Raw genomic sequence first — 144,179 nt, 5'->3', positions numbered from 1 at the left:
GTTACGGTTGAAACTTTCCAAACATAACCTTGAAGGCCTTTTACGTTAAAATTCAAGTATGCGTTAGGCACGGCAGGTTGCGATACTGTGCAGTTTTACGATTAATAAAATACTCGTACAGTCACAAAATCATTGTGAAGTGTTGCCATCTATCGGCGTTGTAGACTAGTTAGTAAAATTTGCATTCACGAGAAAGCATCCACTTTTTGTATAATTATTTTTTAGCTTCTTAGATTGTTGAAAGACGAATAATAAGATTATATTAAAGAAAATATTCACTGACAAATCCCACATAGAATAAAAATGCGAAAAGATTTCCTACAAAAGCGACATCTATAAAGTACACAATGAAATTAATAATTGAAGTATTACAATTATACAGCAATGGCAAAAAGAACATAGTTAACAATTAGTTTTTCAAATTATAAGTACTTACGGTTGTTGTAAAGCGTATTATAATTTTAACACCACATTTTTAATCCAATGCCTCCGAGAAATCTTCAAATGACATCGACCACACTAAGGTTGTCGCAGCCATTGCTGAACGACGCATTTCGCTCATTCCAGAGCTATTCACTGTAGTGTTGGTAATACGATATCTCATTTGTAACAATTGTTATGGTGTGCAAGCTTTTTACAAGCTGGTAAAGCATTATTATAATTAATTATACTTGTCATAAAACACTATCAGATGCGTATTATATCATAAACAATATATTCTTAATCTCATCTTTTAAAGATTTAAAAATCAGAAGAGTTTACAATAACAGTTCGGTTGAAAAGCTAAACTTTAAAGGGAAATAGGCAACACAATAAGCGGTAAACGCAACACAAAATGTCTGAACCTTTTTGTCCCACCTCCTCCCTATATAAACGTTCTACTCTCGTTACGCTGTTTGAAATACATAATGACTACTGCTTTAATCTACTATGTAATATGTAAAGATCCTAACTAACTCTCAACTCTTAGATGCTTGCAATTAAAGATACATCATTTTATCATTTTCCTGGATTTAAATCCAAGTGTTTTTCTCAACTTATTCACTGAATTAGTACGTAATATAAGAATGGATATGAACGCACTGTTAGTAAACACCTTTAAAAGGAATTATACTTCAAAAAATTAGTGGTGCAACTTTTGTGCACCTAATCGAGGTGGTCAGATGATACTCCTCTCCAAGGGTTCGAATGTAACCACCCCAAATTTTCTATTACTAACTAAAGCGAAAAGACAGCATTACTCTCCACAAGAGGGGATTTGTTTAGCTCTTTGAAACCCAACAACTGGATTGGCTGTCATGTTTATAATACTCCCTAACCAAATCCTAGACTCCTGAAATCTGCATTTGGATAGGTTAATCACTAAACCACCCTAACAGGATAATTGGGATAAAATGACCAGTTTTCTTCTACAGTGGTACGTTACTGCGATCTTAAGAATAAGAAATAGTAGGACATCAACGAAAAAGTATTAGATTGTGAAAGTTTTACCAAAAATACACAACATCAAAAAATAACAAATTTGAATCTGATGGACATAATTCAAATTTCCCATTTGTATGTCGCATCTCATTTAACAAGACAACTTTTGTCTGGAAAAAAAATCCTGTTTAACAATATGCACAGCACTTTTAGCACTTTTTTTTTATACATTTTAGTCCATGTCATTCAGCGATAGTAAACTACTTACGATTAATCAAGTCAGAAAATTTTAGTTATTCTACATGAAAAGTTCAACATTAAGCTGTACATGGTCACTACTAAACTCTAAGAAATATTTAATGTGTACTTTAGATTAGCTTTACCATTTAAATATCCAGTTTCAATGATCTACATGAAGATGTAATAATTTCTGATGAACTTTCGAAGATTAGTAATTATCATCATGAGTTCCTAAACTTCATGATAATCTCCCAAATCATCCACTTTTTAACTGTAAGTCAATCTTGTAAAATTCCTTCTACGATGAAATATTACATCACAGAACAAGTCAGTCTCTTCAGATCAATACATTAGTTTAAAATATAACAGACTTAAAAAGTTAGCATGTGGTCAGAAGATAAATATTATTCTTACTATTTACAAGCTAAGATAGATAAATCATTAACCACACACTCAACTGAATCAGTCCACTGGGTGAATGAAACAATGTACCAGAGGCCTTTGAGTTATTGAAAAGTTGCAATGTTCTAATTCATAAGCTGAGAAAAATAAAGCATATAACATAAACTTCTGTGTTTATTTCTTAACTGAATCAGGCCTCTCAGTGAACAAAATGTGGCAGTGTACCAGAATTCTTTCAATTGAAATGCAGTAGCACACCAAAGATTTTTGAATTAATAAAATAATATAGCAGAAGTCGTTGGTTTAAAAAGTGTAGCAGAGGACTCAATAATAGTAAAGGGTTAATTGCAGGCCACAGTTAATAGAAAAGTCTCCAACAGTTATATCTCTATTTTTTTTTGTCAATCAAATCTTGGACTTGTCAACTTGCATCTGGTTAGACAAAGTAATATGTAATACCTGTCAAACGCAAATGTTTTTGATTGTTTACAAAATAAAATGACATTGTTCTGTAGAATACAGAAACTAATTTCTCACTAATGTAATGAATTAAATACACAACCTGTTTATTAAAGGGGACATTCTTTTTTATTCAGCATTGTTCAAATTAAAAAAAACAAAAAAACAGATATGCTTTGTTGGATTCCTTTCAAATGATGAATGTATTTATACATGGTTCTCAAACTTATTTTCAAATTACAGAACACACCATACAATCAGGCAATAACATAATTGATTCTTTCACCCAATCTGGTTAAGTCAAGAATTATTACACTCAAAGATTGGAAACATTTACTGCATGAGAGTCCATTAATAACATCACTACAATGAGATTACTACAATTAAAAAAAACAACGTAAAGTATAATAATACAATATTAAATCTGCAATACTTGCTGACTTCAAAATTATAAACATATCAAAAATTACTAAATTAAAATGTTGAGCTACTTACAAAAGAAATAGATTAGTGTACAAAAAATATGTCCTTACAATAAGAACTAATACTTCATCTCTAAATTCTGCACAACAATATGATGAAACAAGTACAAAACTGAAAACAACACCACGAGAAACTTAAGTAAACAGTGAAGACAGGATCATTTTCCATTCACAAGTCTTTTGAATATTCTCAAAATAAAACAAACCAATATTACATTCAGAGGTTTAGTTAAACCAAACCATGCTCAGTAGCCAAAGTGATCAACAATAGTATACTTAGCCCCATCACAATACAAAGAGTATTTAGTAAGCACTTCAGAAAACATGGAAATAACAGATGAAAACAACAGTTAAAAATTGTTGAAATAACCTTGAAAATGGCAAACAGTATATATATTTTTCTTTCCAGACAGACTTTTAAATTATTACTTCTTGAATGTCTTCACGGCTTTCTTTTGTTATACCTCTAAATTATCATTTCCTTTAATAACCCTCCACTTGACACACCTGGGTAATAAACAAGTTGTTAGCTGCTACCTCAATTCAGTTCTGATATTATCCACAGATATGTTTCAAAGAATGCACCTATAAATGTTTCACTGGAATATGTGGACAAATATCATTAGCAAAACCAGTCAAGTTGGGGGCAGTTTTCTGCAACTGGCTAACACAATCATTCAAAACATTTAAGCTCCCTAAACAGGTGGTACAAGACCAGTATTAGCAAACAAATAAAAAGAAAGAATTTAAATTTCAATCAGCCTTCGAACAATAGTTAAGAACACATAACAATCATAAAAGTTCAAAAACCACAGCCACATAGTGCCAACATTTGATTTGGAAACAAAGTAAAGATTCAAAAACAGAAGAAGGTAGAGTAGGTCATCACCCTTTCCACTTCGTTTGTGTGTGATGTATATGTCTGAAGCAGAACTTGCTTTGTTGTTATTAAGCACACACAGATTTGGTAGGTGTCACATACAAACTTTCCACGAACATGGCTGCTGATAGGGTTGTAAAAACATTACTTGTGTTTCAGACCTGGACTGAGAAAAAAAAAACATTTAAGTTCAAGTTTTTCTAATGCAGTAGTGTTATTTCTAATAACAGAACCAGTACTACAACACAAACATAAAAAAATACTGATATTTCTTATTGTTGGGTAATAATTCCTTTCAGATATTTTATGCTGCATAAGAACAGTAAAAAATCTAAGGAACCTTCAATTAGATTATTAGACTTATCTGTGGAAGGTAAGCTTCTTGTTTAGACAAAAAAATTTATAAAACTTTGGACAAGGTATGTACCTCTTTTGTCTGTATTTTATCTTTTACCATCACTCCTGTTTAATGCTGTATTTTTTCTCATTAAACATTTAATTATATACATGACTTCTCTTGACATTACTAAAGTTATACACCTTACTATAACACTATGAATACTTCATTAGATTGAACACTGACTTAACACAAGTGACATATTAGTTCACTTTTATTAACTGTGGGGATGCATTAACATTGAAAAGTGCACAAAATATCTACTACTCATAAATTAAGAGTACACTGTTCAATAAAACATGTTTCATGTTGAAAGTTTATATCCATAATTCTTACAAGAGTCCAAAAAACTCCAAGAAGAAAGACCCTAGAAATCTTAAATTGCATCCATATTAAGTGGACCCTGAGAGTGTGCACCTTGGTATCATTACTTGTTCACGTGTGCAAGCATCATTTTTAATGAAACAAACTGGCAAAAACAATCACATACAAAAAGAAGTCATATTTTATATAATAACTTCTATTATATAGAAAAGCTAGTACATTTTGGTAACAATACATTCTGACAATGGTTTTTATGGCATCTTGCTTACCAACAAAAGTATACAATTTAGTTTTATACTGAAATTGATTCAAAATATAAAAACTATTGACCTAATAACGTGAGCAAAACCAGGTTTTATCTCTAGTACAGTAATAATGGATATTATATATGTAGAAATGGCTCGTTTAGGTTGAGAAAATTTTTTTTATGTAAAGGAGCAAACAATGTTTCAACCTTCTTTGTTGTTCGCTCCTTTGGGTAAAAAATTTTCTCAACACAAACAAGCCATTTCTACACATACATTTTTCTCTACAAGTGGGTTTTCTTAACATCACTGAATAATGGGTATTATTAAAATTAGTTACTTCATAATTATGTTTATGGTAAAAAAAAGTAATCAATAATTCACTGAACTAGGTTTCAGTTCAATGAATTATTGGACTTTTTTTTACACCATTCAGCTCTACAATATAGGCCAACACTACAAAATTTAAGTCAAAAAATATATTTTAGCATAGGGTTTTTGTTTTGATACTATTTACAAAAAATTTCATGTTGTGTCCATTTTGAATCTTTAACTACATTGTCCGTCATAGGTTTGTTTTATTTTTGAACAAACTTTCAAGAAGAAATTTTCTCTTACCATTTACAGAATAGTACACTTTCTTTTTCTTATTTTATCTCTATGCTTTTTCTTATCTTTTCCTTTTCGCTCTCTCTGAAATGGATTTGAATCTGATGTTTCAAATAAAACAATTTCCCGCAGAAGTAAAAATACATCATATTTAAATACTTTCATTAAAAAACAAACTGATTAAAATTACTTCTCTTAACCAACTATTATTTTTTCAAGCATTTTCACTGTTTTAAAAAGAAACATATTGTCTACTATACATCTGGATTAACTGTTTTTACATGAAGTACACCAATTACCATTTTAATAAAAATTCTTAAGTTTACAATTTTAGAGTTGCCACAGTTCACATAGATTAAAACTATTTCTATTTAAATGTGTGATAAACTAGTATATACTTGTTTCAAGAAAGAAATTAATATATTCATTAATGCATATTTTTACATGTATATAGACATCCCTAAGGAAATGTTCTAAATAGAACTGATATTTTTTATAAGTTGAAAGTACAAGTTTAAGATATCAGATTTGAGGAAAACAAAGACAATTGTATGTTTCAAAAATAAATACATTATGATGGTCAAAATAAATATTTGTGAAATATACACATCCTTGTCTTCCTCAATTCTGTAATTATAGAGTTTCAACAAGTACTAATGATTTCAAGCATTAATTATTCAAGTGACCCTTCATATCTCTCGAAATAAAACTGCATTTGAACAATTAATAATTTATACCAAGATTTCTAATTTCTTTGTAGGCATACATTTTACAGGTAAAATTACAACACGAAGTAGTAGAATCCATTCCACTAACATAGTCTATCTAATGTTTCCAGTGGAGAAGAAAGGAAGTCATATAGGTAGCTTTATTTTAAACGTGATGATATACAGTCAACTAGTTAATTTTAAGCCTGTATATTCTCCATAGAAAACAAGTAGGGATTTGAAAAGTGAGTACAGTCTGCAGGTTTATCAGGAATGACCAGGTTAAATGAAGAGATTAACCCTGAATTCCCTACCCAAAGCAACATCAAATACAAATTTCCAGCTCTATAGAAAACATAAATGTTCAGAGATGAAATGAAAAACATTAAGCATTCTATAACAGCATGTCCAACATCTTCAACTAAGAAAACAAATCAATACATTAAGTCCTACCTAGATATATTTTACACCAAATACACATAACTGATTTTTCACACTGTTTCAATTCACAATGAAAAAAAACTAAAACAAATAATCACTAAGAAAAATCTATAAACAAGTTTAGAAACACGTGCCTTAAAAAGAACATTTTAAAGTTTGCATTTTATAAAAATTAAATTATATAACCATTAACATTTTTCCCAATCATACTAATTGCAAGTTAAAACTGTATGAAAAATTATACATGGTGTATATTCTTTTCATGATATAATTGTACAATAATGTTACAATTTTTACCCTCAAAAGAACTTTGGAGATTATAAATATGAAAAGCTCAAAAACAAACATTTGAGAATCAGGTCAAAGACTAGTATAATTCATAATCCTAATCAACTAGAAAATATTCCCAACAAACAAAAGTACTCGTCCCCAATGATGGGAAACACTTAAGTTTGTTAATCTATCAACTAGAATTATGTCATGTATTTTAAAAAAGATTTACTGTGTTCCATTCTTGGTTTCACTTAGAACTACAGCTCTGGGCTACTTATAACACTCACTGCAAAAAGTAACTGCTGAGCATTTCAGTCATGTTAAGAGCTGCTCAAGAACGATGCGTAGTAAATATACATTTATTTTATAAGTTACATCACATTTTGAAATACAAATAATATTGTGATGAATTATAACAGTTTAATGTAGAATATCCTGGCATCAACATTAGTCATGCATGTTCTCTCATCATTTCAAAAGTTAATTTTGAGCTTTGCATGAATGCACAGTTCAAGTGGGAGACAGAAACATGGACAGACACCAAGATTTACACTATATATACACAAAATGTAAAGATGGCAATGGTGAAGTACAAAACGTTATAATAATTATGTAAGAAAAAACCTTAAAAAAACTAGAAAAAAGTCCAGACTGTTTCAGGTTATTCAAAAATGTAATATAGGAAATAAAAGTTCACCACAAATATAAATGTTCAAATAAGAATGAACTAGATAAAATATAATGAAGACAGATGTTGAGATCTGATTACAGGAGTACCACAACATACAGTAAAGAAAATAAATATTCAAATAAGAATGAACTAGATAAAATAAAATTAAGACAGATGCTGAGGTCTGATTACAGGAGTACCACAACATACATACAGTAAAGAAAATAAATGTTCAAATAAGAATGAACTAGAGAAAATAAAATTAAGACAGATGCTGAGGTCTGATTACAGGAGTACCACAACATACAGTAAAGAAAATAAATGTTCAAATAAGAATGAACTAGAGAAAATAAAATTAAGACAGATGCTGAGGTCTGATTACAGGAGTACCACAACATACAGTAAAGAAAATAAATGTTCAAATGCTGAGGTCTGATTACAGGAGTACCACAACATACAGTAAAGAAAATAAATGTTCAAATAAGAATGAACTAGATAAAATAAAATAAAGACAGATGCTGAGGTCTGATTACAGGTGTACCACAATATACAGTAAAGAAAATAAATATTCAAATAAGAATGAACTAGATAAAATATAATAAAGACAGATGCTGAGGTCTGATTACAGGAGTACCACAATATACAGTAAAGAAAATAAATATTCAAATAAGAATGAACTAGATAAAATATAATAAAGACAGATGCTGAGGTCTGATAACAGGAGTACCACAATATACAGTAAAAAAAATAAATGTTTCTTCTTTGAAAGCAATCGTTTTTATATGACACTACTGAGCTATACTTACATTACTCTGCTGCCACTAATTTGGAAAGAAAAAAAAGCAACAACAAAAAGTAAGCCTTAAAAACTAAACAATTAACCTTATCAAATATAAATTATTGTTTTAACAGTAATATTTAATAAGTTATTTAAGCCTTAAGAATTTCTTGTTTAAATTATAAGTTTTATTTGTTGCACAAAATTCAAGTTACAGAATTGTGGTTTGGTTTGTTTTGAATTTCACGCAAAGCTACACGAGGGCTATGTGCGCCACCCATCCCTAATTTAGCAGTGTAAGACTGGAGGGAAGGCAGCTAATCATCACCACCCACTGCCAACACTTGGGCTACTCTTTTACCAATAAATATTGGAATTGACTGTCACATTATAACACCCTCACTGTTGAAAGGGTAAGCATGTTTGGTGTGATTGGAATTCGAACCCGTGATCCTCGGATTATAAGTCAAGTGCCTTAAACACCGGACTATGCCGGGCCTACAGAATTGTGACACAAATACTGAAAGAAAAACAAAAACTCCTGTAACCTCCTGAAATAGCTAGAGAGTTTGTGGTTTATTCCACTACTTACATCTTTACGTATTTCTCGTACCAAGGTGTAGAAGGCATCATCCACTCCCATTCTTGTTTTAGCCGAGGTTTCTATAAATGGAATTCCATAATTTTTTGCTACTTCTGCTGCCTGTTTCATGTCAACAGCCCTGGTTGGGAGGTCACATTTATTTCCTACCACTGAAAAAAACAAAAAATATTATTTAGTTCTGAAAAAGCACCTGTACTGTGTGACTTAAAATATCAATAAAATGATGAAAAAAGCAGCTAGGTACAGTACATTCAAAGATTTCAGTTAATGTTAATCTTCATTGCCAATATTTTTGTCGAACTGTTTCTTTCCTTACTTTAAATAACAGTTCAAGAAAAACAGATGATAATAATAATAATAAGTCAATGAATGAAAATAAAGTTTGGAATCTCCAAGTATGCATGTAAAAATATAACTCAAGATTTAATGTTACACTATAATAAAAGTAATTTTTAACACCTATTGTTAAAAACAGCTTGTTTTATAGTTAATAAAAAATATTAACACTGTCCCCTCCCTCAAAACAAGCAAATTTGCTTAATCTGTTAAAATATATTCTATTTACCTCATAATGTAAAATTTACAAAACAGCCTAAAAAAAAATTATGCAGAATGTTAAGTTTATGTTGAAACAATACAAATAGTTATTACCCATGGTATCTGATAATACAAAGTTTGGTCACTGAATTAAATTTACAAGTTTTTATTCTTTTGCTATTAATTTTCAAAAGAATTATTTCACAATATTTAAGTCTTTAAAATCTGAATATTTACTCCAATTCAAGTCAATAATATTCCAATTGGGGAAGCCCAGTCAATTGGTCATTCAATACAATTATAACCTTTTAAAACATATGAGAATTGAGAATCATTGATTTCTTGTGTTGTGCAACATTTGTTTTACTGAATACAAAACTATCTGACAACAACATCTTTGGCACTGAATTGTTATTTACCATTTAAATTGTCTTTATAAACCCATAACTTTATTTGCAGTTAAAGATTCTGAAAACAACTAGAATTGAGAAGGAAGTTTTAATTTTTAACAAACTTTGCACTCCCTCATTATTCACAGTTTTGAATTTTTTTATTTTTTTATAATTTAGCCTCGTACATTGATTACACCAAATGGCTTGTCAGTACCATGAATTTTTAAAAATCTGTGGTACCAAATGCCATTTGTTTTCAGTACCACAGATTTTTAAAAATTCAACAATAATCAAGAAACAAAATTGATCTCACCAACAAAATCAAATAGAAAAATCTTTTGAAAAGTAAAAAAAAATTGTCCACAATTTGAGATGTGGGTAAATCATTTCGTGTGACAAAAGTTACCCAAGAGCTGTGATAAGTGACATTTCCTCTTCTCTGTTACGTCAAAATTAGATACAGGTTAGATAGTCTTTATTTAGTTTTCATACAAAATTCAACAAATACACAAAGTTTATGGTGCTAAGTTCCATGTTTATAAACCTTCCCAACTTAACAAGTGTTTGTTCTTTATTAATTTATTAGCAAGATTTAAATGAATAACACACAGATCTATAAAGCCTCAGTTGAAGTTAGGATTTAATAATACGAAATAAGTGAAGACAAAACTTCAAATTAAGTACAAAACACAGGATTACTTGTTAATTATGGCTTGCAAACAGGGTATCACTGCCATTTTCCACTCACGTGTAATATTTTAAATAAATATCAGCACAATGTTTCACTTGTCAATAAAACACAGGTTTCAAGATTTACTCACAAATATTTAGTAATGTAAATTAAAAAAACAACACTTGCAAACATAATGCAGCAAAGATTCAGTCAAGTCCTGAATATCCATTTTGTTTTGCATATAACAATTCATAAATGTACAAGTTTATAATTATAAATTTCAGAACTTTTTGTAATGCATGTACAGCAATTATTTTTTTAGTTTAAGATCTTGTAAGTCAGGACTAGACTTGTTTTAATTATTTTTTCATGATCTTGCATTCTGCAAAATCCATGATCCTATTTGCTAAAATATGTAATTCTCTTCAGCCAATTTTGACTATTAAGAGTGACCACAAGGAAGAATAGTAAAACAAGATGAACTTTGTTATAACAAGATATCTTGCCTTATCAAATGGTCAAAAGTTTACTTACACACCATAGGTACATCATCTGCATCTTTGACACGCTTTATCTGCAATAAGAAAAAAAAACACTTAGTTTTTTATAGTCTTAGCAGTGCTTATTCACATCATTTTGGCTGTATTGTAAACATGCTGCAATATCAAATACATGTGTATTTTATAACTTTACCAATTCACAGCTTATTGTAAGAGTTGCTAATTTAGCAATTTGTAATAGGTTTCTCATCTCTGGTTGTGTGATGGTGACTTGGTTATGTTTAGTGATGAAGCTATATATTAACAGAAAGAAACAGGATATGCAAAAACCATTATTCTACTTTAAAAAACATCAACTGAACTTTTAACATTTGATGAAAAATCCCCTTACAATGAAAGGTTTTAATTTTGTTTGTTTGTTTTACATTTTGCATAAAGCTATCCGAGGACTATCTGCACTAGATGTCCCGAATTTAGTAGTGCAAAACTAGAGGGAAGGCAGCTGGTCATCACCTCCCACAACCAATTCTTAAGACTACTCTTTTACCAACAAATAGTGGGATTCAACATCACATTATAATGTCCCCATGGCTGAAAGAGAGAGCATGTTTGGTGTGACAGGGATTTGAACCAGCAGTCCTCAGATTACGAGTCGAGTTTCTTCACCACTTAGCCATGCTGGGCCCACAATAGAAGGAATTCAATTTTTAAACAGCTGCATTATTATACCACATCTCAGCAACAAAGATACATTGAGTTCCTAACTTGGACTAAGCTACAGACTTGGTATTTTGACACCACAAACACCTAATTTTAAACAGGGCTGCATTCAACATAACATGTGACTCACAAAAATCTATATTTACATGTGTTCTTTTAATATATTTTTAAATTAAGAAATTAAATCTTATAGAATATTAAGGTTTGAACTATAATTTAAAATTTGGTGCCAAACTCATTGACATAAATTCATAAAATAGTAGTTCTATAAAATTTTAAAAGCAAGTCAACAAATGCAATGACATGGCCTTTGACCCATCACAAAAGGGTTAACCATAATATAAAATGCAAAGTGTGTAAGTTTGTGTTTTCTTATGGCAAAGCCATATTGTGCTATATGCTGAGTTCACTGAGGGGAAATCAAATTCCTGATTGTGCCTTTGTAAATCTAAAGACTTACTGCTGAACTAGCAGGGACAAAATGCAAAGTAACTAAGATGGTTTGTCTTTTGGTGGTTTTCATTTGCCAAATAACACTATCATCCTATAGTTCACAGGATTCCCTTTAAAGGTCAGGTTTAAGCTTGGTACATTCTTAATAGATACCAGACTTTTATAAACTATTTTTTGACATTCCATGAACAGCTATCACTGTTATTCCCATACTGATGAGATAAATTGTGGTAAAAATATCATTGATCTTAAAGATGATTAATTAACAAAAGAAAACCTTTGAAACCAAATTCTAAACTGTCAGTTGCTTCACAATGCTGACAATTATTGCTTAATACATATAATTAGTATATACAGATGTTATTTTAATAATACAAAACAGGTAATGTTCCTTGTAAGCAGTACAATATACAGTACTACTAAGTAACAAAATCTAGGGTACACATGCACACACACACATACAAACAAACAAAAAACAGTTTGAATACTTAGATATTTAAGTTAGAGACACCTGAAAAAACAAAAAAAATGTAATAGCATTAATTTTCTTTATAGATTATAAATAATAAATGTAATTCTACACTCACTTGTTCACGATACATGCTGATGTCTTCAAATGATTTTGAATTGTTGACTGCAAAAACTAAGAGAAATCCTTCTCCAGTTCGCATATACTGATCCCTCATTGCACTGAAATATAAATTTATCATTCACAAAAACTAAACACTAATTGAGGTTTTTTCAAATTCCAAGATGGTCATAGAAATGTGTGACAACTGTCACATAAGCTGTTTTTCTCCTCTCCAAAATAATTAACAGTTGATATAAATTACAACATATAACAAAAGATATTATAAAGTAGTTTTCATACACACAACACTTGGCTACATACAACCCACTTTATAACATATACAAGAACCCTGATTACAAGGTAAAACCTAACTATGGACTATTAAACAAAGAATAAGGGTTTTAGAGAACCCATTCATTCCTTCACCAGATACCCAAATTAAATAACAACAAAACACAAGTGAATGGGAAATTTATTTACATCATTACACTGACAACACTGTAGCATGAGACTTAGGAAAATGCTACCTGTATTCTTCTTGACCAGCTGTGTCCAAAATATCCAAAAGGCAAGTTTCCCCATCTATTACCACTTGTTTTCTATAGGAATCCTCTAAGGTTGGAGGGGAGGGGAAAAAAATTATATACATACACACACACAAAGATTATAAGTTGTATTTTTAATATTATAATTCTGTTCTTTGTTAGAGGGAGCTTATAATTATGATAATCAAGCATTATCTAGAATATTCCTCAATGTAAAAAACTGACAAAATTTGTGAGTTATCTAGAAACAAGAATGTATTATAAATGTATGTAATAAGTAATGAATGAGACATTAATGGGAACTCAGTGAGACATACTGTGAGTGTTTCAGACTACTGTTAGCAGTAAGTTATGTTTACTTGGTTCTTTGATCAGTTAAAATAAATAAATTTATATGCGAGTTAGGCATACTATTAACCACAAGTTTTTTTGATAAAATGTTGTAATGGAACAATTTGTAGCAACATATCAGCCTGTAGAAGATAATATAGAAGAAAGTAGTTAATTATTTGTTACATGGGTTGGACTCGGGAATTATTTTTAACAAATAATTTAAAATATCCTGCCCAACAACAGAATACCACAATAGTTCAACTTTAAACTGAAAGAATTAATTAACTAGACTGAAAGAAGGGTCAAAGTTCAGAGAAGCTGACCTGCTACACAGGCTGTCATGAACCCTTTCTACACCTAAATATTTTGCTTGTAAAATCATTTTTACCTTACAATGTTGAAAGTAATAAAAAATAGCACATTCATACAACTAAATTAGGGCAATCTTATAAAATAAACCTACAACCTGATGAATGTAAAGATGAATTATGAATCTCATGAAGTCTTCCTTGGAAGGAAGGATACAGATTTGATTCAAGTAACACAAAACAATAACAGTCTGATAATCTTGTAGCTAACCAGTTTGATGTCTGGAAGGGAAGAACAGGAAAGGTCCACTTAACATTAGGAATCAACATTACAAGCTATGAAACCTTACTGGAAGACTGGGTTATGGGTGAATTTATGGGCCAATCCAGGATCAGTTATGTGTATCCTTATTTTATAGGTTTTAACACTGATTTATCTTTATCTGTTCAACTTCAATTGTTGTTGTTATTATAAGCTCCAATCCCACATACAGTAGTTATATAAAATCACATTTCACAACATAAATGTTTTACTCTATAATTATGGTAGGACTAAAAAAAAACTAAATTAATGTTTCAACCCAGTTGTTATATTGAGTAGGTACATAATACTAATTTATTTACAGCATATCTGTATAAAGCACTAATAACATTCACTCTTCTTGCAACTTTACCATAAAACTGAAGTGAATTTTGCAGGGTAAATTTAGTCCTTTTCAATGGAAATCCCACTTATAGTAATTAAAAAATGACATTAAATTTCAGTCTAAACTTACCTATTGTTGGATCATATTCATCCACAAAACTAAAATGAAAAACATCAAAAGTTTTAGTGATACTAAAAAAGACTTTTACCTTAACATTTCAGTGATAATGCTTCAGGTTCATTCAACAATTTTATTTCCACTGCTTAAAATGAAAGGTTTAATCCATAAAAACATAAACACCACATATCTGATTTTACTACTTACTCATACCAATCAAATATAAACTTGTAACATAAAGAATGCCAGGAAATTATGTTAACAGAATTATTGAACGGTGTTTTAGACTTTGAATTCTAATAGAATGCCTTTAAACAATAGATGTATATTGCTTAGAATGGCATGCAATGCAATAAGACTGAAAGAATTTTCAAAACTTTCAGAAACAAATGTTGGTAAGTTATGTAACATAATATCCAAACACACTTCCTATATGCAGGTAGGCATAATTTAAGGGGATGTGTTGTATAGTTATTTTTAAAAAATATTAACATAAAATAAGGCTTCAACATAACACAAAAATATCAGTTTTAATTTACTGACAAAATCATTTAAAATAAAAGACTTTAAAGCTGAATGATGGCTGGTTTAAAAATAATTAATTGTTACTAGTTGTTACTAGTACTGAACAAGACAGAAATTACATGACAACACAATCCTTCAAGCCACCAATCTCATACACATAATATTAGGGAAACATTTTAGCATTTTCGTGGGTTTTTTTGTTATGTTTTTTAACATAACATTCTAATCTCATGAGAGTTAAATACACAGAAAACTAAAATAACTGAGAAATACATATAACCACTATTATGAAAAAAACAACTACAATACTCACTGGTTTTGTATGAGTTGGATTGTCAAGGCACTTTTACCGACACCTCCAGCTGTGAAACAGAGAACACAGTTCAATAAGAAGAAAGTGCTAGGTTAAATACTAGACTGCATGGTAGAATCAGTAGTTCCTAAATTTTGAAAACAAACAGTTTTGATCTACAATAATAAATATGCATGTTTTAGAGGAGAGTAAAAGTTAAATGGTCAAAAATGTTCTGTCACATAACTTTTTCAAATCTCAGTAACAATTCACAAGTACATTAATTCAACTGAGATCGACAGCATTGACAGATGTAATTTCAATCTAGTCTCTACACTGAAAAAAACATGTTCACATCCTGTTGACTCAGTAAGAGCAATAGTGTCTTCTGCTTGGCTGTGGCAACAGACCACAGATTTTAACAAGACTAATCACTAATTAATCCCTAGTCATCACCAGTGTTGAACAATACAGAAGTTACATGACACAACCCTTCAAGTTACTAATTAATCCCTAATCATTACTGCTGTTGAACAATACAGAAGTTACATGACACAACCCTTCAAGTTACTAATTAATCCCTAATCATTACTACTGTTGAACAATACAGAAGTTACATGACACAACCCTTCAAGTTACTAATTAATCCCTAGTCATTACCAGTGTTGAACAATACAGAAGTTAGATGACACAACCCTTCAAGTTACTAATTAATCCATAGTCATTACCAGTGTTGAACAATACAGAAGTTACATGACACAACCCTTCAAGTTACTAATTAATCCATAGTCATTACCAGTGTTGAACAATACAGAAGTTACATGACACAACCCTTCAAGTTACTAATTAATCCATAGTCATTACCAGTGTTGAACAATACAGAAGTTACATGACACAACCCTTCAAGTTACTAATTAATCCATAGTCATTACCAGTGTTGAACAATACAGAAGTTACATGACACAACCCTTCAAGTTACTAATTAATCCCTTATCATTACTGCTGTTGAACAATACAAAAATACGAGTACATATCTACACATTCATATTCAAGAACTGATCCCCTTGTGTCTCATACATGGTTCTTACACTATTATATAATATTAAAAAGAAACTTTACATATCAATGTTTTTCATTTATTTGGCTATTAACTGCTATGAAAAAATTTTAAGGTTTTTCCAAATCAACACAGCTAGAATCTACAGTACTCTGATTAAAGTCTCAGCCAATAACTAATTATTTCTAAATTGATACGACATACAATTGAATTACATTTTGCTATGGTAGTGTTGATGCTTTGGCTTTTTTCAGACACTGAAACAATGTGTCTCAACTTTAGATCTGTTTAATCAAAGTTTCTGTTGTTTAGAACACCTTCAGCTCTTGTCCTGAAGGCTTGTTACAGAACAAATTTTTTAATTTATTACAATTTAAAATTCTTGTGCTGTTAAAGTACAAGCAAAAATGCAAGGAGTATAGCTGTATAACTAACAACGTTTACTAATTTCAAAATTAGAATCCCATTTACTAACTATAATTTTGTCTTTTTATTATAAATAATGATAGCTATTTAATTGTAGTTAAAAGTTTAAAATGTTTGTTATTTTGATATGAACCACATTACTAGAATTAAAGATATAAAGCTTTAAAATCACTGGCTTATACCCTGATTGAGCTACAAACTTACAAGAAATATTAATATTTTTAAGTTGACTTATTTAGGTTACTTTTGGATAATAGGTCAACACTGATTAATACAAGATACCATAAAATATAAAGTGGAATCTTCTTTCATACAACAAATACTGAAAATGTGATTACATTATTAGAGATAAATGGTATCATACCATCATTATAAAAACGAAAGATTACTTCAGTAAATGCAAAGTTAAACATTGTTTTACTTATTTGTATTTGTAATTAGACATTCCGCATTTATTAAGGCAAAGTACCGTATTATTTGTAACTGGGTAAGTTATTAACAAAAATGCAATATATTTTGTAGTTTTATTCTTATTCATTCTCTAATGGTTTTCAAATTTTGTAAAATAATGTTACACCTATCGAAAATTTTATTTTACAAAATAAACTAATGTTAATCTAATTTTTAATGTTGTTTGATTTCAAATATAAGCTACTTAAGAATGTCAAAAATACAAGTTTTTTTTTTTACTTTGTCTAAGTTCTTGTTTATCTAAAATAAAATTAGTTTTGGTTATTCATTTCCCTTGGTTGTTTTCAAAGTATTGAACAAATTATGTTATGGATACAACAACAAAAGCTGTAAACATTCTTATGAATACAGTTATCTATGTGTAAAATAATAGTGAATCTTTAGATAAATTTTGAAGCCAACTTACTAGATTAATTCTAATTATATTTCAACAATTTTAACATAGATATATTTTATATACACTTGTTAACTTTTAAGTTTTTTAGAATTTTGCTTTATTTTTGCCAAGAGCCTAACACCCCTTGAGAAGATATCATTCCTTCCTTGATTTTCAAACAATTCCAAATTCTTCTACAGACCTTAGTTGAAATCTTGTTATTCTGCCACAAAGAGGTTTGATCATTCACTAATAATGCAGAACTTTGAAAGCAGCTACAAGTTTAAATAAAATTAGAAAGAACCAGAATTATACACTCTTATGAAAGTATAAATTATATATTTGTTTATTTTTATAGTTTCTGTAGATTTTATATTCATTTATGAACTGTGAAAATATTTGTGTGTTAACTTTATCTGTTATTTTCTTCAGAGAAAAACATCAGATAATCTAAGGTAAGGTAAGCTTATACAGTTCAGATAGGTTGAGTGGGTAATACACCTTTATTAAAAGTTTACAATTATTTGGAAAATAATTTGTTTATCACTTGAAAAAATAAGAGTCATTCCATGTCAAATCATCCAGATTTTGGAAAATTTTCCAGATGACCCCCTCAAAATGCCTTTAAAAAATTAACATGTGCTCATCCTACCCATATAATGAAAAATTGCCAAAGATTAGATCAATATCTCTAATAGTTTCTGATTTACAGCCATGTAAAATTTAATTAATGTTTTTTTTTTCATTTTGGCAAATTCATTTTCGGGCAACTTTGGCTGCTTAAAGCTGCAAGAGTAATGGTTGTAGAAGGCTGACATTTGCTACACTGACTGAATTAATCTCATAGAATTCAAAAATGGTCTCAAACCAAGTTTATCTCTCTTATGATTTTCATAGTGAGGCTGTAAAGTCACCTGAAAACCCAAAATCATAAAAAACATTGGTTTATGTAATAAGCCATAGCTTTAAGACTTCATATGATACAAAGCTGAATTATCTTTTCTAATTTCCTATAACACATCAGTTGATAAATCAGCAATTGTTGTAATTAAAGGTCTATTAGATCTCCTGTAAAAAAATTTAGTTGCATGCAACTTTTTATGATTTAGCTAAAAATAGCCCTACTTCAGGCCACAGTTTGACCATGTCACCAGTTATTCAGCCTTTTCAGATTTTTACCATATATTCTTACATCTCTGAATATGATCTACAAAAAAAATCAGGATGGTATTCAACCTACTTTCTGAGTTATAATTTTTTAAAGTATCCTCTGACTGTAATTTTACTGAATTGCAATGTTTGTACATAAGGTTTCCTTTCATTATTGTTTCTCCAACTACAATAACAATCACCATCAAATCAAGTTAATTCACTGTCTATTGAGTATGATAAATGACCACAAAATATTCTGATGATTCAAGCTTTACTAAATATATTATTTCAACATTTATCCTGCTTTTACAATATATATATATAAACAAATTGGCTAACTGGCTACTCAGTTATTCCTAAAAGCAATCATTGTATGTTTACAATGAAAACAGCATTACCCTTATTAAAATAATATGAATGAAAACAGGAATATTGAAACCATGTTAGAATCATACAGTAGTCAAAGTTTTTGAGAGTGGGTTGGTAGGAGGTGGGTGTTAATTAATGGCTCATCAATTAGTTGATTAGTAAGTATTACTAAGCACTCAGCTCCATACACAAGTGACACATTCTTTCCTTTTTCTTAGTTCAATGCCTTTCAATGGACATATGAATCAGCTTCCTTCAATAGTATAAGTACATACACATGCAGCCACTATAGATTCACTCAGTTCTGACACTTCCAATATAGAGTGCTCATTGCAATTCTTTGGAAAGTTCAGAAAGCACCAATAATAAAGGCTAAAATTAATGCAGAATGTTTAATTATTTAATGAGATAATTCTATTAAATTGATGTATAACTTCTTTTACCTTTACTTATTTTCCACCACAAACCCATCTACTTTGTTCTAAAATTTTGTGACATTCAATCAAAAACTGCAGAGAAGAGAAATATGAAATTGAAATTTAAAATTTTCAAATTCTACATTTAGCTTTTAACTTCTTTTATTCAAAAAACTATTTTACAATAACCAGATTCAAGACTGCCTTCCAGAATTACTCATGCAAGGTGTACCTTCAAACTATGATTATTCTTTGTCAACTCTAACATCAAGTTTTAACAAAGAAATATATAATCTTAGTGTTAAATCCATTAAATATTTAAATCTCAATATTTAAGGTTTAATGATGAAATAGATCATTTGAATGCATTACTAAAGTTGTATTAATGTACCTGTCAGAAAGACTCTCAAAAAATCAACTGTGAAATTTAAAGTTGAAGAATCTCCTTTAGATACTGAGCTAAATAACTGTCAAAAAAATGTGACAAGGTTAAAACTCTTCAGTTAGTCTTTGACTGACTACAGGTAATTTTGTTCTTAATTTACACAGATAAAACTACAAAAACAGAATTTCTAGATGCAAAATGCAAATGGTTTATTATATATATGTATGTACAAAGAACTATATAATATACATTGTGTGTGTGTGTGTGTGTACACATACATGTGTGTTCACTAACTAGTGTATACTATATGTGAAGACCTGTATATAAGGATAGTTAATAAAGGTAACAAACTGAACTAAAATCATAATCAGATCATCAGACATGAGTTAAGAACTGAATTCTAAAATTGAGTATTTTCACATATATTTGTTTTAGAAATAACTTGATTTATAAAAGTTCACTCAGTCACATGCTAAAACATGCATTTTCTTCTTTAGAAAAATGTGAATATGAAGTGTTTCTACACAAATGACTCAAAACATCACAAAATTCAATAAAAGCACACATATATCCTCAACATTTTTAAAATGTCACACACTTCTACCTGTATGGAAAACCCTATATCATAAATATTCAATAGCAGTTTATCCTATATTTTGAATTTGTTACTGTTGTACAAACTAAATGCATTAAAGTGCAGAAGAAAAAAAAACCTTCTGCAAACAAGTAAATTTTCATTTTAATGTGCACACAAAATGAGAAACACACAACATTTGGATCCTATCCACCAACTAAATCTGTAAACTACAGATATTTCAAGATATTTTATGTAATATAATTGGTTATAGTTATGGTTTCTAATACAGCTTTAATGCCAAGCAATTAATATGCAAATTTTATCATCAAGGAATGAATTTTGTGCATACAAATTAAGTGGGTATAAGTATGTAATTACCATGATTGTTGAAACACTTGATGTTTCTTTCATTTTTGTCACTTGTGTTAATAATCATTTTCATGATTGTGTGTTTAAACAGTTATACAAGAAAATGAAGCCCATTCAAAATACTTAAAATTGAAATCCTGCCAAAATTAAGTTAAAAAAAGAAAAAATATGCCATAAAAGAAATGTCCACCTTTTGAGGAACACAGTGCAAATATTGACAATTGTACAACAGTTAATAACAATAATCTAAGTATTGCTAGTCTCCTCAAATGTTAGATAAAAGAGAGAAGACAGAAAACCTTTATAATATTAACTGCCCATATGAAAAAAATTTTGCAAACCAAATTTAAAATTTATTAAAATAAGATTTTATTCTACTCTTGAAATCAATTACAAAATATTAAAAAATATATCCACAAAGCATGCAAGGTATCTATTTGCAACAATGAAGAATGACTATACCCATCACTACCAGTTATGCTTCAAGCAAATGGCATCTTTACTTAGCCCTTTCACTACATCAGAAGTGTCTAATCCCTGTGTACAACTTTTTTCTGCAATTTTTTGTTACGTAGTTTAAAAGCCACTTAAACCAGTCATTTGTGCTTTTACAAAAAAAAAATCTCTTTTGTAATGTCATCAATTCACCTCTTAGTATAAATCAAAGGTTACTTCATACTTTTAGTCCTACAACTCTTAGTTATACAATTTAGTTTTGATGTATATACATGCAATACACACTTTATACACATCTATTGGTTAAAACTTGTATGTGGAAAATTTTGGGTCATTTCCAACATTCACCAAGTTTTAAGAGATGATATGGAGACAATTTTGTACAAGTTGATCCAGGTTTTTTTTTCTCAAATCTTGCATGACTAAACACCAGTACATCTGCAGAAGTGAAGAAAGAAGATCAAAGAAGCCTAAGGATAAATTCAGAAACATCTGTCCAGCAAAATATTTGTGGCAATGTTACATTTGTATGTATACAAATTTGTCTGTTTTACTTTGCTGTCTTTGTTCAATTTATTCTTTATCAATATTTATTATATCACTCTTTTGCAAACAGTTCAACCTTTTCTATTGGGCATCAGTGCAACTATATAGTTGCAATATATCACAATGTGATATTTAATTAATCTGGTACTTGAGTTGCTCTTCAGAGTACAAATACTCAAGTCAGTTTTTAAAAGAATTATGGCACATGTAACTGCTCATAAAACAACTTTGCTTTAACTGGTAGAAAACTGGCTCAATCTGATCAACTTGCTTTAGGACCAACTACAAATATTCCTTAAATTATAATTTTGTCAAAATGAAAACTGCATTACCAAAGCTAGGTAAGGTGCTTGGATGTAAAACCAATCACTAATGATATTTAAACTTTCAATGTTTAGCAAGATGAATGCTAGTTTTCAAAAGTCATATAATGTTTCTGTCTGGGAGGAGAATGTTGCTGCTTTACAAAAGAATTTGGATCATTTAGTGAATTGGGCAAATAAATGGTGGACAGGTTTTTAATTATAATAAATTTAAATTAACTCGTGGATTATCACAATTTAAATTTTAAGTATAATTCAGATGGAAATAACCTTAAACCTTGACTATGTTACAAAAGAAAGGGATCTTGATGTAATGGCTGATCAACCTCATAACTCTTTAAATCCAAGCAGACGTTACATGTATCCAGTTGAAAATCCCAATTTATCCATTTGGATAGGGACACCAAATATTCAAGAGAGAGAGAGATTTTAAGTCATTTCTAAACAATGGTTAAGAATACTGAAAGTTAATAAGGTATGATATGATGACAGTTATTAGGAAATCATGAAAATTGTTGTATAATGTGTAAAAAATAAGAGGTTTAAAGATTCAAGCCATCCATGTAGTATGCTATTGCTAGTGGTAAGGTAAACAGAATTTTATGTTGTACCTACAAATATACCAAATGTTAAAAGATTACAATTTCATTGTACATGTCATTGGTTAGGCCACATTTGGAGTATTGTGTTTGGTTTTCAGCTCCTTACCTCAGGAAAGACACTGAATTGTTGGAAAGGGTTCAGAGATGGGCTACTGCAGGATGGCCCATAAGTCCCTACCCATCCATATATCTTATGAATCCAATGAATCTGTGTGCTGTCCCTTATTCTCGCTGCATAATATTATGCGACACCATGTTCTGTGAGACATTTTCCTCAACAATTCAGGGGTTATTGTTCCAAATGCTACGGTAACAGCTGCCTTCAACTCATCATTAGTATTACTGAATATAACATAATAACATATGGATGGGTAGGGACTTACAGGCCACTCTGTAGAATGATGCCTGGGATGGAGGAGTTGTCATGTGAGAAGAGGCTGAAGTTTCTACAGTTGTTTTTTCTTGAAGAAATAAGAGTTAGGCAGGTTGTGACTGAGGTGTTTAAAATTGTAAAAGGAATTGATTGTGTTGATGGACTATCTTTTTCCATATTTAACAATAAGAGTAGTAGGAGGAATAAAGAACACAAGTAAAAATGTTGACAAGACAGGAGCTGTCTTCAGCTGAGACAGTTTTATTTTTCTAACAAAGCAGCTGGTTTTCTGAACAGGTTGTCTTCAGATGTTGTGGAGACTGTAAATTCAAGTAACGTTAAAAGAAAGCTGGATAATTATATGAATGATAAAGGCTGACAGTTTTTTATTTAATTCAATAGTTTTAACTTAATTTAGAAGACAGGACAGCTTAGATGATCAAAAGGTCCCTTGTCCTTATACATTGTTAAATTCCACATAACTGGAAGATTACTCACTAAAAATAATCCTCAACAAAGTTATGTTTTCAGTAAAGTAACTAACTTGTAGAATAGTATACCCGATATCACAGAAAAACTGCTTTGAGAAGTTATTTCTGATTTTATATCATGGTTTTGTTTTCATCAGTACTGGTCCTACTTAAAGGCCAAATGTCTTTTGTCACCTTGTTTCTCCTTATGTAGGATTATAAAAGTTTTTATTTAAGAGTAAATGTATTTGTTGTAACATTGTGTTTAGTAATGACTTCTGATCAAAGAAAGCTTTCCACATAAATTAGAACTCAAAATCAAACAAGTGATGTTAAGGTCTTGTGTTCGAGTAGAATATTGCTGCATTATAAAAGAATTTTAATGATTTGGCAACTTAGATAAATAAATGGCACATGGCTTTTAACTAACAAACATGAGTCATCATAATTTAAAGTAAATTTGTATTAAATATAACTTTAATTGTGTTATGGAAGAAAAAAAGGATCTTGTTTAAGAAATCTAAAGTAGTTATAATTTTATTATGTAGGTCCTTAGCTTGTCCTCATTTAGAACATTGTGTTCACTCCACTTGGCCATCCCATCGGCAAAACTTTGAAATAAAAACAAAACACTCAAAGACAGTACTTATTATATACATATTTATCAAAGTTTTCTTTAAATACCCTTAAATTAACTGTATCTACCACATCTGAAGGCAACCCATTCTAAAAGCCAGCTGACCTGTTAGAAAAACAAAGCTATTGTAGACGGAACTGATTCGTACCCTATTAAAACTTGTGTTGTGTCACTTAATCATACAGTTCTCACTGTTACATTCAAAGATGATGCATTAAAACTACTAATTCCCTTGAGCACTTCAATCAGATTCCCTCTAACTCTTATTTTTTTCAGAACACTTATCAATGATTCAATGTCCTTCCTAAGGTAAGAGAGTCTTAATACAATATTCCAATTGTAACTCCAAATTTACCAACTTGTTTTTATGCTGTATCTTAGAACAACTGGTATGGGTATACGAGGGCTGTTCAAAAAATACGTGGACTGTTTGAATTGCACGGCTCCAGTTGGTTCCAGGGGAATCCGCTTGGTGTCGCTAGGTTTGCACAGATCAGCTGATTACGACGCCATTTCCCGATTGCAGGTATCTTCATTTGTGTATTAGCTACGCGGTTTTAAGTGAAGTGCAATTTTTTCGTTTGGCGGATTTCAGAATGAATGACCTGAAGGAGCAACGACTTGCTGTGAAATTGTGTGTTAAACTTGGAAAATCTGCAACTGAAACTTTTGCTATGCTTAACACAGCTTACGATGATGTTGCTATGAAGCGTACGGCATGTTTCAAGTGGCATGAACGTTTTAAGGATGGTCGACGGTCCATTGAAGATGATGAGCGTCCTGGACGTCTTTCCACGTCAACTGACGACCCATACGTCAACAAAATCAACACCCTGGTGCGGGCAAATCGACGTCTGACTGTCAGGGAGCTTGCTGAAGAGTGTGGGATATCAGTTGGATCTTGTTACGAGATTTTGACCGAAAAATTGAAGATGCACCGCGTTGCTGCGAAATTCAGCTCTCAGAACTCGCAAGTTTTTGGCCAAACACTCGATCACTGTTCTTCCCCACCCCACCCCTACTCACCTGACCTTGCTCCTTGCAATTTTTTCTTGTTCCCCAAACTCAAAAGACCCTTGAAAGGAAGAAGATTTGAGAAGATTCCCGAGATTAAGGCAAATGCGATGAAGGAGCTGGAGGACATTACAAAAGAAGCGTACCAGGACTGTTTCAACAAGTGGAAACACCGTTGGGGAGGAGAGTACTTTGAAGGGATCCCAGACCTGTAACTTCTAAATAAAGTACATTTTGTTTTATGACGTCAGTCCGCGTATTTTTTTAACAGACCTCGTAAAACACTTATTGATAAAGAGAGAACAATGTTTCCTTATCAATGAAAGTGTTTATACCCATTTTTATTTCAAGTGTGTTTCATATCAAGTATTGTTTTTATACTATTCCCTACTAGTAAGGTTTACACACTGCATTATATTGAATAATTAAGTTTTCACTCATGACAACATTCAGTGTAAAGAATCAACCAAAAAAGTATTTGGAGAAATTACTAATTTAGCATAAAATGCATGTGAACCCAGCAGTACATATAAATAGTGAATTTAACTGGAGCATGGATGGTCTTTTGGTTAAGTGTGTGCATGTAACTCATAATATTAATGATGAGGTACCCAATAAATTGATTATCCCATAAGCAATTGGTGCAAACACAGTTTGGAAGTGTTTGAGAAGCTCATGAACCCCATAGATAATTCTAGGCTTGAAGAAATTACTGTATGATATTAGTGAGTGCACACTGCAACCAATTATGCAATATCTACAACTATTACAAAAGTCATAATCAGGGCTAAATCTGACATCCCTGGCACAGAATTTAAAAACTAAAAAAGTTTTAATGGTCAAAATTTGTTGTACACAATAAATACACAGTCATTAGTTTGAGAACTAGCCATTTTTTACCTCTTATAGAATCTTTAGGTGTTTTTTTTAATACAGACATTCTCTAAAGTTTTATTAGATAATATTAACACAATTATAGGAAACAACCAACAATATAAAAGAAAACATACCACAATATTTAAGTTAGCATAAATGACACATTTGACCTAAATAAAACAATTTGCATTCAGTAAATTGCATCCTGTTACAAGCATCTTGAATAGGTGAAGTATTCTTATCTTTTGCAGGTTTGTTAGCACACAGGACATCCACAAATCAGAACTGTCAGCACTATCTACAGAAACATGGTTAGCAAGTTACTAATCCATGACTGAAAAACAGTGGATCACATGTTCCATTGTAAACAAAGATAAATCTCATTACAACAACAGTAAAATACAAATGTATATACAGAGTTATGCATTGAAAAATATTTATAATTTTTTTTGGAAGTAATATTGTGTACTTCAGAGACTAAGTGATTTTGAATGGATAAATTAAAACCCAGAGGACACTGACCATGAATATCAAAATGAATTATTCTTTTCACTAATTTAACATCATTACAAATTTAAAATAGAAAATCTGTCATTATCAGTTAGAATTTAGCATAACCCTGATGATGTAAAACCTTGGAAAGGGAAAAAAAATCTGTTTACCCTTCTTTAATCTCTTCTTGCTCTTGGTGTGCCTGGGTTATCATAATGAGTGCCTACACCCAAATAGAATTACCATGATTTCAAAATACATTTTGAAGCCAGCTAGTGAGCCTGTGTAATATAATTCCTTCATCAGCAATTTTATTTCTGCTTTGCATTAAGACTGCTCACCACAAATATAACCTCTCTCTCCTAATTATAGTTAAATATTACAAGTTTTGAAGATTCAGTTTAATACCATTTTAAATATGTATACCATGATGTTTTTTTTCAATTTAAATGGGAATAAAAACAAGCAGAAAAACTATAGAATCCTGAAGATTATTACTGTTGTTGTTTTTATGTTCAACAGTTAAGTAAGAGGAAATATCACACAATAATAGAAAATATCTGTAAATATGCAATTATGGGAAGAAAATCAGTGTGTGAAAACAAAACACCAAAGAATCTTATTCTTAGCTCAGAACCTAGTGTTTTCACACCATTGCTTTTCCCATCATTTTCAGTTTATTATGATACTGCTACAGCATTATATTTCAAATAATGCTTGTAAATACTATTTTTAAAAGTGTGTGATCACTATCACTGCAATAACCTACATAAACTTCCACACTTTATTTTTAGCTAATGCTTAAATAAACTCAAGGACCAATTATGTATTATTTCAAATCCTACACAAGTACTTTTAAAGTTCACTAAATTGTGGCAAATAATACAACAAGTAAATATAATGATTCTTTAATAATGTTACTTTTACTTTCAAATGTCCCCTAAATCACAGTACTTTCGTAGAACTACCAGTAAGTACCAATGGTAAATGAAATCAACTTAGGCTACACCAGAGATACAATTCTTCCTAACAGAAACAAAAGAAAAAATACAGTGCAATAGTCTTGCACAATTTTATCATAATTTATATTTTATTCTAAACCTTATAACTTAAAATTCAGATGAATAAAAATCAAGACAATTGCTTTGTAACCAGGCGTAAAAATCAAACTTAATAAACAATTACTTAAGACTTACCTCCAACGACAACTAATTTATATTCAGTCATATTTCCGGGTTATTGTCGTAAGAACGATGATGGTACTTTATAGACGTATAGTACTTCAACTACTTCTAGTTAATGAACTGTAATTTATCAACTTAACTCGTTATTACTAACGTTACAGGTATTTGTATCGCCAACAGTCAATTTGTTTGCGAACAGGTTATAATCACTTTGCCTAACGTGCAAGTTATACTAAGTCTAACTTAAACCTAAAACAGATACTTCACAAAGCAATGTTGCCTTCACTGCAATTTCCAAGGCTAGCTAGAGAATAATCACAATTGTATTGCAAGTTTAACGTCGACAGTTTAATAAAACCAAGTAAAAACTGAATCACGCACACTTCTCTCTTCAGCTTCTGTAGTTAGTATAACTATACGAGCATACGTAAAATATAGGTGAGAAAGCTTTTTAAAAACATATAAATAAATTTTAAATTAGAGTCTTCGTTTCTCGATTTCAATTTCATAAAATACATATCAACAGTGCCAAAAAACTGCTCCAAACTCCTTTCACAATTCTTTACCGTAGACCACTAGACACACTAAACCAGAAAGTAAATACCACCAGTAAGCACCACAGCCAGCTGATTGGTTGGAGTCAATTATTCTGAAAATTAAAATAAATGTACGCATAAAACGCATAAATATAAAAATAAATGTATTTATATTTTAAGTAGTATTTTACTTTAATAATTGTAATTCTATAGAAATGTTTTTTTTTCTAAAGAAGAGGCGATCTTTGTTTTAAATATTTTATAACTTAAGGCCGACTGCCTTCTTGTTCATTATCAATATTATGCTTCGAAAAAAAGCTAGCTGCTTTGTGCCATAAAACACCAAATCAATCCAACAACAACACACAAAACAAAACACGAATATTTCAGAAAAATGATTTAGTTTTTAAAGAAATGAAACTTTCGTCAACTAGAGTTTTCAGGGATGTTGGTATTCCTCTTCGCCCCACTCGCAAAATGTATTGTTAGTTTCGCAAATTTTTAATTCTAGTTAAAAAGATTGATCAAATGTCCAAATGCGAATTTGAAATCTTGAGATTGGTGAACGAAAAGTAAACAGTTGAGATATCTGGAAGATTCCAATTCAAAGAGAACGTCAAGGCCTATGGCGTCGTTAAGAAGAAGCAAGACGAAAAACATTTGACAAAGCACATACCAACAAACTTTTATACACTGGGGTCGCTTATTATATTTTAATATCTGATAAAATGCAATTTACAAGACACTTGAAAAAGAAAAGATTGCACACACAATAATAATAATCGTAAAATTATTACTGCAATATTCAAAAAATTATCCGATTTGTTCATCTTTATCGTTTTTGTTGGTTTTTTTTGCCATTATGGCAATAAGGTTTTCTATAAAAGTTGGTCAAATAGTGAAGAATTACTTCAACTTTCTAAAGCCAGTGACACTACTCACCTAGATTTCGTGCATTAGCACCTGGCAAATAATTATCATGATTGAAACTTGTTTTGTGTATGTTCTTTTAATTATCTCATTTTATTAGTAGTGTAAGATGATTACACATGAAATGTAAAATCACAGTTCCTTTAACATAAGCACTTCAATGAGGTAAATTTTCATTGAATATATACTCTTCAAAAAAAGAAACGCAAAAGGCAAAATATGAGACAAATTGTTAACAAGTTTATTCCGGGTAGTTCTGTATGACATGTGTGAAACTTTGCACATTCACTGCTGAACATCCAAAGTCTGCAAAGGAGAAGTCCACGCTCACTAAGTGAAGTTTAACGTCACTCAACGTCAATAACGATTATGCCCCCGTGAGCATCAACAACTGCTTGGCATCTCCTGCCCATGGAAGCGATGAGATGACGAATTACATCCTGTGGAATGGCTGTCCACTCAGCCTGCAAAGCTACTGTAAGCTGAGGTAGAGTCTGCAGTTGAGGTTGTCGCCGTCGCAGACGTCGGCCCAACTCGTTTTAAAGATGTTCGATGGGGTTTAAATCTGGTGATCTGAAGGGCCAGGGAAGAACGTTGATATTGTGTTGTCTCAAAAAGACAGTGATGAATCGGGCTGTGTGAGGACGGGCGTTGTCATGTTGAAAAACGTCGTTGACGTTCACCATGATGGATTGCACATGGGGCCTAAGAATCTCGTCGACGTATCGTTGAGCCGTAAGATTCCCTCGAATGTGCAAAAGGTCTGTTCTGGCATTGTAGACGATGGCAGCTCACATCATGACGCTGCCACCACCAAATCTGTCAACATCCTGCACACAGTTTGCTGGTGACGATTCCATAGCCTTGTGATGGTGCTTGGGTGGACATTCACAGATCTGGCAACATCTGATCGAGATTTGCCTATTTCGAAGCGACCAATGGCGTTGTGCTTCAGTCAGTCTTGGCGTAGCTGTATTGTGTGTCGGTGGCTTAACACTGAGCTATGGAAACCGAGAACATGTCACTTTTATAGGGATTTTGCACATGTTGCACTTGCAGAACATACAGATCTCTAAAACAAATTTATTTGACACGCATGCGTTTTGGCGAAAAATCCGATGTTTTCCTCTGTTTTCAAAGTGCACAAATTTTATTGTCATTTTGATCTGACAATCAGTGCCTTAAAACGTGTAACATTACATATTCTGAGCTTGTAACGTTATTACATATATTTCTCTTTAAAATAAAAAAATATCCATTTTGCGTTTCTTGTTTTGAAGAGTATATAACAATATTTTATCGCGATATATAAGTACACTCTTATCATATTGTTTTTTGTTTCTGTTTTCATGCTTTCAAGACGTTGTTTCCTAATAAATCGTATTTTACAAGGATCTAAAAGACATCAAAATATGTCGCTGACGTAATATAATCTGACATCAAAAATTTGATTTAAAACGCTGATATTAGTTACAGTTTATCGGTTATAAACATGATCTTTCCTTGGTTATGTTTACATAATTACAACGCAGGAATCCGAGTCTCGATCCTCGCCTTTGACATGGTACAGATAGTTCACTGTGTAGTTTTGCAAATAAAAATAACATCAGTAATATTCTTATAAATGTCTCAATGTAAAAAATAAAAAAAAGATACCTGAAATGCTTAAAGGTAAGCGCAGATAGCCCCTGTGTAGCTTTGCGCGAAATTAAAAAAAAAAAACAAACTTAAAGGTAAATAATAGCACCGAATTTAATGAATGCATAACACATTTATGGAATTATAAAAAGGTTTGTTTGTTTTCTGAATTTCGCACAAAGCTACTCGAGAGCTATCTGTGCTAGCCGTCTAATTTAGCAGTGTAAGACTATGGGGAAAGGCGGCTAGTCATCACCACCCACCACCAACTCTTGAGCTACTCTTTTACCAACAAATAGTGGGATTGACCGTCACATTATAACGCCCCCATGGCCATGCTGGACCGTTATAAAAAGGACGACTTTTTTTACGTATGACAGATTGATTCATTATAGACTTTGGGGGCCTGGCATGGCCTAGCGCGTTAAGGCGTTTGCTTCATAATCTGAGGGTCACGGGTTCGCGCCCGAGTCGCGCCAAACATGCTCGCCCGCCCAGCCGTGGGGGCGTTATAATGTGACGGTCAATCCCACTTTTCGTTGGTTAAAGAGTAGCCCAAAAGTTGGCGGTGAGTGGTGATGACTAGCTGCCTTCCCTATAGTCTTACACTGCTAAATTAGGGACGGCTAGCACAGATATCCCTCGAGTAGCTTTGTGCGAAATTCCAAAGAAAAAAAAACAAAATAGACTTTGGGTCTTAACTCAATTTCACACAAAGCTACTCTAGAGCTATCTGAGTCACAAGGTCCCTAATTTTGAACTGACAGACTAAATGGTTCGGTATGTTTTGAATTTCGCGAAAACTACACTGTGCCACCAATGGGAATCGAACACATGATTTTTATGTTATAAGTCTGAATAATTACCACTGTTCTACTGAGGGACTATTGCAGCAGGGAAATAAAACGTAAACAAATTGATATATTATCAACAATTCGTTTATTTTTTACCGAAATGAATCAGGTAATAATTATTAAAAACCACTATAATTAAACCAAATTACTAATTTAATAAACGATATTAGAAATTGGCCAAATGTTATGTAATGCAACATTTATAACTATCTGATGTCATGAAAGGCAGTCGATGGTCAAGAGATGAAAAACTTTAAAAGCTTGCAGAGTTAAAACTACCTTCAAAGTAGTAACGTAGGTCAAATTTTGCATTAAACATATAAAAATAATGACATTATTTGGAAAGAAGATGTCCATGTCTCACAAAATATATCAAAAAACAAATTTAATTTATGCTCGTTGTAAACAAGATGGGACTATTGTGAAAGGATGGTGCCCATGCATGACAGAAAAGGACACTCGTGCAGTCACGTAGGAGCAATTCCATAGAAACACGAACACGCAGTTAAAAATATTGATGAGTCTGCAACATGGAACCGAAGAACCAAAATAAATATAGAGCCAAAGCCATCCCTCTCTTTTATTCAGTTCCAAAACCCAAAACGTGGTAGGTGGATATATCTAGAAGATGATGAAAATATACCTGGCACATATGATACACCACTTTACTTTCCATATGCAGAATATATAAAGACATGATTACTAAGTCATCATATAGCCACTTTTTAACATTAAAGGTGCAAATGTAAACCATACACAAGTGAAACTGTAAACAAAAGTTTCAACTGTAAACCATACACAAGTGAAACTGTACAAGAGGTTCATGGATACCGTGATTCCTCGATGTACTGTGTAAAATGTTACAATTTTTAAAATAAATTTGTGGGCCTTGATCAAGCTAAAGTGGACAAACTACAACAATTTATATTTGATCAGAGTGCAAGTGATTTGTGAAGGAATGTATGGAGTTTTAGAATAATTGCAAATTTTGCACTCAAAGTTCCAAAAAACGAGACTAAAGCTTGTACAAACTTTATTTGTGAACATTTGTACCTTAAATTTGTAGGAAACAAGCGTATGAAGTATGGACTTGAACAATTGGTTGTAAAAGAACAGTACCCCATGGTACAGCGGAAAATCTTCGGATTTACAATGCTAAAATCAGGGGTTCGATTCCCCTCGGTGGACTCAGCAGATAACTCAATGTGGCTTTTGTATAAGAGAAACAAACACATGCAAAATGATACTTTCAAAATTCATACAATTAAATGTTTAGGAAAAGGGAATTTATGTATTCACACAATAAAACTGGCTGCCATGTAGTGCGAATGTAATAATAAATTGGGATACTTTGCTAGAAATTAAAAGCCCATTTCCAATTAACTGGTCAAATCAGAATGTGTTTATCCCAAATGGTAAATATGATATCACAAAAACTAAAAACAGCTAATTAAAATTGAAATGAGTTAAAGATTGTTATTTGCAAATATAACTGACTGTTTTGCTCAGGCTTAAAAAAATAAACTTTAGACGTGGAAAAGTACAAACGATAATACACCAAATGATATATAATATAACGAGGAATGTGTAGAGGATCAAGTTAATAGATTAAGAACATTTTATGTGAAACAAATGACGCGCGTGATTATTGATGAAATATATGATAATGATCGTCTAGTTCCAAGCAATGTTTAAAACTTTCATGATTTAATGATTCATTAAATTTTATTCAATCTAATAGTGGGTAATGATGGATATTAAGGTACCAGTAAATAAGTATTTTAGAAGTTTGTTTACCTCTACTTAAGTGTATATTTTTTATTTTCCCCTACACCTACAATACTTCTTAAATGGGAACAATCTCGTACTGGTTTCAAACATAACTAAATTCTTTCCATACATATTAACTCCTAAATGATAATTGAGGAAAGTCCTTGCAAAATGCAAACCCATCTTCATTATTCATGTTAGATTGTTCATTCACGTCAATAATCTTTTATTTTCTTTACGTCACCTTATTGTCTCTGTAGTTGTTGTCAAATAACTTTAGTAAAAAATAATAATAATAGCAATTTCCTTATGTTCTGTCCACCACAGGGAATCAAACCTTCTAAATCAATGCTTATCAACCTTTTCCGACATCATTAACCCGTATAAGGTTTTGACAACCTCTCGGCCCAGCATGGCCAGGTGGTTAAGGCACTCGACTCGTAATGCGAGGGTCGCGGGTTCGAATATCCGTCACACAAAATATGCTCGCCCTTTCAGCCGTGGGGGCGTTATAATGGCACGGTCAATCCCACTATTCGTTGGTAAAAGAGTAACTCAAGAGTTGGCGATGGGTTGTAATGACTAGCTGCTTTCTCTCTAGTCTTACACTGCTAAATTAGGGACGGGTAGCACAAATAGCCCTCGTGTAGTTTTGCGCGAAATTAAAAACAAACCAAACAACACAAACAAAACATAAGTGTATTCATCAAACTACAACTATAATAATCGGTTATGATTTTATTTTTTTTGCTCTTGAATTTATTGTGTAATCGATAATATTTATTCATTCTGCCATTCACCAAATCATTTTCATTCACCCTGATTCTGATCTCCAGTGGATTTCGGTGCCTTTGTAGAACACAAATAGCCCATTGCGTAGCTTTGTGCTTAATTGCAAATAAACAAACAAACTCATTAACTCGTAGGTGCCAAGTGGCACAGCGGTATGTCTGCAAACTTACAAAACAAGAAACGGGGTTTAGATACCCGTGGAGGGCAGAGCACAGATACCCCATCGTGTATCTTTGTGTTTAGCTTCATATAAATACTCAGTTACAAGCACTGTTCTCAATGAATATGCCTACTGATTAATTTTAGTATTTGTGCATTGTGTTTGTTTGTTTTTTATATAGCAAAGCTACATCGGGCTATCTGCTGAGCCCACAGAGTGGAATCGAACCCCGATTGTAGCATTGTAAACCCGTAGACTTACCGCTGTACTAACGGGGAGCAGTATTTGTGTAATTTGCCGTGTCATGTTTGTCATTTGTAGCTAATAATAGATTATAAATAATGTGATTTTTGCTAGAAACCGGATTTCGATACCCATGGTGAACACAGCACAGATAGCCTCTTGTGTAACTTTGCGCTTATCTAGAACCATAGCAAAAAAAAAAAATGTTTTGTTGAGTCTAATATTTTGATTTATCCGTGATGACAAGAAAACCGACTTGTAGAAAAAAATATGCAGAAAATTTTCTCAACCCATACCAGCGGTTTTTACATATAGATTTTAATTTATATTTTCGATGTGATGGCATCTAGTTGTAGTTATTGTCTTTATATTAAAGCTCAAATTGTAGAATATCGCGTTGACTAAATTACTATAATTCTCATTATGTTAATTTTTGTATTTATTAAAATAATCAATGTAGAGAAAAGCAGTAGGTAAACATAAACTTTGATATCGAAACTAACTTTATACGTTTGTGTTGTTGTTTTTGCGCAAATAAAATTGCGATGTTTCAGTCCACAGCAGTGAGTTCGTTTGTTTTGAATTTCGCGCAAAGCTACTTGAGGACTATTTGCGCTAGCCGTCCCTAATTTAGCAGTGCAAGACCAGAGGGAAGGCAGCTTGTCATCACCACCTACCGCCAACTCTTGGGTTACTCTTTTACCAATGAATAGTGGGATTGACCGTCACATTATAACGCCCACACGGCTGAAAGGGCGAGCATGTTTGGTGCGACCCTCGGGTTACGAGTCGAACGCCTTAACGCGCTTGGCCATGCCGGACCCACAGCAGTGAGACATTTGCAAATAACATACGATTAATAACAATTTCGAATTTAAACTTTCAGTGTTATTCTTGAGAGTGCGTATGTTGATTACAATTATTTATTTTCTAATAAGTGAGGTAGCGGTAAATTATAGAATTACATCGTTATTCTTGAGGGTTCGATTTTTCCTGGTGGACAGATAGTCTATTATGATGCTCTGTGCGAAAAAGCAAAAACCACATAACATCTAAAAATTTAAAAAAAATCGTAGTGTAAAGAGTAATTATAATATTTATAGGGCTAACCATCTGGTGTTTTTTAAATTTGGATTTCTTGGAAAATGTATTTTTAATAGTTATTTATGTTGAAAATGTTATTATTTTATAAGACATGAAACAGTAGTTATTCTTGTTATATTTTATAAGCGTAATATTTGTGGATCTAAAGAGTTATCAAATTATTAATAATTATAATGTTAACATAGCATGATTAATAAGTAAAAATGTAAGAAGTTCAAAATTATTTGTTATCTGGGAATAGAGTTATTGTTTTTTTTTTTTACGAACACACAAATATAACTATGTATATTTAACCGTTCCATATATGACTTTCAATGTACAAGAGTGATGTTCTATCATCACTCTTCAAGAGTATAAAATTACACTTTTGTTGGATTGTACGAATAAAATCATGTAAAGTAACAAATAAAAAACTGTGATATTATATTCTAACATAATATATATACATATATATGTATTCGTACCTTCTTTAATTAAATTCTTTCTTATTTATACCATATGTTAAACAGTACTATTAACAAAGAGTATGATACTTTCATGTAATTTTAGCTTACAAAATTCAGTTATATATATTTAAAATACTATAGGCTCCAGAACGCTTTTTTCGAACGCTATACGTAATTTGTAGTGGATCACTGTAACTTTCCTTTAGATATGCATGTTGTATCGTATGTTCTGATTAATTTTGAAATCATTTTAAAGCTAAACCTTTGATCTGATTACTTTGTTTTCCAGATTTTAATAGTATATTTTGTGCAAGCGTGTCAAAATATTGTGCAGCACTAAAAAAATATGAAAACAATTTATTTGCTAATGAAATTTAACAAAGCATGCACAGCACTTAAATATATTTCATTTATTTACATTTTCAGTTTTTAAATTACCAATCCTAGTTGTGTTTTTACTCTATTTTCATCCGCTTATGCCTCTGAAGTTGGAGTTATTGGATCGACTATTATGCGCCGTCTAAAATGTGGAATGGATTTCACTGAGGACTGAACTGAATATTTTTATAAGATACACGTGAATAAACTCATTAAATTCATATGGACATGACAGAACGTATCACTCACCTTATAAATGTCTCGGGCGTGGTTTGTGCATGTGTAGGGGGGGTATCGTTCTGGGCTGTGAATCTGTGGGTCGATGTTTCGCGTTTTGTTCCAGAACAAATAAAGTCTTTTAAAACTGAAGCCCCTACTATGTACGTTAGCTTTACTGACCATCTCTTACTTGAAATAATTGCTTCCTGGGCCCCAGAGTAAGATTCAAAGCGAATAAAACCACTGCTCTTTATGCCAGAGAAAGATTTATATTTTTTTCGTCTGTAGGAAATATAGAAATGCTTTTCATTGATATACTCTCTCTGTACGATGTTGGAAAATACTGAAAACGTTTATTCACGAAACACAGTTTAAAAGTACTTACATAAGTGCTTCTCTGAGTCTCAAAAGTTTGTTTGCTTGTTTTTTTAATTTCGCGTAGAGCTACACGAGAACTATCTGCGCTAGCCATCCCTAATTTTGTAGTCAACACCACCCACCGCCTCTTGGGCTACTCTTTTACCAATGTATAATGGCATTGACCGTCACATTATAACACCTCCACGGCTGAAAATGTGACCATGTTTAGTACGACGGGGATTCGAACCCGCGACCCTCAGATTACGAGTCGAACGCCTTAACCCACCTGGTCATGCCGGGTCTGAGTCTGAAAAAAGCCAAATGTTTGATTCAGTTTTTTATGAATGTTCAACTACAGCAGATACAAATAAAAAAGTAAGCTAAAAACAGACAACTGAAAGGTGTAAAGTAGGCTTAAAGCAGACAACTGCAAGGTAAAAACTAGGATAAAAGCAGATAACTGAAATGTGAAAAGCAGGTTAAAAGTAGATAACTGAAAGATAAAAAGTAGGCTTAAAGCAGAAAAATGAAGGGGTAAAAGTGAGCTAATTGCAGGCCCACTGCTGGCAAAAATCTTAAGACCAATGAACATAAAGAAAAAATATGCATTTTGCGATTTTAGACTCAACCACTTATTTGAATAGAGCTTCGAAAGATGAAAATAAGAAAAAGGAAAATAAAAATAAAACACTTTTATAGCATTTAATAGGAAAAATGTGAACATTATGAAATTAGCCTAAATACTAGCTGGTCAAAAGTTCAAGATCCTACTGAAACGAAGCGTTAATCGGTAAACACGTAACGAAATTTAGTCATTTGTGTTCAAGCATTAGCGTTGTCAACATTTCCCACTGACATCTCCTGTGTTACATTGAGTGAAAACATGGCAAAGGCTAAAAAGTTGACAGAGTTTTAACGTGGCAGATTTGTCGAGGTGCAAAAGCAAGGTCTCTCTGAACGTGCCATCGCTGGTGAGATTGGGCGTAGTAAAACTGCTGGTGCAATTTTTTTAAAAGACCCTGAGGGATACGGAACGAGAATTTCAAATGGTCGGTCCAGAAAACTTCGCCTGCAATGAGCAGGAGGATTCGACGGGTTGTCCAGCAAGACACCAGTCGATCGTCCAACCAGATTAAGGCTCTTACAGACGCAGAATGCAGCTCAAGAACAATAAGATGGCATCTACGAGAGAAAGACCATAAACGTGTTCAAAGGTCACGCCTCCTTTCACACCACGAAACAGCTCGGTTTCGAACTTTGTTGAGAAGCACCAAACATGGGACGTAGAAAAGTGGACGAAGGTTTTGTTCTCTGATGAGAAAAACTTAACCTGGATGGTCTAAATGGCACGATAAGGATATCCCACTGGAGATATTTTCTACACGACACAGTGGAGGAGGTTCCATCATAATCTGGGGTGCTTTCTCCTTCCATGGAACAATGGAGCTTCAGGTTATACAGGGGCATCAAACAGCAGCCGGCTACATTGGTATATTGGAGAGAGCACAACTGCATCAAAACCAAAAATTACACATCTTTGGCAAGTGTCGGCGTACTATTATAACCTACAACATCCAACACCTCAACTAGACAGAAAACGGTTTCAACCAATGCACTACACTGGGACAAAGTGAGAACTATTCATTTGGCCAAGACAGATTAAGCATGTTTCTTAGAGTCCTGACAACTATTCTGTTGGTCGTTTCTTGGAGTTCTGACAACTACTCAACTGACCAAAACAGATTAAGTACATTTCTTGGAGCTCCACTGGGTCACAATAAACCCCTCTTCATTTTCAGCACACCGTACAGACATGTTACGTAATCCGACATGAATACATCAGTTGTTATTATAACTTAAAGGAATGAGGGATTTTAGAACTAAGAAATTGTAGCCACAATCTAAAGCATCTTTGGATAGTTTTTTTGTTTTTTTTGTAATGATCGGTTGTTCCACAACTTATTTAATTTTCATGTTTTGCTTTACATTTTCACTAAAGTTGTGCACTTTGCAAGTTTAACTTCCCAATGAAGTAGTTTATAATCCTCGAAAACAGTCGTTTGTTTTTAAATTTCACGCAAAGCTACACGAGGGCTATCTGCAGTGTAAGAGGGCAGGCGGTTGGTCATTACTACATACTGCCAACTCTTGGGCTACTCTTTTACCAACGAATAATGAGTGGGATTGATAACGCACCAACGGCTGAAAGGGAGAGCATGTTTGGCGTGGCAGAGATTCAATCCCGCGACCCTCAGATTACAAGTCGAGTGGCTTAACCATCGGCCACACCGGGCTCCTAGATACCAATATATCTATACTAATTAATAACCTAACATCTTATTGCAACGCCCCCCTACAATTATGTACCATTTACACTTTCGTCCCTAAGACACGTGCTCGGCAACGGTCAGTTGCAAAGTCTCTTTGTTAACATGAAGATGACCTAAGAAGGTCGAAACCTACTTTATTGTAATTAAAGTTTTATTACCCATACCGGACGCCTTAAGAATACATTTTTACTTCAAGTGGATTTCTCGTCATCACGAACTCTTAACGTTCCTTTCTCAAAGTAAAATAAATTTAGAGATCTTAATCCATCCCCTTAAGATAACCCTTAAATTCAGACTCGGAATATTTTGTTTTGGAATTTCGCACAAAGCTACACGAGAGCTATCTGTGCTAGCCGTCCCTAATTTAGCAGTGTAAGACTAGAGGGAAGGCAGCTAGTCATCACCACCCACCGCCAACTCTTGGGCTACTCTTTTACCAACGAATAGTGGGATTGACCGTCACATTATACACCCCCACGGCTGGGAGGGCGAGCATGTTTAGCGCGACGCGGGCGCGAACCCGCGACCCTCGGATTACGAGTCGCACGCCTTACGCGCTTGGCCATGCCAGGCCCCAGACTCGGAATAACCAATGTGCACAAAATGCACTTGCATAGAGCTTCCAGCTAAAAGCCTCTGACCACCAACGATAAGAAAATTTCTAATAAATAAAATGTAACTCAACATAATGTGAAGTAGGTGAATACGAGTATCAGAACTGGTCCAAATTAGCAGAACCCATAAAAGTCATATTACTAACTCGTACTTGTATTGAAACAAATTACCCATTCTGATAAATTAATTGTCATAAAGCATTCAAGAGCCTCTAATCGAGGTTGTCGCGATTAAGCCTTAACGTACATGTAAATAACGCGGAATAAAACGTAAGCCGAATTTACTGGATGGTTTTATTTTTTAAATGTCATGATTGGCCTATTTATGTGCTTATTTTTCGTTTTAAGTAAATATAATGAGCGGCTGGGCAAATACCTACTCAAGAAACTGCTTAAACTTAGCAATTTTTCCAATCAAGCAGTAACCGACGCTGACTCAACAACAGGGCAGGGGTGTAATTTTCAGGCTGTTTAAAATAGCCTAGTAGAGTGCGAATTAGTAGAAGCTGAAGATGCTGACACTGTAATGTGAGAGGAGACATCTTATTCAAGGCTGCGCTGTTGAAGATGGCATAGTACAGTCTGAACCATATCAAGCTGAAGGTACTGACTCCACAATAAGTGGAATACCATTTCTATGCTGTGCTTTAGAAACTGTTGAAGATAACCTAGTACAGGCTGAACCATACCAAGCTGAAGACACTTACCCTGTAATAGGGCGAATGCCAATTCAGTCTATGCTGGATTAACGGGGTCCTCCCTCTTGTCAGAACTACAGTATGGTTTTCAAACCATTTGAATGGTAATACAAATTCATGAATGGTCAGTATTACAGTAGTTATATGTCCACGTATGTGTTCAGTTGATAGTAAAGCAGTCATAATGGTAAGGTTATCGTAGTTCCCTTCAAATCGTACTCTCAATTCTGCGATGAATTCTATGACTGGGCCCATTGAAGTTTTGCATTAAAACGCATGAGAATACCTTTCACCACCGATATGGTATAACCAGTAACATTGGTTGATGTCAAGTAACTAGTGTATTAATAAAAAGTTTTCACTTCAGATTCTCAAAATAGAAACAGGACTGGCGAGATGTACAAAACGAGCTGCGTATGTAGTTAGATTTATTGTCAAAAGAGGGCTCTTGTTTCGCGGTGACGATGGAAAAATTGGATACGTTCGTCGAAAGTACGCTAAAGCTTATTTCCAAATTTGATAACTTCCTCGTAAGTCATACTGAGAAGTCTGGTAATGGAGGGCGTGGAAAATCATATCATATTTTTATTTAAAAACAGTTAGGTTAAAAAAGATAGAAGAAAATCCATAATGCTTTGCGTAATGACAACACTCACGACGTTGATCAAGGTGGCATTCAATTTTCGTTTTGTTAATGAAACATGAAAGTTTTATAAAATTTGTGTCCATTTCCAGCCTCAATTATCAATGTTTATTTAGAGAATATGTTTTTTACTCTAGTCAGATTCCACTACAACGCTGTCAATCTGTCAGAAAAATACGCTGGTCTTCAGATACCTATTAATCATATTAATCATTTTGAAGACTATGTTGATGTGTTGTACATTCTATGAATATCGTCGTCAGTGAGAGTTTTTTGAAATCAAACATAAGGTCAGTTACAGGCCCGGCATTTCCAGATGGTCAGGGCGCTCGATTCGTAACATGAAAGTCGCGGGTTCGAATCTCCTTCAAACCAAACGTGCTCACCCTTTCAGCTTTATTATAATGATAGAGTCAATTCCACTATTAATTAGTAAAATAGTAGCCCAAGAGTTGGCTGTGGGTGATGACGAGTAGCTGCCTTCCCTCTTGTCATACACTGCTAAATTAGGGATGACTAGTGCAGAAAGCTCTCGTGTAGCTTTGGGCGAAATAAAAAAAACAAACAAAACTCAGTTCCTGAGAGACAAGATAGACCTTCTTGAAGCTACATTTATGATGAGTTATGGAATCGTATCGATTTTAATCAACAAACTCTAAAATTAAAAGTATAGCGGTCCATCTTTGTTTTACTTCTGGATTCTTTAGGCGCTTTTATTTATTTATTAAACTTTAACAATCAGTTTGATGAAACGGTAGCATCTCTGAGGTCAAAAGATCACTATTTTATCTTGGGTTTGCTACAGTGAAATTCGTCGCACCCAAAAATATAAAACACCAAGAATCCGAATGCAAAGTTATGTATTTCCGAAATATTTAGAGTCGAAACATTTAATTTTAACGTTATCGTTAAATAAATTTATAAAATGGCTAAAAGGAAAGGTAAAAAGAGATAACAACGAACAACTTACGTAAACTTTTTGTTTTGTTTGTTTTGTTTTTGGAATTTCGCACAAAGCTACTCGAGGGCTATCTGTGCTAGCCATCCCTAATTTAGCAGCGTAAGACTAGAGAGAAGGCAGCTAGTCATCACCACCCACCGCCAACTCTTGGGCAACTCTTTTACCAACGAATAGTGGGATTGAGCGTTACCTTATAACGCCCCCACGGCTGGGAGGGCGAGTATGTTTGGCGCGACTCGGGCGCGAACCCGCGACCCTCAGATTACGAAGCGCACGCCTTAACGCGCTAGGCCATGCTACGTAAACTTATTAAAAGGATACGTAACCAGTTTTGTTTATTTTGCATTATGTGAGAAAGTGCACGATTGTGGTCGTTTATACAGGTATTGATCTTTCTCCTGTGTGTGTTATTTATAGAAAAGCCACATCATGCTATCTACTGAGTCCACCGAAGGTCTCGAACCTCTGATTTTAGCATTTCTCCTGCTTTCCTGGCATTTATATTCATTTAAAAAACATAACTAATAAGTTGTTTTTTGGAATTTATTTTATAGAATACTGCCTCGTTTGTGTCAAAAGTGAAACTAAATTTGACCTAAATATTAAAATTGCGAATTTTACATGAGCAGAACCACAGTTTTTTGTTGTTGTTTTGTAGAAGCCACAGTGCGTCGAGTAAAAAAATGTTTATTAAATTATCCGAAACATCACACTGACTACGTTTGTGTGAGTTAGTAACTAAGCTTTCGAATTTAGTTCCGGAAATTTCTTGAAGCAAAGGAAACGGGAGCTTTCGTGTTGGATTTCTCAAATCAGTATGTCTTGGGGAATTTTAAATGGTTGTTGTAGAAATAAAATTAATTTATTTTCAAGAAAATTGTTTTCTGATAGGTGGAACAGACTAAATTCCAAGGTATATAGAACTCAGATCAGTATGGCTGACTTTGCGATAAACAGTCACATACATACTAGTTGAAAAGTCTTCATCTGATTTATATATAACGACGTTAAGAAGTAGTTGAGTTTTTTGTATTTTTTTTCTGTGATAGATTTTACAGAAGGATATCGTATGTTAAGTCTGTTTGGAAAAGAATGGACTTGTTGTGATTTGGAAAACCTGTAAATACGTCATCAACGTATCGTAACCAATATATATAGTTGTCGTTTACTATATGCACAAAGCTACGCAAAGGACTATCTGTACTCTGCCCATCGAGGGTATCCAAACCCGGTTTCTAGCATTGTAAGTCCGCGAGTATATTGCTATGCCATTGAGTGGGAGGGCTCTAAGAAAGGTACTTGCGTGATAGAAAGAATGACGTCATAAGTGAAGATATGAGTATTTGGACCAAACTGATGAAGATTATGGAATCATGACACTGAAGTTTTATGCATGATGAATCAAAAGTTAGCCATGTGCATAAAACCCAGGTAAGAAACTTATTGCGTTGATCTTCTTCTGAACATAAGATCATTAGAAATCAGGATATATATATCCATTTTGTTTTTCTACATATTCTTTTTTCGCACACGATTATAACTGAATAACTTTATTGTCACTTTGAGATAATTATAGAAGTTATTTTAAGGCTCGTATTTCAAGGTGATTAAAGTGAGCTTGAGTATGTTTACGTTTCAATAAACGAGAAAAAGAAAGTCTTCAATAAGACTAGATAAACAGTTTATTTTCGCTCCGCCAGGAAACATAAGTTTTGTTTATTTTGAATTTCAAGCAAAGCTACACAAGGGCTATCTGCTCTAGCCGTTTTAATTTAGCAGTTTAAGACTAGGGGGAAGGCGACTAGTCATCACCACCCACCACCAACTCTTGGGCTACTCTTTTCCAACGAATAGTGAGTGGGATTAGCCGTATTATAACGCCTTCACGGCTGAAAGGGAGAACATGTTTGGTGCTACGGTGATTCGAACCCGCGACCGTCAGATTACGAGTCGAGTACCTTAACCACCTGGTCATGTCGGGCCGATGTGAAGGATTATAGATGCCCAGCTATAAAATCAACTGCTTTCTATGCTTGTTTCCAGTTACTTTGATCTTTACTTAATATTATGGGTAAAAGTATTAATTATATTGCGAGAGTAGTTAAACATCGGCATAATTAGAAATATAAACACAAGCAAAAACAAAAGATTCACTTTTACCTCTCAGAGTAAAAAAAATACTCTTTTGAACAACAGATCCATTTTCTTTCCTCAAATGAATCTTCTAAAAAAGAACATATTGGTTTTATTCTTTTCCTCAAATAAACTCTTCAATTATGACATAACTGGAAACCCTTTTACGAACATATACTACAAACATTCACCAAAATATGAATTCATCAAAATATAATTTCAATCAACTTAAACAAATAACCGCAACGAATGGGTCCGGCATGATCAGGTAGTTAAGGCACTCGACGGTCAATCCCGCTATTCATTGGTAAAAGAGTAGCCCAAGAGTTGGCGGTGGGTGGTGAGGACTAGCTGCCTTCCTTCTAGTCTTACACAGCTAAATCAGGGATAGAAAACGCAGATAGCTTTCATGTAGCTTTGCGTGAAATCCGAGACTAAGAATTCCTCACATAACCAAATTTCCCATAACTGTCCTCTTCATATGAAAATGACCTAGGAAGGTCGAAACGTTGTTCTATGCTTATCAATAAAAGTGTTAATACCCATACCAGCCGTTCTGAGATACATTTTTATTTCAAGTGGGTTTCTCGTCATCAAGAATATCTTACTCGTTTGTTATTACTACCTAAACGAAAATACCTTCAGTGCACAATTTTTTCTTTTTTTTTCTTTTCATACTTCAAGTGTTTTCAATGAAACATCATGAGCCCCCCAGTGGCTCAGCAGTATGTCTGCGGACTTAAAACACTAAAATCCGGGTTTCGATACCCGTGATGCGCAGAGCACAGATAGCCCATTGTGTAGCTTTGTGCTTAATTCAAAAACAACAACAATAGACATCGTAACTCTTTCTTTGTCAATACATCCAGCAAACTACAGCAAGTAAGAAAGTGACACTCGAAAGAAACCAACATTAACTTCAGGATGGCAACCCTATTATTCAGAACAGATCTACAATTTAAAGAACCAATCGGGTTCTTTAAAATATATGGTGGTATTTTTTCTTCTCTAAAACAGTGTTAATAAGTTTATTTATAGTATCACTATGGAAACTCTTTCTTGTCATCACCTGCATGCACTCGGAACAGCTGTAACAAGCAACATTATTTACACTAATTGCTTAAACTAATATCACGTGATACTAAACGATTTTAGGATAATTTAATAAAATTTAAGGAATTTATGCTTATAGATTGGCATTGAATAATGAAAAATAACCGTTTACGTGTTTGATTCTTTTGAAAACTTGAGCTAGAAACTGTTAATCTAGTTTGCTTGGCCTAGCCAATACTAATGTATCTGCACGTGCTTTCTTTCACCTTATAGTTATGCTGCACTAAATCAGCCGTTTTTAATCAGAACAACAAAAAATTAATAAGGTCCGATTTTACTCTCAGATGAGCTGTAGTAAATATTTTATACTGATAGCTCACGTGACTTTTCGCATAGGCGTGCATTGAAAGTTTGGCCAAAATTGAGCGGTTTTTCTTGCATATCTTTGTACTTGTGGCCTATATTCAGACCAACTTTAACTCCTCAAATCCTCAATACCACAACAAAATACCCAAGAGCATTTCATCAACGAATTTATCAATTTTATAATTATTTCTTTGTTTATATCATTCATATAAATAAGGTAAAACAAGATACCATGGTCAGGTGTTTGACACTTAATCTGAGGGTCGCGGGTTCGAATTCCTGTTACACGAAACATGCTCGCTCTTTCAGCTGTGGGGGCGTTATAATGTAAGGGTTAATCCCACTATTTGGTGGTAAAAAGAGTAGTCCAAGAGTTGGCGGTGAATGGTAATGACGACCTGCCTTCCTTCTTGCCTTACACTACTAAATTAGGGATGGCTAGCGCAGATAGCTCTCATGTAGCTTTGCGTGAAATTCAAAAACAAACAAAGAATAGACTCATAAGCCACTTTGCTAGTAACAAGTGTTTAGTTCGACTAGACTCTAGTTTTTTTATTTTTTACGTATTATAATGTATCCCCGACTAGTCTGTGATTTATGTTACGTACGTTACGTATTGCTATCTCAAATAACCGAAAATTTTATTTTTAATTTAGCAGTTATTGGAATTTCAATATGTATAAAATTTATTATGTTTGCCAACAAGATTAATATACACAATTTTCTTTCTTAACACAAATATAGTTTAATATACAAACGACAATACAATTGATATTAACGGTTGCTACAAACAGTTAATATAAACACTGGTTTATATACAACAGTTTTACAAGCTTACAGACAATGCTGAGTCTTATGTCTGGTTTAGAACTGAATATTTTATCGACGATCCAGGTCTACGACCAGCAGGTTAATCCTGTTGACAGTGTTACACATCGCTTACGCGAGATAGCTCTGTTGGCTTAACATCGTTTATAAGCGGACTTTTTCCGGCGAAGATATTTAATGTCCTCGTAGAAATAATAGCGTTCAAAGTAATTTACTGAAGTTGAACGGTTTGTAATGTTCAATACCTATGAACGTTCCTGGTCAAATTCTGTAGTTTTCCGATTAATAAGCGTTAATCACAATTATAGCTCCTGAGGTTTATAGTTTACTAACTGTAGCTCACCAACAATAATTAATATCTCTCGACACGTCAGGCTTATAAACCAATCACATTAGATTCTCGAATTTTCAACAGTGTTCGAAAACTAGCTAGCGTTTTCACAAAACAAATATTGTTGATTCTTACTCTCAAGAATCTTGTACAAATGTAAAGAACAGGCAAGACCTTGCGCAATACAATAATATGTGTACATACATCAAACTGAAACAAACGAGGTACTAAAATAAACGTATAACGGTAAATCCGTTACAACTTTCTACCACTCAGTCACCTTGCAATCCACCTAACTATTCTTTCCCAATAATATTTCTTCTAACAATAGTTCGTGCATTTAAAAACGTGTGCATAATTTCTAGGTCAATTTTTTGATCCAACATTTGTTAATTTATTTTTCCATAACAGCTACCATGTTATAATGCTTATTATTATTAATGTTTTTCTTTCTTTTTTCTTTTTTGTTTTTTTATGAGTTTCTTACGCTAATAGAATGATAATATGTTTAAATATTCGACTGGAAATATAAGTTATTCGATTTTATTTTTAAAAATCACAAGCCATTTATTTTACCTTTCTTTAGGATATCTTAACGGAACAATCACCAAGTATCAATGTAAACTACAAACAATAGAATAATTAATGTTTACGTAAAAAGTAACACAACACTTCATGCAGGGGGCCCGGCATGGCCAAGTGTGTTAAGGCGTTCGACTCGTAATCCGAGGGTCGCGGGTTCGAATCCCGGTCGCACCAAACATGCTCGCCCTTTCAGCCGTGGGGGCGTTATAATGTTGCGGTCAATCCCACTATTCGTTGGTAAAAGAGTAGCCCAAGAGTTGGCGGTGGGTGGTGATGACTAGCTACCTTCCCTCTAGTCTTACACTGCTAAATTAGGGACGGCTAGCGCAGATAGCCCTCGAGTAGCTTTGCCCGGAATTCTAAAAAAAAAAAAAAACAAACAATCGTCATGCAGGGAATTGGGTAATTCCTTTCCGCTCTGTCTGATAATATTTCCGTGTATCTAACAATAAGAGTCTTACATGTCAAACACTTCACCTGGAATGCAGGTGAAAACATTAATGACAAAGGTTCACATGCTGCTTCCTACACTTTAGCCATCAACTTTATATTGCTAAACCTGGAAGAACCAACCTGAATCGCTGAGTACCATGTTGATAGAAATTCTTGTATATACCTTGCTTTTGTTAACCTCACCTCGAGTGTCATCTGCATTCGGAATGGGGAACACAATCTGCAGTGACCACCTCGCGTGTGAGGTGAACGAGAAGACTTGAGGATAAATGGGTACAAAGCAATATATAAACCCATACAAGGATCTCAAGATTTTTGGCGCCACTCGTGCTCTCAAGCTTCTCACTACCATCGAAAAAAGTAAAAGCAACAACTTCTGCAAAAATAAACACCCCATGCTGGTAAAATAGTGACACTGGGTACATGTGAATAAAGCATGACTCAGCCCGGGGGGAGGAGACAAGGAATAGGTCCTGTGCTATCCACAGGTGATCAACTTTCGAACACATGACATGAAATCACTTGAACTACACAGGAGAATCAATCTCACAAACACTTCATTCTGATGTGTTCTACAAGCTTATGGTTGGCAAAGAAGCATGACAATGTGAATTATTTACAATAATGATGGTATCTCACTCCATTCAGATGAAGAACTAGATAAGGTCTTCATCCAAAGATACATTAACCAACATAAAAATGGTAACATACATAAAAATATCAAATTACGTCTGTCTCTATCTGAGCTACAATAATATGCAAATATGGAAGCCATCTTTAGCTTTGGTTATTTCAAAAGTGGTTGGCAGAAAACAAAAGAGATGTGTGGTTACATGTGCCAGGCCATGCAGGAGTAAACTAAACGAGGAAACTGAAAAGCTCACAAGAGAAGCCCCTTTATCAAACCCAGTACAACTCTACTATCTGGATAAAGACCTTTTCTGCAATAGTAGGGTGAAAGCGGCAACCATAGAAGCTCTTCATCGGCATTTAGAGGAAAAGAGACTGCCAGAAATCAAAAGCGCCGTATGGTGTAGTTAGGAAAAGCAAGAGACAGGGAATCTATAGAACAGTGTACAGCTAGTAGGGCTAGTGGTAACATTACGAAAGAAACCCCATTCTTCTCCCCCTGCGAGGCAGCCGGTATCCTCGTGAGGGTCAGCACCTGTCGGTACATCCCTTGGGATTGTCACCTAGTAATGAACTCAGCTCAACGTAACAAGATAATGGTTTTGCTAAAACAATAGTTGCTTTTAACGAAAACGTTTGATTCGTATTATTGCTTTATTAACTGTTTTCTTTCAAAACATCAATGATAGTACTATTTTTTTTCCACCGGAAATATTTTTTATTCAGAAGTTTGCCATTATTTTTTACGGTTTTAATCAGTAGTCGTGAAATTGCCATTTTTCTTTTCTTTTCTTGCCTTCAACAATAGGTGATTATTTCTTTCTCTCTCAAGTAAAAGCGGAATATCCCTTCGTTTACTGAAACCTTGGCTTTGTTTCTCACTGCCTCTCTGTTCTGATAAACTTATATCTACGTACACACTTGCAACTATTTCATTGCATAGCATTAACTTACGAATAATTTTGTTTGTAGTCTAGCACGAGTCTACACAATATGCTCGCTTTGTTGTGCCAATCACGGGTGTTGAAACCCGATTTTTTGAACTATAAGAAATCAAACTTGCCGTTGAGGCAAAACAGCGGGAGCACAATAAACATGTTCTTGTGACGTGGCAACAATAACATGTTGAAAAAGAAAATTACTTGACTGCTTAATTTTTGGTTACGACGAAGGTGAGTTAAAGTTTATATTCCCGTAAAACTTTTAAAAAATATTGTTTTATATTTATTATAAAGAAGCACTTGAAAAAATAGGCAGTTAGATACAAATTACTTCTTCTGTAACAGGATACATAAAAAAACTCGAGATTTTAGTGTAAAACTACACACTGGGCAGTCTGTACTTTGTCTAATGCGGGGAATCGAACGTTCGTTTTAGCATTGAAAGTCTGTTAAATTATCGCTGACCTACCGAGAGACTAAAGAGCAAAAAAGTATCATTGAACTAAGTCATGACCATACCAATCAAATTTGTCCTTACCATCGAACGTAGGGTTACATGGACAGAACTTAATTTTCACAGCTTTTAATAAGGTTTTAGAAAAACATTTTAAGTTTTTTTATTGTCTAGAAAATGACTTTTTCATTATTTAATACTGCATGAATTCATTTGTTTCAGTTCTCTGACACTTTTGGTAGAATAGCGAACGGAGAAATCAACGTCTCTGCTTAAACATTCAATAAACATGTTTGTAAATACATTCGTATGACGATTAGGATATATTTCACTTTCTAACATTTATTGATATATTCCCACATTTTGAAACTAATCTGTTTGTAGTATAATTTCGAAACTATGTTTTCCAAGTATCATAAGTGTCTCAAGTTATATACTGAAAAAGAAATGGTGAAAAAACACAATTCATCTGTAATATATAAACATAAGATAAATACATAACATATCAATGTTTTAAGGCGAGAAAAACATTTCTATAGCGACCTTCGTAACAACTGTCGAGTTAACCAATAGTCTTTAACGTCTGGGAGAAATTTCTAACCAATCAAACACTCCGTTTTAGGTAGACGATGCCGCAGCGCGCAAATTTAACTCGTAAGTCCGCCATACTTGTGTGTATCGAGAGATGCTAGATCAGGTTTAGGCCTAATAAATGTTGCAGTAAATTTGCGAGAATCACGGCCTTATTATTGTTTAGTGCATTATTTTTTTGTTATTAAGGACATGTCTAGTCATGCGTAAAGCTGCATATACTCGGTAAGTAAAACTGTTTATTTAAACTCTTAATATAAAAATTATATTTTGAGATGATTGTTACATCAACTTACACTATGGAGTGCTGATATCACTTATTATTAAGTAATGCCACTAGCCTGCAGTGCTCCAGGCTAACAAATACAACTACTGTACTAGGGTCGGGCAAAGCTACAGACGTTTAGCCTAAGGAGACGAGAAGCAGCTGGTTTCATAGGACTTGAATAAAGTGAGTTTACATTTACTGCCTAACAATGCGAAGCTTTAGTTTAAGTTGTATTGTTTACTATCGTAGTTGGAGCGAATGTTAATTTTCATTCTAATTATCTGATGAGAAATAAGTTTACCTCAGTACCGGTAATATATTAATTCAACACGTTTTGCAAAAGAAGGCGCTCAGTGATTAATCCAAAGAACGTATGAAAGTTTAGTATTAATAAAACTTAATAATAGCAATAACTACTTTATACATCCGATAGACCTAAAGAGTAACGTTACATGTTAATTAATAAGCTATGTTATTTTGTAAGAAACTCAGTTAAACTGTAGTTAATTTAACTTAAATTTTAGGTTTATTTCTTTAATTTTAAACACCATATGAGTGGTATAATGGGGCATCGAAAGTCCTTTAATGAGTGCTATTTCTATTATACTAGCCTCACAATTCAAGAGTTATATAGTGAGGAACTTGCTGAGTGATTAGTTATCCTTATATCATTGTCGTATATGGACCAATAAAATTATTTAAAATATGTGCAGAAGAACAGCTTACGTCTTAGGTTTATCTTGGAACTACAACTTGTTAAAAACTACCAAGTGTTTTAGTTTTACTTTCGGACTTCAGTTTTAGTTCTATTAGTATTAAAGCCTCACTTTTACAAAACATAGATTTTTTTCCCACGTTTACACTGTAAATTACGATTACAAAATCGATTTAGACTTAAGAGCCGAGTCAAAATTTTCAAGCCCAGTCGTATGGAAACGGGAAATGTGTCGAATATAAAACGTTTTAATTTATGTCGGAAAATGAAATAACAGTATTTCCATATTCATGAATAAAGAAGCAAAACGTGGTATAGTACTCGAGTGCACTAAGTCTGAATAAATTATTTCAAAAATGTTGTGTAGACCTATTGCTAGTATGATTTAGTTTTTATTGAAGATATATAATAAACTTACCTTTGTTTTTTTAGATTCTTAATTCATTCATTATTCTTGCATATTAATTGTTGATTTAAAGGGTAGTGTGTGTGTGTGATAGTGTATTAAATTATTGTTGTGAGTAAAACGTTTCTAACGTACATTTGAACTTTTTTGTAACTAAAGTAAGGTGTTTACTCCTGTTCATTGACCAGGTGTGACGAGGTGATTAGCGTGCCTAGACTGATTCCGAGAATTCCTTGTTCGTGGACTGTTGGCGCAAAATCGCGTTCCGTAATTTGATGCCGTAGCTGCGCTATGTGATTAATCAAGTCTCACTGTTTGGTCAGGCAAGAGTTGGCGGTGGGTGCTGTAGATTTATCGTTTCTCCCCGAGTCTGTCATTTAAAAATGAGGGACGCTATGCGCAAATAGCCCTTTGTGTGTGTAGCTTTCTTTGCGCTTAGATTATGAAATGATCTTTAGAGAGAACAGCAATTATTTTGTGCTCTTGGAAGGGATAGAAGTATGTATTTAGAGAAACTAATACGTGAAGCTCCTGTAATTATTCTAAAAATCACGTCATTAGCGTCGAGTTTTATCAAAGTCGATAACATGGCACGAATACTGTTTGATTTCAATATTGTTAAAAAATAAATTATTTTTCTGATCAAGCCATCTCTGTGGTTTTGAAGCTGAAAATATATCGTGAATTCGATAATGTAGAGAAAATACGTTATAATTATTTGCGTTAATGTCAAATAAATTTAATGCGTCTCATTGATTTTGTAATAAATTATGCCTTTTCTATGTTACAGCATGGGAGATGTTTACATATCGTTGTCTATATGCATTAATGCCAGCCGAAATTTTTTATTCGAAACGAAATGTTTACGAGGTATTCTCAAAAATTATTTTCCTCAAATAAAATAATCATGTAATCTGAAATGACATGAAGTTTAAATTGCTAAATATAATAGCAGAACCCTAAGTTAAAAGTTTTTAGACAAACATTACTTTTCTTCTTTTTGCAGTAATTCTAATCCCCTGATTTTTAAAGATCTTTCTAAAAGTTCACCACGGGTCCTTTTCCAACCTGAGTAAAATTACACAGCACGTGTCTAAAATTGTGTACAACATATACACGTCCTTGTTCGTTGTAGCAAGAGCAGATGGTTCAATGGCAGATGTTGACTCATCGATTTTGAGTCTGAAGTACAGTTTGCAAATATATTAGGTGTTCGTAGGCTATTCAAACTAAACACTGATGTGTTAGAAACTGGGCGAGTTAAGTTTGGTTGAATTAACACCTACGTTAAAACTATCGCATTGTCATACATTTCACTCACCAAAATGTTTCATGTTGCACTGTTAAAGAATAAAATGATTCTTCAGTATTAGCAATGTTTGTGTGGATATAAATGTTGAATGCCTAATAATGTAAATAATGCTTTCAGTATGATTTTAAAACATGATTTATCTATACAATTATAATAGTATTGTCTGTTGTATGTCCATATAACTGATTATTTGCTTCATGCAGTGTGGGGTAAATACAACTTTTCCATTTTGCATCACTGGTTCGCACCCTGTTAATGGATCTTCACCAAACTTGTTAGGAAGGTTAGATGGGTCCATGTGGAAATACATGAAAAATTACAGTTCATATTTTATGGTCTGCAGTTTTTATAGGCAGTTTTTACCATTTTATATATATAAGAAAGGAACTTTATCATGACCTACGATAATCTTTCATTAATCACGAACCTACATAACTTCTGTTCAGATGATGGGTACTTCAGTTAGTTCCATATACATTTTGATGGGCAAGTAAGGTTTTTTTTTTTTTCTATTTCAGAATCAAAGATATCATTTTGATTAAGGGCAGTTTTTGTTGTACTAGCAACAATTCAGTGATAGTGTCAGGGATTTATTGTTTTTAAATATTTGGGAAATCTTAATTTAGGTGCTTGTTTGCATTAGAGCTTTGATTGTGAAATGTTATAAAAAATTGTAAAAAACAGATGGAAAATGTATTTAGGTCTTAAGAACATATAAAATCGTAGCAACATTTTACACATTAAGATTATGCCTTGTTCTGAACAAATTAGAATGTTAATTTATACATAAAATCATATACACATATATGAAAGGTTAAATAAATTAATATTGATTACATATTAAACCATCAGTCAACTAACTCCATAAATTTATGCCTAACAAGTTACATCTTTCATCCAGAAACATGCAGAGGTTTTTGTTATTGATCACCTTAAAACGTGTCTCTATAAATTCTTCTAACAATACATTTTTAAAAGTTTTTCATAACTCAGGTACATCATTTTTCCAAGAAATTGCATATCTGTCTTTTGTTATCAGCAGCATAACATGATCTATTGTCAAAAGTTGTTTAAAATCTAATTAGGAAAGTTGGCATTTAGTAATTTAAACTCATTAAAGTGTTAGAGCTAACTGGATTTTTTTGCAGGATTTCCATTGTCGTAGTGAGTGTATCATAATTTGTTGACTTCTAGAAATCCTTTATTAATGAAGTTAAATTCTCACAGAGATGATTGAAATTTAAAAATTGATAATAAAGCTGGCAGTAAATAGATGTTCTCTAATCTAAAATTGTGAATAAACTGTTCCATTTCTGATTGTGTTGCAACTATTGTTTTCTTATTTAAGCCTGTGATTTGGATAGTTTTTTAAATGCTAATATTTCTAAATTTATCAATGGTTAAGTTAGAAAGTGAGTTAACAGCATTATTTAAGACTGTTACAGTAACCATTCAGTGTGATTGACTTTGTTGTTGTTTTTTTAAACAAAAAAGTAGTATTTGGCATTTGATTTCACATATCATATTACAGTATACACTTGTAGTTTTGTGTATGTTCAAAGTGTTTTTTTCCTCTTGTGTTTCTAGTCTATGCAAGCACAGCAGTAGCTCCAGTGAAGATGACTCTGAAGATTCCCCTAGTGATACTTCAGACTCACGGACTAACATGAAACACTGCTCATCTGCACAGAAACAAATTAACAAAGGCCGCTGGTCTAAAGATGAGGTGATTTCATTTCTGTTAAAGTGATAAACAAGAAATATAGGCCATAAATTGAAGTACAGTTTGGCTTTATTTATGTATTTTATTTGTGTGGTGTCACTCATGATGACTTAGTATGTATTACCAACTATGTCAGAATTTCCTAGTCATTAAATTACTTAAAGTGAAACCTGTGTTCATATTTCCCACAGGCTTAAAACATATCATTTGCCATTGTTTTTCCTACTGTGAATTGTTGGCATTAATTTCAGGCAGTAATTTTGTGGATTGGATTTTTATTTTGGTTTTTGATGGCTGATGTGTTTTCTAATTCATAGAACAAAATTAAGCATGCATGTAATGTTTAAGCTTAGTTGAATGAACAAGTATAATCTTTTTCAGGTGTTTGTAGATAAAACAGTTTTGAAGCCTTTTATTTTTATACAGGATGAGAAGCTAAAGATGTTAGTGGAAAAGCATGGTTCTGATGACTGGGCATGTATAGCAAGTTTTTTTCCTGATCGAAACGAACTGCAGTGCCAGCAAAGATGGCAGAAAGTTGTGAGCCCTGACCTAGTCAAAGGACCATGGACCAAAGAGGTTTGATAATTAAGTGTATTTCTTTGGTTGTTAATTAAAATATTGGATTATATTCACCACATCATGTTGATTGAGATAAATAAAACTTGTAAGGATTATTTTTTGTTTTCTATGCAAATGTTTATTTGTGGTATTTTTCATTAAACAATAGTTACATGTTTCAACCAACATTAAACCTATGACAGTGGTTGTGTTCTGTAAACTAGGTATAATTTATCCTTTTTTAAGTTTGCTTTCATAAAAAAGTATTGGTTAGAATGTTTGAACCTTGTGGGATTGACATATTATTGGATTTATATCCAAGTGTATCATTCATTAGCAGTGAGTGTCTGTAACTGATGAAATAATCCATTATAATATTTCAAAATAAGAAAGTAAGAACTTAATTAACTATACTTATTACTGGGTTGCTTTTTTAGTTTTTATCTGAGTAGGCAGCTTGCTCTAATTGAAAGCTAACATAAGTTTATAATTGCATGAATACTTTAGTATATAAAAGATAAAACTTAAACACATTTATTACTAAGGTTGTACATGGTTGCATTTTATGTGTAAAGTTGGTAGACTTTACATTCTTAATGGGAGTTTAAGTATTTTATATAGAGCTGGATGACTGAATTGACCTTTGAGCATTGATTAGCTTTGTTTGATACAATCAGTTAATTGAAATTACAGTTAAATCAATTAATCTTGAAAAAAATAATCAATTAATCAAGATTATTGTTCTTGTGTTTGATTTGTAGCAAATTTATTAAGATTGTCTCTTACCATCCCTAATTTTGAACTGCTGGACAGAGAGAAGGCAACTGGTCGGCAGCACCTATACCAAATCTTTGGCTACTGTTTTATTCCCATGAATACTAGGATTGACTTTCACTTTCCATAATGCAAACTGTTTCAACTCAGTTAAAGTAGCAAATTAATTCATGTACAAGATGACAGCTATTACTATTTCCATTGGCACAACTGTAAGCATGTATTCTGCTTCTGTACTGTTGACAGTTCTAAGGATGTAGCTATGGTGATGCATATTGTTTCTGTTTACCTTGTTTAGTCTAAACAACAATGTGGTTTTAACATAGTATACTGCTTACTTATTAAGCCTTATGTCAGTGTCATTTAGTATAAGATTGCTCTAATACAAAAATATTACTACAAGTTAATATTCATTGTCCTTTATATTCTGCTAAAGTATGTTGATTGTTGAGTAACTTGCCCATTAACTGAGTTTGTAAAAACTGGCCATAGAATAAGTCTAACAGTAATTTATTAATCTATTTATATGAAGGGGTTCTTGGTTAGTTATGCCCAGCTCAAGCTAGATAGGAAGCAAAGAAAATCTAATACAAAAGTTTGACTGTCATCATGTTGTATTTTTTTACATTACTGTCATTTTAATGTATCATAATACTTTCCGCCTTTTCACAAGAGGTTATCTGGTACCATCACAGTGTCTATGCAGTACAGTAAAAGTTCTATTGTCTTTGTTTCTCTAAGATAATAGTAATCTATTTTCACTGAGTTGTGAATTATTTGTCAGTACTTGATATACACAATATGTATTCATATAAATATCTTTGTTTGTTTGTTTTGTTTTTGAATTCACACATAGCTACTCGAGGGCTATCTTTGCTACCCGTCCCTAATTTAGCAGTGTAAGACTAGAGGGAAGGCACCTAGTCATCACCACCCACTACCAACTCTTGGGCTACTCTTTTACCAACAAATAGTGGGATTGACTGTCACATTATAATGCTCCCACAGCTGAAAGGGCAAGCATGTTTGGTGCAAGAGGATTAAAATCCACGACCCTCAGATTATGAGTCAAATGCCTTAACCCACCTGGCCATACTGGGCCCTGTAAATATCTTTACATTTTCATGCATTGCCTATCAACACTGTGCACAACAACTACAAATATTATTTGCTGGTGGGTATATCATTCATATATTTTTGTTCATTGGCTTAAAAGGAACAAAAATTTGTATCGGTAATAAAATATGCACGTAGTATAAAAAATCATTCACACTGTAAAGTGATTGAAGAGTTATATAGTGATTTGTAAGTTTTGATGTAGACAAAACCCCTTACCTCAAATCATCCAAATTAATTGCCTTCCACCACTATATTGTGGAGACCTACTGTATCTAAAGAATATTGAAGATAAGTGACTTGATAAAACTACAGTCCACTGCAGAAGGAGTACCAGTTTGAATGATGAATTAGACTAGTACATGGTACATGGATCACTTTTTTTCTCTTCATCATTGCACTTGCAAGTTTAAGTGAGAAAAAGTTCCAAATGAAATGTATTGCAGTTACCGGTTTATGGTGACTCTTAATTAGCCGGAGGATTATACCAGTGCAACAAAGCATTTATTGTACGCTCTTCTTGCTTGTGGTGGTCCTTAATGGGATACTAATAGAACAGCAAGTACCTAGTAACTAGATTAAAACAGTGAGCAAGTGTTGAGTATTGGATGATGAAAAAGGTTAATCAAAAACATCTGTTTTCAACATTACAGTTTTATTTTAAGGAGTAAAATGTTTATTGTAATTCTTTGGAGCACTGATCTATAACAATCTGTGATAAGAATCTTTGCTAGTTTTATGATATGAAGTGTTAGGACAATTGTTTTTAACGAATAATTAGTTTATGTGGATTTTTAACAAAAAATCTCTGAGTTACCCAGCACACATATGGAATTTCACCTCCATGAGTCACACATCTGATAGTTCCTCAGCTCTCTTACAAAATTTTTCCAAATAAACACTGATATGAAGAGTCCAATAATGTTTAACAATCTAGAAACTGTAAAGAAACAGAAGGGGTGCAATGATTTATATTTTTGGTAGATAGAGACATTTCTTACTAAATTTTACTTGAGGTTACAGTGCTTCTGTAATACAATATCTATCTATAGAGATTCTTACAAAGCCAGTAATCATTGGGAACTATAACAACAACCAGTAGATTTCCTGTGAATATTACACTTGTCTTGGAGGACAGATGCTGGAAGCTTCAGGTTCAGAACTGACAGGTGTAAGGTAGCGAAATGGTTGATGTGTTACCAATGCAACAAATGCAGAAGTAACCATGAAGGTATATTAGTTATAGAGAAAATAAGCAGTAAAAAAAGGCCAGAGGAGCATTTACACTGGTGGTGATTAAAACAGTTCAGTTAAGTTTACAGAATCATCAGAATGTGTGGACATCTATGACCATTACAACCACCATATCTATACAATAAGTCATGTTAGAAGACTCTTAGATCAAGCCCTTCAGATACATACATTGTATTTTAACTTTTCCAGATTTCCTGATCTTACATGAACCCTACTTTGTTACTAGTAATTATACAGTTATTATGGTTGAATCACAGATCTATTGCAAAGTACACTATGGATGTTACTACTTCACATGTTACTTGTGTGGCATTATGTTCTAATTCTGATAATAAGTTTTCAGAAAATCTGCCCTGTGTCATCAGTATAATGACAGTGTACTGAGGCAGCCTGTAAAGTTGCTTCTTTGTACAGTTTTAAAACAAATCAAGCAATGATAGTGCATTTGTAAGACAATAGAGTGAACCAGGCCTAATCCAGTATAGATGCATTAATACTTTGGGTTCATCCCAATTTGTTTATCCATTATTAATAAAATAAAAACTGGCTTTCTCACTGATAGCAAGCAAGTTAACCAAACTGTTTTAAAATTTGATAAAATCACTAGTAATTTTAATGCAATAACCCAAAATGCCAAAAAAATCAAAATCTGTGATTATGATACAATGAATCACCAATTGGTTATCTTCTATATTCACTAAGTTTTTGGTCCCAGTTTGTTAGATTACTCAGCTATTACTTTAAAACTTTTTGTTAATTAACTTATGAGTTATCAATTTAAACTCTGTGAACTATATTTTGAACAGTCAGATTATTTATTACCTCATATTTTTGCCAACAATCTTTGAAATACTTTAAATGTGGGGCTGGGTGTAGACAAGTCATTACCATGCAAGACTGTGCCTCTGAAGGGCTGTGGTTTGCATCCCTTTTGTCTGTTAAATTGTCTGACACTTGGGTGCATTATAAGGGTAAAAATTAAATCCACCCACTGTTTGATTAAAGTAGCTCAGGAATAGGAAGTGGGTGTTATTGATTAATGGTCTTCCCTTTAGCCTGTACGTTCAAAATTAGAAACTAGTATGCACCTCTTTTCCCCTATCTACTACGTGAAAAATATTGAAAAAATAAACGTTTGCTTGTTTTTGACACACATTTTTATTCTTAAATATGCAAATAATTTAGCCCTTCAAGCGCATAATTTGGAATAAGGCTGTTTGAGCCCTCCAATAGTAGACTGCCCGATACGAACAACAGTGGCTTATAGTGTCGTAATGTTGTAACAGTCGATGCTGTTTTTGGTACCTTTGTTAGGTCTTCCAATGCAGTAATAAATATCGTTTCAAAAACACTGGTCTAGAGACTAGGGCTCTCGACGCTGCACTTTGCGGGCCGCGGAATCGAAATCGCTCACCGAATGTGCTCGTCCTTTCAGCCGTGGGGGCGTCATAATGTTAAAACTTTTCGTTGGCAAAGAATAGCACAAGCCGAGCAAACTAAAACATTTTTATAACAGAACTTGTTAATGGACTTAAAATGTTTTATTTTTGGAAAGGAACACAGTGTATCGATAAATTAAAATACCAAATAAGGAAGTGCATGCTTTATATGATAATACCGCTGTTTTTATTTTAATACCACGCTCTTTGAACAAGTAGTACTTTCTCACGTGAATAAAGCTTCTCATCAATAACTATGACGTCATATAACAGAGCGCGGGAGAGCGCATGCAGAGTGTCGGAATGACTGTGGCCTCAGTAGACTGTTTTTTATTTATTACTATTTAAATATGGAAAGCAGATATTTCCATATGACGTAAAACCGTTTCCGTAATATAGCGTCACTAGAAAACTAGACATCTACGATGTCACACCAAACTCCCCCTTACACACCACTGAAGAAGTAACAACAAGGGCCGGCATGGCCAAGCGTGTTAAGGCGTGCGACTCGTAATCTGAGGGTCGCGGGTTCGCATCCCGGTCGCGCCAAACATGTTCGCCCTTTCAGCCGTGGGGGCGTTATAATGTGACGGTCAATCCCACTATTCGTTGGTAAAAGAGTGGCCCAAGAGTTGGCGGTGGGTGGTGATGACTAGCTGCCTTCCCTCTAGTCTTACACTGCTAAATTAGGGACGGCTAGCACAGATAGCCCTCGAGTAGCTTTGTGCGAAATTCCAGAAACAAACAGACAAACAAGTAACAACAAAGTATTTTAATGTTTATAAATTTTCCATTGGAAATGTTTTTGTTTTATAATCGCGACGTTTATAAGATGCGTTTTTCTCTAATATTAGGTAAGGTACTCTAGTTCACAAAAAAAATTGTATGAAGTATTTTTACATATTGAACGATAGTAGAAACTTATAGTATTTAAAAGATAAGGAAAAAATGATAATTAGACAGTCATGAACATACCAACTTTCATTTGTCCGCCACCCTCTCCCCCACGATTGTATGGGCATCAGTGACGTCAGAAGAAACCATTATGGATGTATCAGTGTTACACAACAAAAGTGTCTATATATTTTTTTGATTTGACATAGTGGCCCGGCACAGCCATGCGGTTAAGGCGCTTCAATCGTGGGGGCGTTGTAATGTATGGTTAATCCCACTATTTGTTGGTAAAAGAGTAGCCCAAGGGTTGGCGGCGGGTAGTGATGGCTAGCGCAGATACCCCTTGTAACTTTGCACGAAATTCGAAACCGAATCAACTATTTGACATAAACTAAACTAAGGTAATCGTATAGGGTCCCTCACTTGCGCAGCCGTAAGTCTAAAGGCTTAAAAACGCTAAAAAAACCGGTTTTCGATATCCGTGTTATCCACGGCCATTGTGTAGCTTTTTGCTTAACAACAAACAAACAAATCAATCGTAAAGAAAATACTATATATCAAATCCTTGTTTTATGGTTTCGTTTCTCTACTAACAACTGTACACCGCCAGATCTACTATAAATAAAATGTATTATCAGTTACATTAATTTTAAATTAGTTGAAGTTGACGGATTCGAACAGATCGGGTCAGTTTGACAAGCATTTCGGTACATACACTGCAAAACGAGTGGTGAGTGAAATTACAGGTTATCGGCAGTATTGCCTTTTAGTCAACTTGCATCAACCGAAATTCACGTACTCCTTAGAAAACTGGGTAAGACCAGCCATTTCATGAAAATAGTTGTTAATTTCGGTCAGACATCTGGATGTTTCATGGAGTACTCCCATGCCGGATATTAAAAACAGTTTCCGAGAAAAAGCGCAGACTAGCCGAGGAACGTAATGCCCACTTTAATCAAAGATCAACGTACAACTACTAAAAACTGGAACTCGAACTTTATGACCACGACGTAGGTTGAGAAGTCTCGCATTAAAATCTAAACTGGGGTTTTCAGGAGAAAGGTTAACCTTGCTTGTGGTAAGAGACTGTGGTAGTCATTTGCAACGCAACCTTGTATAGTAGGTTTCCTCTTAGAGGACGCGCCATGTCCAAATAGTTAGGGCGCTAGACTTGTAATCCAAGAGTCGCGGGTTCGAATCTTCATCACACCAAATATGCTCGCCTTCTCAGCAGTGAGTGCGTTATAAGGGGACGTTCAATTCCACTGTTCATTAGTAAAAGAGTAGCCAAAGAGTTGACAGTAAGTAGTGATGACTAGCTGCCTTCCCTCTGTCCAAATTACGGACAACTAGCGGAGATAGCCCTCTTGTAGCTTTGTGTGATATTAATAAAACAACAGTTGTCTTACTGATGACATAAACGATGCTTCCTTCATCCAAACATCCATTGGATTTTATTAACAATTCAGTAAAGACCATTTCAGTTCCTTCGTATTCTTTGGTATTGGTGAGACTTTCTCCCATTTTGCGTTTGTGTTAGAGTACTAGTCAGGTAGAATTTTTGGCGTCCAATAAGTGAAAATGAGTTTTCTGGAAACACCCTCGTTCCCCCACCCTCAAAAAAAAAAAAAAAAAAAAAAAAGGGGGCAAGGCTATTTTGATTTCTACAGTATATCCAGCGTTGGGTCCTATGATTTCCAACTACTCTCCACACCACGAGCAGAACGGTATTTTAAATTTCTGAGCTGTCATTTGCAAATAAACAATAGTCAACGCAAATGCACAACAAAAATTGAGCTTGGAGATGCAACAGGCATTGTGTTAATCTTACTCTGGTCACTTGTACATTGATGGTTTTTGCACGATAAATCTGCATCAGTTTTAGCAAGTTTAATGTATTTTTCAGACTGGTTGTATAAGTAATTAATTTACAAATCTGGGTTTTGAAACAACAACAAAAGACAAACAACAAGTGTGTGAGTTTGAAGAAATTCTATTCGAGAAAAGAGAAATAGACGTATTAGTTTGGTCATCAGAGAGAAATGCATATTACAGGAAGCTCTTGCATGTTATATCGTGATTGGTGTTTCTCACAGCATTGGCCTAATTTTAGGAATTATAATTTTTATCACGGCAATATTTTACAAAGCCTTTGTGTATTACGTGTGTTTTCTGTGTGTGTCTCCTGGGTGTGGCATTAAAGATTCTTTTGTCGTGCTATTGTATTGTTGTTTTTCGGAAGTAAAAAGTTCATGGATCAATAAACGTCAACAGGAACTTCATGTGATTGCTGTGTTGTGAGAGGTTGCCATCCGGGGCGGTACGTCTCTCAGACCCCCTCCCCCAATCCCTTGTTATTTGTAGAGCATGCCTGGGGCTATATATATACACACACACGCATACACGTTCATACATAAAAATCCGAGTTGTTTGATGTGCATGTGCGTCTGTCTGTGGATAGCAATGGTTGTTCAAGAGCTTAATGGTGTCTTTATTCTCGGACTTTAGTTCTTCAGTTTCGTCACTCCTTCATGTTTTCATGCTTTTAAGATTTTTTTTATAGCGGTGTTCTTATAAATACATTTATCGAGTACCTGAAACAGGAAACATTTCAAACACAATGGAGTTATAATAAAAGTTTATAAACTACATGCGCACTGAAGTGTTTTTTCTTCTTCTGTTGAAAGCGCTCATGTTCCAGTATTTGTTCAAGAAAAAAACAAACAAAAATGAAAGGTTTAGCTTCGTAATAAAACAAAACCAGTATTTATAGAGTAGGCAAATAAAAATATATACATCGGACAACGCTGTATGTAGTTTTAACGTAGTTCGCGTTTTAAGCTTTAGAAAATGGTAGCGCAGTTATTAAAATATTGTTAAGAAAATTTTACATCAAAACTCTAGAAATAACCCCAGCCCAAAGTTTCCCTAGTGGTACTTCAGAGAACTTCACGCAGAGATTGATTACTGCATCGGGCATCTCTCTCTCTTATAGGTGTTTGGGTATTTATGTTTATATACCCAGGAGGGTAGGGTTCCTCGACCTCTTCCTCCTTCCTTTATATTTGTTTCAGCATCTGTCAAGTGTATTTATATACAATATACGAGGGCTAGAGTAACCTGTACTTACTCAGACCCCTTTCAGGGCAATGTCCATACACTATCTACACATACAATTGGTGCAAATATATCATTTCTCTTTATAGTTCCATAATGATTTGCACTTTCATTAGTTAGGTATTAACTATAAAGCATGTACATAAAAAAAAAAAACAACCCTTTCAGTGGTTTGTAATTAACCCCTAAACTAATATGGAGTCTAGTTTACAGGTGGCCTTTTTTAATTTATTTGTTTAGAAAATATATATTCACCGGGGAAAGGTGTTTAGTACTATCCTCATCATGTATACAGTATCTGTCAAGTTCGGTTACTAGTTCATTTTTTCTCCAATTTTTGTCAAAATAGTTTATTGTGCTATGTAGGAGTTTATCTGCTATTGTTTCCATGTGTGCGTATTTATGCATAAATTCAGATGATGTTGTTCTGGGTACTTTATAAGCTGTTGTTAGTAATGTATTTTGTATTGTTGATAGTTTTGTTTGAAGTAGATTTTTGTTTACGTTTATCCATGCAGGGACTGCATAGTCAATGACGGGTGTAATGTATGTTTTATATATTTTTATGATGTTATCTGCCGTTTCTCCACTGGTTTTACCAGTTAGACTCCTAGCATAGTTTGTTCTTCACCAAATTTTTGTTCTAATATTATTTATGTGGCTCACTCACGTTAGTTTTCAGTAAAATGTTAGTCCTAAATAATTTCGCAGGTGTAGCAGTCTGAAGGAGTGCTCCATTCATATAGATCTGAGGTTGTGCTTTGTTTATGTTTAGTTAACTTTGTGAATACTAATAGTTGTGTTTATTTTGATTCTATATTTCTGACAATATTCAGTTATTCCATTTAATTGTGGTTGTATGTTTATGGCTGTTATTGCTGGTGTTCGTGCACTTTTCCAGATTGCTACATCGTCTGCGAACTGTGAGGAGTATCCATTATTTGAATCTTTTAGAGGCGTATTATTCACGTACATGATGAATAGGATAGGGCTAACCACCCCTCCTTGAGGGACACAGGCTTCTGGAGTGAAAGACTTTGAGAATGTCCCTTCAACATTAACTTTACATATTTTGTTTTCCAGAAAGTTTGACAGTCAGCGAATAGTTCCCCGCGGTAGTCCCATTTCTTGCATTCGAAACCGGAGACCGTTATGCCGTAGTGTCGAATGCCTTCTCAATATCGAGAAAGCAAGCGACAGTGCACTCTCGTTTATTAAAACTATCAACAATTTCTTCGGTTAATCTCACTAAATGGCCCTTAGTTTGTCTGAATTTTTTGAAACCATTTTGTTCTTCTGGTAATTTTGATGTTGTCTCCAGGAATATGGAGAGTCTATTACTGTTTATTCTCACAAGAATTTTGCCTACACCTACACAGCTGGTCAGGCTGATTGGTCGGTAGCTATTTGGGTTATTAGCTGGCTTTCCTTCTTTATGGAATATTAATACATTTGCATGCTTCCAAGAAACCTGGATATAACTAGTGTTTAATGATAAATTAAAAATTGCTGCGAGATGTTGAAATAATTTCGGAGTGCTTTTTTTATAAAGATGGCTTGTATGCCAGGAGATTTATTTTTTGTATTAGTTATTGCTTCTATGATACAAACATGCTCGTCCTTTCAGCTATGAGGGCGTTATAATGTACGGTCAATCCCACTATTCGTCGGTAAAAGAGTAGCCCAAGAGTTGGCGGTGGCGGTGATGACTAGCTGCCTTCTCTCTAGTCTTACACTGCTAAATCAGGGACGGCTAGTGCAGATAACCCTCGTGTAGCTTTTCGCAAAATTCATAAACAAACAAACTTCTTTAAAACGCCTCACTTAATGTAAGTGTTTTATCTTGAAAGTATGTGTAAACAGTATGTGAAAAATACATTCCTGAAATGATTGTCGAGATTTGAAAATGAAATACAGCTGTATAAGTAATGGTTTACCAGTTATTAATATGGTATTTGTTTTCATCCTACATAAGCAGATAATGATTCAAAGTATGTAGAATATATGTACACCCTGTGAGACGAAAGAGGATGCTGAAGGAAACCCTTCACTGTTCTAGTGACCACCCCCACAGTTTGGTCTATATTTAGCCACAACTGGTGTTAGGAAATCTGTGTATGTAAAAGGAGTTTCTTCCTGGCACATCCCGAGTCATTCCTATCGATTAAACAGTATTGGACAGGTCGAAGGTCGAAATACAAAGTCCTGAGCGGTGTTAAAGAACAAACTTCTTACAGATTATAATAAGATCCTCACACGCACGTACTCGTTGTCCACCAGCCCCGATAATAATAAAATAAAATTTTAGCATAATAATTAACCCTACAGTGTTAGTATTGTAACACTGTGAAACAATGATAAATAATTAATTTAAACTAAACTTTGACAATTGCAAAAAAAAACAACAACAAACAAACAAAAACACGTGTGGTAATTGTATTGTCAAAGAGGGTATCATCCAATTACCTTGGGTTCCCCAGTGGTAAAGCGGCATGTCTGCGGGCCCACAACGTTAGAAACTGGGTTTCGATACTCGTTGTGAGTAGGGGATATTATACGTACCTTAAATCTTGAATTTTAGTTTAGTAAGACGCTATTTTTACTGGGAGGGGGGCTAAGTAAGTGTTAGCACGTCAGGCACATGGCAGCTGTTGATCAAATGTAACTATTTGAAAGTCATACGAAAAATTTTAGTGTTTATTGAAACGGGAAATGAGAGTTTGTGAGAAAAAATATTCAGGAATACTTTTAAAATAATTCACAGTATCAACGTTGTTAGGGGTTTGGATAAGATTTTGGCAATGAGACAGCATATAGTTTTAGTTTATATATTATTTGCTTTTGCTCCTGTGTTTTTAGATTGTAGAATAAAGTATCACAGAGAAAAACGTGTATACGTATGAAGATAAATTTTAGGAGTAACCACAAACACAAAACAAAAAAAAAAGTCGCCTTAAGTGGTTTTGAAGTGAAATACTATAAAATGTACACCAGTTTTTTTTCTTTTCTATTATCTGAGTCGTGTCCCTTAATGTTACACCACAAGATTTAGTGTCACTTTTCCCCATTTGATCGTTTCAAATAATTGCAAGAAAATTCATGAACAAATAGTTTTCCACTGGATTACTCTACCAACACGTTTCTTTGACATACAATAACCTTTTTCAGTACACTTATAACAATGTACTCAAAGCGGTAGTTTACTCTCAAGTGTAGATGGACTTATTATGTATAGTGAATTATGAAGGACACTTAATACTATCATTGTCAAGTATGATATAGCAACTCTCAGAAAATGTAGTTAAAGGAGTGAAATCAGTTTCATATGGTAACCTTGACTTTCGATCACAGCGTTACAAGTTGTGTTGAAACACTGCTGCGCAAAGTTTATGAATCTTGCATCATCAAAGGCATCTTTTTAAACTGTATTTACAAAGACAGTTGAGGCTTTTACCACCCCACAAAACAGGTGTAATAACGTTGACGTTGGAAGATAAAGTTCTTTACGGTGTTGGTAGTTTGTTCTTGTTGTTGTTTTAAACCAGACATTTTGAATAACTTTCACTTAATGAGATCGTTAGAAGTACCATAAGTGAAGTTTTATAAAACATCTCCACCCCAGCATACTTCTTAAGGCGTCTTATCAAGATTCGGTTCTCTTCGTGTGTTTTGACTGGCTAGGGGGGCGTAAGAAACAGTCATTGTTAAGGTCGCGAAAGAGGAAAAAAAATTCTGGAGAACGAAATGTTAAAACAGGTTGTAAATGAGTGATAGTTCGTGGGTCAGGAAGGAAGGAGCAAGTTTCTAACAGGTTTTGAAGGACACTTTGTCCTTTCACTTAACATACGTTTATTATTCATGTATAGGAAAGTGTGTGTGAAAGCCCTGCGGTGGTGCCTATTATAAGGAATCGGTTTGTTCACAACACATAAGCATTTTGGTTTTTAAAGAGGTAAACAGAAAAGAAGCTGTAATTGAGCTGGCTAATAGTGTTTGTGCAGTGTCAAACAATATAAGGCCATAGGATACAAAGCACTAGTTACAAACGATTTGTTTTGCGTGTACAATGTTTATTTTAAACTATTTTTATGAACGATTGTCTAACTAGTACAGTGGTTCTAGACATTTGGTACCAGGACCCTTGGTTGTGAAATATTTTAAGAAAAACCCACACCTTAAAATTGAAGGGCAGTCTCTTGAGTATTCTTTGTTTACATGATTTCTTTCTTTAGATTTACCTGTACAAACTGCTATTCACTTTTTTAAAACAAATTATATGTGATGAGCTTGCTTCTGGCCAAAAGGTTAGGCTGTCTGTCAGTAGATAGCACAAATAGGTTGGGAGTCACTGGTGTAGTAGAATGTGGTTATGTACAAGTTACGTTCTTGGCTGTAATTTAAGTTCCAATAGTCAAGAAAAATAATGAACAAAGAAGTAACCTAACATTTTAATTTCCTATAATAGACATATTTTCAACAGATTGCTCTGTTACACTTCATCATTCTGGGTAATGTTATTTTTCTAGAAGATTTCCTTTCTTTGAAATTACATGTCCGACAGTTCTTATCAAAATTCATGCTTTTGTTAAAAATTCCTGACATGGAATTGTTGAAATATTGCATGTATTTAGTTTACACATGGTTCAATATGTTACGTTAGACTCTAATATAATGCATGTCAAAAAAGTAATAAATAGTAGAAACAACAGACCCAGAGAGACAATTATCCTAGATTAATTTATTAGTCAGAAGACCATTGTATGATCCTGATGAAGAAAGTACCAGTTTGAACTAATACATTCTGTAGGATCATCTTTTGGTTGCTGTAAATAATCTTCAGTGATGGACCTGGTCTGTTATGTGATTGATGTTTATGTATAAATCCTAGGTACTTTTATGATAACTCCTATGAAACTAAGGAAGTCAGTTATTTTAAATAAGATAGCGTACAAGAATTTCAAAGATGAAGATCTTTGATTTTGTATGTGTTGAACTTTATTGCTGTTTAAGGGCTTATTGTGGCCTAGTGGTTAGTGTGCCATACTGTACAATCTGAAACTCCATGATTCCCTATTCCATTGCTGGGGGTGGGGATTACACTCTGGATGTTGGTGTGTTTTATTATTATAAGAACAGATTTCAAATCCTACACTTTGATCAGAGTAATCCAAAAATTGGTGGTCATTACTGTTGATGAGCTATGTTCACTTTAGTCTATCAGTTCAAAGTTAGGGATAACTAGTTCAGATAGACCTTATGTAGCTTTACACAAATATTGAGAACCAATATAACTTTACTAATATGCATCAGTTTTAACATTAGTGTTGTCAAGATTTAGTGTCAATGAATTTCATAGGTGCTCTTAAAAGTCACTGGTTTCTTTTTCTTAAATACTATGAGGAGTTGACTATGAAGTTTCTTGTCTCACAGGGTTTTATAGGTTTTATTTTGTTATTGTTAATATACCAGCTATTTATGGTTTTCATAAGTTTTACAAGAACTGCTAATAAAATGTTCCTTCATTGAGTTTGATACAATTTACTAATGAGATCCTAGCTTCAAGGGATTTTATAGATTTTATCATCAGTACTGTTGAAATCCTAACTCTACTGATTTTTCATAGATGCCCTCTTCAATATTATGAATAACCAACATTTTGTACCACTGATTCCTAGTAGTATTGTAATGATGTATTTCTTAGTCATAGTTTATAGTCATTGTTATTAAGATCTTTAGCTTCACTGGTTTCTGTAGATTCTCCTGCTGTCACTGTTACAGAACTGCTGTGTTTTATCTTTCCATAACCAGAAGAAAAAATAATCTCCAGCAAGGCTTAAATTTTCATACAGATGTTCTGCATGTGTGATGTGCAGACATATCGTATGTTCATACATTCTTTAGTAACTAGAAGTTTTTCCAGATGATTGATTGTTTAACTTCCTCACTGTTGTTGTAACACATGGTTGTTAACATTGACTTGTTCTAGTCAGTCAACCAGTTTGTTTGTATGGGTCAGTTGATATGTTGAAAGTAAACTTTCTTTTAATTTTGTCATTATAGAAAGAAGTAAAACAGAGTTTTTTGTTTGTTTGCTTCTTTTCTTCCTGAGAATATCTAAGATTGTTTTTGGTCTTTCTTTCACATTGAAAGATGATGTTGACTTTATATACTTAATGGGCAAGTGATAAGGAATTCACTTCAGTTTTAAAGTCGATAAAAGAAAGACCACTTGTTACCATTTTTATATATATTTTTAACATTTCATACATAACAGAAAACTATTTACTATTTTAGTATTATCTCATTTTGTATTCTACTGATAACAAATCCTTAAATTTTGTTACTTAACAGACTTTGATATTGATGTGATGCTAGAATTTGTTTTTTATTAGATGGCACATGTTGGTTTTATATTGACTTTGGTTGTTTCATAGTATTTTTAAAAAGCAAGTTGATAACTTGCAAAATGACAGGTATTTTACACACTGTAGGATAAGAATATTCACTCTAAATGAATGCCTTTTTCTGTAAGTTTTTTTTTTAAATGCTTTAGCTATTGGTCTTGTAAGCAAAATATGAATTAAATAATGCCATTTCAATTTACTTTATCCATAATATTTATTATGTTGTGCCTCTGCTTTTAAATTTCTTTTGTATCATGTATTTAATGTTTTGGCATAATTTTTTTCCTGAACCTTTACATTATTTACGTTCACAGTTATGTAAAGAAAATATTTTATTTTACAATAGATGTGAATGTTGTTGTTTTTTAAATTTTTTGAATTGTAGATATTACATCAAAATAATAATTATGTATATGCTAATACTTTCTAAAAAAATTAAATAAGATAGAGAAATAACAAGAATCTTAAAAATAATAAGTACATGCTTTCTAATTCACACTTAAAATTCTTTTTGAATTAATGCTCTGAGTTAGTGGTAAAACACTTTGCTGGTGTTAAAATATATATATTTTGTTATGAAGGTAGAAAGTTAATAGGAATTTAATCTTGTCCATTTTCAAGTTTCATTCCTGGTGCTAAGTAACAAAAAATAAAAGATCTTAATGTCAAGTGAAAGTTTTAGTTTGGTTTTAAAGGGTAATTTTTAAATATAAATTTCAACTGGTTACAGGAAGATGAAAAAGTATTTGAGCTGGTAAAAAAATACGGACCCAAAAAATGGACTCTCATTGCCAAGCAACTGAGGGGACGAATAGGAAAACAGTGTCGAGAGAGGTATAGTAGTAAAACAAAATAAATATACACACATTCTTCTAGACTAATTTGGTGACATTTCAAGTCCCTTTAAATGTTTAATAAAAGTGCTCAAAATTACCTGTGCATTCATGAAAAATTGCATCTTATTATAAGTGAACTGCCTTGTTTCACTTGTTCAATCCCAGTTTAAGTCTGTTGTTTAATAAACTTTACCTTATGCAGAGTTCTTGAGTTTTTGTTTTGGCCTTTACGAGTATATTAAACTGCCCTGTCTTATACATTCATTAAATTCAAATTATTAAAATGTCTTTTGTTTTGTTTAACCTCATGTGTATTAAAATGTTTTCTGCTCATAGATTCATTAAACTCTGGTATATTAGATTGTCCTCTGCTTACAGGTTCATTCTATCCACGTATATTAAATTATCGTATGCTTATAGGTTCATAGTACTTGAGTATGCTAAAGCATCCTCCACTTACAGATTCATCATATTTGTTCAGTGCATATTTCTTTACCCTTAAAAATGATTCGGATTTTAAATTTGAATGCAAACTGTTAATCGTACAGTGGTAGATCTAATTCATCCAAACGAACATTTAGGACATTTAAATTCATAGACCACATTAAAGTTTTGAAGATAGATATTTGATCCTTATACTTGAAGATACACTAATCTGTGTATAGGCATGAAAAAATGCCTCTCAGTTCTACTTGAGGGTAAGCTCAATGGCATAACTGGTTTCTAATCAAAATAACCTGTTTACTGTATGTGACAAAATATTATGACATTGATCAATAGATTGAAACTTGAATTGAATGAACAAAGTAGTGCAGTTTATTCATTAATAAATTTATAAGGGCTAACTATGCTATAACATCTTATATATGTATTTTTTTTTAAACTTAGAATATTATGTTTTTACAGAATACAAATTCTCAATGACTAGAATATAAGAAATAATAAGTATCCTCATATTACTACAAGTAGAATAGAATATAAAATAAAATATTACAATATTTGAATTTCATACTGAACCTTTTTTGTTTGGACTTCCTCTATTTTGTTTTACCTATGCAAGAGCATTTCTATATTTGAAAGTAGAGAGTCTATTTTCTTTGTTTTAAATTTTTTAGTGTATTCTTTTTGAGAGTTTGTTTTCAGAAATCATAGTATGCCATGTAATTTTTGCTTTATTTAGGTCTTTCAATTTATTTTTCATAATGTTAAGAAAACGTGCAGTTTGTATGTTGATTTTTGTTCAATTGAATTTTGTTTCATAAAAAGAATTAAAAGTACACATTACTTAAAACCTATAAAATGTTTGTTTTTTACTGTTATTTTTGTCAACTGTGTTTAATATAAATTGCTTCTCTTTTTCTTTTTTTTGCACTTTAAACATTTTTGTGCAAGTTAAATGTATTCATGTTTATTGTTGCACAATATAACATTTGTTTATTTAAAACATTATAGTTATTGCTTCTGAAATTAAATTATTTACTCCAGTGTTAGTTTTTGTTATGTTGTATAAGTATGCATAGCACTTAATTCTTAAAAATGCTTGTGTATATAGTGTTGATCTTAGATATGAAGACATTTTTACTTCTAGTTTTACAAAATAGACAGGAAGTTATTTTAACTCTTATAAATGCTTTAAAATGCTTGTGTATGTAATATTTGATCTTAGATATGAGAACATTTTTACCTCTAGTTTTATAAGAAAAGCAGGAAGTTATTTTAACTAATTTTTCAGGGAATTAAAAATATAATAATTTATAATATTTTTTGTTGAATATGACTGATTATTTTTACCTTAAAATGATATGCCAATCAACAACTCATAACATAAATTAGTGATGGAATGGCATATGAAAGAACTACATTTTGACATTGTTAACTGAACATTTTCAACACTAAATATTCAAACACTCGGGTTGTAAAAAAAGTGTTTAAGTCAGGGATTGAAAATTTCCAAGATGGAGATTTCCTTTGTACTTATTAATACCTAAATATAAAGGTGACACATGAAACCTCTGAAGGAGAAATGCATCAAAATGTAAACTAGCCATGGTAAACAAAATGCAATGTCAAGTGATAATTCATGATATAAAGGTCAGTAGTAAAAGCCATCCACATGTCATAGACAACAGTATGCAACATCATGAAGATGGACACCCCTTTAGAAAAATGACACAAGTTGCTTTTAACATATCCATTCAGTTGTCACATATGTCACACAGCTTAAGTAGGTTATTCAATATGAAGACATGTTGCTCAAATCACTGACTATAGTACTAGGGAATTTGTCTGTGATTTGACTGTTCATGTGAGTGATATTAAACTATCATTGTCATACACTATATGGTTTGTGGCAAACAAACAGGGACAAGAGTAGGGTTTGGGAATGTTATAACAAGGAAATTATACTGCAGGTTTCTTTTTAAGTTACACAGTTGTCAAATAGAGTATGACTAAATATAGTAAAATAGACTGTAATAACCTGGAGAGGCTCCTGAATAATTTTAACAAGAAAGTAGTTAACCTATTTATAACATATGAGTGGGTGTATTTATTAAATGGTTTTTTAATTAATATTTCTTATGGTTTGCAGATATTGTAAATCTTTCACAAGCTATGTTTAATGAGGAAAAAAATTTTGTCATAAACATTTTGCATAGAGTTATACATTATTAAATTTTGTTCCAAGCAGTATTATGTGTTTTGTATATAAATAATAACTGTTGGTTTTTCTCTTCTTTTCTCTCTTTCTTTCTTCTTTCTTTTTTTTTTAAATTTTTGTTGTTGTTGCTGGCAGAATAGAATTTTAACCAACCTTATAATTTATTATCTACTAAACCAGGGTGAATGCTGTGATAATGTCATTTAAAAGTGTAGTTAGACTAAGAATCACATTATTTAAGAGATGTGTGAAATTTGAAGTTAAAAAGAGAAAACTCTAAGAAACTTGTCTGGTGCTCTATCATTGGTTAAATTAACTTGAAAAGTTCCAACTCAGTCATAAAAACATCAAAAAGTAAGCTCTATTATTACCCAAAGAAATGAAAAAAACAAATTTAAATTTTACTTTAGAATAACATTGTATACATCTTTGATAAAAGTGTGATTAGAAATGAATTGAAATATAATCCTAAAGCCTATCATAATAAATTATTCATATTGATATCAAATGTGTGGGTAACTGTGCCTTCATCAGTGTCATGGGGACCATTAACAATGATGATTATTAGCATATGCATGTTTTGATCATAAAGAGAGCATTGCTCTGTTGACATGTAGGGCATGAAGTACAAAAGCATGTTTAATAATACAAATGATAAATGGAATAAATTAACAGTTAGTACTCAACTTAATGAGCAAGAAGTGTTGGTGAATAAAAATTAAAATTGAAACACTGTAAGATAAAGTATCTTTTTTTTTTGTCAGAACTTTTTCATTAATGAAACAGATGCCAAAAACAAAGAGGCTGCAATAAATTAATCATAAAATAATAAGTATTAGAACAATTTTGTCAGAAGATGGAAATCCAAAAGTTAATAAACCATCCTGCAATCAAGAAGCCTAATACGTCAATGTGAGAATTAGCATTCAATGACTGGAAGCTGATTTTTATTAGATGAAATTTGACTTTATTGATTGGTTACTTTATTTCTTGACTTAATCAAAAGGTGCATCTATTTATCAAGTTTTTGAGATTTCTAATTGATATTATATAAATTGTAATACCTAGCTGGTTTATCTCACAAATACATAACCAAGTTTTATTTAGTGTTTTCATGTTTTCTCTCCAGGTGGCACAATCACCTAAACCCAGCTATAAAAAAGACTAAATGGACTGATGAAGAAGAAAGCATTATATATAGTGCACACAGACAATTTGGAAACCAGTGGGCAAAAATTGCCAAATTATTACCTGGAAGGTTAGTTTATATTTTGATTGCAGTAAAAATTTTATCACCAAATATTAGTGTTGTTTATTTTTGGAATCTTGGAAAATTTATATCTTTTTATTTATTTTATCTAAAAGACTTGTGTCACAAATTTTAAGGCATAAAATACAATATTTTTATTTTGGAGGAGTTGATGTTACCATTTTGATGAGTGATGTTTCTATTTTATTTTCATTCTAACAAATGTATAGAAATTTCATGTGTGAAAATAGGCTTTATCCTTGATTGTAAACTTTCAGTTATTTAATATTCTAAAATTTATAAAATAAATATTAATAAAACTCTTTTCTTTCTTTGTTACTCTTGTCAGTTATGTTAACAGCTTTTTATAAAAACAACAACAAATGCATAGAAATGGAGTTGCTTTCAAGACACTTGTCTGGATTTCATTGTTTCAATCTTGGAATTGTTCAAACACCATAAACATACTATTTTACTTTACTTGTATCAATCAGTAAATAATCTTGTTTTTTTTTTTTGAAAACACATGTAAAATAACTCCATTAAGCATAAGAAGGTGTATCATGTCTCACACCTGAATATATTATACAAATATTTGTTCAGCTTGCATGTTTATCTTATTGTGTAGCACATTCATAATTCTCCTTAAACACAAGAAAGTGAAAACAAAATCAAAAGACTGTGGTGTTATTTATATAATCAAAACAGTTTTATGGATTATAAAGATGATTTTTTTTAACACCAAACAAACTTTCCCTTATTACTTTGCACATTTAATTGTAACTTTTTACCCATAGTGATAGGATCAGTATCTTCATTTTTTGCCAGGGTCTTCTTGACACAGTAATCTGTATTGTTGAATTGGTTTTGGATATTACAACATGGCAACATGAGCTGCTTAGTTACATATTTATCTCTTTTGCAAAGTATTGCACTATATTCTAAATAAATTAGAAATAAATATTTTGTAACTATGAAACAAAAATATCTTTACTTAAGAATATTCAAGTGATTTAAAAAAAAAAAAATTCATACAGTATCTTGTACTTAGTTCCTTATAAACAAGTTATAGATAGGCATAAACTTACATTCTTTGTTATCTAAGATGCAGGTATGTACCACACTTATCTTGCTATACTTTTCTTTTATTGCTTTCCTCCTTGAAGTAAATAAATGAAGGAAAATGTTAGATAATTTTCCCCTTCTTTTATTATTAAAACCATAATAACTTTATTATATACTAATTGCATACCCTACTTTTTGGAAGTTATTAATTGACTCATCTAACTGATTAAATGTGTCTTTAAAATAAAAAAAAATACGTTTATTAAAAAAAAATGTAAATGTAAATATCAGGTTGATATTTTCATCCTCTTCTCTGACAAATATTATTTAACAAAATAACTTATGTACATCATCAGTCTCCAGCTGCCAAACAAAAACTTCACAGTAATTGAGCTAGCCAACTCTGTGTGATGAATGATAAAATAAACATAATGAACCACCTTCATAATATGATTATGAAAGATAATTCTGAATTTTAATGTATTGGGCTTTTTAAGAACAATTACCTAATAGCTTGTAAATCATAGTTTTTGTTTGTTTGTATTATTAAAATAAGTGTGCTTACAATCACAATTAGACCAGTGCATTTATTCTTTACATAATTTTTAAAATAAGTTTTGAACGTTGAGATATTAATTTACTTGGTGGCATGTTTATTATACACTCATCTCATTGTAGGTATTTCAAATTTCATCCATTTTTGTTGTTTTTGTTTTAACATAAAAACTCACTTAATACTGCAAGTGATCAGTTGTTATATTGAGTAAAGTTCTATGTAAAACAAAGTGTTAAAAGTTTTGCTGTCAATTTTAGTTTAATAATATGAAAACATGAATTTTTCCAAATGGAGCTAACTTGACTGTGTGTTGAAGTGTATTCATTGTTTACTTTGTGTGTTTGTGCATGTATGTGAGAAGAGTGTACTTTAAATATATCTGAGTGTAAGGCATAGGTTGTGTATATGACTTTATCTCTTACTGTAACAACTTTATTTTTTTTAACCAAAATGTATCTAAAATAGCACAGACAGTTTGTTGTGATTCCATTGTTGGAATATTTCATATTTTCTTCATTTAAAACAAAAAGTGATTTTGTGTAAATAACTTAATTTGAAGTAAAGAAAATTGTTCTCTTAACTTTTCCCATTATTTCAAAACTTGTAGGAATCTAGTGTTCTTAAATTTTTCCTGTGGTAATAACAAAGAAATTCAGATTAAGCCATAATCTGTACAAATATATGTGGACATTTATTTACAGGACAGATAATGCTATAAAAAATCATTGGAATTCAACTCTTAAGAAGAAATATGAGAAATCTGAAGCTAATAAACGTGATTCTCAGTGCAGAAGGAATATCACTAATGAAGATACAAACATTCAAGATGTTCAGAAGGTAATATATTTATTCTCTCCCCAACTGAATAATGAAAAGGCAAAAATCAGGCCTTCTTAAAAATTAAAATGTTGGACACTGTTTCTATATTTTATGACTTTTATATATTAATATTAACATATTTAAAATATCATAGAATGGAACAATGCATTTATTTGTGTTTGTTAGGTTTTCATACTAGTTAATTTAAATACTGTAACTTAGTCGCATAAATTACAGAGAAGTACATTTCTGTATTGGAGAGATCTTGTTACTGTTTGATAAGTTCAGGTGTGGTAAAATTTAATGTACTCTAGCAGCCCATAAGATAATTAACTGCTCAATTGTTTGTACACCATAAACATCTTTAAAAATTCTTTTAAAGGATGGAGTGATGCTTAATTACTTTTTAAGCCTAAAATTTGTGTTTAACTTTTCCCATAAATTCCTAACTATTTAGACAGAAATTGACTGAAAATTGTATAATATTTTGCCCACTTCTTTTTCAAAAACACCTCAAATTGTTTTAGATTATTTATGCTATTTATGTTTTGCTGTCCAGTTTCCTTTTATCCATTAATTCATCATTGTTAATTTGTATTATAAATTAAAATAATTTATGAAATTGGTTCAGAGGAGTGAATATCCTGCTGTTTATTGAGTTATTAAGAAATTATTTTTCATTAATGCAGTTGGACAGTAAACAGTATATATTATTATCTTATTCACGGACATTTTATCACTGTGCAAGACTTATACTTTCTTCTTTGTTTTGAAACAGGCTTCTAAATCATCAGAATTTCAGAGTGATATACACTGTTTTCAACAATCGAACAGTTCTAACTTGCAAGGAAGTATGTTTGTTATTGTGTATGATTTCAAACTTTTTTTTATCTTCAGTAAATTGTGTTTCTTAAGTATCTTGTAAAATACTGACATAATCTGAGTCATATGAACAATAAATTTAAACAGTATGAAATTTTATTTTACAATTGCCAATAAGGGTGTTGTATTGAAGATGTTCAATTTTAAACTTGGTACCGTGTTTCTCCGAAAATAAGACAGGGCTTATATTAATTTTCACTCCAAAATATGACACTAGGGCTTATTTTCGGGGGATGTCTTATTTTGATATATTAAAAAAATGAAGTTACAAAGTAAAACTATTAAACTAACCATTTAAAATAAACTATTATTAAACTATTAAACTAACTGATTAATACTTAAACAAACTAATGAACTAACTATTAAACTAATTAATAAATTAATTTTTTTTTATTTCGTTCCTCTTCCTGCCACTCATAACTAGGGCTTATTTTAAGGGTAGTGCTTATATTAAAACTATCCCCAAAAATCACACTAGGTCTTATTTTATGGGTAGGTCTTATTATCGGAGAAACACGGTATTTTCATTTTGTCAGCTGCCTACTTGAACATTACATTTTAGCCATTGTGTTGTTTAAGACCTAGTATTGATCCATTTTAGTTACAAAGAAACTGTTTACAAAACTGAAACTGACAGGATCCATTTTCTGATTACCTGTTTTATTTTGCATTGTGAGATGATAATTGTGTGGGAAAAAAGTCTGGTCTGTTTGAACACTGTCTAACATCAAGTTTGTTTCTTATCAGGTTGTAATCTTCAAGTATTTTTTTAGTCACCAAATGTTTTTCATGAAATCGTAGTTTGATTTTTACTTCAAGCTCATCTTCTCATATTTTGAAAGTTAAGTGCATTTTCTGTTAAAGTGCAGTTAACTTCTTCTCCTCTTTTAAAACTTGCATTTACAATACAGAGATGAAAATTGAATAGAACATTAATAATTTTCAATTACTTTGTTCTAAAACTATTTTTAACAAACTTCTATAACAACTTCACTGTAGTAAGAACAGTGCTCCACATAATTTATTTTTCTGTAAGGAGTAATCACTCCCAGAATTCTGTCAGCAGGAGTAATATTGAATTTTTTTTTTACAAAGTGTGTGACAGTAACATTTTGTGATTTAAAAAAAACATAAAAAGTAACTTGACTAGTTATGAATTATTTCAAAAGATGAAATTTAGCACAGGATTAACGTAACCAATCAAATATTCAGATTTGGTTATTATAAACACAAATTATGACTTTTTTATTTTTTAAACACAAAATTGGGTTATTCACGTGTGCACCAATAGAAACTTATTTTTACCACTCTACTGAACAGATCGTGCACAGAAAGCTAAAATAATTTAAATATTAATTATTGTACTAACTTTAAAATCAGTAGGAGACATTTTGATATTTTCACAGCAGCAGTAGAACAATTTCTTACTATTTTTTAAGGCTGTAAATGGCTTAATTTTGGTTGGTAATTACCCTAGTACATCACTTGTCTAGATCATTGAGAAAAATTTTTGAAGAAACATTATCAAATTAGACAATTTTGCTGAGATTTTAATTAATTTGATCACTTGTCTTCAATTTTTAACTATGGTTTGACAGTTGTTTGTGTTTAATTCAGTGTAAAGGTGATTCACAGAAACAAAACAGAAAGCATGATACTTGTATATATAGTAAATTATGTTATTGATTGCTCATCATTTTGATCGTCCAGTTCAATAGTAGTAGAATGTTTATGTGATATTTCAAAGATTGATTCATTATGGTATTTCTAATGTTGAAATTGTATCCTCAAAGGTTTGTAAACTATGTATAACTTTATAACTTAATGCTATGATTGTGAATGTTTATTGTTCTTAGGTGTTACCAGTTCTGATGCAAATTTGCATGTCATTAATAGAGTTAAGACAGATTTGTTTTATGAATTATATTTATAATTTATTATGGTTGTGTTGATTTGTTTTTATTTCAATGTGTTATCTTAGAGTCAAGCACCAGTTACCAACCTATTTATCACCACGGAAACAACTTGGACAGAAGGGACTATTGTTCATACCCCCAACAGTCAGTTGAAAGGTGGCACTTAGAAGAATTTCAAAGCATTCAGAATTCTAATGAAAAAAGCTCTATGGAGAATCTAAAGCCAGAAGAAATTAATTCTCCAGATTATATGAGAATTTTATTTTCACCCTTGAAGTAAGTCTTGTGTATTGGCCAGTTTTGTTATTTTATTGTTGTAGTTGACATTTCTGTAATATTTTCTAATACTGGTTGAAATGATGTGTAAATCAAATATTCAGTATTTTTAGAAATGTTGATGTTGTAAATTTTTGTATTTGATATGTGTCTGTCTGTTATTCATAAGTTCATTTTAATGCCTTAGTTCACTAACAATGATCATTTGGGGCAATAGAGAGTTTGATATGGAAGGACTTGAAGATGCTGCAGGGAAGCCACCTGATGCTGGAACCTTTGATGGACTTAGTACTCTTGACCTCCTTAATGGAACCAGTGTTATACCAAGTATCACACCAACTAAATTTACAAGTCTTCAGAAAAAAGAACCTAATGGTAAGAATATAATTTTTTTTGTGTGTGTAAGTGACTGAAAATTACTACATACTGCAATTATTGTTTTATAATGATTATTTGTTTTGGTAACTTAGTTTTACAACATATCAAATACCTCATACTTAGTGCATTACTTTGTATACACAAAAATGTGTTGCTCACATTTGATATTAACGTTTCTGGTATTTTTAAACATTCAGAAGTTTATCTTTGGTTGTGAATGTGTTATTAAATAAGTTGTTTTTTTATTTATGACTGTTGTTATAAACGTTCTATACATTCAACTATTGCATTTCTAAAAAGAACAGTATAATATTTCATTTGTTTTCATGTACAGATTTTAATGTGTGATTATGATATAGGAGGGAAAAATGACTGCTCTTCATCCTGTCTTCCTGAGTCTGATTTTATATACTTAGAATACTGTGACATGAAATATATTTTTGCTGACAATAATTAATAGTTTACAACTGATTTTGTATAGTAATGGTGTCTATGTTTTTGTTTTTTATATAATTTCTGCTAACTTTTAAGTGTATGCTAGTTTTTTCCATGACCAGTTTTTCTGAACACGCACATGTATGAAAAGCCCAAAATCAAAAATAATGTTTCTTTATTAAATCAGTAACAAGACTCAAAAATTTGGGTGTTCAAAGCATTCACAAGTGGCTGATTAAAGGTGAGAATGGTAGGACTAGAGGATATAAATATAATAAATGTTTCAGGGTAGGTGTTATCTACAGCTAAAATAACCTTATTTTACACTTAGAATGTCTTGGAATCTATATATTTAAAGGAATTTAAGACAATACACAAGTATTTGAATGCTAAAGGTTGGCTTGAGTGTTTGTTCTTAATGTTTGGTTGAGAAGATGAGACAGTGTAGATGGTCTGAACAGTTTTTTTATTGGCCTTAAATTGTAAATGTGTGTAATACAATTCAGTCACTGAATTTTATCTTTTATACCTTACCAAGTTGAATTTGTGTGACTGTTTTGGAAATTGAATAGCTGATGGATTTTAGAAGTTAGTGAGTGTTTAAAAATAGATTATGGTATCAAAAAATTCCTAATGTGTGCTCTTTTTGATTTAAGACAGAATTTATATTGAGTTGTTCTTGCATAAAATCTTCTTTTTTGTAGTTAAATTTTCTTATGATGGGGGTAGGATGTGGCCTAGTGGTCAGCTTATTCATATGAATCTAGGATTTATGTTTCATGGTTCATCTGCAAAACTGTTCTTAATGCTCTTTTATGGTGACAGTGCTGTAATAACGATAGGCGAGTGTTAATCTTCACTTAGCCATGAATAGTTCAAGAGTCGTCAGTGAATGTTGTTTACTAGCTGCCTTCCTTCTAGTCTATCAGTTCAAGATAAGGGACAGTTAAGATAGCATTTTGAAAACTCTGAAATAAGTTCTAATAATTGTTCATTTCTAACAAATATTTAACAGTAATGTTTTCTGCCTTGTTATTTCTACTTATAAGAATGTTATAAGAAAATGAATACATATGAATATCGTATCAAAGTTTTTTAAGTATTGGGGAATGTGATTGTAACAAATGTTTGTCAGTAACTAAACTTTCAGTTGATAGTTGATGTATTTATTTTGCACAGAGTACAATCATAATGCAGAACTAGACCAGAATGAAATGGAAAGACTTATTACAACAGCTCTTTCTAGCACAGCTAAACAAGTTACTCCACCTATCTTGCGAAAAGGTAAAAGAAGGAAAATGGTATCCTTTAATTTATTTAAGAATTTCAGTTCAGTGCAAACAAATTTATCATGCTAAGTTATCAATTTGAATTGACATTAAAATTGCTCATATACCAATAAAAGTTGTAAAAATTTTTTTTAAAGTAATTTATTGTAAATTAGAAAGGATAAAATTGATGTGTAAACAGTGTAACAACAACTACAGTTATACCGCTACCCTTAACAAGTGATTCAGCACCATCAGTTAAACAGTCAACAAAGTATTAGCTCTTTTGTGGGGGAGTATTCTCAGTATCTGTCATCACACACAGGCTCGGAGTCAAATATATCTCAACCAACATTTGCTATGACTGTGCAACAGTCACACTTAGGGGAATCTTCTACAGCAGGACCAACTTTACCAGACTGGAGCATTTCTTCTGGGGCTGTGTCTTCCTCTTTGATCAATGCTAAACCACCTTCACTGGGCTTCCAGGCCATCTTCTCATCAGAAATGTATGAAAGGGCCTCTTCACAATTTTCAGTGGGCAACCAGACAGTATCCCCTTCTTTTCCAACTACCATGTCAACTGCTATGATCAATACACCAGCTGAGGAAACTCCCATCAAACAGCTTCCTTTCTCACCATCCCAGGTTTGTGAATGTGAAAAATATGAGTATAAAATTGTAAGGAGAAACACTATTGGTATGGACAAACTTCATAAGGTGGTAGCTATAATTATATTAACAATGACCTTTTATTTTAACCTGGTAGGATTAGTTTACATCATTATCATAAAAACTGATTTTATTGATGGTCATTTATGAGATTTTTTTTAATTGCAAGACACTGTGCAGGTTTTTGTAGGGTTGTTTGATCAAAATGTTATGTAATTGTTTGCTTTATATTTAGTTATTACTAAGCACTTTTAATTGTTACAAGATTTCATTTAGTATGAAAAGGTGTTGGGATGTAGCAATATTCCCACATTATTAGTAAACTTTACAGTTAAATACCAAATACTTCTAGCCTAAATGTACAAAATTAAGTAATAATACATATATATATAAATACTTTTTTTTCAGTTAAAATAATTGAATTCTGCACACTGGTAAAGCTTCCACTTAATTTGTATTTTTAAAACTTACCTTAAGGTTAGTTTCCAGTAAATGTTTTAAACAAAACTACACCTACAACCCATACTTCACATATAAAATTCCTTAGTTATGGAACATAGTGTTAGTGGAATATTGAAGTAAAATGAGTATAACTGATCTATTGAACTCTAGAATTTTGTTCAGTTCTTGAACAGTCCCAACCTTGGTGCAAATCTGACATCTACACCACTTGGCAACAAATCTTTTCATGTGGCACTTATACAAGACTGTCTTCTTTCTCAGGCTCCTGAAGAACAAGCAGGGAGGTAAAAAATCTATTTGTTCTATAATATTTATTTTATTTACCCAGAAAACCACTTCATGCTGTGTGATGTCTGTTGCAAATTAGCTGTTGCTAAAAGTTTGTACAACTAAGTGTGATCAAAATCTGGCTTAATATGAATTATCACAACATGAGTGTTTGTGATTGAAGATCCAGTGCAAATAGCAATAATTCTTAGCACCTTTTTTTGGTGTTTTTAATTTATTGCATGTTTTATCTGTGAGTGTGAATTAAAGATTTTTGCCATTTTAAAGAGTTAAAGTCATAGACAATTTATAAAACAGCCATTTACAAAGTTTCTAATTTAGTTTTAGTACTTATAAATACTTAAAAGCTGTTAGAACCACATTTCGCTTGTAATATTGGGAGTTATTTAAATGTAAGTTGATTTTGTTCATTCTCTTTACTTGTAAAGTATTACTTAAATTCATTCAATAAAATAATAATTTTAACTTACTGTAAGGCCAAATTGATTTTTCTAAGATTATTTTATTCATTCCAGAAATTATGTATGACAATTGTTGTTGAATGTCTTGCCTTTTTTTATGTCATTATATTTTTCCCTACATCATTCTTTTGTAAAATTATGAGGGTCACCCAAATCACAAAGCTTTCAGTTGGTGGATATGGTATGGCATCTTATTTTTCATAGATGTGTTTTAATGACTATCACGAGTGTGCAGTAATTAAAAAAGATAAAACATATTTGCTGCACTAAACTTAAAAGGTAAAATATACAAATCATAGTTCATAAGTTTTAAATCTTTAGAAAAGAAAATAATTAAATATTTAGTGAAAAATATCTTAGTATCATTCTTGTAAGCTTTTTTTTATTTCATTTTCTTTAATCAAATGCTTTAATAGGATCTTTAATTTTGTCAATGTAGAATATTGTTAAACTGATGAAAATAGTTATAGTTATTAGGGCGACAGTGTTAAATTAATTGTATTGTCTTGTGTTGTGACTGATGTTAGTTTAGAGCCTCTTGCATATGTACTCATGTAATGTTGTGAGTTTTATTTAATCAAAGCTAGAAATACTTGTTTTAAAAATTCTCTTACGTTCTTTATAGCAGTCTTCAAACTCCCAAGATGAGCCGATCATTAACAGAATCTAACCCTCATACTCCAACCCCTTTTAAAGATGCTTTAGCAGAGATAGAAAAGAAAAGCGGCCCTCTGAAGCACACAGTATGTTACTGAATATTTTTGTAAATTCTATGAATTTAGTCTATTTTGGAAGAAACATCTGATACTAGTTGTATAATTAAGTAATATTGTCAGTGCTGTTATTGGTTTCTAGTGTAAGTTTTTTTTTAGATAAAAAGTTTTATGCATTGCATCAAATTTATATAATTTATTTACTGCCAAGGGTTATTAGGTAAATCATTAAAGCAATTCCACTGTGAGTAGAATCTTACAACCAGATATTCTAATACATATAATTTTTTCCAGTTTATTTCTCCTGACTTTCAATTAATATTGTCATTTATAGATTGTGGGTGTGATGAAATTATTTAATTACTTTTGTATGAAAAAAGCAGTTTTAAGTTGTTTACTGTTTTTTTGCTAAGTGTCTTATTTTCTGAGAAGGTTTTTGTGTAACAATAATTTTCAGTTCACCTTATTTTGACACTTTTATAATAAATATTTTTATTTACTTTTGGTATTACTGTGTTTAAATGCAATTGTACTTAGGTATTTGCTTTAAAAATGATTGTTGGTTTTGAACAGAATCTTTCATGAAAGAAATCTGATTCAGTTAATGCACAGTTAAAGATTTTACTCTTTAGTTCATTGATTGTGAGTAGCAAACATTTGAAACCATTGAAAAATCAATGAAAATATCTGTACATGTGTTTAGAGTATAAATTAAAGTAGGTTGATATGCGTTCTTTGTACCTTGTTAGCTTGGTTTGTAGAGTAGAGTGAAAAACAGTTTATTCTCATCTTTTATATGTTATGTTTTTTAGCCTCATTCACCATCTCAGCAGCTTGAAGATATCCATGAACTGATCAAGCAAGAATCATTTACTGTCAACACCAAGTCCAATTATGATGAGATGTCAGTAATACCTTTTTCTTGTTACTCACTTCACGACAGTGGCTATAGTACTGTTAAAAGGAAAGGAAATAAAGAGGTTAGTGGGTAGTTTTGTTTCATTGAAGAATGTTTTTATTAAAAGTAAAGTACTCATCCAGGTAATACACTGATATTTCAGTTGTTTTCTTAACTTCAGAGAATTGTGTAGATGTAATTTAATATGATTTATCTTGGTCTGTAAAAAGCAATGCCTACATTCAGGCAAATGTATACTTGGCTGTAACTTAAGTGAGTTAGATGTCTAAGGATGCTCTAGATAAAAGTGGTAAAAACATTTCCAAGTGATATGATATTCATTTAATTCATCTCAGTACTCTGGTTTTTTCAACCAGAATTAAAAAAAAAAAGTCTTCAAAGGTTTTCTTAAGTGACCGTACATACACTGTATGATTCTTCATTATTGTACTTTGTATCAATTAAGCTTTTTTTTGTCCTTGTTGTTCATTTAAGTGCATATTTCAAAACAGGATAATCATTTTTATACAGTTGTTTCAAACAGTTTAGGAGTCCTTAACAATATATTTAGGGTTATTAAAAAAATTGCTCATATTGTAAGCTTTAGTTACTTGTTGATTAAAACAGTAATCGCTAATTATGGGCATTTTGTTTTCTAGAACTTTATTCCGAACAAGAAGGTTCGCAAAGCCCTTCATTCCACATGGTCCATTCCAGGAGAAGTTACAGTTCCTGGACTGGGAGTTAGTGTGAATGAGTCTTTTCCTATTAACCCAGAAACGCCAGTAAGTGTTTCATCACTTGTTTGTTTGATTTCTGATCAAGTCAGTTGTTTATCATATCTTGTGCACATCTAGAAACAAGGTTAACATATCTTTTCAAAGTAAAGAACATGAAATTATTAAAATCACATCTTTTGAGGTTGACTTTATCATTGTAGTTTATGTCAAGATTTCCACTTTTTATAATTATGTTATAAAGGAGTTCCTGCGTGTCCTACCAAAAAATATTTTTCATATCCAGTTCTCTTCCTTTTAAAACTATTCACATTAAAAACTATCTGGCATCTCTCAGACTTAGTTGGTGCTGAAGAGGCTAAAATCCCAGTTAGAAAGCATTTCTCTCATGATATTGTACATGAAAACTTTGTCCCCTAATTAATGTTCAAAGTATAGTATTTCTACATCATTTATAATATAAACATTTATAAATACAACATTTTAAAGATAGAAAGGAAACAAACCCATAGCTGCACCACTAGATACATTCAACATTTGTTTTTGGAGATATTGAATTTTTCTGTCCTTCTAGAGCTTTCCAAAGATGAAGGTCCTAAATAACAATATTTACTGTATAACTGTTGAGAAAAATCTTCCTTTCCAACATTCTTAAACTTTTAGTCCCACTAGATAAAACTTATATTGCTTATCCAACTTACTGTTGTTTTTTCCATTTTTCATTTTACTATTTGTTCAAGTATTTCATGTTTTGGAACTTAGTTCTTCAACCTATTTAGTGTATAATGCACTAATTTTTATACTTTTTTCTCTGTTTGTTTAATTCTAGTTTTAATACCATAAGTGATATATAGTTTCTGTTTTAAAAATGTAGTTATAAATTCAATACATTTGAAATAATGAATTCAGTGCATTCTTAGAAGGAATTTATATTGCTTTATATTCATAATTTGTTCAAAGTGAATACCTACTTGTTAAATGGAAAGTTCTGTTTTTTAGATGTGATATTGTAAAAACAACTTATTTGGGCTGTGGAATAAAGGGGGCTTCAAAGGAAAATATATTTATCTGTACTGTATAGAAGAGACTTTCTCAGAAGAGATTAAACATCTTAAGCTGCTGTGAAGTGAATCTCAGTTTCTGTACTTGATTCTTAACTGGTTGTTCTACATCACTATTAAAAAGATTTTTGCTCACAGCCAGCCTGCTGGCTCTAAATAATATGCCTTAGTTATAAACTTTAAAGAGACACTTAAAGCTCCAACATGTATTGCAAATTTGGTAAAACATTAATCCTTTCTTAAAAAATTGGCTCTATGAAAACTAAAAAGATTACTAGTCATAATTTCATAGTAGCTTGTGCTGCTCTTTTACCAACAAATAATGGGATTGATCACACATCATAATGCCCTTGCAGCTAAAAGGGTAAGTATGTTTGGTGTGACAGGGATTCAAACTTGCAACCCTCAGATTATGAGAGAAGCACCCTAATCACCTAGCCAGGAAGCAATGTAATTAAGAAAGTGAATAATTTTTATATAAACTTTAAACAATTATAAATGATTAAAGAAATATATTTATAGCATGTATGCTATACATACACATAACATTTTCTTAGAAACTTCATTGGAATATAAGTATCTACAGAACTTAGATAATTATTAGCTTAGTATTTTAGGCAACAGAAACAAGAACATATTGGAAAACAAAACGTTTTTTGTTTGTATTTTTCGATCGTGTTCATATGTAAGAGTTTCTCTGAAATATTTAAAAAATGAATACATTTAAAATTTGTTTGAATGTTAAAGAAATTTTTGAAATAATTTGGTAAATTAATGTTCAATGCTTGCTTTAACTAGAGCAAATCCCTGATGGGTGACTCTTCAGTTCTATTCTCTCCACCATCTATAATTAAGGAAACCTTACCAGAAGAAAGTGAGACTTTTAATAATGCTTTTGTTGCACCTTCAAGCTCAGCTATTCCAAAACAGAAGGTAAACCTGTTATTTTATTGTCTAAGATTAGTCATTAGTTTAAAGAACTCAGATGGGTAATATACTACAAGAGACTACTGTATAAAGTGCTTGCTTATTTTATAGATGTATGCTTGTTTACTGTTGCCTTAGAGCAGTCGTGATCAATTAAAAATTATTTTTCTACTCTATGATTTATAAACAATTTGTGGAAATATCATAACTTTAGTATCAGTTGATTAACTGCAAATCGTGGTAGTCTAGAAAACTATATTGTAGTACTCTTTGTGTAACATGAGCAGAATGCTTTTAGTATGATTCATATTTACACAAAGAAGTATCAAAACATCATAACACATGGCTATTGCTTAGGGCTGTTATTAAAAAAAATCTTTTATTTTTTAACTCCACTTGATCTTGCAACTTTCCATTGCATCTTGCACTGCATGCTTTCCTAAATGCACTTTTGATTCCTTTCTTATAGTGCAAGCTTCACTACTCTCGAGTAGCACAACGCACAAACTTCGAGGAAACTCCTCATAAAAAATCTTTACTGAAGGTTAGTTTGTAGTGACTGCAGTTTTCTGCTTATTACTAATATTTTATAATTATTTATTTATATGTTTTTACATTTGTGTTGTGTCTTCTTCATAAGTATTTTATCAAAATATTTACCCACTTGTCTCTTACATATAAGAAATTTTAATATTACATTTTTTTTTGTTAGATTCAAAAACGCTACTAAAGTGGTTGACAAATTTGTCATTATAGTACCATGAAATGGTTGCTTTCATTTTTTTTAAATATTTTTTCATCTTGCTTCTTACACCAATGAATTTTTATGAAGTAGGAATAGTTTCAATTCTTCTAAAAATCTGTAAATTAAAATGTAAAACTCACGTTGACAGTAACACCTTTCCTGCTCATTTTTTTAGCTTGATATAAGGTGGGAAATGGTGGCTTGTGGCAAGACAAAGGACCAAATAGAGTTGACTGAGCAAGCCCGTCGTTTGATGGGCAACTTACGGCCTCGAGCACTCGACCTGTAAATCCAGGTTGTTTCACATTGTGAGCTCTAATGGCGGTAAGGAGTGTCTATATATTTGTATCATCATATGCATTAGAAGGTCCTTTTTTTATGACAATAATACTACAGAATTCACTGCTAAATATACTTATGGTTCAAAACCAAATTTCCTTAAAATTAACTTCTTTTTTACCAAAAGCTGCATTGTACTCAGTAGTTAGTTTGTTACCATCATGTTAAAAATGTATTCAATTCATAATTAAATACTTTCCAAGGGTAATTTTGGGCATTTGCATCACTTTCCTTTTAAAAATGTTTTGGTTTCAATTTTAAGGATGTTAAACTGCATCAAAACTTTAATTTCTAGGTGGCAGTATTTATTGTAAATTGTGAAAACGTGAGACAAAACTTAATGTTTATCACGTGAACACATTTTTCATATAAAATTTAATTTAATAAAAAGAAAAAAAATAGTAGCTCTGATACTGCTAACTGATATTTAGGCTATAGTAGGAATAAACTAGATGAGATTTATTACTTTGTCTGTCATCTGGATGTTGTTGCTTCCTAGCATTGAGCCTCATTAATTCTGGGTTCATTTCCTTTTAACCTTTCCTAAACCTTATCAGTACTTACTGCACAAATGCTTGTTTTTCAAGAATGATAAATGTTTACTCCTACTGTTTGCTAGCTTGTTATCAATATTTTACTCTTTCATGCTCTGAAATTATCACATATGAGGTTTGATTATGTGGTAGTTTATGTGTCACTTACTATCTCTCTCTCTCTCTCTCTACATTATATTTTATTGTTGTTATCAAGTTAAGAATGGTATGTTTGAGTAATTTTACGTAACATTATATCATAGACTGTCAGAAACTATTGTGAAATTAAAATACAGATTATTGTATTAGGTGTAAATCTTGAGAATAGCAGTTAAAGAATAGGTAATTACTTATTGAAAAGTTGTTAGATAACAGGGTACATAAATTTTTGCAAGTTAGTTGAGTGCATCACACTACAGCATAAAATTAACTTCTGTATTAAATGTAAGAGTGTTGATAGTTACTTGTTAAAGGATATTTTTGCATTATGTTACTTCTACTTTTACAGGCTACACTACTTCAGTGGTAACAGCAGATATCCAACTGTAGTTGGCAGTGGAATCGGACTCAAATTTTATTTTGACACGTCTGATATCTTAATGGATTACTTGAATAAAATTACTTTTGTGTGGAATAGTTAACAAATTAATATTTCTTGTTGCAGCTTATGGCATTTGTAGTGCAGAAGTGAGCTAGTTGTTCATAATTTTAGCGTAAAGGAGCAATGATATTAGTTGCTTATACTACCATTAGGTGTCAGTATGTGTAAATATTAACCTTTATGATTCACTAATGATAAAAACAAGAAATATATATATTCTAAATATTGGAAAAAAAACAAAAAAAAAACACTTATTTACTACAAATGTAAACAAAATTTTAGTTTCAATATGTGACAAGTGTTATTTATTTTTTTTAAATTATCCACTTGAGTCCTCATAAAAAAAGTGAGTATTGTCTACTTTAGGATAGCTGTGATTTGTTTTGTTGAACTTGAAATATTTTGTTTCTCCCAGGTGATATTTTGAACTTTTAAAAATCTGAATTCATTGAAATTGGAGTTTCAAAATATAAGAACACCTTCAGGATTTTCCTATCATACTTTCTACAAGACTTTTTGTTCTGTTATTATGATTAGGTCTTATACAAAACATGATAAAGAGAACTTGTATAGTCTTTATATATATATATATATATATATATATAGGTGTATTGGTTTCACATTTTACAAATTGAGAGAATAACAGCAACTCGTATACCAATAAGTGACTAGGTTTGGAACTCTCTGTATCATAAATTTCTTCCAAAGTTATAGACTGTATTTCCACTTTTCAATTACAAGTCATTTTAGTGACACAGAATAACTCTATGTTTATTTTAATGGATTTATAGATTACTTTTGAGTTGTTGTAAAAACTATGATATTGTTCATAAAATCATGTTCACTCTGTTAAAATTACAAAACTGCAGTTTCAAAGTGACATGATTTTAACAGTTAAAGATTATACAACTTTTCAGAGAAGATTTGTTTGAAGGATATAGGGATGAAATCTTCAGTTTCTTTGACAACTTTTCATATGCTTTTATAACTTCTTATATAAAACCTTATTTTTTTAACAAAGGGGCAAATAGAAAATGTGCTGAAAATTGAATCTTTTCTAGCGAAGTTTCAAGAATGACTAGTGGATGAAAATATTTTTTACTACTGTTGGTTATTTTCTGACTTCAGAATATTAAAAGAACGATGCTAGTGTTTGTGCAGAAAGTTATTATTTAAAGAAATGTATATGATTGTAAATAGAACCAAAAAAATCTAATGAGAATGTGAGTTTTTTTATTACTTTAAAAAATGAACAAAAACCTAAAATGTTAGCACTTCTAGTTACTTAAGTTGTAAGGAATTTAAAATTCTTAATGTTGTAAGTGTTTCACTTGTTTTACCTTTCTTACTATTTCTTAAGTTAAATGTAGCTGTTAATTAAGTGTAAGTGGCTTATTTTGTTTATTTTTATATTTTTTATTAAATAAAATATAGGTTTTACTTTCTCATTGTTAATGGAATAAATGGAACCAAGCATGGATATTTACAAAAAAACAAACAAACTGGGAAACTTTTTTTATATATATATATAAAAATGTAAAACACATTATATAATTTTGATCTGTACCTGAAATTAGTTTTTTTAAAAGAGTTGTAGTCATCCGTCATGTGGATTGGTCTGTGTGTTGGACTATTTGTAAAAGTATATTTTAGCTAGTTGTGTGGTCCCTGTGATAACAGTTTAACCAGTTTTAAGTTTTATTTACTATGGGCTTTTATAATCGGATTCTATAAGTCGTGAATGATTGTACCTCATATATAAAGTTTTGTAAGTGATAAAATTGGCTAGCACCTTAACAATAAAGTCTTGAAAGAACTACATTTTGTAAGCATTTTTTTAACATATTTAAATAGACACACGATATAAATGTTAAGAAAAAAGAAATGAAACAGACAGCACTTGGATAATTAAGCAAGTGTGGAGTTTACCACCAGTGATACAGACTCTGTTGAAGGTTTTATAGATACACCCAACTACAATCAAGAAAAATAGCCTATAAAAGAAAGAAATCCAGGAGGAGAGACATCCCATGTTACAGTGCTTTTCAGCCAGCCTGTAACAGTTCAGTTATGGATCTTGATTGAAACCTTTGAGCAATAGACTAACATTTGCAGCATTTATTGCATTTTATTACTGATCACACTGAATTTTTCAGTTGAAAAAAATTAAGTTATATAGATTCAAAAATATACCATGTCACGCCTTTTAGTTCTTAAATGCAAAGAATGCAGAATGAATTACACCACCACAGGTAGTGAACTACAAATTTTAGCAATATAAGTCTTAAACTAGCTGTTGACCCACCCTAGAGTTCAAATCCCTGTTATACAAAGCATGTTTACCCTTTCAGCTGTGGGGTATTATAATGTTACAGGCAATTCCACTATTTGTTGGTAAAAGAGTAGCTCAAGAGTTGGCAGTGGGTGGTGATGACTAGCTGCCTTTTCTCGAGTCTTACACTGCTAAATTAGTGACTGCTAAACCAAACTTAAGAACTAAAGCCTAAAAAAAATTAAATCTTTCTTTATATCAGAAATCGAAAGAGAGATAGTTAGGAAAGCCCCATTAATGTTTTACTTTTTTTCTCTTGTTCGTCTTGGTGTGGCCAGTTGATTAGGGCAATCAACTCGTAATTTGCGGGTTCAAATCCCTGCCCCACCAAACATGCTTGTCTTTTCAGCCATGGAATGTTATAATACAATGGTCTCTCACACTATTTGTTTGTAAAAGAATATCTCAAGAGTTGGTAGGGGTTGTTGACAAGCTTCCTCCCATCTTGCCTAGTACTATTAAATTTGGGACGGCTATGCAGATAATCCTTGTGTAGCTTTGCGCAAAACTCATAATCAGACCTTTTCCTTATTACAATTATTATTAGTTACGTGACAAATCTTTAAAATTTAGTAGACTGTGTAATGCACAATGAGATAGTAAAATGCATGAATTGTGTCTGGAGATTTTGTTGTTTTTTTTCGTGGTAGGGCTCTTGATGGAAGGCGGAAAACCGAAACATTTGAGTGTTTTAGTAACTAACCAAATCTTTCGTGATTTGTGGGATGGTTTAATAATGGTTGTCTTAACATTAAGTCAACTGAACTGTGTGAGGAATTAGAAGTTTTGCAGTGAAGAAATATCTGTCATGAATAACTCGTAAGGTTCGCATTAATTTTTAAATGTATATACAAACACGAAGACTTACACTTAGCACTAGCTTACGTTAAGAAGGTAGTTTTAAAGAGAGTAACTTTGACGACGCAAATTGCTTTATTTCGTTATATTGGTATCAAATGCTGAATACTTCAGAGAATATACAGTATCTCTTTGATCCTATAATTATGTATTGTTCAAAATGTTTGATTCAGATATTCGCTACTTTATGTCTAACTACGCCAAGCGTATTAAATTTTTAGCTGATAGGCTAAAGGAACTAGTCAACAACACCAACCACCAATTCTTGGATTACTTTTACAATTTTACTGTCTTACATAACAAAAGTATAGAACACGATTGTGTGGCAACAGGTCGTAACTACGGGCCCTCAGATTCGTAGTTTGGCATGATAAATATTTTTTTTAAATAAAAGTTTAAATTGAAACTCGCTTGATTAAACCAGTTTAAATCTAGAAGAATAGACTAAAGGCATTTCTTTTTACTTTGAATCCCCCGCTAGTACAGCGGTAAGTCTACGGATTTACAACGCTAAAATCAGGGGTTCCATTCCCATCGGTGGACTCAGCAGATAGCCTGATGTGACTTTGCTATAAGAAAACACACACACGCTTTTAACTTGACATGGCTCCACTCATGGAAATGTTCCGATTTACTGATAGGTAAAAGTAACTTACCCAATTCTCACCTTTTTATTAAGGAAAAACAAACACACTTAATATCCTCTTATATAGTTTAGTACAATTAAACCAAATGAAAAAAAATAGGATACACAATTTTGCCACTGTTCGTTTGTTTTAACGCCTTTGAAACATTAAAAGTAGCACAATGAAAATTTTTATGTCCAATAATATGTCTCACCTCACAATCTTAGAATGCATAATCCTACAGGAGGAATGTGTAACTACAAAGAATGTGTTATACCAAGTTACGTACATGGCAATCACTGTTAGAAAGATTATGAAACGTTCGTACTTCCAAGTTATCATTAATTTTTGTGGGTTAATGATTCTGTCCTTACAAGGGCTCCCGGTTGCGAACCAGAACCTTGGTGTGAAAGCTGACCTTGAAATGTTATCCAGACATCTAAAAAATTATATCTACATGTGCATCCTACATCTGGTTGGCCGTCACTTTACTGTGCCTCACTTACGTCGCGAGAAGTTCATAAACTTTGGTCTTATTGTATTTGATAATGTGAAACATATTTTAAGGCAAATGTATTTTGGATACATTATTACTGACGTTTTAGTTGGTATTTTTGTCGTATCTTGTTAACGTTCTCACGGTGTTTGTTGTAAATGAAACGTATCAACATCTCGTCAAAAAACTACTCAGATTAAAACATTTAAACTTTTGTTAAGGGAAGATAAACACTACTTTTGAAAGAAGGCACAAGAAATGTTATCTAAGGGGAAACTTCTGGAATATTTACAAATACTTAATAAATAAAACTAGTAAAGGAAGCATCAGCAAAAAGGGACAACGCTTAAGCCGATGTTTTATTTAAAAACGTGCTATCGTACAATAATTCTGAGCTTTAAAATACGATGGATTTGATCAATTTTTAAATTATCTGTGCAATTTATCAGTTACATCTCAATGAAACAATTACCCTTGAAATAGCAGTCAGTAAGTAACTATTTTATATCTCGCTGTAAAGATAGTTTATCTTGTTTATGATAGCGTCCAGAGCTGGGTGACTTTGTTATTATAATTTTTTATAGTTATCATGAAGATGACCGACGGTGTCAAGTGATATTTTGTTCAAGGATTTTTTCTTTCCCAAACAAGGCAGGGAGGGTACCCTGAAATACGGTACATTTTCCACTATATACAATTTTGATTTTGAGTCCAAGGACGAATATTTGATTAGTTAATCTAATATCTAATGGAGTCATTAGGGATTCAAAGACAAATACTTGATCATATAAATTAGTATCTAATAAGGTCAATATGGATTCAAAGACGTATACTTGATCAGATAAATTAGTATCTAATGAGGTCAATAGGGATTCAAATATGAATACTTGATCAATTAATTCAGTATCTAATGAGGTCATTAGTGATTCAAAGACGAATACTCGATCAGATAAATTAGCATCTAATGAGGTCAATAGGGATTTATAGACAAATACTTGATCAGATAAATTAGTATCTAATAAGGTCAATAGGGATTTAAAAACCAATACTTGATTAGATAAATTAGTATCTAATGAGGTCATTAGTGATTCAAAGACGAATACCACTATGTAACATTAACTATGTTCCTGGATAGTATGTCTTATTTCTTAATTGCTTATGTTGTAAAATTACAGAAAATGGCCATTATTCCCTTAAAACTTTGCTTTTGTGACCTGGATAATGAAATTTAGAAATTAACCTATTTTCTACGTAAAAACGGACAAATCTGCACATTTTCATTTACATAAGATCTAAGTAAGACAACATATGAATGAAGATTTACATGTATTTATAATAAAGTTGTACAAAAGTGTTTAGAAGTGAGTAATTTTTCGAGATTTGCGACTTTAATGTAAATCACTTTCACGTGTCAGCCCCCAAATATAGTCTCACATCATGTTTTCGTTATACGATCCCAGGTCAGAAAAGAAAAGTTTGAAGATAAAAATAGGTGTTTTCCATATACTTTAGGTATAAGCAATTGGGAAATAAAATTTTCTGCCCAGGAACAAGAAAAAGTAAAAATGTTGTTACATGGTGTACTTGATCAGATAAAGTAGTATCTAATGAGGTCATTAGTGATTCAATAACATAATAAAGAAGTAAAGGGAACATTATACAACATATTATTTATACTGTTTTTAATTCCTTAATGAGTGTTATCAGCTAGAATAGATAAAACGAAGAATACGGTTTATGGTATGATGAAATACAAAGCTCTATTAATTATGTCAACACAGCCCTTTTGATGATAACCGTTTTTCCAAAACTGTCTCTTCTTGAGTACAAGTGTTTGTGTGTGTGTTTTTCTTATAGCAAAGCCACATCGGGCTATCTGCTCAAGCCCACCGAGGGGAATCGAACCCCTGATTTTAGCGTTGTAAATCCGGAGACATGCCGCTGTACTAGCGGGGGGCTCTTGAGTACAAAGCTACACAAATGAGCAGCACTGTGGTTTGTTTTGTTTTTTGAATATGGCGCACAGCTACTGGAGGGCTATCTGCGCTAACCGTCCCTAATTTAGCAGTGTAAGACTAGAGTGGATAAGCACCTAGTCATCACCACCCACCTCCAACTCTTGGGCTACTCTTTTACCAACGAATAGTGGGATTGACCGTCACATTATACATCCCCACGGCTGAAAAGGTGAGCATATGTGGTGCGACGGAGATTCGAACCCGTGATCCTCAGATTACGAGTCGAGTGCCTTAAACACCTGGCCATGCAGGGCCCCACGAAACAAATTTGCTACGTTTTGCTCAGAATACATACGAGGCCTGTATTCAACATATAAAATTACTGTAATAATTATGTTCAGATAATTTTCCGTAATTTAGGGAACATATTTTGTAGAATAATCGTATGCTTAGCACATATTTTTAGTTTCGTTTGTAAGCAGTAGCAGTACGACAGTTTTGTAAATCGAATCTATGACGGCAGGTTAATAAACACCACGATACAACGTGACATTGTAGGGGTTCAGTCATACAAGACTGGGGTCTCTTATTGTAACTAAGGGATGTTAGAGTGGCCCAGAAAATGTTTAGCTCGACTGACACGCCGGATACGGGTGTTGTTGTGCTAGTACCCTTCTTCAATTCGCAGTACGTGAAATAAGAACGCTGGTTCGAGTTCGTGGATTAGGAAGACAGCGTTGCGAGTGATATCAAACTCGTTAAAACACAGGTTAGTTACTTTTAATATACAGTAATATATTTATATGTATATATGCACCCATGTGTTTCACGGGAAGTTATTTTGTGCCAATTTCGGTGGAAAAGAAACTTACGTTTGGTTATTTCCAGCAATCAAATTGTAGTTCAACCAATCAAACTTCGAGTACGGTGTCTGTTATTGTTGCACAGTGTAAAAGAAGAAAAACGAAACAAAACAAAAAACATCATACGTGAACTACTAGTAGCTTTGAAGTAACTATGTATGAACTACAGACACGACTAAGACATTTTTATCAGGCTTCAAGTAAGTTTGTATTGCTTTCAGCGAGAGCACGTTCAGGTGTGTCTGCTGCATTTCTAATTTACTTTAACATATGCCTGCTAGCGTCCAGGTTTTATTAGACATTAAGTGGCTAAACCTATTTATGCAATGTGGATGAAAGTCGATTTGTTACGGTTCGTACATGCGTCTCGATTTACATACACCCAAAACACATAATTCATTTTGTTTTCCTGGATTAATTCCACATTTTAAACAAAACATCTCAGTTTTTGGTTTCAAATACACTGAAAGAAAAAAAACACAACAAACCTCCATGTTGAAAGCAGTGAAGGTATAGGATTTTGTTCTGGTCTAAGCAATTTCAAACTACGAATGTAATGACGATCACGTTGGAGTCTAACTGAATTGTTGGTAGAGGTTGTAAATAGCCTTCTGCGAGTTATGTAGTTTTTATTGTTTTGTTTTGCAGTCAACCTTCAATAATAACACCCTCGTAATTTTGGTCCTTTAACGACAGGTAGCAACGAGTTGAAGCACAGTAGTGTTTGTTTTGAATTTTGCGCAAAGTTTGGTTTGTTTTGAATTTCACGCAACAACTCGAGGGCTATCTGCGCTAACCGTCCCTAATTGAGCAGTGTAAGACTAGAGGGAAGGCAGCTAGTCATCACCACCCACCGCCAACTCTTGGACTACTCTTTTATCAACGAATAGTGAAATTGACCAAAACATTATAACACCACCCACGGCTGACAGGACAAGAATGTTTGGTGTGAGAGGGATTCGAACCTCAGACCCTAAGACTACGAGTCGAACACACTAATCACCTGGCCATACCGGGCATGAAATAGAGTAAGAAACAGTTAGGTGATTGGATTTAATACAGTTGTTTCTGAATTTCGAATTTTGCACAAAGCTACACGAGGATCTGCGCTAGCCGTCCCTAATTTTGCAGTGTAAGACTAGAGGGAATGCAGCTAGTCAACACCACCCACCGCCAATTCTCGGGGGCTATTCTTTTACCGACGAATAGTGGGATTGACCGTCTCATTATAACGCCCGCACGGCTGAAATGGCGAGCATGTTTGGTTTGACGGGGATTCGAAGCCGTGATCCTCGGATTACGAGTCGAATGATTTAACCTCCTGGCCACTCCGGGCCAGGTTTTACTACAGATATAGACAAGGTGCTGTTAATAATTACGACATTAGGACTGTGCTTTTGTCAAGATTTTAGTTCGAGGGGGGATATCTCTAGAATAATATCTCCTATCTCCCCCACAAAAAAAATAAGAAAAACGATCTCACTCCCAGCACATCGTTTGATTTATATTTAACATTTTGCGTACATTTCCCTTCCTGTAAAAAATAATTATGATTTTTAAGAAATAATTTCGATAGGAAAGTCACATTACTGAAATGCTTCAAAGTACAATATAGTAATATCCTGAAATATTGTTTGGAAAATTTGTACGTGTAATATGATATACGTAAATAATAAATATATATAAAATAGAAAAATATAAACACGAAATAGAAAAATTATCTTTGATCTCTTCTCTCTCCCTTTCCACTTTCTTTTTTTTTTTTTACATTACTTGAAAATATTCGGAGTTTTTATCCACCCTTCCGTCTATGATCCTACATTAGAACTACGCCCTTTTGCTGTCATTAAATTTCTATGCTTGCTTACTTTGAAACTAATTTATCTGGAACCGTTATTCTATAATAAATCGAAATAATAAAGGTTTAAAATAAGGCATGTTTTTATATTTTAGCCACTGAAATATCTGGGGTGAAAAAATAACTGAAAGAAATTTAAATTTCAAACGGAGCTAAAATAGGGCAGAAAAAAAATCATAATTTAAAATGAGGAATTTGTTTTGTATCCCTTTTTAACTGTTTTTGAATTTTAAACTTCATAATGTGTGGGATACCACCAACTTTCATAGCTTTAATAAATAATTTCCATTATTATTAACCTGACTACAACTCATTTTAGTTTTTTACTTCCTTGTCGTTATTGTTTCATAATTTACTGTAACTGATCCTCTATAACAGCCGTTTCTTTGTTTCACCCTCTCCCCAGTGGCTCAGTGGCACGTCTGCGGACTTACATACTAAAAACCGGGTTTAGATACCCGTGGTGGGCAGAACACAGATAGCCATTTGTGTAGCTTTGTGCTTAATTCAACAACAACACAATGTTTCACCTTTTCTATTTTTTTGTAACGCTCTCTATCAGTATTAAGAAACTGTCAATACTTTTGTGGTGACGAGAAACCCGATTGAAAATAAACTGTATTTCACACAGTTGATCCTAAAGAAACTAAGAAATTTAAACCAAGGGATATTCATATCATCCAACAGTGCCGAAAAAAAAACATGTTTCCTTAATTTTGTGAAGATAAAACTATCCAAGAATTTGATTCAGTGTACAAATATTATCCATAATTTACAGAAAAAAAAAACCCTACTAAAAGCCATGTTAAACTTGAAATATAAAGAACTAAATGACCTACAGAAACAAAACATGAATCTAGACCATCAACTGGTCTGCAGCATCCAACCAGGCCTTTATAGACTCAAAGGTTAACCTGAAGATGACCTAAAAAGGTCGAAACGTTGTTTTCTACATTATTTAAAAAAAGTGTCAATATGTTCGTTACTGATTAGTCATGTATTGCTGTTTTACAAAAAATCCGACTAGCAAAATACATATATATGTATATACTGTTTCTTGTGTTATGATTACGAACGTATAAAAGTAGCAGTTGGTGAGTCATGTTAAAGGTTTCAGTTTTACAGTGAACAGTCGAAGCACATTATCCTGTGGAAACACTAACAAGCCTCTGTTAAAACATACGAAATCCTACTGCAGGCGTATTGCAGGAAATCAGTATAATATAGAAATAGTTCTAAATTTCACGGAATAAGGTAGCATTGCAAGTTTGAATGTTCACGTGAGTGGATGGATTACGTAAGTTTTTGTTCTTTGTTACGGTGCTTCGGTGATCCATATTGTTGAGGTTTGGCCATGATTTTTTTTATTAATCGTCAATGTACGAGTTTACCCCACGTGCTCGGTTGACGTGTTCAAAGTAGCACACATCGATATACGTGTACTTCACTTGTATATTGTAAAACACCTGTATATTGTGTTTTGGGACACGAAACCATAGCAACAAGGTATAGAATAATCTATAACAGTTACTAGTAGCTCATGCTATATACACACATGTATATTGGGATGGACAAAAAAACGGTCCGCCTTGAAAATGTTGTTAATGTGTTATATATTTTATTAGATAACTGAAAAATATATACAACTATATGTTTTTAGAACGCGTTCGACGAGATCTGTTCAAATATGATCTCAAATCCCAACTTTGACACTGGCTTACATAAACACCTGAATTTTTCATGATTTTAGTTACATTTTCCAATAAAAAGTGTTGTGCACGTGCTGCAGTTTCTTAGCACTTCTTATTACAATTAGCCTGCATGATGATCAAACAACTGCAACAGAAGCAACATGTAATATTGTTTAATATGGAGTGAAACTCAAGTTAATATGCACCATGTTGTGATATAATTTTATATAGAGTGCAACAGATGCACATGTTAATATGTAACATAATTTGATGAACAGTGCGACAGAGACATACGTTAATGTGTCACATGATGTGATATGGTTTGATACGAAGTGCAACGTAAGCACGTGTTGAAATGACATATACCATGGTGTAACTGACGGTCGCAACACTTCGTATAAAATGTTTTCCCTGAAAAAGGTATCAGTACCTGTGTTGGTTTAACAGCTGGTGGTGAACATTTAGAAAACTAAATCGTTAGACAAGTCAAAAGCATTTTTTCTATACAGAAAAAGAAATAATTTAGAAATAAAAAGCTCACGAATACGTCATTCAAAGCATGTTGAAGTGAATTTATACGTCAAACTTGAGAAACAGAGATCAACCTTAATTGTTGCAAAAAACAGCAACAAAGTCTAGTTTTATTTGATGACTAATGCCATTACAAAATCATAAGTTCTGTTTTTGTTTTGTTTTTGAATTTCGCACAAAGCTACACGGCGGCTATGTAAGACTAGTCATCACCACTCACAGCCAACTCTTGGGCTACTCTTTTACAAACGAATAGTGAGATTGACCGTCACTTTAAAACTACCCCACGGCTGAAAGGACGAGCGTGTTTGGTGTGACGGAGATTCGAACTCGCGACTCTCAGGTTACGAGTCGAGTGCCTTAACCACCTGGCCATGCCGAGCCCAAAAACATAAGTACAAGACAGACTGCACCTGTAGTGAATAGGTCAGTCACTTTCGGAAGTTGTCGTACAAATATTTGTTATTATGTTGTATAAAGTAAGTAAAAAATCAATACGGATTTTTCTAAACGAAAATAGTTAATTACGTCACTCTGAAACAGAACTTCTGAAATTCATTCCCTGGATTTCCTATGTATTTTATATATTTTCAAATTGTATATACATTTTATTACCTGTTCTCTTCTGTTTTGTGTATAAAATGTTAACGTTTGGTTGATATGAAGACTAAGCCTCAGTCTACTTCATACTTCGTTTGCATATAAAATGAAGAAATATTTATTGTTTAATAGCCTTCTTAAAATTTAGATGGCTCTAGTTTCGGATTACTGGCACACATAGTACATCCCAAGGTCTGCAACTCCAGGTATCCAATCATCTTCAGGATTTTCAGGATTTTGTGATATTTTTTTCTCAAAGACCTGGATATAACCTAAGTTGATAGTTATCTATAAGATGTTAACTCAAGATAGTTTATAGGTAAAGATAACATAAAAAAAATAGTTTCTTTGTGCTCTTTATTTGTTTTTCTATAAATGTCAAAGAAACTTCAAGCATCACTTGACAAATGTGTTTTTATCATGCTATTAAAGATCAAAGTAGATTTAATTTTTCCATATCAACTAAATTAGATTACAATCAACAAACTCACACCAACATTGCCAAACGTGCGAAGAATAAGAGATGACTTCTTAAAATAGTCATCACGCGATAAAAAGGGAACTTCCATTTGCTATTCCATGAATTTTTCCAAACAACAATAAAAATGCAGGTATGTTACAAACTCAATTACCTGCAGCTGCTCTAAGAGCATCAGCTGTTTGGATGCTTTGTCTACGTAGGCTGTCTATGAGAAGACAAAGACTCTGAAGTTACAGAATGCTAGGTGAAGATGTCTGCTAACTGAAAATATCATCATATTTACCCTAAATTTTTTCAGGCACATTCAGGTAAGTTAGTCAATTTTTCCCATGTAACCTGCATGTAGTTAGCAATATTATTCCAAGCCTTTTGTGGGAAGATTGTATTCTTGTGCTAATATCATACAGTGGAGCGCCGTTAAGCCGCGGTATTTGGGGGGGGGTCAACCTGCTTAACCGCGGCTTAAACCTTTGTGACTGAAAAGCCGAAGTCGCCAACAGCTCCGCCGAGGAGCCTCATCCGGGCCATTGCGTGATCATTATATCAATGTATAGACTATTCAGATACAATTGACAAGTGCCGTTTTAACACAAACGACCAATGCATTGCGATGGTTCGCTTTTCCCTGTAAAATTTCATCTTCCCGTGTTACATGCGGGCCACCATGTCAATATGATATGCTCACTATTAATTCAGAAACTGAAGTGATTTCTATTGGGTTTGTGGCCAATATTTATACAATTCCATAAAAATATCGGATTATCGAATTAAAAATAATACTTTAATTATTGATCACTTTTTTCACGGATTTACCGCGGATTAACTTTAATGTAGGGAGAGGTGTGATTCGGTAACAATGGCGGCCTCCATAAAGCTGACATAGAGAGCGTATAAGGTAGATTAACGGTCGATTTCTCTTGTTATATATTTTATTTATTTCCCAAATTAAAGCAAATCCTTTTTAAATATCCTCTTGAAGGTATAAAGACAAGGAGAGTGTGAGAAACTTTAAAAAGCCAGGTAGTAGATTTAATACATCAAAAATTGTGGGACAAGACTTGCTACAGCGGCTTAAGCGATTTCGCGGTTTACTGGTCCGCGGCTTAATGGCGCTCCACTGTACTTTAGATAAATGCTGCAATGTTTGGGACTGTTTATGTGTTACACCATCCTAGAGTGATAGTCATCATCACTCACTGCCAACTATTGGGCTACTACTGTTTTATCAACGAATAGTGAGATTGACCGTCACATTATGACGCCCCCACAGCTGAAAGGGCGAGTATGTTTGGTGTGACGGGGATTCGAACTCGCGACCCTCGGATTACGAGTTGAGTGCCTTAATCACCTGGCCATGCCAGGCCGCATCACTTATGAACTATAATTACATGTAACTGTTTCGTTCCTTCTTATTCCATAATTGTTATAATATAGCATAAATACTGGATACTATTTGAAATAACACTCGTGCTGTATCTGAATGGATGAGTTTGTTGTGTCTAAAATATTCCCAAAATGACTGAAGGTTTTTATTAACAAATGAAACAGATAAAATACTGTCAAAACTATTGGAGATTCTTTCTGGAAAAGATACGAAATGAGTTACCTGTGCTATGTCCACTATGGGAAATCGAAACACGAATCTTAGCGACGAAACTGTTCAAATTGTACGCAGAGTTAAAATGTGTCGTTGTTTGTGAATGAACGTATTAACAAATACTGTAGAAATACATATGTAAAAACGGCTTGTTTGGGTTGAGAAATTTTTTTACGTAGAGGAGTGAACGACGTTTTGACCTTCTTCGGTTATCGTCAGGTTCACAAAGAAAGAAAGAGGTAACTGACCGGAAGCTGACCACATGTTTGAAAGGGGTTGTGTAATGAGTGTCGGAATGTAGAGGGCGGGCTTAGATGTTTGAATATATAATTTTATTATATTTAATATAGGTATAAAGGCGTTCCTTTATATTGGTTTATTTTGGGTTTAAGTTGTTGTATAAGTAAAGCTTCTCTAATTTTGCGTTTGTTTATGTTTATTTCTTTATTTAGTATTTGAGTGTTTTCTATGGTTATGTTCTTTTTTATGTTCTTTAAATCTATTTTCCATTTTTCTACTTGTTTCTCCAATATAGAAGTCGTGGCAGTTATCACATTGTATTTTATAAATAATGTTGGTGTGATGTTTGTCAGTGTAGTTTTTACATAGTATAGACCTCATTTTTGTGCCTGGTTTTTGAATAAATTTGGTATTAACTGGAATGTCATATTTTGTTACTAGTTTTTGCCAAATGTTGGTTATTTTTCTGCTGATGTCGGGAGTATATGGTATGCAGCAGTATATGGTTTCGTGATTTTTTGATTCGTGAGATATATTTACTTTTGTTGGTTGATTTTGCTTTATGTCTAGGTGTGTGCGTATGATGTTTTCTACGGTTTGTGGAGGAAACTTATCGATGTTGATGAAGTATTGTTTTATTTTGTCTAATTCATCATTAATTTTATCTGGTAAGCATAGTTTTATGGCTGTGTTTATTTGGTTTCTTAGTATGATGAGTTTTTGTTTTGTTTCATGTGCTGAGTCTCAAGGAATGTATAGTCCAGTATGGGTGATTTTTTGGTGGATTTCTGTTTTAAATTGTGTATCGGTTCTTGTAATTTTGAGGTTAAGAAATGATAGTTGATTGCTTTCTTCCTGTTCACAGGTGAAGTTAATGTTGGGATGTATAGAGTTAATGTGATTGAAAAAATTAAGTATGTGTTCTGTAGATCTGAATATCGCAACCGTGTCATCTACATATCTGTACCAGTATAGTGGTGGATGTAATGCTGTGTTAATTGCTTGTGTTTCAACTTGTATCATAAAAATATTGGCTAGAACTGGTGATACTGGGTTGCCCATGCTTAGGCCATTTGATTGTATATAGTTGTGGTTGTTGAACATAAAGTTTGTCTTCATCGTGGTGAATTCTATGAGGGTTGCTAATTGGTTGCTGGGAATGTCTATTGTTGGGTTAGGGTCTCGGATATAGAGTTCTAAGGCTATCTTGCAGGCTTCAGTGGTTGGAACTTCTGTAAAGAAGGATATAACATCGAAACTGGCCACTAAGGCTTAATGATTAAGCTGATTAAGATTAGACTTGAAATTATAAGAGTCTTTGATGAATGAGCTGGCTGATGTTACATATTTGGAGAATGCCCATGCAATGTATTTACCAAGATTGTAATTAAACGATTCATATGTGGACATTATTGGTCGTAATGGACAATCTGGTTTATGAGGTTTGGGGATGCCGTATATCTGTGGTGTGCGTGAGTCGGTTTTACGTAGGTAGGAATAAAGTGTTTGTGAAATTGTGTTGGTTTTTTCATTTTTAGTAGTATTTTGTTCAGTTGTGTCTCGTGTGTCTTTGTTGGATTTGTGTGTATTGGTTTAAATTTGTTAGTGTCTGATAGGATGTTCTTCATTTTTGAATGTATTCATTCGTATTTATTATGACTATAGCGTTACCTTTATCTGCTTTTAGAATTTTTATGTTTTCGTCTTGTTTTAGGTTTTTAATGGAATTAATGTCTCTTTTTGTAAGATTATTTTTTAACTTTCTATTTTGTGAAATTATGTTGATGGTTTTGTGGAAAAAAAAACCCAACAACATCTTAAACGATTTTTTCAAAGAATTTTCTCACAAAACCATCACTCCTCTACGTAAAAAAAAATTTTCTCAACCCAAACGAGCCGTTTTTACATATATATTTCTCTACAAGTGGGTTTTCTCGACATCACTGTAGAAATACAGTATTGGTTTAATATTTTGTTAGCATCTTAAGATTAATATCCTCTAAATAAATAAATAAATAATATTTGTGAATTATAGGTTTTGATGATACAAAGTAAACTAAATTGTTAACTGGTATTTTTAAATATTTGAAGTTTTCAGAAAGATAATTATTCATGATATTAAACTAGAAACGATAAGACGACCCCAGTGGCACAACGTTATGTCTGCAAACTTACAACGCTAGAATTTGGGTTTCGATACGCATGGTGGGCAGAGCACAGATTTCTCATTGTGATTATTTGTGCTTAACTTCAAACAACAATAGAAGCGATACAATAATTAGAGGTTTGGGAAAGATATCTAAACATGATATTAAACTAGAAACGATATAATAATACTAACCGATTACCTTTCTGAAACTAGTAAAAACTATGTTTAATACCAAGAGTCAGATATTTATGAAGCACTGGCTACCTTGTTGGTTTGACCAAACGAGATCATGTGGTCAAAGCGTCGGTCTGTGAATCTGGGAGTACGTGGTTCATGTCCCGCGCAGTAAAACTGTATCCCGCATTTTGAGTGCATTCCAGTTTGACAACACGATTAGAGTAGTCCAAAATTTAGCGGTGTGTACTGCTGAGGATCTGTCTTCCTATTTATCTATTATTTCAAAAGTTTCATCATGAATACGCTGCCTAAATAATTTATCAAAGGTTTAGGAGCATTTTACCTACATGATATAGGGGTCAGAATGAGCTTCTTTCTTAGGTATATAACACTTTTCCTTTGCAATGTACTAAAATTAAAAATTTCGTAAAGAGTTACATTTTTTTTTTTACATTTACGTGAGCCCTAAATATTGTTTAGAAAACACTAACCAGATAAATAACGACACAATAATTTACAATTTCTCGTTTTTATTCCAAAAAAAAGAGATTTTACAGCTCGAGCTTTGAGATTTTATAAAATTTAATCGTTATATTTGTTTATTTTTTCAGCCATTTGTTTTAAATGACGCACAAAGAAAAGTAATATTTCCATAATTCATTTTCCATCTAGAACTGGAAATTGTTATAATTAAACCATCAATGTCGTTAGCTATTAAAACTTAGGTTTGTTTAACGAGAAAAGAGATGAATTTCCATAAGAAGAACTTATCTATACATATATCACTTAGTAGTGAAAATTAATGAGACAATATCCATGTACAAAAATGACACCGTTCTGAAAGTTTCTGTCAGCGAGAAGTGTATGCTCAGTTAATAAGTGTAACAGTCAGCTTCTATACCAGTTTGTTCAGTGCTTCCATATAAACTATAGCATTTTATATTTGGGAATTAATATTTTTAAATATTCTAAGCCGTGCGTGGCCTGGTGATTAGGATGGCAGATTGTGAATCCAATGTTCCAGACATGTTGTTGGTTAAACCCCAAGCTTTTGGCTGTGGATACGTAATAAAAGTGACAGCAAATGCTGTTATTCGATTCAAAACCCCTTTTGATGGTTACCTTCTTTGATCAGTAGCTTTATATTAGGGATGGATGTATTTAAACCCTACGGGTTTCTTACCTAGTAGTATGACTCACATGCGCATAAAATGGCGCTCAAATTGAAAATTACAATCTTGTTTTCAATTAATATTTCTGTCTTATACCGTGTTTCTCCGATAATAAGACCTACCCATAAAATAAGACCTAGTGTGATTTTTGGGGATAGTTTTGATATAAGCCCTACCCTTAAAATAAGCCCTAGTTAAGAGTGGCAGGAAGAGGAAAGAAATAAAAAAAATATTAATTTATTAATTAGTTTAACAGTTAGTTAATTAGTTTGTTTAAGTATTAATCAGTTAGTTTAATAGTTTAATAACAGTTAATTTTGATTACATTGAAAATAGAATGGTGAGAAATGAGTGTGGAAACTTTGTGAAGCCCGGGTTACAAAAGATTGTGACTTGGGTGACAAACTCATGGAACAAAATTACAGACAACTGTATTGCCAACGCGTTACGAGCAGGCTACTTGGATAAGAAATTCTCATTCCATGAAACCTCTATTGCTCAACATGAGAGAGTAGGTGCAAAAATTCTACAAGAAATTGAGTTAAGTGAAAACTCAGCAGGAATTTTAAAAACAGATGATTTGCAAGACATTCCAAAGGATGATGATATGATTGTTTTTGAAAAAATTCCTGTTAATGAGTTTTTTCGTAATTTCTATTTATTTAGAGGTCTTATAATTTTTACTTTGTAACTTCATTTTTTTAATATATCAAAATAAGACATCCCCCGAAAATAAGCCCTAGTGTCATATTTTGGAGTGAAAATTAATATAAGCCCTGTCTTATTTTCGGAGAAACACGGTATACACCAATATTTGCAGTAGTATCTATACATACATCCAGTAACTTCAGTTTCAATTATTTAGCTTGAAACGTTCTAATTGACAGTATATTTAACGACAGTATTGCAACAACTGTGAATTGTGTCAACGAGAAGTTGGTCAAAGGTAAGCAATTGTCAGCTACAATAGTTTCGTAGTTTGTTTTGATTTGGATGTTGTGGAGCTCAAATCTAAAGATTTGGTTAACTGTGTTCTATTCATCACAAGTTTCGAAATTCAATTTAACTCGTTGTAAACTTTCAAACTTACTGTAGAGCCAATGATAGGAGTGGTATATTTAAATAGAGCAAGAACATTAGAACGAAGAAAAACATCACCAGAAATTAATAGAAAATAACTTATTGATTGTCGAAAAAAATAACGAAGCTACAGTTTCAAAACTGGCTTAAATCCATCTTCTTGTCAAAGATCCAGTTAGAGGAAACTAACTTCTGTGAAACACGTCATAAACGTAAGCTATTAACTTTACTAGCACGTATAAGCAAAAACACTGTTGTGCATTTACTACAAGACTCAGAAATGTTCCAAAAAACAGTCACAATAGAAGAAGATATAAAACTTCAGCCCAATGCTGTGTCACCCGTCAAAAAATGTTAACATCACTTGAAAAACCTGTATATAGTGTCCGCTGGAAAGAACATCGTGAAACTAAACGAAACGATAAAGGTCTTAAAAAACTCGATACAAAAATCATAGAAATTAAAACTGAATAAACCGCAAAGGCGAAACGTTGATTTAAATAAAAGTATATATTTTTATATTTATCTGGATTGTAAAGGTAGTTTTTCACTTAACTTTTATCAGAAAGAAACAACAAAATGGTGGTACCAAAATAATTAAAAGAAAAAAAATGCAAACTGTTTTGTCTTTCAGACCATTGGTACTGTAAACGAACTAATATAAATGTCTAACACCACCATAGCTGACGGTGACATGTGTCTAAAAAACAAACCAACAAAAGTAGAGATACAATACAGTGTGCATCTTTAATTGCCATGATACAAACAGCTGTTTAAATTAATACAACAGATTGCTTAAGATAAATTAAGCGGAATAAAAACATAAACGTCATCGCAAAGTAATATTCTGTTGGCTTTATTTATGAAATAAATGGAAAATAATAACAATAACGTCTCCTTGATGTTTTACATATACAGTCTTACAGTCTCTTATTTCTGTTTCTTGCAGGAGCTCATTTTAGATCAAGATAAATGCATCTATGGTTCAAGACAATCTTCAGGGGCTATGACAAAAGAAACAAACAATAACTTGGATGTACCAAGTGCTGAAGTCTCGAGTAAGTAACAGAACTAAACATACTGAGTATTGAATTATCGGGTGAGTAACAGAACCAAACAATAAATTGGACCTACTAAATGTTGAAGTCTACAGTGAGTTATTAGTACCAAACAATAATCTGAATATACCAAGCATTGAAGACTATGGTACGTAACAAAATCAAATAATAATATGAATACAACAAGTATTGAAGTCGCGGGTGAGTAACAAAACCAGACAATAATTTGAATATACCAAGTGTTGAAGTCTTGGGTGAGTAACAAAACCAGACAATAATCTGAATATACCAAGTGTTGAAGTCTCGGGTGAGTGACAAAATCAGACAATAATCTGAATATACCAAGTGTTGAAGTCTTGGGTGAGTAACAAAACCAAACAATAATCTGAATATACCAAGTGTTGAAGTCTTGGGTGAACGACAAAACCAGACAGTAATCTGAATATACCAAGTGTTGAATCTCGGGTGAGTAACAAAACCAGACAATAATCTGAATATTCCAAGTGTTGAAGTCTCGGGTAAGTAACAAAACCAGACAATAATCTGAATATACCAAGTGTTGAAGTCTCGGGTGAGTGACAAAATCAGACAATAATCTGAATATACCAAGTGTTGAAGTCTTGGGTGAGTAACAAAACCAGACAATAATCTGAATATACCAAGTGTTGAAGTCTTGGGTGAATGACAAAACCAGACAATAATCTGAATATACCAAGTGTTGAAGTCTCGGGTGAGTAACAAAACCAGACAATAATCTGAATATACCACTGAATATACCAAGTGTTGAAGTCTCAGGTGAGTAACATTACTCAAGCGTAAGGATACAATATATCACGTGGTCAAACTGAAACACCGTTAAAGGCTGCGACAGGCCAACTTAGAAAGAAAATGTAATTATTTTGTGTCCAATGACAACGTTCACCGTTGTCTAATGAATATATAATAAAAAAAATACCTGGTGGGTACAGAATGGATTTTTCATGGATGTTAATATTGAATATTTGCGTAAAGAAAGAGCTAACACTAAACTGTCAGTTTCCGATATTGTTAAATAAAGACGTGAGTATCGAACTTCATTTCATTTTTTTTAAATCGCTTTCTGTGTAATAAGTGTGTATATATTAATAACGTTTCATTTTAACGTTTCGAAAAATTACATAATAATAAGAATGGTTCTTTATCAGGTTTTCAGATCCAGCATTACGATTCGCCACCTGGTGTGGAGAAACAGCATGTAGTAAAATTAGAGCATCTTGAAATATATGTGAAAACAATGAGTGAAAATGGAGGGTTTGCAGAACAGTATAACGTAAGCAACTTTTTTTTTTTTCCTGCAAAATTGCAGATTTGAGCGTAAATGTCTGTAATTGCAAACAGTTGTAACAATTGTTTGAATATTAAGATGTTTATTGAGCTTACCAAAAAATTAACATACTTCGAAACAATACCTCTGACTGCCGCTAAGATAATTGTCATGATAGACTTCATGTTATTATTCTGCATTTGAAGTCATTCTCTACTTAAAATACAAGTAACAGCACACAGATTTTTCTCCATGTATAACCACAGAAATGTTGACTACCTCTTATCACAAGTAATTTTTCTGTCAATGTATCTTATGTTTAAAATTATCTCAACATAATTATTACAGTAATTGTATATGTTGAATACAGGCCTCGTATGTATTTTGAACAAAACGTAGCAAATTTGTTTCGTGGGGCCCTGCATGGCCAGGTGTTTAAGACACTCGACTCGTAATCTGAGGGTTGCGGGTTCGAATCCCCGTCACACCAAACATGCTCGCCTTTTCAGCCATGGGGGCGTTTATAAAATTACGCTGAATCCCATTATTCGTTAGTAAAAGAGTAGCCCAATAATTGGCGGTGGGTGGTGATGACTAGCTGTCTTCCCTCTAGTCTTACACAGCAAAATTAGGGACAGCTAGCACGATAGCCCTCGAGTAGCTTTGCGCGAAATTCAAAAACAAATTTTTTCGTGCTCTATGAGATCTATAACAAGATCTACTGTTATTGCCACGTTTTGATCAAGTAAAATAAACTTTCGTGATTTCATTGCGTTATTTATTTTTATTTTTCTGTTCTAAAAATATTTATTTTGACCGTATAAACTGTGAGACAAAATCTAACAACGTATATTACTCTAAAGGTTTATTAAATTTCTTGTATTAAATTTATTATCTTTACTCATGAACTGGTGTTTCACATTTGATTTTCCCCTCTTCAGTCTGCGGACTCACGTCGCTAGAAACTAGGTTTCTATAACCGTAGTGGAGAGAGCACAGATAGCTCATTGTGCAGCTTTGTGCTTGATTCCAAACAAAAAAACACATTTCATTTGTATCGTTATGGGGCCTTACAAATCCAATACATGAATTTTAAAAATCTGATTTATTTCATATCTCATCCTTTCAAGAATCGTAACATTACTTATTAATTTCAGGTTTCAGATCAGCAGTTATCAAACGCTTCTTAATTCTAATGAGGAGGTGAACTTAATTGTGTTAAAGTTCAAAGTTTTTATCGTGGATTAATCACCTCTTAGTTTAAATACAGTTCATTATTAATTTTTAAAATTGTTTTCCAACTTAAAATAATTAAAATACATCAGACCTAGTTATGTATACACGTTCGCATGCTACGAAACTTATGCTTGAAACGTGCTGCTTTGGTTTGAAATGTTATAATAAGGTAATTAGAAATTTGAGCATTATATGTAAGTTAATCCACTCAGGGCTGTTATTTCAGATGCTCAAAACAGGGCAGTTAAAAGATTGTACTGCAGGCCTGAAGCTTGAAAACAAGAACAAAAATAGGTACAGCACCCTCCTTCCATGTAAGGATTTCTTTTTTTATTTCTTTTTACACTGCGACAAGAAAACTAACTGAAAGATTATATGGTTTAATTAATGTATTTGTTTATAAAGTTTCGTATATTTAAACCTGTTTGTCGAATATTTGCCCCATTTTGCACACATATAAGAACATGTAAGTTCTGTATGTGTCGGTAGTTTTGCATGAATACCCAAAACGACCAACGAACCACTTGTGGGGAAGTACAGAGAAAATTGACGTCCACTCAAGATATTTTTTTATAGTATCAGACTTAACTGCACTCTATCGGAGCGGGTTGTCATTTTTAACCCCTGATTTAAGTTGTTTACATTCTGAAAAGTTGTTAGTTTATAAAAAAAAACATCTGACAAACGATTTTTCTAATAAGATCTTAAAATAAGTGTTTAGTTGCACGATTTTTTATATTTTTAATTAACGGGTTTAGTTTTTGCTAAAGGTTTACCGTGTGGTAAAACTCTCGATTTTGGAACTACTGCTTTCGAATCGCTACGATATCACAAAGTATCTTCTGACTTTTTAATCGGTGCGTTATAGGTATAACAGTCAAATCCTTAGCGTGGATGATGGGTGCTCACTTTAAGTTAAGCTCTGGATGCGTTATACGTATGACGACCAATTCCGTAACGTGGATGGTAGGTGCTAAGGTGCTGCTTACTGACTTTTTTCCATATGATAGAAATGGCAGCACAAAACCTTTAGAGCTTTGCCATAAGCACCAAACAAAACGGCCAGGCATGGCCAGGTGGTTAAGGTACTCGACTTGTATTCCGAGGGTCGCGGGTTGAAATCCCCGTCACACCAAATACGCTCGCCCCTTCAGCCGTGGGGGTGTTATAATGTGACTGTCAATCTCACTATTCGTTGGTAAAAGAGTAGCCCAAAAGCTGGTGGTGGGTGCTGATGACTAGCTACCTTCCCTCTAGTCTTACACTGCTAAATTAGGGACGGCTAGCGCAGATAGCCTTCGTGTAGCTTTGCGCGAAATTCAAAAAACAAACAAAACAAAATTATTATTAAAATAGGCACTACCACTATAATGGCTGTGCTATTTTGAATTTTCCATAACATGCAGTAATAACCTATTAGAACTTAATCGTTAAACAGTATTGAATATTCAGAGAAACGTGAACAATTTCAACATTGACTAGCATTCATTCTTATAACTATTTTCGTTATTTGTTTGTAGTTAAGTACGAAGATATTCAATGAGCTATGCATGCAATGCCCACCACGGATATCGAAACCCGTATTTTAATGTTATAACTTTCCGCTCAGCCACAAGGGATCAGATTTGTAGTCCTGGAAAGCTTATTGGCTCGTAATTATAAATAATTTCGTTAGAAGAGTAACCTAACTTGATAAATCAAGTGTGTGTGTTTTCTTATAGCAAAGCCGCATCGGACTATCTGCTGAACCAACCGAGGGGGAGGACAAAAATGAATCTTATAAACTAACGGATCTAATTCTGTATCACGAACATGCTAAAAGTTATAACGTTATAAATTAATACGCTGGGAAACTAAAAACCTATAATAATATAGAATGTACTGGTTAATTATTACATTTGTTTGTTTTAGCGCAAGGCTACACGATAGGCCATTTGTGCACTGTCTACCAAGAAGAATTTGATCCTGGATTTTAGTGTTCGAAGTCCTTAGACTTACCTCTAGCCCACCGGGGGAACTCATTCACAAAACAAGGCGATTACAGACCACCTACTGATATTAAGCGTGTTTAATAAATGTTTTCCAAAAATACCTCGTCGTAGTGTCCGAGCCATCCTTATAACTTCTAAATTTCAACCTAGAATCCACTGAATAACATCTTTAGTTATTTATATGAATATTACTGTAGTGGGCATATAAGATAGCATCCTCATGGAGTAGTTTTAACTGTCTTTAATCAGTTTCCTCCCACAACCGTGCGTCTTGATGGAGTAGTTTCAGCTGTCTTTAATCAATTTCCTCCCACAACCGTGCGTCTTCATGGAGTAGTTTTAACTGTCTTTAATCAGTTCCCCTCACACAACTGTCTTGGTAACTGTTTTACTTTTCCGATTTGTTATTTTCTCATGATCTAAACTTTTTACCGTCATTTATTAATAATGTGCCATTAATTTCAAATGACCTTTGCTTAAAAAGTGGATGTTTTTTAATAATTACCATCAAGATCGCACGGTGCTTTAGTCAAACGGTTATTGTGACTTACAAACATTGTTTGTTAATTAAAATCTCTACAAGTCTGAAAGTCTTTATCTTACTCTGTCTGATTTTTTCCTCATTTCAGACGACGAAACAAGGGTGGTTTTAAATCGCCTTAAAAATGATCCGAATTCAGACTATATTAATGCCAACTACACCGACGTAAGTATTGTAGGCTAACAAATTAATAATAGGGTTAAATATACAATACGTTCCAGAGTGACTCTTTTAGCAAAATGCTTCTTTGCTAACATGCGTTTCAGCTGATAATTCCGGGGCATTAAATGCTCAAAAAAGCATTTCGTTAGATAATTATGTGATGAACGTTAAGACAAATCGATATACATCTCTAATTAAAATCATAACGTAAAATTAAAATGTGAAAAATATAAAACATTGGAACATTAATATAATATTGTCTTCCCACATAAATAATTCTCTAGATTCTGTGCCTGACGTGTGTGTGTATACATTTATATATTTTCTGACTATATGATAATACAAGTTAGTGTATGTATAAACTAATATATTTCCAGTCTCCATATACAAATTAATCTTGAAATTCACCCGTTGCTCTTGTGTATCTGAGATCGAATTTTGATTTTCACAAGTTTCACGTTTTTTCTTTGCTAGGGTTATAACGCACCAAAAGCGTACATATGCACTCAGGGTAAGTACAATAATACCTACAGTAAGATGTTTCTATGTTCGAAAAAAGAATTAGAATATTCACACATTTAATAATTTATTGCTGTTCATCAGTTAATTTTCGTACTAAATTCCGCTAGATATTAAGTAGGAAATTGATATATTGACGTTTTACGTGCTAGTTTCTTGTTTTACAAGCGAATTTTTAGAGAGAAAATTTTTTTCATGACGACATACGGAATTAGATCAATTTACGTCTAATTAATATTTCACCAGATAAGTTGTCCTTTTTCATTAAAACAGCTTTAAATGTTAAATATATTTTATACCAAGTTGATTTTTGGTGATTATTGCTTAGACGTTTGCCATAACAAGTTCTACTAAAATTTATATCAAAATGCGAATTTAAACCAAAGCTCAAAACATAATCAATGGACAAATTTTTAGGAGGCTTAACTCGCAATCTGAGGGTTGTGGGTTTGAATCCGTGTCCCACCAAAATTGTTCGCCCTTTCAGTCGTGGAGGCTTTATATTGTGACGGTCAACCCCACTATTCGTCAGTGAAGATGGACAAACAGATAAAACGTTGACTAAACAAAGAGTTCAATTTTCTTTTTATTCTGTCTAAAACGTAACTTTATCGTATGTGAAAGAACTAATGATAAACTTTTGTTAAATGTAAAACGTGTTTTAAAACTTATGTTTATTTATAACGAATTATCCTCGAAATAGAAATACTTGTTTTTATCGTTTGGAGTCTATAGTCTTTCTTTAATTTTATTTTCATCAATAACAGTGTTTCCCGCTGGTACAGCAGTAAGTCTACAGATTTATGACACGAAAATCAGGCGTTCGATTCCTCTCCGTAAAGTCAGCAGATCACCTGCTGTAACTTTGTTATAACAAACACACACATCAGTAATAGTAATAATATTTTCCAACGTATCTATTATTTTTTATTACTTGTTTTTCGCATAAAGAGTATTTTGCAATGTTAGCTTGGCGTATGGGTTCGAGAACTATCCTAAACTAGTTGTACGTTATGAGATATCATTGGGATTACGGCCGAAAATCTCTAAAAGCGAAGGTACCCAACTGAAGAAACGATGTATTGTAATTTTTATAATTAACAACGTAAGAACAGTATATTTAATTAGCTCTAGTCGTGAACAGATTGATATTTAGTTCTGATCAAATTAATTGATTTGATTCGATCAGAACTTAATATTGATTTCAATCCAGTTAAAAGTTCGAAATTTAATAAAGTATTTGAAAGTCTGAAGATATTTACAGCGTGAACTTTTTGTAATGTAGGACCTCTAGAGAACACTGTTTCCGATTTCTGGAGACTTGTTTGGCAAAGTAAAATCTGCAAAATCATCATGACTTGTAACACGATTGAGGAAAGTAAGGTAAGTAAGGTAGTTGCTGAGAAATACGTTGTTGTCATTTTCAAATAATGTCGAACCGTTTTCTTGTAAGAAGTACAGCTACTTCCATGTACGAACGTTCTGAGAGATTTATAGTTTTAAAATGAATATTCTATTACTGATGTTTACAAAAGTAAGTGATGCTTAGCGCGTAATTAACACTGCAGAAGCCAGTGCTAAAACTCAAACCTTAACAAATTAACTCAAACAAATGAAAATCATACTTTCTGAAAATGGTGGATTTAACTCGGTATGGGAGATTTTACTCTGATGCAGAAACCACTAAGAAAACGTGTATTATATTTTAAGACCGTAATAGAACCTGAAAAATCAATATGCTAACAATATACAGGACAATTTATCTCTTTTGAGAAACCTATAGCTAAGTTATTCTTTCTTGATGACGAGAAACCCACTTGAAATAAAAATGTATCTCAGAACGGCTGGTATGGGTATTAACACTTTTATTGATAAGGAGAGAAAAACGTTTTGACCTTTCTAGGCCATCTTCAGTTTAACAAACAGAGAGTTCTCAACGAACATTGCCAGGCACATGTCTCAGGGACGAGAGTATAAACAGGTACGGAATTGTAGGGGACGTTGCAGTTGGATGTCAGGTTATTAATTAGTATAGGTATAACGATGTTCCTTTATATTGGTTTAATTTTGGTCGTAGTTGCTGTACAAGTAGGACTTTGATTTTGCGTTTGTTTCCTCACTTAATATCTGGATGTTTTCTATGGTTATGTTGTGTTTATTTGATTTGCAGTGTTTAAAAACGTGTGAAGATGTTTTTTGTGCTATTTGAATCTAGTTTCCATTTTTCTACTTGTTTTTCCAATATAGAGGATGTGGTAGTTGTTGCATTGTATTTTATAAATTATGTAAGTGTTGTGTTTGTCTGTATAGTTTTTACATACTGTGGGCTTTAGTTTTGTATCTGGTTTTTGAATAAATTTGATATTTACTGAAATGTTGTGCTTTATTACAAGTTTTTTTTCCAAATGTTGGTTATTTTTTTCCGCTGATGTCGGGAACATGCAGTATGGAGCAAAGTAAGGTTTTGTAGTTTGTTGTATCCTAGGAAGGTCGAAACGTTGCTCTCTGTTTTATTAGTGTTAACATCCATACCAGACGTTCTGAGTTGCTCTTTAAGTATAGAAATACATTTAAATCATTATTTGTTGAAGATCTGAAGCAATTAGAACAAAAACAATATTATTTCTTTAGTTGTTATAACCACTTTCTAACTTAAAGATAGATATTTATATACAAGTATATGGAAAAACATGAGCTAGTTAAAAAGTAAATTATTGTATTTATACCACAGACAAAATGCGAGAAATACTGGCCGGATACAACAAGTAAACATGGAGACATCTCCATTACTCTAGTGAGTCAGGAAGAATTTGTTGATTACACTATCAGGACTTTTAAACTTCACAAGGTATGGGTAGTCTATCCCCTTTATATGTTATAATAACGACTTAAAAATATAGGTTAAAATCTAGAATTAATATTTCATTGTGTCTCTTTTACTGTGTCCTCGTTTAGTGAATTATAAACAAATGTTAGATCTGTGAACTGTAAAGTTACCTCTCGTTTGTTGGTTTTTAGCAATTCGCTTAAAGCCAAGCTGCTCGAGGGCTATCTGAGATTGTCGTCAATAATTTACAAGGGATAAACTAGAGGTAAGAGAGGTAGCTAGTCATCATCACCTACCGCCAACTCTTGGACTACTTTTTTTGACTCAACGAAAAATGGGATTGGCCGTAACATAATAATGCCTCCACAGATGAAAGAGTGGGAACGTTCGGTGACAGGATTTGAACTCGCGATCAGCAGAGTGTGAGTTGAGCCTTCTAACCACCAGGCCATGTCAGGCCCAGTTACATATTGTTATTTCTAAATAACATATTGATTGTACAAAACTAAGATCTTCATCTACACATATAAGAGTTTCTGGTTTTTAAACCGAATGAATAAAGTGATTATTGCTTGTCGTTAAGCGAAAAGCTTAACAGTGGGCTATGTTCCGACCTCAAGGATAAACCTCGAAATTTAACGCTTTAAGCCCTTAAGCTTACCGCTGAGTACCAGGAAGCAAAATTTTTATTTGAAAAAATATTATGTTGTTGACATCTCTTTGTATAAATTACCCCCCCCCCCAATAAACAAGACTTTTATTCTAGAACTTTTGTTCTCTTAAGGCTGTACGACGTTTGTACAGGTTGGTTTGTTTTAAAACAAAGTCACATTGAGCTATCTGCTGTATCCACCGCAGGGAATAAAACCCTGAACTTTAGCGTTGGAAATCCAAAAACCGCTTTCTCTCAAGGAGACTTTTATGTGAGATCAAATTAGAACGAAAGCTTTAAAGTTTGGCCAAACGATTAAACAAATATTGACATTAATCACCTTTGGTTTATATTTCTTATAATATATATTTATATGCACATAATCCCTTTCACACTGCAGTCTGGGATTTCTGCTGGTAGACAAGTTAAGCAATTCCACTTCACCGCTTGGCCAGACCATGGAGTTCCTAGCTGCTCACTCTCCCTCGTCAAAGTTCTCAAGTTGGTCAAAAATTACCGACCTGCTAGTAAAGCCAGCATTCTTCTACATTGTAGGTAAGTAGAAACATCATAGAATTATCTATTGCAGTAATTTTCAAACTTGGTTCTGCTCAACTTGTTCTGTTTCATCATAGGGCCTCGGCCGTGGCGTTGTACGTCAATGACTTGTGTTCTGGACCACATTTGGAGAATCACTCATCTATTGACTATGGGGAAAAATAATTGTAAAGTTACGCCTACCTCAAGCATTTTGAACAACCGCACTGAGTGTGACTATTCATTAAAGACACTTATATATTAGTATTATTCCAAAACATGAAAAAGAATAGAATGAGAAAACCAATGAAATTTAATTACAGGAAATATTTAATGAAAACGAAAACATTTTCATCAACTGATGAAAACCGGGAAAAGAGGAAAAAAACGTTGAACACGTGATAAACATTAACGAGTAAAAACTCAAGAAAAACATTGAACTCTAACAATTTATATGTTTAGAGAAAAAAAGTTAATTTTTCAATAAAACAAATTACTTAAATAGGGAAATAAAAGAAAACTAAATAGGTTAAAATCCTTAATTGAAATACAATAGTGCATAACTGTGAATTATTCTGATTTAAATAACAATGTTGTTGATATATATATATATCTGTGTGTGTGTGTATTTGTTTTATGATAAAAATTATTTTTAAAGAAAACGCATTTTTTCCAAGGTATTTACACTGTTAGATTTACAGAGATCAATACTTAGGTTTAAACCTTTTTTACAATCTTCAATACATCAACTCAACCACACAATACGTTTAGTATTGTGTTACTGTCACTTAGAGGTTAGTCTGATCCCCAAGTAAACTTACTTCACATTGATACATATGATTTCAACTACACAATACACAATCCGTTTAGTAGACTTTATGTCAATGAGAGTCTAATCTGATCCCCCTGTACACCTGCCTCATATAGGCACATATGATCTCAACTACACAATACACAATCCGTTTAGTACTGACTTACTGTCGCTTAAAGCCTAGACGTATATATACATATGTAGCTTAGTACGGTTTATATTAAAAATGTACACTTTAGTGCTGGTGTAGGACGAACAGGAACCCTAATTCTTCTCGATTCAGCGCTGCAGATGATGAAGGCAGAGAACCAAGTCGACGTTCTAGGCCTACTATATACACTTCGGAAACAACGTGTCAACTTAGTTGAAACTGTGGTATGTATAAGGTTTCCTGTGTTCTGTTTCAAGCGTAAAATATCTTAAATGATTAAATTTATTCCCTAACTTCACCCTTAAAAAGAAAATATGTCAACTGATAGTAAGTTACGTAACCTATATCTATACTTTTGAAGCTAATATCAGGCCTTCAGGCTGATGGTGAAGAATGACTCACCCAGTTATTATTTCTATACAATAAATACACCAGTCATATTACGATTAATTTTCCTTTTTATCACACTCGTATGGAAGCAGTCTTCTTCAAGAAGAAAAGGATTTGTCGCTGATTATTACAGGCTCGAGAACTAAAAGATAGAAAATGTGTCAAAACGATAACATCACTTTTTACTATTGATTTTGGCTGGTGGGAAGTGCTAAAAACTTGATACGGTTTTGTTACACACATTGACCTTAAATTTTTCGTACGGACTAGGAAGACAGGAAACATCAACGCCAGATCTGTCTTGAGAGTTCATAGTTTTAGGCCCATTGTCGACAAAACAAATACGTCTCGCGTTTTAAGGCTGTGGAAGCGTTATTGGGGTCATTGTCAAATCCTACTAATCAATAGCTAACGCCCGGTGCTATTGTCTAGTTATTTTCCTTGAGTATGTCAATTAAGACAACGATGCAGAGACAGTCCTTTATGTAGACGTGCGTCAAAATTATGAAACAAACCTAGATCTGGCTGTACAGATTGAAATAGGTTTATGAAATTAAAAAGCTTTAAGTGTAGTAACCCGTACAGCCGGACACTGGATCTGTACTAGTTTGTTTGTCATCAATAGTGACATTACATATATATAATAACCAATTGGCGTGTTTTTTGTTTTTTTTTCATTTTTGCAGTTTGCTTAGCGATGTAAAACTTTCATTTTCCGTCCTGCCTTCTGTAAAGTGTAAACTTTGGTGTATGCAAACAATTACACCTTAGGCTCTGTGAGTTTCTTCTGTTTATAAAACCACTGAATTGAATTTTTCCAGTTTAACAAATAAGGATATTGAAGTATACCTTTAACAATAACTCTTTTATATCACTAAAGGAACAATACGCTTTTGTTCATCGTTCTTTGGTTGAAATCTTGTTCGGAGACAACCCCTGTAGACCAGCCGAGCAGCTGCCCTTATACCTGAACAAACTTCGTAAAGCAAGCTGTCAACAGAAGATTACTGGATTACAAGTCCAGTTTGAGGTAAGTTGCAAACTTGTTGTTCCTTGAACAAACTTTAAAGTTGTAGCTGTTAATAAGATCTCAGAACTCAATGAGGTCAAGTATGCAAGAAACGTAAAGCCCACAACACTTAAAGACTGAACCATTTTTATTGCATGGTTATTTCCTTGGTATCTATACACTGGATTCAGTTCCAGTATCAACATAATGTAACCCTCCTGAAGAAATCATCGAACCATCATCACGTGTAAGTAGAGATGTATACACACATTCAAGTACACGTGACATGACGCTTTACGCTGCTTGTATTTATAAGGTATGATATGTTCAATAAGTTAGGTTTATTCATATTTTTATGATTTTTTTTTAATTTCTTATCACGAGTTTATTTATTTGAATCTTTTTTACTGTTTCAAAGGTTCGCCAAAGTTATAAGTCACTTTTTTGCATAAACTGAAAACAAATTTTGTTTTTTCTTTCTCCAAGTTCAGGGTTTATGGTTTATCTCTCCAGAGGGCGTGGAAACTCGTCTCCCTTGCGTTGTATTTTACTTGTTCTAAATACGTGGTTTATGTATTATCGTTTCTGAGTGCGTTGATATTTGTCTTCCTTAGATTTTGTTTATGAGTCACCTTCCCAATGAAAATTTTGTCGTTGTTTTTTCTTGACCTCCTGATTTTACTTTAATTATCAATTATATGTTTCGTCTTGCAAAATTCGTAGGAATTCGTCTCCCTTGAGTTTTGTTTTTCCATGTTCCAAATACAAGGTTAATGGCTGATGTTCTTAATGTACTGAAATCCTTTAGTCTTAACCATCAAGATATTACATACTCAAATAAAAGTTAATGTGAAATGAACAGATCCTTGAAACACCTGCAGGTGCCCTATAACTACATTAAGCGCTTTCCATCTTTCAGCGTTTAAGAAAAGAGACAACAAAGTTCCAAGAAGAAGACAAAGTTATTATCACCAGTCATCCAGAGGACAAAACAAATAACAGGTCATCCGATTATGTAACTCGTAAGTAAGAGCTTATAGCTTTTACAGCAAAGGATTTACATTATAAATGTTATAACAACAGTTTTACCTTCATAAATTATAGTTGTTCTAACGATAATTGCAACATGTGGTTGTTATAACAACTTTTATTTTTGGTTACTTAGCAACAGTTTTATCCGGTGATTGATTGTTATAACATCTTTGATATTTGGTTACATAGCAACAGTTTTATCTTTAATTGTTATAACAACTTTGATTTGTGGTCATTTAGCAACAGATTTTTCCTGTGGTTGCTATGAGAATAAAGCTACATTTTTTTGTTATATTTATTCATCCATCATTAAAATGTAAAATTCGATCTCTCACAAGCAATACAAATCTAACTAATTCCTTCTTTTTTATAGTCGACTGTGCGAAACCTAGAACATTTTCTAGTACCTCAACCCTCTATAAAAACATGACGCGTGTTCACGTGAGTATTCTTAGATTCTGTTTGTTTCTTGTCCTTAAACACGAAGTAACACAATTACACAAAGATTGTCGTTCTTTGTCTACTAGGAATATAGAAACTGGAATGTTAGGGTTATAAGATCAGAGACTTATCACTGAACCAGCCACGGAGTCAGCAATTCATTTCAATCAATATTATTCGTTTCCAAGTCGATTCGTCGTATTTTCTGTTGTTACCCGAGCACAACAAGTTTTCCAACAATCTATCTCTACCTTCATGTGTCCATAATCTTCAGTGGTACTTCTTTTCTATCTTCTTCCCTATTTACGTTCGTCTCTCTTTCACCTATTATAATACTCATTCCGTGCCATTCTTATTTACTAAATAAGCGTCTTTTATGCTGTCTTACATAGCTGGTTTAAAGATTATAATCAGTCTTGGCTACATCTGTATATTTTTGTTTAAGTCTATATCCCAGCTGTCTACCATTATTATTATCAGATATATCCCCATATTACTGGTTCATAATTACATCACGGCTGTCTACCATTATTATTATCAGATATCTCCCCATATTACTGGTTCATAATTACATCACGGCTGTCTACCATTATTATTATCAGATATCTCCCCATATTACTGGTTCATAATTACATCACGGCTGTCTACCATTATTATTATCAGATATATCCCCATATTACTGGTTCATAATTACATCACGGCTGTCTACCATTATTATTATCAGATATATCCCCATATTACTGGTTCATAATTACATCACGGCTGTCTACCATTATTATTATCAGATATATCCCCATATTACTGGTTCATAATTACATCACGGCTGTCTACCATTATTATTATCAGATATATCCCCATATTACTGGTTTATAATTACATCACAGCTGTCTACTATTATAATTATCAGATATATCCCCATATTACTGGTTTATAGTTACATCACAGCTGTCTACCATTATTATTATCAGATATATCCCCATATTATTTCATTATCAGATATATCCCCATATTACCGGTTCATAATTACATCACAGCTGTCTACCATTATTATTGTCAGATATCTCCCCATATTACTGGTTCATAATTACATCACAGCTGTCTACCATTATTATTATTATTATCATCTCTAAATTATTTTTAATATCTATATCACCATTGCTGCCAATATCATTATCTGCTACGTCTCCGTCTTCAGTGGTGTCATCAACATTATTTTTTGTTAGCCTATCTACCATATCTTTATGTTCATTTTCTTCTATATCATTTCTAAAAATTATTTTTAGTTTTAGTGGCATTGAAATATTTGATTACGCATTTGTATTCGGTTTTTCTAATACTATTGTTTTATTGCTCAACTTATGGTTAAGTCTTATGGCATGTAAAGTGATAATCTAAGTTATGATTGTGTTTTTTAATTTCGCGCAAAGCTACACGAAGGCGATTTGCGCTAGCCGTACCTAATTTAGCAGGAAGACAGCTAGTCATCACCACTCACCGCTAACTCTTGGGCTACTCTTTTACCAACCAATAGTGGGATTCACCATAACATTATAACGCCCCACGGCTGAAAGGGCGAGCATGTTTGGTGTGGCGGGGATTCGAACCCGCGATCCTTGGATTACGAGTCGAGTGTCTCTAATCACCTGGCCATGCCGGGGCACTCTAAGTTATGAAGAAAGAAAAATTATGTTCGTGTATTACTTGCCTTTAGTAAAGAAGTTGGACACTGAAAATAGACTAGTAAAACGATAATGAACGTTGCTCCCTCTTGTGAGCTTTCCACGTTTCTCAAGATGCATTAAAACAGAGATAAGGACGTTACAAGCTGTGGTTGGGTTTAATGACGTCATCATATTTGTTGCAGGCGATCAAGCGCGCGATAATGTGAACATTATGTTGTTAGGCTACACATTTGAAATTTATCCGTCTGATACTTCTCACACATTAATTCCGTCGGTTGGAGGTTATAAAATCATCTTCGTTTCGGATTCTGTGCAACTGTGCACGAGGTATATCTACGCTAGCCCCACCTGGTGGAGTAGAAAGAGGTAGCTTGTCTGAACTACCCTCTGCTACTTTAATCGAATTCGCCTATCACCGTAATTACGAACCCTCATCATCAAACTGTGGAGCACGATTTACGGCAGCGGGACGCAAACTATAGACACTTGGCTTCACAGTTAGGCATGCTAACCACTATGCCACGCCCAACATCTATAAGGTTAAACACAAAGAACTGTAACTTTCTAATGTAAACAATAATACTCGCTGTTAGACCAACAGTCTTGTTAAACGTGTTATGTCATGTCAGATGTAACAAGAAATGTAACTGATACATTTACCTTTTGTTGTTTTTTTTTGGTATCCCATTATTCGTTGGTAAAAGAGTAGTCCAAGAGTTGGCAGTGGGTGGTGATGACTAGCTGCCTTCTCTCTGGTCTTACACTGCTAAATTAGGAACGACTAGCGCAGATAGCTCTCACGTAACTTTGCGCAAAATTCGAAAACAAACCTTTTTTTTTGGTAACAGACAACAAAAACTCTACTTTTACATTATCAGTCTGGTGTTCTGGTTCTTTTTAGGGTTACGGACGAAAGGAAGCCATTATCGTGAGTCAGTATCCACTGTCTTCTGTAACTAAAGACTTCTGGCAGCTTGTTTATGATTCTTCTAGTCAAACTTTGGTTGTGTTAAACGAATTAACAGGCAGTGATGAGGTAAAATGAAAATTTTGGTTCTTTAATTTTAGTAATGTTTCAGTGCAAAATATCATATAATATTAAGTCACAAAAATGTATATATTCCATATAGTAAAAACAAACGTTTCGGATATGACCAAGTTTTTTCAATAAAAAAATATTCAACAAATTCTAAATTTGGTTTATTTTTTATTTCTCTTTGTTTACGCGCATTTTTTGAAGTAAAAATATTTATTACTCAGATGTTTTATTGTGATTACATTTCAGACTAATTTTCATTATTATTTAATTTGATTAAATTCTACTTTTTATGAGCTTTCAACACTTAGAATGTGCTGTTATTCGTGTTTTAATTCAGCAGTGTTGCTCAGCATTTTGGCCTGAATCCGGAAGTCAGTATTACGGTAACCTTAAAGTACATCACGCAGGAACGGATCGAGATAATGGTATAACAATTCGGAGCTTTAAACTGAAGAATCCAATGAAGGTAAGACGTGGAAAAGAAAGTTTGGTTAACTCTTAGATAATGGTAACTTCAACAAGATGGTGAAGACAATGTAGAAACTTAACGTCTTGTACCTCGGATAATCTTTAAACCCGTTTTCATATGAAAATGTTTATTCTAATACAAAGACAAAAACACTACCCTCTTGTGCTCATCGTTCGTGTACAGCAATGAATGACCGTATGAACCTTGCAGGAGGTACGCGAGCGGTAGATGACTGTGCTGCCACCTATACTGACAATAATAAACAACATCTTGCTGAGCGTGTCTGTGAACGCTTGTGGGCCTCTAACCCCTCCCCCCCCTCCTCAACTGGCACAGCTGTATGTCTGTGGACTTACAACACTACAAACCGGAAAATTAGTCTAGAGGAAAAACAGCTAGTCATCACCACCAATTTCCACCTCTTGGGCCACTCTTTTACCAACGAATAGCGAGATTGTTCGTCACTCCATAATGCCATCACGGCTGAAAACGCGAGTATGTTTGGTGTCACGGAGATTTGAACACATGACCCTCAGATTACGAGTTGATTGTTTTTTGTCCTTATGTTTATTTGCTCCTATTTCTTTCCGTTTCCTTTTTTCTCTCCTTAGTGTATGTGTGTGTACTAAACCTCATTATATTTTTCAGTTTCAGTTTGCTACAGTAACCTCATAAGTTAATTGTTTATTACAGATAACTGCTGAAAATGGATTATGTATAATTCGAAACATCTGAAATAAAATGTTTATTTTCACTGTCGTCTTAATCTCGGTGAAAAATTCCATCCAAACCCCAAGATGTCACTCAGCAAAATGGCAGTAAGTCTAAAGATCTAGGCTTTGACTCTTCTCAGTGGACATAGCAGTTAACCTAACATGGCATTGCTCCAAAACAAACAAATTGATCTAATAAAAGTATTATCCGATGATCACGTTTATAGCATTCTCTAGTGAATATAACTCCACGGGTCTGTATGTATTTTTCTTATAGCAAAACCCTATCTGATGACTCTACCGAGTGAAATCACTCTCGCAAGTTTAGCATTGTAAATCCGTAGACTTAACGCTATCCCAGCGGGGGAACCTCCACGGTTTTACGGTTTCCTTTTGTTAATACATAGGGATTTAGAAATTGACAAACAACTTTGTTTAAAGTATGTGGATTAGGCTTTATAAGTTAACAAAGGGTTGGGTTGTTTCTTTTATAACCGTATCACAAAGGAAAGTTCTGGTTCAAATTAAACCTTATAACTGAGTAGAATTTTTTATTTTTGTTTATGGGCCGTGTAAAATGGATCTTTAATAATTATTTTTTTTCAATATTTCTGTCACACCAAAGAAATCCAGTTCTGCCAAATTCTCAAACTCGATATTTTTCATCGAGGCTTAGCTCATTAAGTCAATTTTTTAAAACATAAAAAATCAGACATCCAGTGCAACAGTTAATTTAGTTTGTACTGTGTATTATAAAATAAAAAAAAAATTATCATTGGTTTTGAAGACAATCCGAGTTGTACGATCTTGGACAACTTTGAGTAAAGGTAAAAGGTTTGTCAAACACTTTGCTTCCATATTTATTTTACTATGGATAGTTAGCTGCAATTGCAGTCTTCCTTGATGGTGAAAAACAGCATTAACATTGTTGATTGTTTGGAATTAAGCACAAAGTTACACAATAAACTATGTGTGCTCTGCTCACCACGGGTATCGAAACCTGGTTTCTAGCGGCGTGAGTCCCTAGACATATATAATCGTATTCTTCTAATTCTAGTTTCTTTACTAACTTTAAATTATCCTATAATACTGCTTCAGCTTACTTCGACCCTTTTTTCCGTGTAGTTAGAGGACTCTCCTTGTCGATTTTCCTAGGTGGGGTCTAGTCCCCCATCGTCTGTCTTGTCTCCTATACTCGTTGCAGTATAAAATCATAATACAAATATATTTCTTGTGTTTGTTTGTTTGGAATTAAGTACAAAGCTATACAATGGGCTATCTGTGCTTTGCCTAATGGATATGGAAACCCGGTTGCTGACTGCCTAAGGCCGCAGACGTTTCGCTGTGTCTCTGAGGGGCACCTCCTTGAGTTATAAGAACTCAATGTTTCAACGGAATACAACGAAAAAAGCTTCTGTATTAATGTTTTTCTGAGTTTTATCACATTTAAACCGAAAATATTTTACCACTTTGTTCAAAATCGACTGCCTCTAATCTGATTTTTTCTCTTTTTTTCATTTGCACAGAATGAAAAGTCTCGGACGATTAAGATGTTTCAGTTGCGTGGCTGGCAGAAAGAAGACATATCTCCACCTTCAGTTGAGTCGATAATTCGTATTCTTTATAAAGTCGATAGATGGCAGCACAAGAGCAGAGTACAATGTACAATTGTGATGTGCATGTGAGTTGTTTTCTTTTTGTGATGAAGTGAACATGAATATGTGTAAAAATTCTGTTTTTCTTTAGATCACTAGACTGAGTGGCTTGTTTTACATATTTACGTATAATAAGTTATGTACTGATATACTGCATTCCGTTTAAAGTAAAATAATAAATAAAAACACACGTTTTCTGAATGCTCTTCATTTCACTGTTGGTCTTGATGATGTACAAACGTCATCCATAATTTTTATGCGGCGATATAGTGGTTCATATAACGGCTGTGAGTTTGTTTTCTTTTCTGTTTGCTTTTCAAGTGCAAAGCTTTAGCTCATAGCTCCATATCTTGACCAGTTACAGCCGCAGGTAGTGATGACTCCTGCTTGTTTTAAAACCTGAATAGTACATTAATAATACAAGTACTGGCCTTTCTTAATTTTCATCGAAAAAAAATTATTTAATGGGTATGGTTGGGATTCTATTTTTCCCGTGTGAACGTTTTTAACACTATTTGCCATGTAACTTTATCGTATTTAAAATACACATACACCCAATTTGGCTCGGATTATCAAATGAATTAATGTGCACAGACTGTATATCCGAGAATTCATGGTTCGCGATGCAGTGCCACTAAAACACCGTTCTCACTTTGAGGTCGTGGATGCATTATAAGAGTAACTGTCAAATACCACAATGTGACTAAAGTTAGCGGATGATTGCTGTTGATTGATTTTCCTTTATTTCATCAGTTCGAGTTCGGGAGACTAAGCACAAATAGATTTCGAGTCGCATTGCGAAAATAGACAAATTATGTTTACTTTTTACTCTTTCAATCGACTTCCATATATTTCTTTTTTTGAAGTATTTATCCGTTCCACAAGATTGACATCAGTGCAGTTATTGCTTTGTGACAAACAAGTTTGAAGATTTTCATGATAATATCATGATTAACTGTTTATTTACTTTTGACTAGCTGTTACACGAGTTTTCTCTTGTTTGTGTTGCTCTTTCTTGGATTAGAACACTGCCACTGACGTGGTAACTGACTCTTCAGATGTTTATATTACAAAAAGCCAAAACTTCTTATTTAAAGACTTGTTCAATGACTAATTGTAGAAAATTCGTTGTTTCTCTGATAAGTGTATGTGTTACAACTGTTGCATTCACGGAAATTTATATTTACGTCGTATTTTTATTTTCAAAAGGTCGTTGTGACAGTGTATTCAGAATTTTGACAGTTGCTTTCCGGCTGTAGTTTTAATAATTTTGTAATAATGTTGATAATATTTTAATCTTTTTGTGATCTGATCGACAGGGATGGAGTTTCAGCCTCAGGATTTTACTGCGCAACCTCGTTTTTATTTCAGCAGAAACAACTTGAGAAAGAGATGGACGTTTTTGAGGCCGTTAGAACGATAAGATTAAATAGACCCAGTTTTATTCAATCAGTGGTGAGTCGATCAACTGGATTATAAGTACATTTTTGTTTGTTTGTTTTCGAATTTCGTGCCAAAGTACACGAGGGCTATCTGCGCTAGCCGTCCCTAATTTAGCAGTGTAAGACTAGGGGGAAAGTAGCTATTCATCACCACCCAACAACTCCTGGGCTACTCTTTTGTCAACGAATAGTGGGATTGATCGTCACATTATAACGCTCTAAAGCCTCAAAGAGTGAGCATGTTTAATTTGTGGGGGATTCGAACCTACGACCCTCAGATTATAAGTCGAGCGCTAACAGTTATGACGAAACAAATTCCAAGGCGCAAGATTATGCGAATTACTTGTACGTTTTAAATACATAGCTAAATAAATATTTTCGACGTTATTTTGTTTGAATAGTTTACTTAGCTTTCAAAAAACTTCTCTACGATAGTAACCAAAGAGATTATTGAAAACAGGCATTGAATCAATAAGACTAACTTTTGTTTTGAGTTTTACAAAATCGAAGGTTTATTACATCATTTTAGAGTGTGTTTTTATATCCCTAATGATTTCGAAATGGAAAGCATTAATATATCATTGATTATCTAATTAATAATATTATACAATGAAATTTTAATAGTTTTTTACACTATAAACCAAGTTATAAATTTCTTAAGACTCTGTTGTTGGTTAAAAATGGCATAAAAACAACACTGGTGTAAAATATTGGCACGTATATTGAGATTAACTTTTTATAGATGTGATAAGTATTTGTATTCTATTATTTTCTACAGACAAATTAGTTCGTTATTTTTTATATCAAGCACAAAACTACATGAGGGGCTGTCTGTGCTTTGCCATTCACAGAAATCAAAACCTCATTTTTTAGCTTTGTAAGTCTACAGAATTATCTCTGAGCTACTGGAATGTAGGCTTCTTAGACAAAAACAGTTAGAAACACTTGTCTCGAAAATTACCACATTTTTACGTGAAAAGTTTTCTTAAATGATTTTAGATAGGTTTTAATTTTATCCAGATGCTTCGAAACAAAATTTACTCTGATTAAAAAAATCTAAAAAGTTCGAAAGACATTGTTGTTTCTTATTTACCTAACGTGGTGATGTTATTTTCGTTTTTTGAATTTCGCGCAAAGCTACTCGAGAGCTATCTGCGCTAGCCTTTCCTAATTTAGCAGTGTAAGACTAGAGGGAAGGCAGCTAGTCATCACCACCCACCGCCAACTCTTGGGATACTCTTACCAGCGAATAGTGGGAGTGACCGTCACATTATAACGCCCCAACGGCTGGGAGGGCGAGCATGTTTGATGCGACCGGGATTCGAACCCGCGACCCTCGGATTACGAGTCGAACGCCTTAACACGCTTGGCCATGCCGGGGCCTGTGGTGATGCAATTTTTATTTTTTGTCTACGAATTTTAACACTACCTTTTTTTTTTTAAGCCTGCTTAAAGTTACATCCCATACAAAAGTTGAGTTACCAACTCCAAGAATGATTAGCATCGCAGAAGAACTACTTTATAAATGATTTGATTTGTTTCATTATTTTATAGCCCACATTACCTGATTAGTTGTTATAATCAAATTTAATATGTATTGTTGTTGCAAGTTTTTATAATCATTACCAGATGCCAGTCATTGGCTATCTCGTAAGAACCAATAATAATGAACTACATAATAAGATTCAACAATAACGAACTATGACCCAAGTCCAGTAATCATGATTTATGTCATAAGATTCATTAATGATAAATTAAGTCCAAAATCTAGTATTTATAAAAATTAAAATGTTTGATATTAGTAATAATGCTGTTATTTTTTACAATTTTGGGCCAACTTTTATGATTAATATAAATACAGTACGATAACATTAAAATTCTTCATTTAATATCACTTACAGGAACAATATCGATGGGTGTATGAAGTGGCCTGTGGTTTCCAACGTGTTAAATCCCCCTATTGACTGAACCATTTAAAGCAGAAAAAGATTTATTTTTTGTTAAAGCTGGATATTTTATTTAATTTTTGTGTTATTTTGTAACAGGTTATATAGTGTTTAAAACAGTTGTTTTCCTTTTAAATAGCTTTCCAAGAAATACTGGTATTAAAAGTGTTAACAATCGTAACAATGGCTCATTATTAATTTTGTTATAAACGTTTTTGCGATTTTGAGCATTTTAACCTAATGCTAACACGATTATTTGTCCTAAACATCAGTTTGACTGACCTGATTAAATCCTTATGCAAGATATAAAATCAAAACTACTTTGTTGTTTATATAACGCACCTGTAAAGGTTATTATCAAACAATGAAATTTATAGCTAAAAATTTGCCTGTTTATCAAATTTGTCCACTTGTCTTTATATACAGAGTGGCCCGTAAGTCTCTACCCATCCATATATTTTATGTATCCAGTGTATCTGCGTGCTGTCCCTCATTCTCGCTGCATAATATTATGCGGCGCCATGTTCTGCGAGACATTTTCCTCAACATCGCAGGGGTTATTGTTCCAAATGTCGCGGTAACAGTTGCCGTCAACTTATCATTAGTATTATAACGTTGTTTAGACACAACATATGGATGGGTTGAGACTTACAGGCCACCCTTTATATTATTTTGTTAAGACCTTGAAGTACTAAATGTGCTCCGTGTTAAGCGCCATCTATCAGTCAGAATGAATTATTTTGTTAAGAGGCTGAGATATTAAATACGCTGTGTGTTTATTTACAATGCTGATTTTCTTTCACTAAAAATATCATTTTTAAAGCATTTATGTAACGCCTTTTTCCTTATGGTCTCACTTATTATAATTTAACGTTTGTCTGTTAATTCAAGTTTATCACTTTGTGCGGACTAATATACTTGCCGGTATCATTTTAAAATAAAAATAACTTTCCAATATTCTAAAGCGTTGTTTTAAATAAACTAATAATAAATGTTATACCTTATTCAGTACTGTCAATTACGTGAAATTTGTAATAAAAACTGAAGTCAACAGCAGTTTGTTTAATATATACATTTTGAGCTTTTGTATTTCTTGGATACATCCGAGATTGTATGCATTTCATGTAATTAATTGAATAGAGAAATAAGAATTGAACGAATGAAGAAGTGTACTCATGGTATTATAGTCGTATGCACTGGTATTTGATAGATAAACCTATAAGTATGTGGAGAATGCAGGTTCAAGAAATATTGTACAGAGAATAAATCGAGCACGAAAAGCAAAGGAAACACATTAATAAAATCTTTATCCACCCTAAGGTTTGTTAATTTACCAAACTGGGCCACTCCTCAAGTCCTTCTGTGATATCACTGGTTCGTACTCTACATAAGAGAAGGAAGCTTTACAAATACCCATGCACCAAACAAGGACAGAAAGAATGACCGCCCATTCAAATGATAAAATATAGTATTCCACTATCCAAAGTTACGTACATCACCACCAACTGTTCCAAGTAATATATAGATGCTCCAACTAATTCCCATTTGTAGATGTACCTGTATCATTCCTAGAGACAGACTCCCTGCCACGCCTCCTTCATGGAGTTGACAATGACATAAGGTCAAAAAGATACGAGCTTATTACCCATTACTACACGCAACCTTACGTAAGTAAAAGGACTGGCACGTGCTAGCACCTATTTAACGAGAACGTCATAGTTGCATCCAAACAAACTCTGAACGAAAATTTAGAAAAATACTAATGAATGTAAAAATAACATGAAGACATCGTTTTGATATGCACAAACAATAATTTAGTTGTATAAAAGTTAAAAGCAAAAACTATAAGTTTACAAACTTCGCATGCTTCGGTGCAATATATTCAACGTTATAAAAGATAATTTCTAAACTACTTATAAAATGGTGATAATAAATATTTTGACGCCTCTTACTGGTACAGCGGCATGTTTGCGGACTCACACCGCTAAAAATTCTACGTTCTGATACCAGTGGTGGGCAGGGCACAGATAGCCTTGTGTAACTTTGTGCTTAATTCTAAACAAACACAAATATTTCGACTACGATCAAAAAATTTAAATCAAAATGGTTATGTAACACACCATGGTTTGGTTTGTTTTCGAATTTCGCGCAAAGCAACACGAGGACCATCTGCGTCAACCGTCCCTAATTTAGCTGTGAAAGACTAAATGGCAGACAGACAGTTATCACCACCTACCCAAACTCTTTGGCTACTCTTTTACCAACAAATAGTGGGATTCACTACAACTTAATAACGTTTCTACGGCTAAAATGACGAGTATTTTTGGTGGGGTTGGGATGGAACCCATGATCATCAGATAACACATAATGTAAGTTCTTATGTTAAGTGAATGTGATCTTTAAATAAGCCAAGAAAGAACTATTGTCAAATTATTATTTTTTTCGGATTTTAGGGTAACGATTTGTCTAGTGAAGGAAAAATTAGTGGTAAAAATGTAATTATAGGTACACTGAATATTCACCGATTTGCCTGTTAGTGACGGATCGAATTAATAGCTTTAGAAATAAACCAAATCAACAGGAATTACCTTTCACTTGGCGTTCTACAAGACAAGCTCGCGACTCTTAAAAACTCATCTATAAATAAGTGTCGTTTTCAGTGACATAAAAAAGGTGGCGCTGTCATATATTAATAGGTTTGTTTCAAACATTTATAAGGTACAGTAGCGTTTTTTTTGTGTAAAATCAGATCGTTACGTTTTGATTTTGATCCAAACAGTAGAGAACTACTTAAGTTTACAAACATTTAGAAACTGTACGAATTTGCTTCTACATAGAAAAAAATGATGCTTTACTGGTTTTATTTGTAAAGAATTCACTCGCTCCATCACTCTCTCGGGGTGTTCCATTATAACATTCAAAAGTGATTTATAAATTTATGTGGACTTACCCAAAAGAAGGTTAAAACGAAATGTAAATTAATGTAAGAAAGGAAGATAAAGAACGTACACAAGTTCTAGAAAGGAAGGTAAAGAATGTTTACAAGTTCCAGAAAGGAAGACAAAGAATGCATACAAGTTCCAAAAAGAAATAAAAAGAACATAAGGAAGAACATGCTCGCCTTTCCAGCCAAGAGATTGTTATAATGTTACGATCAATCTCATTGTCTGTCGGTAAACGCGTAGGTCAAAATTTAGCGGAAGGTGGTGTTAAATAGCTGCCTTCCTTTTGCTCTATCAATGCTAAATAGCGCAGATAGCCCTCTTGTACTACGAGTTATACAACATAACAACTGTGATATTGCATAAGAAATTATTTTAGTGGAAACAAAATAACATCAACTTCTAATGGGGAGGAAGAGGTCAACTAGAAACCTTACCCTCCCTGGTCCAAATGTGGACTGAATCTCGTGGCAGAAACACCGAACTTCCAGGGATAGAGAGCTTTAATAACGGTATCAAAGGGGAAACAATTTTCATATTTCTTATGAAGTACACAGAGATATTCTATTTTTGTTAGAATAATTCTACATTAAGTAAGCTATACCTAGAGCTTAAATAATAATTGCAAGATATGTTCCACAGCAACTGATTCAGTCCAAATAAATAGAATAATTCACTCAGACGCCAACTTATACGAATGAAACAGGCACCTCTGTAAAAGACAACGGTTTGTTTGTTGAGGATAAAAAACAAAACTACACAATGAGTTATCTGTGCTCTGCCCGCCACAGGTATCGAAACCCCGTTTCTGGCGCTGTGCCACTGGGGAGGGGCTGTAGAAGATAAAACAGAATTAAATAAATTTAAGCAGGCTAACTCAGACAAAAAGTAAAACAATAAACAATTATGTGGTCTGATTGTTCTTCAGCACAAAACTACACAAATGGCTACTTTTGCTCTGCCAGCCACAGGTATCGAAACCTGATTTTAGCGTCGTAAGCCTATGGATTGACCACTGAACTACTGGTAATGGGTACAAAATTGTAAAGTATTTTCGAGAACGTTTACCACATCAAGCGCCATTTTGAAATCTATCTTAGGAATTACTAGAGGCTAGCTTGATAAACTCTAATAAATGGGCCAATTAAGTAAGCTCGGATAGGGATAGTTCTATCTTCCTACGTGGTTCTGGGGCCAGAAAGCTCTTGATGTCAACTTGGTGGTTATTACGTCTAATAAATAAGCCAATAAAATGTAATCATCTTAGCCTGGTAACAGTTAGAGAGGCTAAGACACCTAAGATCTCACTGACATGATAAACGTCATAACCTCTGCTAACCAAGCAAATAACAATTTGTGATAGCTCTATCCTTCTACAGGGCTGTCGAGTCTGCAGGCTATTTAACCCTTAAACGGCCACCATCATCAATTGATGCTGTTACCTGAAACATTCCCGCTGTTTAAGGGTTAAGTCCACTTTGTGGTCAATAAGTCTGATAAACTGGCAAGAAAAAATAAACATCTTAGACTTACAACAGTTTTAGAGGTAACACACCTAAGATCACGGTCCATATAAAGCGAACAATAGCAAACGTTTTTAATAGCACCAAAACCATATGCATAAATTTCCTAATAAAAAACAATTATATCTGTGAGATAGATAGTAATATGCAAGTCCATAGGTCTATATGAACACTTATCTATTTTACGTTTCATTTAGTTTATGTGGTTTTGGTTTTGTCAAAACAAGAACGCTAAAAGCAGAAATGCTTGAGGGTATTAAAAAGTGTTTAGCTAAACCACATGCACGTAGAATTTTATTCCTGAATTTAATTCTTTTTATTTACAATGCCTTTGTTTGTTTTCAAATTTCGCGCAAAGCTACTCGAGGGCTATCTGCGCTAGCCGTTCCTAATTTAGCATTGTAATACTAGAGGAAAGGCAGCTAGTCATCACCATCTACAGCCAACTCTTGGGCTACTCTTTACCAACGAAAAGTGGGATTGACCGTTACATTATAACGCCCCCACGGCTGAAAGGGCGAGCAAGTTTGGTGCGACCGGGATTCGAACCCGCGACCCTCGGAATCGAGTCGAACGCCTTAACACACTTTGGCCATGCCGGGCCCATTTACAATGTTACAGCAGAATAAAGAGATGACGTGTATTTTTTCCATTTAACTGTTAAAAATCAAAAGAAAATATAACAGTAAGTTTTCAGTAGTATACAAGATACTGTTTTACACCCGAGTAATGATGCTAGATACATTACTTCTGTCTCCTGTAACATTTGTCTCCAAATTATTAGCTTTAAACAAAAAATTCCAGAACATCGTGACTCAATTTAAACACATCAGTAATTATAACATTAGGAGTTCAACATAGTTTTCGCCATACGAAAAAAACGTTATTTGTAAAGGGAATCTAAATTCATCAGGAACCTTATTAATAAACTCCATAACTATATTACCTTTAATTATTTCCCTTTTTTGTGTTTACAGCACAAATTATTCTATTTCATATTCAGGTTGGTTTCTATGCTCACTGAAGAAACTCTAGTATTCGTACGTTCTAATGTCAGAATAAATTCAACGAACGTGGATCACTAAAATTATAAACTACACGGTATTCACTTTACTCTCTTAAAAGTTTCCTAGCAACTGTAAACAACAGCTACTTCTAGTCGGTACATAATGAATAACAAAGCAAGTTAATGCTGGCATACAGGTAAGGAGAATATGAAATAAAAGGCCAAGTCTGAGGAATTGGTTTAGTCTACATCTACTTCCATCAGAATAATCTCTGATTTCCTGAATAACGTTAGTCTATCAGTCAATATTTTGAGAAATGGAACAGATATATTCTGAATCCAACCCATATAAGTTTGAAAAAAACAACAACAAATGCTGTCATTTATAATAACGAAAGAATGTCGAGATTATTAACACAAACTATTGTGATACAAGTATACAAGATAACACTTAATAATCTACTTTATTTATTGCTTTGATTTTAAGCTCAAACATTCAAGGTGATATATTAACGTTTTAGTATAGTGATTCATTACACGATTTTGGTAGATGTCTGTATTAAAATTTTTATATTTTAATTTTATTTCTGGTATTAATTAAAATAAATTTCAGAGGTGTCGCTAGGCATTGGCACGCGTGCTCCTTGCCCCAGTTGTGTTTGGAAATGTTACGAATCCCCAGTTGGTGCTTCAAAAAATCATGACTGATATCATACCGAAACCCCGAAAATGGGTCCAAGTCCCAAGCATCTAGCAACTATCACATCAAACCAGAGGAAAATAAATTATTATAGATTCTTTTTTTCACACCAGGGACGTTGCTATAATATTCTGAGTCCACCCACCCCCTCTGCAATACATTCGTTGTAGGCTTTGTTAATATAATAATTTGGTGCAAATCTGGATAATTTGTTACACGTGCTTAGAAATACCAACTTTCCCATTCACATGCTTCTTGCTCTTCCCCCCGTTTCCGTAGATCAGGGCTAAAATCTGGGATTCGATTCCTCACAGTGCACAGATCACGTATTATCCGTTATATAGCTTTGTGCCAAAACTCCAATGACAACACTACAAAGCAATTGAAGATTTTCTCAAAGAAGCAAACACGTGCTTTTTGTATAGTTAATAAAGTGTAGTAATTAACTTTTTAACTGCTCATATTAACAAAATCTGCCACATTTTCTGATAATTAAACCTTCTTGCAACATTCCTTTCGGTGAACAGCGTGGCCAATCGTGTAAGAAACTCTTGATTCAATTTTAAATCTTAATTAATTTCAACTTAAGAAGAACAAGTAATTCCTCTCGGTAAATGGCATAGTTATAGAAACTACAAGTAAAGTATCTTGAAAGCAATATTAAAATTTTGTTTATACTGGCACTACTGAGCGTTTTGTAAATACGAAGCCTTGTTCTGAAAACGTCAAATATATACAAACGTTAAATTTCAACCTATAAGTCAGACCCAGCATGGCCAGGTGAGTTAAGGCGTTCGACCCGTAATCTGAGGGTCGCGGGTTCGAATCCCCGTTGCACCAAACATGCTCGCCCTTTCAGCCATGAGGGCGTTATAATGTGACGATTGATCCCACTATTCGTTGGTAAAAGAGTAGTCCAAGAGTTGGCGGTGGGTGGTGATGACTAGCTGCATTCTCTCTAGTCTTACATTGCTAACCTAGGGACAACTTGTGAAGGTATCCCTCGTATAGTTTTGCGTGAAAATTCAAAAAACAAACAACCAACCTCTAAGTCCCTTCTGTCAACATCTGACTTAGATTCATAGACGCTAGATAACGCTACAGATAAATCCATATGTGACTTTTCTGGTTAACCATGTTCTACATCACGAATTGCTTGTAATGTCACTTTGTAATCTAAAACTCGTCACGAAGTAAATCAATTTTATTTCATTAACGCACTGTCTACTATAACTTTAAAAACAAAAATCAGTTTTGAATAGTTGTTACGCAGCAGTGAATGGCTCGTTCTCAGATTCATAATTAACTAGCATGGGGTTTCTTTTACCAGCCCCCTAGTGGCTCAGCGGTATGTCTGCGGACATACAACCCTAAACACCGGGTTTCGATACCCGTGGTGGGCAGAGCATAGATAGCCCATTGTGTAGGTTTGTGCTTAAATTCAAAACAACATCTTTTATCTGATACAAATTTCCGCTAGTTCTTAAACAAATGGTAAATCTTCTGCCAGTTCTTCAGTACTTATCATGACATGTTGTTACATACTTTCTCTATATATTATATATTAAAACAAAGTTTGCACGTTTGTCACTGATTAAACCAAGGCGAAATTTCCTGTATTTCACTAATTAAACTAAAGCAAAGTTTGCAGAATGTCACTGATTTGATTACTAATGATATTAGTTCCTATAGTTAAGCCCTGCCTTTTACTAACTTACGAGACTCGAATACTGTGAGCCACAAGGAACAATAAACGTTGTTTTTATGTAATTGTTTTGTTTGTAGTTAAGCACAAAGCTATGCTCTGGGCTAACCGGGTGTGCCTACCACAGACATTGAAACGGTTTTTAGTGTTATAGTCTTTGACCTTTCCACTGAGGGAGCGGCTGTTTAATTGCAATGATTTAGATTGCACAGCTTTTCCAATTTGCATCATTATCATAGCTATAATTCATCAGTCTTTGTTTTGCAAGCTCATCACGATTCCTTTGATTCTTACCGTTTTCAAAACCACAGATGACTCTTCCTGACGACTTACAATCCTTCATTATAGAATAATACTTGAATACGTTAGCGACATCTTTAGAGAACATCTCATTGTGGACTTCAAGGTTCAAATAAGTATTTACTTCGTTATTTATGAACGTACGAACATATTTGTTTGTTATTTGGCCACTAAATATTCTTTATCTAAAGAATTCATGTTTCCGAAGTAATTTAATTTATCAAAGGATCCGTAGTGAGTTTGATTTCATTTTGGACACAGTTGATTCTAATTTAAGCTTTAATTGTTTTTTCATCGGATTTCTAATTCATTCCGTTTCATAAGGTATTCAGTTTATAAATTGCTTTTATCATGAGATTCTAGAATGTTTTGAATTTCTTACCAGAAACGACGACTTTAATTAATCAGCTACATTTACTTTACAGGAAAACAGAATTTTACATCTAATTTTAAAGAATATGCCAATCATGAATGTGACAGTTTTCCATATCTTTTGTTTTCTGGAAATAATTATCCATAATTATTTTTTAGATGTAAAAATAATGTATTTAATTTGTAGAGACCCGTCTTTCACGTATGTTACTATTCTTTGGTCATCTGATTAAAATATGGAGTCCTAGTGTATTATTATTATTTCCATTAATTGGTTCTTAAAATTAATGTTAATTATATATCAATTTAATATTTGTTTTGTTCCTCTGTACTACGTATTTCTGGCTTTAAACTTTTAGCTCGGTTAATTACTTCAATTTTTTTCCCTCTATTGTATGGGGGGCTTTCTGAATCAGTTTCCAGAAATATCCCATAAATTTATATTGCGTGTGTGTGTTTTCTTATAGTAAAGCCATGTCGGGCTGTCTGCTGAGGTCACCGATGGGAATCAAACCGCTAATTTTTAGCGTTGTAAATCCGAAGACTTACCGCTGTACCAGCGTGGGATCACGACAGCGGAACCAGTAAAATATTTTGAGGGTTGTTTTTTCACAATCTCTCACCTACAGTGCTCCAATGTTTAATTCATAACGTTTCCATTATACCTACTAAACAGAAAAAATAACTTATGAATTCTTTACATAGCTAATTGTTAAGTTTATTTTTGAAAAAACTTTATCTTCAAATATCATATTTTATTGTTTTTTGGAATAATTAAGGAAAACGTAGAGGCGAAACACAATATTATTATTAATTAATTATTATTATTAATTCACGATTGGATTACGAGTAACTAAACATATGAATCATCGATGTCGTTATTGAAGAAAAGCTTTCATAAAATGGATTGTGGTCAGTCATGGCAAGACGTAGAACCAATCTAGACCTCTTGTAGTAAATGTCAGCATATCGCAGTGTTGATATTTTTGTTTACCGCTGTTTTAAAATGTGGGTTACCAATGTAATAATACGTCAATGAATTATCATGTTGGCGCATGTTAATGTAACACTACTATATCAGTACATCGCCATATTGACATCCAATGCATGGTGCTAATAACTCACTATTTCAGTGCAATATCATGTTAGTACGTAATGTAAGTTGTTAGCACATTACTGCGTTAGTACATCATGCTGTTGCACAATGTGTATTATTATAATACCTCTGTGTAAGTATACCATCATATTGGAGCACACACTGTGTGTATAAGTACATCGCCTGATCAATACCCAATGTGTGGTATTAATACACCGATACGCAAGTATTTGAATCATTTATGGCTTAAAACTTAACGTTGAAGTGTGTGTTTTTCTTATAACAAAGCCACATCGGGCTATC

General features: G+C 33.0%; 3 protein-coding genes across 24 annotated transcripts; 2 read left to right on the top strand and 1 right to left on the bottom strand.

Annotated features, from left to right (window-relative positions):
- Positions 1-2,629: 2,629 nt before the first annotated feature.
- Positions 2,630-29,258, bottom strand: LOC143242179 (ras-like protein). 5 transcript variants are annotated; one of them, XM_076485548.1, is made up of 10 exons: positions 28,130-29,258; positions 19,841-19,906; positions 15,568-15,616; positions 14,742-14,770; positions 13,307-13,391; positions 12,796-12,898; positions 11,070-11,109; positions 8,922-9,082; positions 5,470-5,544; positions 2,630-4,051 (listed from the first exon to the last, which is right to left on the bottom strand). In XM_076485548.1, exons 2-9 carry the CDS (start codon positions 19,866-19,868, stop codon positions 5,473-5,475), a joined length of 567 nt encoding a protein of 188 aa, XP_076341663.1. In that variant the 5' UTR covers positions 19,869-19,906; positions 28,130-29,258; the 3' UTR covers positions 2,630-4,051; positions 5,470-5,472. The 5 variants fall into 5 exon arrangements, with proteins under 5 accessions (XP_076341663.1, XP_076341667.1, XP_076341671.1 ...); XM_076485552.1 differs by lacking the exon at positions 19,841-19,906 and having other exon boundaries at positions 5,470-5,561; XM_076485556.1 differs by lacking the exon at positions 19,841-19,906 and having other exon boundaries at positions 2,630-4,046; positions 5,470-5,561.
- A 20,998-nt stretch (positions 29,259-50,256) lies between these two features.
- On the top strand, positions 50,257-93,733 carry LOC143242138 (transcriptional activator Myb-like). 14 transcript variants are annotated; one of them, XM_076485494.1, is made up of 20 exons: positions 51,228-51,383; positions 51,540-51,609; positions 55,447-55,585; positions 56,009-56,161; positions 71,872-71,975; positions 75,766-75,894; positions 78,208-78,343; positions 79,104-79,176; positions 81,189-81,399; positions 81,617-81,774; positions 83,392-83,513; positions 83,730-84,128; positions 84,765-84,898; positions 85,989-86,106; positions 86,889-87,056; positions 87,634-87,759; positions 89,571-89,705; positions 90,169-90,243; positions 90,620-90,768; positions 91,825-93,733. In XM_076485494.1, exons 3-19 carry the CDS (start codon positions 55,526-55,528, stop codon positions 90,731-90,733), a joined length of 2,415 nt encoding a protein of 804 aa, XP_076341609.1. In that variant the 5' UTR covers positions 51,228-51,383; positions 51,540-51,609; positions 55,447-55,525; the 3' UTR covers positions 90,734-90,768; positions 91,825-93,733. The 14 variants fall into 14 exon arrangements, with proteins under 14 accessions (XP_076341618.1, XP_076341604.1, XP_076341574.1 ...); XM_076485503.1 differs by lacking the exons at positions 51,228-51,383; positions 51,540-51,609 and adding an exon at positions 50,257-50,344; XM_076485489.1 differs by lacking the exon at positions 51,540-51,609 and having other exon boundaries at positions 51,214-51,383; positions 83,392-83,496; positions 83,806-84,128.
- Positions 93,734-98,817: 5,084 nt separating this feature from the next.
- On the top strand, positions 98,818-134,413 carry LOC143242097 (receptor-type tyrosine-protein phosphatase T-like). Of its 5 annotated transcripts, XM_076485429.1 has the most exons (19): positions 98,897-98,956; positions 99,076-99,250; positions 111,576-111,684; positions 112,869-112,993; positions 114,450-114,537; positions 116,844-116,920; positions 117,392-117,428; positions 118,722-118,819; positions 120,168-120,284; positions 121,316-121,470; positions 122,503-122,638; positions 123,685-123,834; positions 124,733-124,835; positions 125,219-125,286; positions 127,870-128,004; positions 128,345-128,473; positions 130,716-130,870; positions 132,164-132,299; positions 134,188-134,413. In XM_076485429.1, the coding sequence occupies exons 3-19, from the start codon at positions 111,633-111,635 to the stop codon at positions 134,248-134,250; spliced, it is 1,824 nt and encodes a 607-aa protein (XP_076341544.1). In that variant the 5' UTR covers positions 98,897-98,956; positions 99,076-99,250; positions 111,576-111,632; the 3' UTR covers positions 134,251-134,413. The 5 variants fall into 5 exon arrangements, with proteins under 5 accessions (XP_076341555.1, XP_076341543.1, XP_076341544.1 ...); XM_076485440.1 differs by lacking the exon at positions 99,076-99,250 and having other exon boundaries at positions 98,818-98,956; positions 128,348-128,473; XM_076485428.1 differs by lacking the exon at positions 99,076-99,250 and having other exon boundaries at positions 98,818-98,956.
- The last annotated feature ends 9,766 nt before the right edge of the window (positions 134,414-144,179 follow it).

The sequence above is a fragment of the Tachypleus tridentatus genome, chromosome 2 (genome assembly GCF_004210375.1).
Source record: "Tachypleus tridentatus isolate NWPU-2018 chromosome 2, ASM421037v1, whole genome shotgun sequence".
NCBI classification, from domain to species: Eukaryota; Metazoa; Arthropoda; class Merostomata; order Xiphosura; family Limulidae; genus Tachypleus; species Tachypleus tridentatus.
This window is presented reverse-complemented; position numbering and strand designations above follow the sequence as displayed.

Coding starts and splice junctions, on each gene's coding strand:
- LOC143242179 (XM_076485537.1), bottom strand. CDS start 28,160: ATGACTGAATATAAATTAGTTGTCGTTGGAG. Junction 15,617..28,129: donor TAAATTAGTTGTCGTTGGAG/GTAAGTCTTAAG, acceptor TCTGTTTCACAG/CTGGAGGTGTCGGTAAAAGT. Junction 12,899..13,306: donor GCTGGTCAAGAAGAATACAG/GTAGCATTTTCC, acceptor TTTATATTTCAG/TGCAATGAGGGATCAGTATA.
- LOC143242138 (XM_076485454.1), top strand. CDS start 51,361: ATGCGTAAAGCTGCATATACTCG. Junction 81,775..83,391: donor TCAGAAAAAAGAACCTAATG/GTAAGAATATAA, acceptor TATTTTGCACAG/AGTACAATCATAATGCAGAA. Junction 87,057..87,633: donor AAAGGAAAGGAAATAAAGAG/GTTAGTGGGTAG, acceptor TTTGTTTTCTAG/AACTTTATTCCGAACAAGAA.
- LOC143242097 (XM_076485428.1), top strand. CDS start 111,633: ATGACAAAAGAAACAAACAATAACTTGGATGTACCAAGTGCTGAAGTC. Junction 118,820..120,167: donor ACACGATTGAGGAAAGTAAG/GTAAGTAAGGTA, acceptor TTTATACCACAG/ACAAAATGCGAGAAATACTG. Junction 128,474..130,715: donor AACTGAAGAATCCAATGAAG/GTAAGACGTGGA, acceptor TCATTTGCACAG/AATGAAAAGTCTCGGACGAT.